The sequence below is a fragment of the Arachis hypogaea genome, chromosome 15, assembly GCF_003086295.3.
Source record: "Arachis hypogaea cultivar Tifrunner chromosome 15, arahy.Tifrunner.gnm2.J5K5, whole genome shotgun sequence".
NCBI lineage: Eukaryota > Viridiplantae > Streptophyta > Magnoliopsida > Fabales > Fabaceae > Arachis > Arachis hypogaea.
Genome location: NC_092050.1, coordinates 64,679,263 through 64,823,441, shown reverse-complemented (window position 1 = coordinate 64,823,441; position 144,179 = coordinate 64,679,263). Strand labels below are relative to the sequence as shown.

Here is a 144,179-nt window from a genome sequence, read left to right as displayed (position 1 = left end):
CATGAAGACAGCTGAAGAAGCTCAGAACCTCATTGACATGGTGGCTAACAACCAATATTTCTTTGGCCATCAGAGACAACACCAACCATCACTAAGGAAAGGAGTGTTAGAAATGGAAGGGGTTGACACCCTCCTAGCTCAAAACAAGATAATGCAGCAGCAGATTCAAGAACAATTTGAGCAGATGGCTAAAAAGATTGATAGTTTACAAGTTGCAGTAGTGAATACAAGCCAACCATCAACCACATGGGGACAAAATGAAGAAAACCAAGAAAATCAGCAACAGGAACAACCTCAATATGTGCATAACCAAGGCTCATGCCAAAATGAGGTTTATGGTGACACCTACAATCCATCCTGGAAGAACCATCCAAATCTCAGATGGGGAGATAACCACACCCACAGCCAGCAACCGTGGCAGAAAAACTCAAACCAAAACAACTCAAGAAACACAACTTACTCAAACCACGACCAGCAAAACGCTAATAATAATCAATACAAGAAATCACAAAATACATATCAACCACCCCACCACAATCCACAAACTCATCAAAATAGCATTTCCGCACCAACATCTAACCCCCAAAACTACCACACTACCCCTACAAATAACTTCCAGCAACCACATTCCACCCCCATCATACCACCAATAGACCATCATGAAAGTAGAATTTCAAGTCTTGAGGCAGCCATACAAGCAATTGCTCAGTCCACTCAAAGCTTGGTCAAAATGCAAGAGAGAAATGAAGCTACCATGAAGAGCCTTGAACGACAAGTGGGACAATTGGCCAAACAAGCTGAACGGCCAACCAATGTTATCCCAAGTGATACAATCTCCAATCCAAAGGACAAAGAAAAAGCTACAAAGTGGGAGGAGTGCAAAGCAATCATAGTGGGAAGTGAAAAGACTAGGGAGAAGGAAGCCATCAATCAAGAAGAACACAACAGAGAAGTTCCACAAGAAGAGACAGAAGAGAGAAGTGAAGAGGAGAGAAAGACCAAGAATGCAAAAAGCTCAAAGAAAGATGTGGACATCCTTGAAACACAGCTACAAGAGAAGAAGGAAGGGGTGAAGCCAGATGTCCCCAAACTTCCGTACCCTCAGAGGTTAAAAAAAGAAAACGAGGATAGGCAATACTCAAAATTCCTGGATATATTCAAGACTCTCAGCATCAATATTCCTTTCTTAGAAGCACTTGAACAGATGCCATTATATGCCAAATTTATGAAAGAAGTACTCACAAAGAAAAGATCCCTGAAGGAAGGACAGATTGTTGAGATGACAAAGGAATGTAGTGCTATCCTCCAAAGAGAGTTGCCAGAGAAGAAAGATGATCCTGGGAGTTTTTACATACCTTGCACCATAGGAAACATAACAATTGAGAAGTCATTTTGTGACCTCGGTGCAGGTATAAACTTGATGCCTTTGTCTCTAATGAGGAAACTTCAAATTTCTGAGCTGAAGTTTACACGAATAGTTCTCCAAATGGCTGACAAATCCATTAAGCAAGCACTGGGAGTTGTGGAGAATGTGTTGGTAAAAGTGGGAAAATTCTTTCTCCCAGCTGATTTTGTCATCCTCGATATGGATGAAGACCCTAACACTCCCATCATCCTGGGGAGGCCTTTCCTGGCTACGGGCAGAGCATTGATAGATGTTGAAAAAGGAGAATTGTTGTTAAGAGTGCATGATGAGCACCTAGCATTCCATGTTTTTAAAATCCTGCATGAGCCTACTCAAAAAGAAGATTGTATGAAGGATAAGGCCAAGGATCAAAGCTTGAAGGAGGCATTCAATGAGTTAACTCCAAGACTTCTACATCCATGCTTGAAAGAAGTAGAGATGGTGCAACAGACCAAAGAAATCAAGGAGGAACTAGATCCAAAACCCCCAGATGAGAACCTCAACATTCCAGATAAAGAACCACCAAGGCATGAATCATCTCTTAAGAAAGAAGAGAAGAAGAAGAGGCCAAAAGGGTGGAAAAACAAGAAAATCCCCACTGAAGGCTTTTCACCAGGGGATAAAGTAGTGTTAAACACACAACCAATGAAGATGTCTCCACAATTATTTGAATATTACACTGTGAACCGGGTCCTTTCACTTGAACACTTAGAGATCATCAAAGAGGAGACCGGAAGAAAGTTCACAGTAAGAGGAGAAAAGTTGAGGCACTATGATTTTCAACCTCCATGATCAAAGAACAAGATGTCAAGCTAGTGACATTAAAAGAGCGCTTGTTGGGAGGCAACCCAACCTGAGGTAGTTTTCTTTTCATAGCCTTTTCAATAAAAATGTTGAATAATTGGTATGCATTGCAAGGAGCTAAGTTTGGTGTTGCACACCAAAACAATTTAAGGGAGAATGAAGGATTCTAAGTTTGGTGTTCCACCAAAATCTCATTTAAAAGCATACTCTCACCTCCTGCATAATGCTAGCTCCAAGCAATCAGACAAATTATTCAACCATTTAATTGCTTTTAGTTCTGGTTCCATAACTTTTAGCAAGGCCAAAATTAGTCATAAGTAGACAACCTGTTGCATTAGAGACAGTGGCAAGGAATTAAGTTTTGTGTTCCCACACCAAATTAAATCCAAAAGCCACACTCAATTCATGCATACTAACCAGTCACCTAAGGGCTTGAGAAGCAAGCAACTTTTGAGAATTGTGCAGGGAACTAACCACCAATTGAAGGCATAATGCACCATGACTCAAAAGGGGATCAACAAAAAGAAGGACAAAAGAACTGCAAACCAATAGGTTGTATCTATACTTAACTTCAGCTGTTGAGAGATGCTATGATTTATATCTTGCTAAAGTGTTCATCTAGTACAAGTAGAATCAATTTTCTTAAAATAAGTAAGCTAGTCTAAGTGTGTGCTTGTGTGTTTACTTTCACTTAACAAAAATGCATGCTTTTTCCCCTGCAATTTCAATTCAATAAAAGAAATGTTTGAATGAAAAGTAAGATGGTCTCTGTTAGATAGAAGTAGAATAAAAGTAAGTGGTGGTATGTGTGTGATTGTATAATAGCTCACTTTTAGTGAATAAAGAGCCAGGATATCTCCTTCTAAGTATAGAGTGGCCTACTGTCTATGAATCTCAATCGAATAAAAATCCTTGGTTAGAAAGAAAAACAAAAAGAAAGAAAAAAAGAAGTGGCAGAACAAAAGAAAAACAAAAAGAAACAAAGCTGGACACCAATAGCTTGAACCTTAGAATATATGCCTGTGGTGTCTTTGTATTAGGATCTGCTTGGATTATTAAGCTCTTTGGAGTGCATCAACACTCGGTGACTTGGGTTAACTAACCCGGGATCATCAGCTGAAATTCCACTATCAAGAGCAACCTAACTACAAGGCATTTAGCAGCCCAAAGAGGTGCTGGGCATCAATGTTCTAAGAAGGAATGTGAGCCAAGTGTCTATAGTGAATAATGTGTCAAGTATAAAGAAAAGGAAATGAACTTGCAACACATGACACTCAAATAAAGCTTATAAACAAAGTAATAGCCAAGGATAAAGGAATAATGAGAGGTCATAGCAGTATGTTACTTGAAGCTTGAAGGAGACTTTCTAGGCCTAGGAGTCAATAAGAAGTGAGTATTTACATATCCACACAAAATCCCATGAACTATCAATAATACTCTGCTAGCATGAACATCCTCTTCCATTTCATTCTTTCTTCTCAATAAATCTTTTCTTGCTTGGAGACAAGCAAGCTTTAAGTTTGGTGTTGTGATGACAAGTCATCTTAGCCTAGTTTCACTAGCCCTTTTCTTTAGTTTTCAATTGAATTATGCACTTTCTTGAGCCATAAGCAAGCTAATTGGGTAGATTTTCATGTTTCCTTTGATTTAATCAACCATGTATGAATTCATGCTATTTCATGAGGTTTTATACTATAATTGTCACATATTATGAAAGAATGAATATCTCATGATTTTAAGCATAGCTTTGATGTGTTTGGTTGATTAATGATAGGTGAAGAAAGCTTGGAGAAAGGTTGAAGCAAGAAGGAATAGCTAGGAGTAAAGAGAGGACAATGGAATAAGTGAAATTGAACCAGGAAGCAAAAAGCTGGACCTAAAGTTAGCCTCAAACTTTTGCACAAACTTTTGGGTGAAAAGTTAGCCCCAACGTTAGCCCCTAACTTTTGGGCTAACGTTGGAACTTGAAAATCACTCCCTGGGCACCAAAAGTTTGCGCCAACGTTAGCCCCTAACTTTTGGGCTAACGTTGGCACATGAAAATCACCCCTGGGCACCAAAAGTTTGCGCCAACGTTAGCCCCTAACTTGGTGGCTAACGTTGGCATAAGAAAAACCTCCCTGGCCACCAAAAGTTTGCGCCAACGTTAGCCCCTAACTTTTGGGCTAACGTTGGCACATGAAAAATACAAGGGGAGGAGCAAAAGTTTGCGCCAACGTTAGCCTCTAACTGTTGGGCTAACGTTGGCGCCATAAGTACACATTAGGAGGCCAACGTTGGAGCAAAAGTTAGACCCCTAACTTTTGTCCCAACGTGGATAGCAGCAAGTTATGGTGGCTGATATGAAAAGTTGGACTCAAACTTTTACTCCAACTTTTGCAAAACTCCAACCCGGTTCATTTGGTTCACTTTGGTTCTTCTCCAAACTCCAAGAGCAATCAACCAAGGCCTCTTTCAACCCAATTCCACCAAGAGCAAAGGCCCAACTCAAGGCTTGAAGATCATTTGAAGAAAGTGTATAAATAGGATAGAATTCAAGTTCTTCGGGGAGCTTTCCCTTTGAATTTTCATAATAGTTTTCGGAGAGCTTTGGATATTGAGTGATCTTTAGTTTCTTAGTCTTGGGGAAGGAGAATTCACTTCTCTTCCTCTTATTTTTATTGCTTTCAATTTCAATTACAATTTTCTTGGATCTTGGGTTGGAGAATTGAAGAAATTTTGTTTCAATCTCATCCTTGGATCTCTCTACTTTATTTACTGCTTGATTGAATTTAATTTCTGTTAATTGCTCTTCATCTACTTTCCTTGCAATTTACAATTCCCTTGCAATTGTTCTTGTTGGATCTAGGAAGGCATTGAGATCTAGACTCGGTTTTCTAGTCTCTGGGTCCTGAGATCTGAACTTTCAATTTCTAATTCTCTATTTACTGTTTTCATGTTCATTTACTTTTCTGCTTCAAGATCCGATTTAACCCAAACCCTCTTCTACTTCTATGCTTGATGCAAATTTACTTTTCCTTGTTTAATTTCTGCAAATCCAAGTCCCAATCCCCTTTACAATTCAAGTCATTTACATTTCTTGCACTTTAAGATTCCGCAATTTACATTTCTTGCATTCTAAGTTTCTGCCATTCAATTTCTTGTTCTTTAAGATTCAGCAATTTATTTCCTGTTCTCTTTAATTCCATGCAATTTAATTTCTGCAAATCACAAAACACTCAACCAAATCTTGATTCACTTGACTAAATTAACCACTAAGCTAAAATTGCTCAATCCTTCAATCCCTGTGGGATCGACCTCACTCCCGTGAGTTTTTATTACTTGATGCGACCCGGTACACTTGCCAGTTAGATTTGTGTGTTTTGGGAGAAATTCATTTTTCCACCAAAATACTCATCAGGCATCACAACACCACACTTAAAGCTTGCTTGTCCCTAAGCAAGTACTGGAATAAGAGAATGATGAATGAAATGACAAGATGAATGAATCATTATTGTGGAAGTCATGTTCTTGGTTTTTTGGGGTTTCATGCATAGCAACTTAGGTTCATTCCTTTACTGGCTTTCAGACCTTTATCATGTCCTGGAATACTCACTTGATTGCACCCTATGAGACTTTTATTCATTGATCCTTTTGTTGTTTTCAGGGTTTGATTGTGCTCTTAGGCTAAGTGCTCTGTGAGGGGGCGACTCTTTATGATAAGCTTTCAGCCAGCACTCCCGAACCAGTTGGTTCAAGGTGCTAGGTGTTAAGACACCCCTAAGGACTTACTCCCTCAAGTCTCTTTCCCCCATACATACACACCATAGGCACATGGTTTGTTATTTTCTTTTCTTGAGACCTTGGTGTCCAGCACCTCTTTGGGTTACTAAGTGTTCTGTAGCAAAGGTTACTCTTGATAGTGGACTTTTAGCTGATAATCCCGGGTTAGTTAACCCAAGTTACCAAGTGATAAGGCACCCCTAAGAGCCTATTCATCCAAGTAAATCCCTTACACAGGAACACCACAGACACTTGCCTCAAGATTCAAACCCTTGGTGCCTAGCCTTATTTCTTACTCTTTTTTTCTTTTATTTTTTCAACTTTCATTTTCTCTTTCCCTTTTTCTTATTAGGATCTTGTTATTTAGCTAGTCTCATGGGGTGTGTTTCAAGCATATGATTCAGGACAGATAGTTGCCTTCCTACCTTATTGGTGAACCAACTTAGCTAATCTATTACCACACCACAAAATTAGGAACTTACTCCACAATATGAATTCTACTCTGGTCTTTTATAACAAGCATTCTCTTTTTATTTGGCTTAAAAAGGACAAGCATACAATAAGCAAGATGGAATTGAAAACAAGCAATTTGACTAGCAATCATAGACCTAAGCAAGGAGAATACTAAAAACAGAATTAAAAATTCTAAACTACCATGGAAGCATGTTCTATTTCATACATGATTTTCCTTATTTAAAACTTGAAAAAGATGGGACAATGAGGGAACTCCACCACCTTTTACTCATGGAGTTGCTCCTGCTCTCCTTCTTGTTTGTCCTCTTTGTGTTTTTCTTGAGTGCTTGCACTCCCACTTCCCTTGCTTTTCCCAATCAACTTCTTCCAGAAGCCAGCGTCTTCCATCTTCTTCTTCAGTGTTTCCTTCTGCTGTTTCACCTTCCTTTCCTCTTGTTCTGTTAGCTCTTTTTGGACTTCATCATACTTGGGGATTGCAGAGTTCAGATTATGCATATGACTAGACATATAGTATAACTTGGCTTGAGTGTTTATGTAGAACTCCTCCCTATGTAGTTGCCATCCTTCATTCAGTATGCTGAACTCATTGAATGCCTTCGCCTGAGCTAGCTGTCGTTGATTGAGTTCTTGAAGGCGCTTGTCTTGTCGCTCTTGTCTTTCAGTCACTTGATTTATGGCTTGAGTAAGTTGGGAATAGTGTTCCATTTGCTGTTTTTGCCATTCTCCTTATTGATTCATCCAATTAGAAAAGAGCTCTTCTTGACGATCCATCCTTTGAGCTTGAATGTGCAGTTGTTGTTCTTGTCCCTCCATATAACTCCTTGCTAGCTCCTCAATGGCTCCGTGAATGTGATTCAGGTTTATGTTGGTTGGGTCATAATATTCTCTTTGTTGGTGTTCTTTCAGATGAGACTCTTCTTGGTGAGGTCCTTCTTTTGGCTTTCGCTTCCCTATTTGAGGTCTTCTTTGTTGTTGAGCAGGTGTCGTATAAGTTAGACGCTGAAGCGTAATTCGCCTCCCAGGGTTTACCCACTCTGGATTGCTGTCCTCGAAGACTACTTTGGCTTTCATACACAGTCTGAGGATGGTGCTGGGATACCAAAGCCTGGCACCCGAATTAATCTTCTCAGCTGACTCTTGAATCCCCTCAGCTATAAGTTCATGCACATTGATATCTCCACCCTCTACTAAGCAATGTACCATGGTGGCTCGAGTAACGTTGACCTCAGAATTGTTTGCGGCTGGGAGGATAGACCTTCTCACGAGTTCAAACCATCCCTTGGCTTCCGTGCTGAGGTCTCCTCTCTTGATGAATCGGGGTCTCCGATCCGCATACCTCTCCCAGTCAGCTGCTATAACACATATGTCGGTCACGATTTCGGTGAGTTCATCATTGTCAGGGCTCTTGCTTATTCTTGCATGATAACTAGGCTCATCAAAATGTGGTGATTTCAACTGAAGAGTCCTTGTTATAGCATTGGGGCTGAAATCCACCTCTCTCCCTCTTACGTAACTTTTGAAGGTGGGGGCCTTGGTTTTGTCTTCTCTGACCATATTTGCATAGAACTCTTTGATGAGGTTTGCATTTATCTTCCCCTCTGGGTTTGTAAGCCTTTGCCAACCGCTTTATTCAATCTTCTCTCGAATCTGTGGGCACTCATCCTCGTCAATTTGGAATGTTAACTCAGGCAGTATCTTCTTGAGCTTTATCCATTCAAATTCGAGTTCATGGAATGTAGTTTTGAATCTCCTCTCGTCGAAAGGAATGCTCTCCACTGGTTCCTTCCTCTTTTGCCTCTTGGAGCTTGATGATGCCATGAGTAGGAGTTGATGTGTGAAGGAGGTGGAAGGTATGGTTAGATGAGGAATTCGGTTAGTTAGGATAGGGTGTAGTGAAAAGAAGGAGTGTGGGAATTTGAGAATGAGAAGTTTGGACAACTGGTTGTTAGAATGTGAAGTACAAAGGATGGAAATTTCGGATGTGGAAGGGGTGGGGACTAAAATCACTTATATAGGGAAGTGGTGAGTGAATGAAAAGTGTGGATTGATGGAGTGGTTGTTTGATGGACGGTTGGGGTTTTGCATGGAATGAGCACAAGGATCATCAACTTTATGATGGTGTTGGTTCAGTTTCCAAGCTTGTTCTTTTTCCAATGTTGCATGGCAACAATTCCCAATGCAATCCCCTTGAAGACAAGTGTATACTCCCCCTTCATGAAGTGGCCGAGACTTCTCCTTTCAATTGTCCCATCAATTTTTCTACAGAATAACAAAAATGTGATTATTAAATGTGTGGATAGTGACGGCAAAAAAAATAAAAAATTTTTCTTATTCATGAGTACAAACCAACTAACTAACTGAATGTCCATGTATGCAACATTGGTGACACCAAACTTAGTTTGGTGTCATGTGGTGTAAAGGATTTGTTCAAGGCCTTAAGAGTGACATAATATGGGTTACATTTATGTTCTCTTAGTATGCCTTGAACACCAAACTTGTTCTTCACTATGTGCTGCATACAAGGATACATTTAAGTGCATGTCAAAGTTTAATTTTGATTTCATGAACTCTTGCATTATTCACTATTTTAAAAGCATATAAAACATGGGTTGCCTCCCATGAAGCGCTCTTTTAGCATCACTAGCTTGACGTTTTTCCTTTGTCAGGGTGGTTGGTAGTGCTTCAAGTCCTCCCCCCCTTGCAGTAAATCTATCTCTATTGGCTTCATCAAGGATCTCCACATGTTCTAAGGAGAGAACTCTGTTGATGGTAAAAACTTTAGGTAGCTGAGATGGGATGGTGGGAAGATCGGGGGGGATAGCTGGGAAGTAAGCTGAGATCACTTTATCCCCTGGAGAAAAGTCCTCTGTAGGGATCTTCTTGTTCCTCCACCTCCTAGGCGCCTTCTTCTTTGTTCCTTTTGATGTTGCCTTGCTCTTTGTGACCTCATCTTCCAAGGAGATTTTGTTGCTGGTCTCATATAACTCTAGTGGTTTAGGTTCCTCCTGATTTTCCTTGAGCTGTGTCAGCTTCTGAACGCCTTGTTCATCAACCAAGGGGATTCTCGGATGTGCTGGTTGTGCTTCAGTGCTTGTTTCTTCCTTCAGTATCTCACTGTGATCTTTGCTTGGTTCTTTGTTCTCTTGATCTGTTTCTTGTGAGGGTTTGAAAACATTGAAGGTGAGTTGTTCGTCATGGATCCTCAAAATTAGCTCCCCTCGCTCCACATCTATAAGTGCTCTGGCTGTAGCTAGGAATGGTCTTCCCAATATAATTGGGTGGAGGTGACTCTCTTCCATGTCCAATATGACAAAGTCTGTGGACAGGAAGTATTTTCCAACCTTCACCAGCACATTTTCAACCACTCCTACTGCTTGTTTTTGAGTTTTGTCAGCCAGCCTGATAACTACATCTGTGGGTATTATCTCATTGATCTGCAGCCTCTTCATAAGGGATAAAGGCATTAAGTTGATGCATGCTCCCAAATCGCAGAGTCCTTTATCAATCATTGTTTCTCCTATGGCACAGGGGATGTAAAAACTCCCTGGGTCCTTCCTCTTTGTAGGCAGCTCTGGTTGAATGAGAGCACTGCACTCCTTATTCATCACTATTGTTTGTCCTCCCTTGAGTGAGCTTTTCTTGGTCAGCAGCTCCTTCATGTACTTAATGTATGAGGGCATTTGTTGGAGGGCCTTGATGAATGGTATGTTTACATGGAGAGATGCAAATATGTCAAGAAACCTTGAGTATATTCTCTTCTCTACACCACCATTGAGTAATTGGGGAAAAGGTGCATAGAGTCTTATCAGCTCCTTTTGTGAAATTTTGGGTGCTTGGTGCTCCTCTTCCTGTTTCTCTGCTGATGTATCTCCAGGTTGTTCTAATGGTTTGTTCGGTTCGTCCTCGGTCTCCTTATCACTTATAGTGACCATCTTGCAATCTTCCCATCTTACTTTCTTTGCTTCACCTCTCGGGTTTTTCTTTGTGTCACTTGGGAAGCTGTCTGTAGGTTTGGGAATCTGCTCAGAGAGGTATCCCACTTGAAATTCCAGCCTCTTGATGGTGTCTCCCTGATTCTTGATATTGGCTCGCACCTCCTCCTTGAACACCTTGTTATCTTGAATCTCCTTGCATATGCCTTCAAGTAGAGTCTCAATCCTTGAGAGTCTGTCATCAGATGATGGTGGGTTGGGATTGGATGGATGAGAAGGGTTATCTTGGTTTTGGTATGGATGTGGAGAGGTGTTGTTAGGGTGGTGTTGATATGATCTCTGTGTGGAATGTTGGTGAGCTGCATGGTTGTTGGGGTTGTGACGTCTCTGATCTTGGCCTTGATCTTGTTGATTTCCCCACCTAAAGTTTGGGTGATTCCTCCAACCAGGGTTGTAGGTCTTGGAGTATGGATCATGGGTCTGCCTGGGTGAGTTTCCAATGTAGTTGGCTTGTTCATGCTCACCTTCTGCCTCTGCATTCACCCCCTCTTGGATTGTTGATGAGGTGGTGATTGCTGTTACTTGGTTCCTCTCCATCTTCTTGGTGAGGTCGGCCAGCTGCTTGGTAATAAGCTTGTTTTGGGCCAGCAGTGCATCCATATTGTTTAGCTCTATCACTCCTCTAGTGTTGCCTCTTTCAGAATCATAGAAGTAGTCATTCTCTGCTATAGTCTCAATGACATCTATGGCATCCTCAATGGTCTCTTTTTTGTTCAGAGATCCCCCGGATGAGTGGTCTATTGCCTTCTTTGATTCATAGGAGAGGCCTTCATAGAAAATGTGTAGCTGCACCCATTCATTGAACATATCTGGTGGACACCTTCTTGTCAGGTCCTTAAACCTCTCCCATGCTTCGTAGAGAGTCTCACCATCTTGTTGCCTGAAAGTTTGAACCTCAGCTCTCAACCTGTTGATTCTTTAAGGAGGATAGAATCTTGCCAAGAATTTGTTCACCACATCTTACCAGGTTGTTAAGCTCTCCTTCGGAAAGTTCTCCAGCCATTTAGATGCTTTGTCCTTGAGTGAGAAGGGAAATAAGAGTAGTCTATAGGTGTCAGGATGAACACCGTTAGACTTCACAGTATCACATATCCTCAGGAAGGTGGTTAAATGTTGGTTTGGGTCTTCTTGGACACCTCCTCCTCCGAACAGTTGTTCTGAACAAGGGTGATGAGCTGTGGCTTTAGTTCAAAGTTGTTGGCATGTATGGTTGGCTTTTGAATGCTACTCCCATAGTTTCCTGGGTTTGGGTTCATATAAGAGCCTAAAACTCTTCTCTCCTGCCCAGCATGATTTGCTAGACCTTCTCTGCCATGGTTGTGAGCCTCTTCTTCATGATGGTTCTCCATATTTTCATCCATGTTTGGTTCAAAATACTCCTCTTCTTCCTCCGCACCAACTACTCGTTTTCCTCTTGCTTCCCTCCTTAATCTCAAGAAGGTCCTCTCAGGTTCAGAATCAAAGGAAGTTGAAGCCCCGCTTCTTCTCCCTGTCATACAACCAACATGGCACAAGCAAGGAAATAGATGCAGAAAGTATTTCTGTTAGAATTGTTGTTAGTGTGAGTGATGCAATATATCAAACAGTTAGTGGGTTAGTGGACTGAATTGTAAACAACTAACAAAATGGGTAGGGGAAAGGGGAGAAAATAACTAAAACTGAAAGTAAATTACTCAAACAGAATTTTAAATCAAACAAAAGAAAAATGCTCAATCTAGTTATCCTCAAATTTAATCATTGTTGATACAAAATCAATCCCCGGCAACGGCGCCATAAACTTGATGCACGGAAACTTGTCTCTCAACAATTTTCCTTCGGCAAGTATACCGAATTGTTGTCAAGTAAAAACTCACAATAGAGTGAGGTCGAATCCCACAGGGATTGATTGGTCAAGCAACTTTAATTAGAGGAATGTTCTAGTTGAACTAAGCAGAATTGGATTTGAGATTTGCAGAAAATTAAATGGCGGGAAAGTAAATAGCAGAAAACGTAAATGCTGGAAATAAAGAGCTGAATGTAAATAGCAGAAAGTAAATTGCAAAATCTTAAATGGGAATGGGGAAGATGCTCATAAAAGTAGTTTGCAGAATTTAAAGAGAATGGGTAAGATCAGAAATGGGGAATTTATTAGGCTTATGAGATGTTGCATTCTCCGGATCAAGTTCATTTTCATCTCTTCCTCAATCAATGCATTCATTGATCTCATTGGCAATCTTAAGTGATCGAATTCTAATTTCTTGGTAATTCAATCTCTCAAATCTTGATCAATAGCCAATTCCTTGGTCAATTGCTCATGAGAAGAGATGAAGTATGGTCACTGATTATACCACATGTATTTCCAAACCAAAGTGTTGGTAGGATTATATGTCACTATATCCATCCAAACCCCAATTTGGTCCAACATGAGAAAGTATTTCTAGCATGATCTCTTCATTCCTCTTCCAAAGTTCCGAAGAGATCCAAGTATGAATAGCTTCTTCTCCAAGATAACTACCCAATTAAATGAAGATTGAAAGCTTTCTAGTAAAATCAAGAGAAAAGATAGAAGAAGAATAATGAAAACTAATATTAATCCATCAAATTACAACAGAGCACCCTAACCCAATGAAAGGGGTTTAGTTGTTCATAGCTCTGGGAATGAAAAGTATAGATGGAGAGTACATTCTGAGAATTAAACTAAAAGTTGCAGAGAAAGTAAAATACAGAGAGTAGTTCTCCAATTTCCCAACCCTTTTTTGATTCAAAACTACCCCTATATATACTACTCTTCTGATCTTCTAGTTGGTTCTTCAAATCTTGAATATGGGCCTTTGGATCTTGAGTTTGAAGCAGTTATTCTCTTCAGTGGGCTTAGCTTTACTTGCAGAGAGAAAGTGTGAAGTAGGCAGGAACTTTTAGCTTAGGACGTTAGTGGCGTTAACGTTAAGTGAAAGTGTGGGTTCGAGAACGTTAGTGGCAGTCACCTTTTTCACTAACGTTCCTAACCCAAGGGTGATCCACGTTAACTTCAACGTTAGTGGCACCAACGTGACCACTAACATTGCCTCTTGATCCTTCGCACACGTTATTGGGACTTGCCTTTTCCAATAATGTTGAGAATCCTCCCTTCCCTACGTTAGAGTTCACGTTAGTGTGGCTAACGTGACCTTTAACGTAGGCTTGCCAAATCTTTGAAAATGTTAGTGACACTTACCTTTGTCACTAACGTTTCAAAACGCCCCTACTTCCCACATTAGAGTTCACGTTAACTAGGTTAACGTGGCTTCTAACGTGGTGGTGATAGCCATCTCCAACGTTAGTGACAAAGGTGAGTGTCACTAACGTTGGCTCATCATTCTTTCATCCACATTAGCTTTCACGTTTGTCCTGAAATTAAGCAATAGAGTGCATCAAAGTTGTAATCCAAATCATGAGACATGCATCATCCAGTTTGTCATACAATTCTTGCATAATTCTCATAAAATCATGTAAAGTGCACAATGTTTGCTTGAATCAAGACGTAAGTGAAATTCTACCCAAAACTTGCTTATTTCCTAAGAAAATGCATGAAACTACCCTAAAACAGTAAAGAAAAGGTCAGTAAAACTGGCCAAAATGCCTTGGCATCAGGGGTAAAAGTTTCTCTTTTAAAGACACTTTGCAATGTTTCTTGTAGTACTTTCTTTTCATTTTGAGTAGCTTTATTTCTATCTCATCTTGTTTGGTTTGTTGTGAATATTTCATTATTGCTTATGGATATTTAGTAGTTAATATTTGCATGTTGCATGATATGATGAATAAGTGGTGAAACACCAAGAAATTTCCAAGAAACCTTTTTCTAAGGGCATACCATTGATTGGATTGAAGAAAAATTGTGTTTACCAACTTGCTTGGAGTATTTTGTTTGTAGAACATAGAAAAGAGCTCGAACAATAATAAACCACTATTTTATAATTTATCTTATGCTCAATTGAGTGGTTTTTTCAAGTCTTTGCTCACTTATTCACATTATTTGCATGGTTTTACAAATCCTTCCTAATTCTGTGATATATGTGAAAACATGTTTCCTAGGCCTTAAAACTGTTAATTTTAATTATCCTTTATTACCATTCGATGTCGTGATCTGTGTGTTAAGTATTTTCAGGCTTTATAGGGCAGGAATGGCTTAGAGGACAAAAAGAAAACATGCAAAAGTGGAAGGAACGCGCAAAAATGAAGTTTAGAAGAAAATGACAGCGACGCGCGCGCACGGACGACGCGGACTGATGAGAGAACTTTTGCGTGGTCTAGAAATTTGCGGATAAATCCTCGTTGCAAGTATAGTTTCTAAACCTTCAAAAGTCCTTTCATACAAACGTTTTGGGTGTCACAAGTAACAAACCCCTTAAAAATTGTTAACCGAGTATTCAAACCTCGGGTCGTCTTCTCAAGGAACTGCGAGGAAGTATGTTATTATTATTGGTTATAAAGGTTGTAATCGGGGTTTAGAAGGTGAGAAGCAAGTAATTTAAATGACGAGTGAATTAAATGGCAATTAAAAATAAATAATAACTATAAAACAACTTTTGGCAAGATAAAGGAAATTAGAGGTCCAACTTAGTTATCTCTCTCAACTATAATGAAAGTTGAATCTAAACTCCACTTGGTCAACCTTTACTAGGGCAAAGGAAAGTCAATGGACTAATTAATCTGGCCTTTGAATCCTATTTATTTCCTAAGAAAAGGTTGGGATTACTTAAGTTCCGCTCAATTAGCAAGTCAATTATGTTGAGTTTAATAACTGTTGAGTTACTGAATCCTTAACCAGAACCAAAAGGGGAAAAAGTAAAATTGATAGAATAATAAAAACATCCTTAGATGGGAAGCAATGATAACTTAAATCAAAGAGAACAATCATAAACTGAAAATACCTCAATTATCATTAATTCAAAGAACAATCTGTGACATGGAATAATTCATAAATCAAATTATAATAATCAATTCAAATGTTGGAATAAATAAAACTAAAAATAAAAGAACATTAAACCTGGGATCCAGAGTTACTCTTAAAACAAGAAGAAATCCTAAATCCTAAAAGAGAGAGAGAGAAGATCTCCCTCTCAACTAAATCTAAATCATTGAAAAGTAAAATATGCGAGCTCTCTCTTTGAATGGATGCATTTCCACACTTTATAACCTCTGGTCTATGCTGTCTGTAGTTGGATCTGGCCAAAAAGGACTTCAGAATTCGCTGGGGGCGCATTCTGTAAATTCTGATATGTGGCCCCTGTCACGCGTCCGTGTGGGTCACGCGGTCGCGTCATTTGGAGCCTTTCCTTGCCACGCGGTCGTGTCAGTCATGCGACCGCGTCATATGCGTTCTGCTTAAGGCGCGCGGTCACGTCAGTCATGTGGCCGCGTCGCTGCTGATTCGTGCTTGGTACACGATCGCGTCATCCATGCAATCGCGTGGATACCAGTTTCCTTAAAGCTCCGTTTTGCTTCCTCCTTCCATTTTAGTATGTTTCCTTTTTCATCCTTTAAGTCATTCTGCCTTAGAAAATCTAAAACTACTAAACACACTAATCACGGCATCGAATAGAAATAAAGGTAATTAAATTAATTGATTTTAAAGCTTAGGAAACATGTTTTTCACAATATGACATAATAAGGAAGGGAAAGTAAAACCATGCAATTAATGTGAATAAGTAGGTGAAGAGTTGAATAAATCACTCTAATTAAGCACAAAAAAACTCATGAAATATGGGTTTATCACGGACGCATGCCTCGCGCAGAACACAAGCGGCGCGTATGCGTGGCAAGGAAAATCTCCAAATGATGTGCACGCGTGACCTACGCGTACACGTGACAGACGCCACGTGCAGAAAGTTGCAGAAAATGCCCTCAGCAATTTCTGGGCCCCTTTTCGGCCCAAATCCAAGTTCAGAAACACAGAATAGAGGCTGGAGAATGAGGAAATCAAATCATTCATCAATCATTCATTCATAATTCACAATTTTAGGTTTTTAGATGTAGTTTTTAGAGAGAGAGGCTCTCTCCTCTCTCTTAGGTTTTAGGAATTAGGATTTCTCTTAGTTTTAGGTTTATTTCTTCTCAATTCCAGGTTCAATGTTCCTTTAATTTAATTTCTCTTCTACTTTTATTCATTCTATGACTTTAGTTTGTTTATTTTCCCAATTTGATATATAAACTCTTCATGTTAGATTTGAATTTCTATTTAATACAATTTGGGGTATTTCAGATTTATGACTATTTCTTCAATTTATATTATTGATGCTTTTAATTTTCTCCCCCTTTGCTTTGGTTGAGTGATTGATGACACTTGAGTTATCAAACTCATTTTTGATTGATAATTGAAATTTCCTGGTTGATTTGGATCCCTCTAAAGTTAGTCTTTCCATAGAAGTTGACTAGGACTTGAGGAATCCCATTAATTGGTCCACTTGACTTTTCTTTATTTAGTAATAGTTAATGATGCGCATAAAACTAGTTATGCTACGATTAGGAAATTGCACGATCGGCAAAATTCCTTCCGGCAAGTGCACCGGTTATCGTCGTCAAGTAAAAACTCACAATAGAGTGAGGTCGAATCCCACAAGGATTGGTTGAGTGAGCAATTCGGATTAGAAGTTTGTTCTAGTTGAGCGGAATCAAGATTTGAGATGAGAATTGCGGAATGTAAAATTGGCGGGAAAAGTAAATGACAAGAAAATTAAATGGCTGAATCTTAAATTGCATGAATTAAAGAGCAGAATGTAAATTGCTGGAATAAAAAGGGAATGGGGATGATTGCAAGAATTAAATTGCAGAATGTAAAGAGAAAGTGGAAATCAGAAATGGGGAATTCATTGGGTTTAGGAGATATTGAAATCTCCGAATCAAAACATGTAAATCTCTTCCTCAACCAATGCATTCATTGAATTTTGCTTGGCAATCTTATATGATTGGATCCCAATTCCTTGGCTCACCAATGCTCTCTAAAAACAAACAAATTCCCAATCCCTTGGTTTAAATGTTCATAAGAAGAGATGATGCTTGATCACTGATTATACCACACAATTTCATGAACCACAATTTGGTAGGATTACATGTCACAATATCCATCCAAACCCCAATCCAATCCACTGTGAGAAAGCTTCTCTAGCATGAATCCTCCATTCCTTTCCCAAGGCTCCGAAGGATTCCAAGTATGAGTAGTTTCTTTCCCAAGACAACTACTCAATGGAATTAGATCGAGAAGCTTTCTAACAAAATTCAAGAGAAAAGATTGAAGAAGAAGATAAACTATTATTGATTCATTGAATTACAATAGAGCTCCCTAACCCAATGAAAGGGGGTTTAGTGAATCATAGCTCTGAATTCAATTACAAAGAAAAGGAAAACTAGCTAAAAGTGAAAGTAAAAGTCCCTTTCTAACTTAACTTCTATCCTATTTATACACTTTCTATATTGAGCTTCAGTTGTGCTTCTTGGGCTTTGAGGCCTCTCCTTGCTTTCCTTTTGCCTTGGGTTTATGATCCATAATCTTGATGAGGTTGTTGATCCAGATCCTGTAACATTTATTGAGCCAACTTAGTGATAATCAAATAATGACACATGACTCAATAAATTGAGATTTCAAACTCATCAATCCTTCAGGCCCAATCCCATAAACCATGATATTCAATTGGGTTTCATACCAAAGTAAGTTTAAGTTAATAATTGTGCTCAAAGACTAACTTAAATCACAATATTTTTGGCCCAGAAACCCTTTTCAAGAGTGGCGTTTAAGTTGTAGTTTAAGCTTAAACTGCAACTTAAACGCCAGACACTTCCAGTGAGGCTATTTGTAGAAACACGTTTAAGCTTCAGTTAAGGTTAAACTGAAGCTTAAACGTGGAAATGGAAGAATGGTAGCCCTGGAGAGTAATGTAGTCGAACACGTTTAACCTCCAGTTTAAGGTTAAACTGGAGGTTAAACGTGGAAAAGGAATGAGGCAATCCTGGAGGTCGAACACGTTTAACCTCCAGTTTGAGTCAAACTGGAGGTTAAACGTGGAAGCTTGGAATGGTGGCCCTGGAGGTCGAACACGTTTAACCTCCAGTTTGAGTCAAACTGGAGGTTAAACGTGGAAGCTTGGAATGGTGGCCCTGGAGGTGTCGAACACGTTTAACCTCCAGTTTGGGGTCAAACTGGAGGTTAAACGTGGAGATGGAGAGAGCAACCCTGGAGTGAAGAAACTATCGAACACGTTTAAGCTCCAGTTTGAGTCAAACTGGAGCTTAAACGTGGAATGGCCCCTGGTACTCTTCCTGGTTCTGGCGTTTAACCTCCAGTTTGAGGTCAAACTGGAGGTTAAACGTGGAACTCCTCCCTGGGTGGCATACTCATTCTGGCGTTTAACCTCCAGTTTGAGGTCAAACTGGAGGTTAAACGTGGAATGCTCCTTAAGTGAGGCTTTTCATTCTGGCGTTTAACCTCCAGTTTGAGGTCAAACTGGAGGTTAAACTTCAATCCCAGCATTTCTTATCCTTCATGATTTTGGCGTTTAAGCTCCAGTTTAGGCTTAAACTGGAACTTAAACTCCACATGTGATATACAAGCTTCCTTTATTGATTTTGTTGCTTCCTTGCTTAGCCTCTTCTTCCCTGAAATCATCCAAACAATTGCATCAAAGTCTTGCAAAATTTCATGAGAAATCTTTCATTCATAGCATTTAAGTAATATAACTAAAACTCATGGAATTTGCATCAAAATCATATTGTTTGGATGGTTCATTACTTTGTTCTTCATTTAACCATTTTTGGTTACTTTAAGCTCAAGAAAATGCATAAAACAACTAAAACTAACAGAAAAATACTAGTGAAACTAGCCTATGATGCCTTGGCATCACAACACCAAACTTAATACTTGCTTGTCCCTAAGCAAGTCCTGAGTTAATTGAGAAGAAAGTATGAAACAGAAAGCAATTACATTGGCTATATTAGCAAGCATTTGAAGTTCATCAGAAGGGTTTTATGCAGAAAGTTGCAGCATCACTTTTTCATACTTATCAGGTAAGATTATCACTTTTTCATTGCATCCATCAAAAATTGCTATGGCCTCTTGTTATTCTTATGTCCTTGGCACTTTTCTCTTCTTTGTTTTTCTTTTCTTTTTCTTAGAGCTTCTTTTGCTCCTTGTTTGCTTAGTGTTATGTGTTGCACAAGCCTTTGGCATTTTCTTTTTCTTATCAGTGCACTACACATATCCACCTTAGGCATTTTAGTTCACATTTCTTCTTGAGACATTGGTGCCCAGCACCTCTTTGTGTGACTAAATGTTTTGTATTTAGGTTGCTCTTTATAGTGGACTTTTGGTTGATAATCCCGGGTTAGTTAACCCAAGTTACCAAGTGTTGAAACACTCCTCAGAACCTATTCATCCAAGCATATCCTTAATACATAAACACCACAGGCATTTGTCTCAGAAGTTCAAACCATTGGTGCCTAGCTTATTTTCTCAATTTTTTTGCTTTTTGGTTGCCTTTTTCCGTGGCTTTTTCCTTTCCTTTTTCTTTCTTTTTCATGGCCAAAGACATTTATTCATCAAGATCCATAGACAATTTTTACTTCTACATAAAAAAATGATAATTCTACACTCTAATTTTAGTGATGTGACTAAACAATCAAGCATGCATACCACCACTTAATTCTACTTGATTTGTCACTAATTTAGCCAAGTTACTTTTGTTCAAACTTTTCTTTTATTTTTGGAAACAGAACAAGCATGGCAAGCATTTGTTTAAGAAGGTGAAGTTATATCCAAACATCTAGGCATTCACTTTATTCAAAGCACTAAACAAACACACATACTAAAAAAAAACGACTCATACAACGACTCCACCTAACACTTAAATGACTTATGATGAAAACATTCATAAAGACATGTCACCAATTATCATTTGATTATTAAGGAACGAGACCACCTCTTATTTATTGCTTGGTTCTTCTTAATTCTTGGGATCCTGCTTCTTCTTGCTTCCTGCCTCTTTTTGACTACTTGTGCTTCCTTTGTCTTTTCTTATGAGCTTTTTCCAGAATCCAGCCTTTTTCATCGTTTCTTCCACTCCCTTTTCAAGGGTCATTGCCTTGTTTATTTCTCCTTCTTTCCTCCCTTTGAAATACTCATCATAAGCTGGGAATGCTGGGTCCATCTTGTGTAGATGTTCCCCTATGTAGTTAAGCTTGATTTGCGAACTGATGTTGTAGTCAGCTTGGACTGAGTATCTTGCATTCTGTAAAGTAGTGGCTTCCTTGATTGCCAAGACATTGGCATCTTGGTGTTGGCATATGTGGCTGAAGGATTCCTGTAAGTGTAGATTTTGTTCCCTTTGCAGATCAAAGAATCTTGATTCAAAGTTCCTTTGCATATCCATCATTTTTAGATGAAAGTCCTCTTGTCTTTCCTGAGACCTCGTGTATTGCTGAGACATTCCTTCCATGATTTCCTGCATTCTGCTCATATCCATGGGGTCTCTGGGAATACGTTGTCTTCTTTCAGGAGTTGCTTGCTCTTCTTGCTCTTCTTCTCTGTCTTCTCCTTCTTGTCTTTCTTGTTCTGCTTCTTGCTCGGCTTCCACTTGTTGCCCTTCTTCATTTCTTCTTCTTGTATGTCTTGGAGGAGTTGGGCCAAGAGTCATTCTGTGTGCAGTTATGGCCAGCCCAGGATATAGCCAATTAGGTCTTTCATCCTCAAGTGGTACTTTGGCATCGATGCATAGTCTAATGATGGTGCTAGGGAAATGAAGCCAGGATTCAGGGTCACTTTTCTCACTAAACTCTTGTATCTGTTCAGCAATGAGTTTATGAACTTTGATCTCTCCTCCAACCATAATGCAATGTAGCAAGATGGCTCTTTTAGGGACTATTTCTGAAGAGTTTGCAGTGGGTAGGATGGATCTCCTAACTATTGCATACCACCCTTTAGCTTCAGGTGTTAGGTCTCCTCTTCTCAAGACTCTTGGAGCCCCTCTTGTTTTTCTCACCCATTCAGCTCTGATGGCACAAAGGTCTTCAGCAATAGTTGTATAGTCAGGTTCTCCTCTCATCCTTTCGTCATAACTCGCTTGGCTGAAATGTATGTTTTTCAGGCCAAGAGTTTTCATGATTGCTTTGGGACTGAAGTCAACCTCCACCCCTCTCACATAGCTTTTGTATGTGGGGTTCTTGGTTTGATCCTCCCTTACTGCATTTGCATAAAACTCCTTCACCAAGTTGATGTTGATTCTAGTGATTGGCTTAGTTAGGAGCTCCCACTTCCTCTTTTTGATCTTTTCCCAAACACCTGGGAACTCATCCTTTTCAAGTTCAAAGGGGACCTCAGCTAGTACCGTTTTAGGTCTCATCCATTCGGCTTGAATCTCATGGAACACTGATCTGTATCTCCATGCATCGAATCCCCTGTTTTCCTCCATTGGCTGCTTGTCTTTTCTTCTTTTGTGGCTAGATGAAGCTGCCATTTTGGTAAGTGACAACTAAAGTTGACAAGGTGAAGCAAGAAGTGTTGTTGGAGGTGTGGTGAGATTGTTTTCGGCAAGAGGTGGTTATGCTATGATGAAGGAAAAAGTGTATGAAGGATGATTGATGGTGTGGGACTCGTCCCCCAAGTGGTCTTTTATAGTGCCCATGAATGAAAAATGAACGGCTAGGGTGGTTTGTGAAGGGTGGCTTGATGGTAAATATATGAATTGTAGATAAGGACGATTGGCTTTTCATTTTCTTGGAAGTATTCTGGATGCATTAGGTTGTACATGTAGCTTTCTTTTCTTGCAGAACTTCCTTTTCCCATGTGTTAGTTTCAAAGATTTATGAATTTTCTTTTTGACCAAGCACGTACCTCCCTTTGTCTTTTTCCTCCATTTTTGTCTTTTCTTTTGTACCTGCACAAACAAACAAAATTGCTATCATTTTTTTCGGTCCATGTGAATTATGAATAGTATTTGCACATGTAAAGCAATGCTTGTCTTTATGAGCTTATAGCCGTGACTTCTACATGTATGCACACTTATTATTTGGACACCAAACTTAGTTTTTGGTTAAGTCTCCTGATGACATGAAATCCATATTGGTTGTCCTTAATGAGTGTGCATATTTCTAATAAATCATAGTCACCTTGGCTCTTTGATTCTAAACAAAGTGACTACCCTAAGTAATTGAAACTAAAGCATTAAAACATATGAATGGTATACTTGTCATGAATTTTGAAATCCAGAGGAACTTCTTGCTTTTCATAAACTGTGTTCAAAAAGAACACCAAACTTAATGTTTGGTTGTGCACCTTGAAATAAAGATGGAATTCAATTTGAGTAAGATTTGGGAGTGCCATTAGGCACACCAAACTTAGAGACCAATTGTAATTTACATGCCAGGTGTAGTGCACTTAATCAATAGTTGTCCTGAGGATTCAAGTTCATGCATAAGAAACCATGCTTTATTAGAAGTAAAGCAAAGCACTAAAGGTTAAGGATACTAAAAACATGGGTTGCCTCCCATGAAGCGCTTCTTTAACGTCACTAGCTTGACGGTTGTCCCTTGTTAGGGTGGATTGTAGTGCTTGACGTCTTCTCCTCTTACTATGAAAACGTCCCCTCTTGATTCATTCATGACCTCTAAATGTTCCATAGAAAGAACTTTCTTGATTGTGAACACTTGAGGGAGCTGAGAAGGAATGGTCTTGAGGCCAGGTGGGATTGGCAGATAATGACTTGAGATCACTTTATCTCCTGGAGAAAAACCTTCAGTGGGAATTTTCTTGTTTCTCCATCCTCTTGGCAATCTCCCTATCACTCTCCCCTTTCTCTTGAGGATTTCTTTATTGACCTTTATGTCGGGAGGATCCTTCTGATCTGTTTCCACTGCTTCTTGTGGCTCTAACTCTTGTAACTCTTGTTTGCCTTCCAATGACTGTTCTAGAGTCTCAGCTGCTGGATTACTTTCCTCCAAACACGGATGGCTACTATCATCTTTAGGCTTTTCAGATTCTGGTTCAGGCTCAGATGCAGGTTTGAAGACTTTGAAAATGAGCTGTTCATCATATATTCTCAGAATTAGTTCTCCTTGTTCTACATCTATGAGTGCTCTAGTAGTGGCTAGAAATGGTCTGCCCAGAATGATAGGGTGTAAATAGCTTTCCTCCATGTCCACAATGACAAAGTCTGTGGGGAAATAATAATCTCCTACTTTCACCAGCACATTTTCAACTACCCCTTCAGCTTGCTTCTGAGTTTTGTCAGCCAGTTGTATGATTACATCAGTGGACCTCACCTCGTTCAGTTGTAGCCTCTTCATAAGAGTTAGAGGCATCACATTTATGCTAGCTCCTAGATCACAGAATCCTCTGTCAATTTTTGTTTCCCCAATGATGCAAGGGATATGAAAACTTCCTGGGTCCGTTTTCTTAGAGAGGGTGTCCTTCTTGATGAGAGCACTGCATTCTTTGTTCATTGTTACAGTTTGTCCTCCCTTCAAAACTCTTTTCTTGCTTAACAATTCCTTTAAATACTTGATGTGTGTGGGCATTTGATGAAGAATCTCAAGAAAAGGAATATTGACATGCAGAGAATTAAATGTCTCTAGAAACCTTGAATAGGTTTTCCTTTTTTCACCTCCTCCTAACCTCTCAGGAAATGGTGCTTTTGGTTGGTATACTTCCATCATGCCTTTTTGCAGATCCTTGGCTTGCTCAGTTCCACTTTCCTGCTTAACTTCTTCCACATCTTCTTTCAAGATTTCTGGTTCCTGCTGTGAGGACCTGATTCCTTCTTCTGAGACTTCCTTCAATAAGGTGATGGCCTTGCATTCTTCCCATCTTACTCTCTTTTGTTCCCCTTTAGGATTCTTTTCTGTGTCACTAGGGAACACTGCAGTTGATTTGGGGGCCTGTCGAGATAGCTCTCCTACTAGAGATTCCATCCATTTGAGTTTTTCACCATGTTTTCTTAAGGTAGTTCTCACATCATCCCTGAAGCTCTTCAATTCAATTATGTCTTGGCTCATGGTTGCCATCATTCCTTCCATCCGGTTTAATTGATCTTGAAATTGTTGGTTCGGATTAGGTTGGGTATGTTGATCATTTTGGCCATGATATGATGATTGGGGGTAAGTGTTTTGTGTGGCTTGGTATGATCTTTGGTTGGAGTTTTGGTATGTGGAATTGTTTTGTTGGTTGTGGTTGTAAGGTTTGTGGTTTTGTGGTTGGGTTTGTTGGTTTCCCCACCCAAAGTTTGGGTGGTTTCTCCAGCCTGGGTTGTAAGTATTGGCATGTGGATCATATGATTGCCTTTGTTGGTTTCCCACATAATTGGCCTCTTCCCAATCACCTCCTTCAATGCCTTCTTCCTCTTGATCTTGTGTGTGTATTGCAGCCACTTGCTTTGTTTCTAATTGCCTGGTAAGCTCTGCTAGTTGCTTGGCAAACACCTTGTTTTGGGCTAGAATTGTATCAACATGGTTCAGCTCCATGACTCCCTTAGTGTTGTGCCTTTCTGATGCATAGTAGTACTCATTCTCAGCCACTGTCTCGATCACTTCAATGGCTTCCTCCACGGTCTTTTTCTTGTTCAATGAACCTCCTGATGAATGGTCTACAGCCTTCCTTGATTCATACGAGAGCCCATCATAGAAGATGTGCAATTGCACCCAATCATGGAACATGTTTGGTGGGCATTTCCTTGTCAAGTCCTTGAATCTCTCCCATGCCTCGTAGAGAGTTTCACCATCTTGTTGTCTAAAAGTCTGAACCTCAGATCGAAGCCTATTGACCTTTTGTGGAGGGTAGAAACGTGCCAGAAACTTGCCTTCCACCTCATCCCATGTGGTTAGACTCCCCCTTGGGAATGATTCCAGCCACTTAGCTGCCTTGTCCCTAAGTGAAAATGGGAACAAAAGCAGTTTATAAGCATCTTCCTGGACTCCATTAGACTTCACAGTGTCACAAATTCTCAGGAACTTTGTGAGATGTTGGTTTGGGTCTTCATTAGCACTTCCTCCAAAGGAACAATGATTCTCCACAAGTGATATTAGCTGTGGCTTGAGCTCAAAATTGTTGGCCTGAATGGGTGGTTTCTGGATGCTACTACCACAATTCCATGAGGTTGGGTTTATGTATGAACTCAGAACCCTCCTCTCAGGGATGGCATTGTTTCCATCAGCTCTCTCATGGTTATGAACTTCTCTATCCATGTTAAGATCTAAAGCTTCCTCAAAATTGTCCTCAGATTCTCCTTCAGATTCCTCTTCTCCCACTACTCTCTTCCCTCTTGCTTCCCTTCTAAGTCTATGAAGAGTCCTCTCTGGTTCAGTATATGGAGGAGTTGATGTCTCTCCTCTCCTACCTGTCATACAAGAACACAACTCAAACACAAACAAGTGAAATACTCTTGGTTAATGGAAGAGTATGGTTAGATCAATTGAGGAATTAAATCAAACAGTTAGTGAGTCAGTGAGTTAGTTGCATGAATCTAAAGGCGTAACGAAGGAAAGCATGTAACCAAGTGCAGAAATTAAAATTCAACAAGTATCTAGAACAGAATTAACAACGCAAGAGAAAATTGCTCAATCTAGTTAGCTTCCAATTTGAGAATTGTCAATCGAAAACCAATCCCCGGCAACGGCGCCATAAACTTGATGCGCATAAAACTAGTTATGCTACGATTAGGAAATTGCACGATCGGCAAAATTCCTTCCGGCAAGTGCACCGGTTATCGTCGTCAAGTAAAAACTCACAATAGAGTGAGGTCGAATCCCACAAGGATTGGTTGAGTGAGCAATTCAGATTAGAAGTTTGTTCTAGTTGAGCGGAATCAAGATTTGAGATGAGAATTGCGGAATGTAAAATTGGCGGGAAAAGTAAATGACAAGAAAATTAAATGGCTGAATCTTAAATTGCATGAATTAAAGAGCAGAATGTAAATTGCTGGAATAAAAAGGGAATGGGGATGATTGCAAGAATTAAATTGCAGAATGTAAAGAGAAAGTGGAAATCAGAAATGGGGAATTCATTGGGTTTAGGAGATATTGAAATCTCCGAATCAAAACATGTAAATCTCTTCCTCAACCAATGCATTCATTGAATTTTGCTTGGCAATCTTATATGATTGGATCCCAATTCCTTGGCTCACCAATGCTCTCTAAAAACAAACAAATTCCTAATCCCTTGGTTTAAATGTTCATAAGAAGAGATGATGCTTGATCACTGATTATACCACACAATTTCATAAACCACAATTTGGTAGGATTACATGTCACAATATCCATCCAAACCCCAATCCAATCCACTGTGAGAAAGCTTCTCTAGCATGAATCCTCCATTCCTTTCCCAAGGCTCCGAAGGATTCCAAGTATGAGTAGTTTCTTTCCCAAGACAACTACTCAATGGAATTAGATCGAGAAGCTTTCTAACAAAATTCAAGAGAAAAGATTGAAGAAGAAGATAAACTATTATTGATTCATTGAATTACAATAGAGCTCCCTAACCCAATGAAAGGGGGTTTAGTGAATCATAGCTCTGAATTCAATTACAAAGAAAAGGAAAACTAGCTAAAAGTGAAAGTAAAAGTCCCTTTCTAACTTAACTTCTATCCTATTTATACACTTTCTATATTGAGCTTCAGTTGTGCTTCTTGGGCTTTGAGGCCTCTCCTTGCTTTCCTTTTGCCTTGGGTTTATGATCCATAATCTTGATGAGGTTGTTGATCCAGATCCTGTAACATTTATTGAGCCAACTTAGTGATAATCAAATAATGACACATGACTCAATAAATTGAGATTTCAAACTCATCAATCCTTCAGGCCCAATCCCATAAACCATGATATTCAATTGGGTTTCATACCAAAGTAAGTTTAAGTTAATAATTGTGCTCAAAGACTAACTTAAATCACAATATTTTTGGCCCAGAAACCCTTTTCAAGAGTGGCGTTTAAGTTGTAGTTTAAGCTTAAACTGCAACTTAAACGCCAGACACTTCCAGTGAGGCTATTTGTAGAAACACGTTTAAGCTTCAGTTAAGGTTAAACTGAAGCTTAAACATGGAAATGGAAGAATGGTAGCCCTGGAGAGTAATGTAGTCGAACACGTTTAACCTCCAGTTTAAGGTTAAACTGGAGGTTAAACGTGGAAAAGGAATGAGGCAATCCTGGAGGTCGAACACGTTTAACCTCCAGTTTGAGTCAAACTGGAGGTTAAACGTGGAAGCTTGGAATGGTGGCCCTGGAGGTCGAACACGTTTAACCTCCAGTTTGAGTCAAACTGGAGGTTAAACGTGGAAGCTTGGAATGGTGGCCCTGGAGGTGTCGAACACGTTTAACCTCCAGTTTGGGGTCAAACTGGAGGTTAAACGTGGAGATGGAGAGAGCAACCCTGGAGTGAAGAAACTATCGAACACGTTTAAGCTCCAGTTTGAGTCAAACTGGAGCTTAAACGTGGAATGGCCCCTGGTACTCTTCCTGGTTCTGGCGTTTAACCTCCAGTTTGAGGTCAAACTGGAGGTTAAACGTGGAACTCCTCCCTGGGTGGCATACTCATTCTGGCGTTTAACCTCCAGTTTGAGGTCAAACTGGAGGTTAAACGTGGAATGCTCCTTAAGTGAGGCTTTTCATTCTGGCGTTTAACCTCCAGTTTGAGGTCAAACTGGAGGTTAAACTTCAATCCCAGCATTTCTTATCCTTCATGATTTTGGCGTTTAAGCTCCAGTTTAGGCTTAAACTGGAACTTAAACTCCACATGTGATATACAAGCTTCCTTTATTGATTTTGTTGCTTCCTTGCTTAGCCTCTTCTTCCCTGAAATCATCCAAACAATTGCATCAAAGTCTTGCAAAATTTCATGAGAAATCTTTCATTCATAGCATTTAAGTAATATAACTAAAACTCATGGAATTTGCATCAAAATCATATTGTTTGGATGGTTCATTACTTTGTTCTTCATTTAACCATTTTTGGTTACTTTAAGCTCAAGAAAATGCATAAAACAACTAAAACTAACAGAAAAATACTAGTGAAACTAGCCTATGATGCCTTGGCATCAGTTAACTAAGTGGGAGCAATAAACAATTTTTATCACAATTGATAAGGATAACTAGGATGGGATTTCCAGTTCTTATACCTTGCAATGGTTTTCATAATAATTAATTTACCTTCTTGCCAATTTATTTCCTTGTTCCCTATTTCAAAAACCCAAAAAGATACTTTTCCCATAACCAATAATAAATCATACTTCCCTGCAATTCCTTGAGAGACGACCCGAGGTTTAAATACTTTGGTTATAAATTTTATTGGGTTTTGTTACTTGTGACAACCAAAACTTTTGTATGAAAGGATTCTCTGTTGGTTTAGAAACTATACTTACAATGTGATTATTCCTATGAAATTCTTTACTGACAGGAAATCCGGTTCGTCAAACAACATGCCTTGTGAGATTTGAGCTTTAATAGATGGTTGCACTTTTCAACCATAATATTGTTCTTGTGTGTGATTTTACTCCTTCATTATTGTGATCATTGATTTGCATGATTCTGTATGTCCTGTATTTGTGTTTGGAAGCATTTAGCATGATTGAGGCCATCTTTGATGATAAACTCACTAACCTATATGGCCGACCCTTGAATTCACCTTTGTGAACCCTTTTGAGCCTATGAATCCCCTTTTGTTCTGATGATAGCACATTACTCCCCTTAAGCGGAAAACCATTGATGTCCCTGAATTACTCTTTGATTAGCTTGGGTGGATTAGTGTGTAAAGTCTAAGTGTGGGAGAATTTTGGGAATCATTGGTTATAGAGGCATCAATTCATTGTGAAAATTTTGGCAATTGGGCAATGCTCATGCATTCTATTAATTAAAAACATATGCATTCATAGTTCAATTGAAAAAAAAAACCCTTGTGCATAACAAAGTATAAAATAAAAGAGTAAATAAAGGATGCATATGCCATGTTTGAAAAAATAATGCATGAGTGAGGTGAGATAGAAAGAAATGGGTAGAAAGGTTATATTGTATTGTGAACATAGGATGTAGGATTAGGTGGACACTCAAACTAATCAAAGAACTAATTCTTTAAGTTCACTTAACCATATTTCATCCTACCTAACCCTAGCCCCATTACATCCCTCTAAGACCTCATGATATTTGTTATTCATGCATTAAATACTAGTTGATTATTAGATGACTTGCAAATCTTTGAAAGGTATGATAAAAGGAGAATTGAGTGGTTAAACCCTAAATACTGAGCGAATTGAGTGGATACACATCCGGTGAGGGGTTCGATCGCTCAATTCTATGTTCTTACGCCTCATATTGTATCTTCTGGCAAGTTGTCTAATTAGATGGTTTTGATAAACTCAATTCAATTCCTTGGACATTGATCTTAATGCATGAACTCTTTGCATTGGCCCTAAAGCTTTCGTATGATGAATTGGAATTTCATGGTTTGTTTACACCAACTCTCATTGCAGTACATATTAGTGATTAGTCTTAGGATAGTTGCATGATTTAAGTAGTATATAGCATAAAGTCATTTTCCCTTTCATCTATCTCCTTTGTGTGTGGTTAGCATGAGGACATGCTAGTGTTTAAGTGTGAGAGAATTGATGAATCCATATTTGATGATGATTTCTGGTTAGGATTGAATGGATTTTCATCACATTAACTTGCACTTATTCCCTTGAATAGCATGTTTTTGAACTTTCCTCCCAAATTGTGCTTGATTATGAAAATATGCTCTTTCGTGCCTAATTTGATCTATTTTTATTCCATCAGCCTTCCATTCGATGCCTTGATATTTTTTGTGAGTGATTCCAGGTGTATAAGGTGGGAATGGGTTGGAGAAAATGGAAGAAGAGCATGCAAAATGGAGGAAACAAGAATAATCAAAGGAGATGAGCTCAGAGATGTATGCGTACGCACAGCTGCCCAAGCAGAGAGCGTGGATTGCTTCGAGCGCGTCGCGTGTCCATTCCAGCATCGCCTAGTGTGCGTGCGCACGGCTACTTGTGCGTACGCACAGGACGAAACTTTTTGTGAGGTGTGCGGACGCACGCATCTGTGCGTCTGCACAGGTGTCCGCACATTACTTCATTAAAAAAGCATGTGCCTCGTGATTTAGGGGCTTTGGAGGCCCATTTCTGAAGTTCTCTAGCTCATATTGGAGGTGGAAAGGAAGACACAAGATAGCATATCATTAGTATAGTTTTAGAAGTAGTGGTAGAAAGTTTTAGTTCAGTTTTTCTCTAAGTTTTTCATCATCTCTATTAGGGTTTTCATTGTAAGTATTCTCTTATTATTACTCTTTATAGTTACATTGTCATTAATCTTTTCTTCTAATTCAAGTTATAGTTCAATTTTGCTTCTCTCTTGTAATTTTAATTTCTTGTTGTTGAATTTGATGTTTGATGGTTGTTTCATGCTTTCTTATGTTATTCTTGTTGATTGAGATTGATTGTTGCTTTTACTTTCAAGCTTTTTCTCATTTTTTCCATGTTTAAGCTTTTTGCCCACCAAGTGTTTGACAAAATGTCAAACATGGTTTTAGGCTAAATTTTTTGGTTCTTGGCTTGGATAAAGTGAGCAATTGGTTTTCTAGAGCTGGAATGTCCAACATTTAGTCCCAATTCTTGGGTTGTTAATTGTTCTTGTTCCCACTAACGCTAATTTGTTGCTAAAGTAATTAGGAAGCAATTTAGGATTTGTGGGTTGAGAACACTTATGCTCATTTAACTTACCTTTCAATGTGAGGGTTGATCAAGTGAGACTAATCCATCATAATTGTCATAGTTATGGTTCCAACAAGGAAAGGACCCTTAGCTCACTCCAAGCCAAGACTCTTTTTTATGCTTTTAAGCTTTCATATATTTCTATGTTAATCGCTTTCATACTTTACTTGTTTATATTACATAGTCGATTCTTTAATTTCTTAATTAGTTCAATCATTACAATTTTGCATGTTCTTTTATTGCTTTATATGTTCATTTCTTCATTCACAACCCCTTGATCACTACAACTGGAATTGCACACTCACTGTTCTAAAAGTTCTCTTAGGGAGGCAACTCGAGAGTTAAATAATCTCGGTTTTGAATTGGTTTTGCTTCTGACACATCTTGTGAATTACCAATTTTGATTGAGGTCCCATTTGTCGGGTTAGGACTATACTTACAACGCTAATCCTGATTTGGATAACCAAGCTCCTAATCCATATGCAATTTGGGCCCTCGTCACACGCCCAAGTCAAGGATGATAGCTGGCGTGCCATGCCTTCGATACCAAGTGGCACGCCCAAGTGTTTGGACCTTCACCTCCTCCTCTGGAAAATGTAACTGGTGTGCGATGCCTTGGTGTTCAAGTGGCACGCCCATGTTGGTGTGACTACTTCAAGCCTGGCATGCCATGCCTAGAGTCCCAAGTGGCATGCCCAAGTATTGGGTTAAAGTTGGCGTGCCACGCCTTTGATACCAAGTGGCACGCCCAAGTATTTGTCCCCTTTTGGATTAGTGAACTAGCATGCCATGCTCACCAGTTCAAGTGGCACACCCATTGTGTATGATGGGGTTGGCGTGCCATGCCCAGCCTGGTGTGCCACGCCCCTTTTGTATCCTTCAATCTTGCTCTCTGAAAAATGTAACTAGTGTGCCACGCCCTTGTTAAACTTCAAGATCTCCTTTCTGGAATTACCAACTGGCGTGCCACGCCCTAGTGTTGGCGTGCCACGCCCAGCTTCACACGCCCAGCTTTATTTGTTGTTTTCTTCCTTTTTTGTTGCTCTTTTCACCTGAAATTCAACACAAACCCATTTCAAAGCAATGTACCATAATATTTATCATTTGGTTCATGAAATTGCATTGATTCAATGATATTATGCTCTTTTTATGGTCCTTTTAGATAGGAAAAAGAGGTAGACGATGCAAGTCATCAGTGGACAGGAAGGTAATGAGCAAGGAGTTGAGATTGGTAATAGACTTGGAAGGGGAAATAGTGATGGGTTGGATATACATGAAGCAGGCCCAAGTGCCACACCTAATGCAAATCCAATTGTTGAGGAAGTGGATTCTGACTTTGACAAGCCTTGTGAGTATGAGAGTGAGGCATTTAATAGTCCAATCTCAAGTGATGATGAAGGAGAACATGCTACGATGCATTCAATGAAGATTGTGCTTATGGAGAAGTTGATTCAAGGTTGGACAAATGTATGACACTATAGATGCATTCAAGAAAGCCTTGAATGATTACATTGCTTATGAGAAAAAGGATGCAATTTGAATCAAGAATGAGAAAGAGAGGATATGAGTAGCTTGTGCTGGTGAAAACTGTCCTTGGTTGACATTTACATCCTGGAATAGTAAAGAGGTATGATCTAACTTCTTGTATTTTACTTGTGTAAACTGTAATAACATGTAATCCTAATTCAACATTATTTATATGATAATGCACAGGGATGTCATGTAGACATGTTGTAGTAGCAATTAGCAAGATTGGTTTAAAGGTTGAGGACTTTGTACACCAATAGCTGACTATAAATTCAATCAGAGAGACTTACTTCTATTGTATCCAACCTGTGTAAGCAATGAAAAATATTAGAAGCCCACTGAGGCTCTAAGAAAATTTCCTCCCATTATTAAAAGACATGCACATTGTCCACAACAGAAAAGAAGAATAGATTCTATAGAGAATGACATGAACACAAACAAGATAAAGAGGAGCTTCGAAGTAACTTCTCGTATGTGCGGCCAAAAGGGACACTACTACAAGACCTGTAAGAATGACGCTACAAATCCTTCTTGAAAGCCAATGACAAAGAAAGAAAGGATTGCAAAGACTAAAGAGGATCAACAGGCAAATAAAGTATGAAGCTAAGTACTCTTGTACTATTCCATTTGGGGATCGATCTGTTATTATATTTGGTTTGTCAATGACTTAAATGTCCCAAAAATTGATTACATAGGAGTTTATATGTCCTTTATCAATTTTGGTAAGGGGTTAAGTATCTGCTTGGCCTAACTGGATTACTTAATATCTGCTGGCTAATGCAGCAAAATCCAACAAATCCAACACCTCATCATCTACTCCTAGTGCTAATAATACTAAAGTGCTATATAACAATCTGGTGGGACTTAGATACATTTCATTTATGTACAATAACAAATTTTATATCTTTACCTTATTGAGTGTGCTATGTGAAACTAGGCTAAAGCTAAAAAGTATAACAAAAAGAAGTCCAAGAGAGCAATAAAACCTCCAGCAACAAGTGAAGAGATCTTGTTATCTCAATTTGCTCTCCAACGAGAGCTCCTTTATCTTATTATTGATAATCTATTGATCAATTGATTCTGTATACATGTTGGAGATGATAGTAAAGATAAGACAGCTAACACATCTCAATTGAATTCATCTGCATCAGCTAGTAAGGTGCCACAACATCCAACCAACCTAGCTCTTCAAAGAAGTACAGTTTTTAGGTCCCCAACTCCCTAAGCATTACCCCAATCTATTCTACCAACTATGGCACTATGTATTCCTCTAGCAAATGCAAAACCATTTGCTCCACATAGTGTGTCATCCGAAACAATAGCAGTTGCTAGTGCTGGAATTACATCAAGAATTTTCAACTTCATCTTTACATGTGGGTTTAAACCTCCTAAGAAGATTGGATAAATTGTGATATTTTGTTTTAGTTTATTAGTAGTATGTTGGTAGTATGTTATTAGTATTTGAGACTGAATTCAAGACCTTCTAATGATATATTTTGGTGTAGCAGCATCTTACTATCTTTAGAAAAAGTATAACATGGTATTAGATATAAGAACATATTTTGATGTAATATTTTAATATGGTATTTTAGTGTGGCAGCAACTTGCCTTCTTTAGAGAATGTATATAACTACAAGATTATGTTTATGTTAAATGTTCATTTAGTTGTTCTTCACGTTTCATTAGGTTTTCCTCCGCCTTATAATTTTGATTCTGATAGTATCTCCCGTGTTCACCACTAGATGCTTGATAAATAGAAGATACATATTCATCAAGTAATGGATAGAAATTGCAATGAGGTGATGCAGTCTTCAATAACAATAACTACACATCAATAACATTGAAATAAATATCGTTTAACAATAATCACACATCAGTAACATTAAGATAGAAATCATTTAACAAATAATGAACCACATGGTTAACAGTACCTTAAAATTTGGACATCCAAAAAATAGCTTGTCTGGATTTTTCTCTATTCTTGACATGTATAGAATAGCATAAACTCCACATTTACATGTAGGAACAACAAATCTTCTTCTGGTGTGATTACTCACAAGCATATCCTTCTTTGCCACTTTAGCTATGCTCGTCACCTCCATCTCCTTCAACTCCACTCTTGTTCATTTTTTAAGGTTTCGCAGCTTGCAGAACAACAAATAGAAGTTTTCATACGAGTATTCAATCTATTGTGACATTGTTTTCAATTGAAGAGTTAGGGTTAATTAGATCTTTGTCGAATTTCATCTGTGCGTCGTATCAGTTTCCATCCAATTCGAAATTAATAGTTCAAGAGATAATGGATATCTCATCCCATTAATAATCTATGTAAGCATTTTTTTTCGTTAGCCTTTAACATTAAACTTGATGAAAGAATGACATTATCCTAAAATTTATGAGAATAGAAACCGATTTAAGATTTTTAAATTCTCAGAAATGGTGTTGTCCTGGAGGTAAAGGTCAAGATCAGGATCAAGATCGGATGATTGTTTACTGTATTTGGATTTTAGACACAAACTTCGTCCAAAGTATGGTTGCGTCCATACTCCCCCCAAAAAATGCTTAGTGTGTTAGCAGTCGAATTCAACTTAAAACCTTAATCAAAGTTGTCATCAACTTTCATAATGTTGTCAAAGCTTGCTACCTCTTCTCTAGCTTTGTTCTCGCCGTGTTTCCAATTCAATGCCAAAAACCTCAACCTCTCTTGCACAAAACCCTTATTCTTCAAACACCTTCGAAGAAGAGCAACCATGTCTATTCCCTTCGATTTTGGTTTTCTAAGTGAAGGAACTCTTCCATCAGTTTGTTTCTCCAATCCTCGAGCCGAATCTGAAACCAAGTTACAGGACAAGGTGCCAGTTTTTCTATTTTTTTGTTGCTCTATTAAAGGGAGAAGATGAGAGAATAAGGCCATTTTAGTGCTTACTTTTGTATTATTCTCTTAATTTAGGAATCTGGATCAGACAAATGGCCAATTCTCCAGCGATGGCAGGTGCCTTGGCAATGGCAAACACTTGCGTTAACTTCTCTGTCCTGTGGATTAGGGTTTGTTTTGAATACCTACCGTGATTTCATATTAAATGTGTCAAATAATGTAAAATCATGTAGAATCATATTACTGTTACCGTTGATTTGTGTGTTTATTCAGTTATTTGCTTGGTTTTTGAAGGTTCTAGTGTTAATTCTTTTCCAACTAGTTTCGTTTTCACAGGTTTGGTTGAGGCAGCAGCAGTAATAAATCTAAGCATTCAGTATGATGAGCTATGTTTAGATGAGAAATCAAAGATAAGTTTCACGGAGCAGGGGTATGCAACATCTTTTTTAGACTATTACCCTTATGCTTTCACAAATTCTTTTGGCAAATTGTGAAGTAGCTTCTACTTTTTCGCTTTTGGTTAGTGATTGTTAAGGATATTGAAGTGATGCAGGCATTTCATGTTTTTATAGCGAGACCACAAGATAATGCTTATAGTAGTCAGTAATGTAACTTATGCAAAAATTTTATTTTTAACTTTAGGTCTTTGCCTTTTTGACTATTTTCCTAATTTGGAAAGCACTTAATCATGTAAATCTATCTAAATAACATAATTGTCTTTCCAATGTTAAAGTAAAGTCTGTTCTGATTAGGTTATATTTTTGTATTCATTTGGCAGCCTTATAACTGCTGTTGCACATGGAATTATTTATCGTATGGCTAACAGTTAACAGCCACTGTCAGAAGACTTCTTCAAATATGATAATTGATCATTCCAAAAGTTTTCAGAATTTCATAGAATACAAGCAAATAGTTTCAAATGTTTATATATATGCCAACAATTTATTCCACTACAGAATGTGTTGTAGCTTTCTTGCATAATTATTGTTGCAGTGTGTTGTCTCAAACCTCATTCTAGTCAGATTTTGATCTATAGAATCATAGTATCTTATGTTGTTGCTTATCTCATCTTCATTTAAAGGTGAAACAATATTTCAGATTGGGGAGTACCTTTCGATCTTCAAAAGGGATGGCTTTTGTGGGCAAGAATCGGACTAGCTGGTGCCCTAACTGCCATGGCGATGACTGGAGCTGTCATGTCCTTCTTTAGTGGTGAAACTCTGGAAATGGTGGTAAATAATCTTGGCTTTCAATGGGAGATGGCCAGTTTCAGCCACTGAAGTAGCATAATTGTTTAAGTACTCTGTACTGACTCCACTTCAATAATTTGTAATATGTTTCCATCTTAGCATGAAGCTTTACAGCTGACTATAGCCAAATTGGGTTTATTGAATGCCGAATATTAGATGCTCAAAATCTTAGGGGCAAGTTATTTCCTGTTCAAGATTACCTAATTTGTTCATAGGAGTTAATTAAGCTTGTGTGATTTTGATCTTTGGATTGTAAGAACCGCGATTAATCGAATAGGTTAAATAAGTGATTAATTATCCAAATTTGATTCCAAAAAGTTAGAGTGATAACTTGAGGTTTTAAACATCATTTTTGGACTCAGTGGGCCTTTCCGAGTCAGAAAATGTGTTTTCTACAAAAAACCGTGAAAAACTCTGAACTGGCAGTTGAACCGGTTGAACCGATTCAAGTCTGTCCGGTGCTGCTCGAGAGAAAGTTGAAACAATCAAAAACCTTATAAAAACACTAGAAATGGAAAAACGGACGTTAATTTTAAAGGTTTGGCCCGAAGTTGGGCCAAACAGACTAAAAACGCTAACGGGTTGGACCAAAACCAAGTTGGGCCCAAGCCCAACATATATAAGGGTTCATTAATGAACCCAATCACTCATAACATACTCAAACACACCCACACATTACTGAAGAGAAGAAGAAGAAGAGAAACCCCAAGAGCACTATTCATCCTCTTCTTCTCTATCTAATATCTTCAGCTACGCTGCTCCGATTTGTGTGCCGTCAGCGGCTACGCATTTCTTGTGACGAGCTCTACAAAATCCAGCCAAGAAACTGGTAAGAAAAACTTGAATCTCTCTCAGTTCTTCTTCTCAAAATTTCGGGTATCTAGGGCTTGGGATTAAGTGAGTTTTTGTGATTCTTAGTGTTTAGGTTCACTCTAATCCTTGCTTAGCTTTGGGTTTTGACATCCAAATCTGTTTGGAAAGCTAAGAGCCTTTGAATTCTTGTGAACTTTTGATTTATGTTAAGCCCTAGGTTGATTTTGTGGTGATTTATATTTATATAGCTTGATTATTGTGAGTTTGGAGCTTGTTGGTGCTTGATGGAGTTACATTGGTGGTTGGATTTTAGTTGAAAGCTCATTTGGTTCATATTGGGAATCGGCCAAGGTATGGTTTCAGTTTCTTCTATGTAGTATATAATATTCATGGACACTTAGGCTAGTAATCCATACGATAGGATTGGATTTGAATGCTTGATGAATTGTTGGATGTTATTGTATGATGATGTTTGATGAAATGATTATTTTTGAGTTGATATTGATGATTGATAGTGATGTGATGAGGATGTATGATTTGTGGAGTAGAGGAGTGAATTGTGTTGATAAATGTGATATTGATGTTGATTGATTGGTAATAAAGTTGGAAAAATGCTAATGAGGTTTGATTATATGTAATATATTAATGTTGCAATTGAGAATGAGGTAAAGTGAAGAAATATGTGGCAAGCTTGGTGTAATATATCATAGAGTGTTGATTTTGATGAGAATTGGAGTTTGGAATGGTTTGGTTTGGTCTTGGTTGTGTTTTATAAAGGAATTGTGGAAATTGTGATTTTGGGTAAAAGTTAGTTTTTGGAGAACTTTGTTTGATCATAACTTTTGCCTTGGTTTTCAAAATTAGGTGAATTTAGCTAAGAATTAAAGATCTTTGAAAACCCTTTAAATCGATATAAAGTTTGTGAAATTTAGAATTTTGTAGTGGAAGTTATGATCATTCAAAGTTGGTGTTAAAAATCTGAAATTCTGCAAAGTTGCAGAATTTTATGATTTTTTATATGTGCGCACGCATAGCCTTGTGCGGACGCACAACCTGCGAAAATTTTGATCTGTGCGGACGCACACACCTGTGCACATGCACAGGTAGGAAAATGCGTTCTGTTTGCAGCGCTAGCACAGCTTGTGCGCGCACATATCTAAGGAAGAATTTCAACCTGTGTGGACGCACACGTTGGGAAGGCCAGTCTGTTGGGGGAGCTGGCATAGGTTGTGCGAGTGAATAGAATTTTTTAAGTTTTGACACCTGTGCGTACGCACACCCCTGTGCGTACGCACACCTTTTAAAACTCTCAGGAGCGTGCGCGCGCACATCCCTGTGCGGTCGCACACGCCCTGTTTCTCAAATTTTGCTTTGTTTTCTACTATTCTACCTCTCCAACAAGGTTGTAAGCTTCTATAACACCTTTTTAAGACTTTTGGGCATATATTTGGATACATGAAAATAGGAAAGGATTTTAAGGGTCTTAGACGATATTATTTGGAAAAATTTAGAAAACGGAGGCCTAGGTTTCTGGCGTACTGAAGGTGGTTTAAAATTATGTGGTGAATGGTTGATGAATGAGATAAGGATTAAGGAACTTTGAGTTCGGAACTGAAATGTGAAAGAACAGTGGTCGAAATGAGTCGATGGCTCTGAATGAAGTGATGGATCCATCTTGTATTAAAAATATTTTTGAAAACCACTGCACTACTTTTCATTGAGATTATGAGACGTTATGCATCCGGTAGGGGCCGAGGTTAGATCCCGCCTGTCGAGGTAGTGGCGGCGGCATAAGGGCGGTGGTTCATCCCGCTTGTGCTTAGATGTGAGACTGGTGGCAATAGATCCCGCTCGCATCCCTTCAGATCATCAAAGCGTACAGGCACAAAACCTTGGATAGTGATCCGAGCACTATATCTCGGGGGTTCCCACACCATGATTCTGAAGGGCAACATCTCCATAGAGATGTGTCGGGTTGGCAGTTGAACCAACAATGTGATATCATAGCCAATAGGACAGGCATTCATCATGTGCATTTTCCATCTGTTTGTATGCTTTGCTGACTTGAGATTTTTTGCCAATTTGTATAACATGCCTAATTGCTACTTGAATTAATTGCTTATTATGCTCCTACTTGTGTTTTACTTGCATTGTATATAATTGTGCTTTCCACTGGGATTGAGGAGGTTCGGAAGGCGGAGGCGAGGGGATTGCATGGAGGGTAGGCTAGTGAAGGCTATGGGACAGCGGTGTGGGTTTAGATAAGAAACTTTCCTAAGATGTAGTACCCGGTTTATTTATGTTAAGGTTTTATATAATTATGCTTAATTGTTTTAGTATGCCTTAAGTTTGAATCTTGTGATGGATATGGAGCTTAGGATTGCCTTTAGCGTCCTGTGATCTTATATCCGACATCACTGGGCACTGTTACCATACTAAGAACCTCCGGTTCTCATACCATATTTCTATTGTGTTTTTCAGATGCAGGTCGCAACCCACCTCGGTGAGTTATTTTGGACGGTGACAGAAGCGGAGGATCTTGGATTCCTTTGGAGTCTTTTTGGTTTATTTTGTTTATATGTCTCTCACTTTCGTATTTTGGTTTTGCCTAGAGGCTTGTATTTGAGAGAACCAAACTGTATAAGCTATTTTTACTGTCAGGTTTCTGTATGGTCTGTATATGGCTAGCCCGCTTAAACTCCGCGAGTCGTGGCTAGATTTCTTATGATATTAAACTATTATACTATTATCTTTGTTTATATCACACCTGTTTCTTGTGTTTTAAGTTAAACGCTTCGTTAGTGCATTTTGCGCTTTTAAATTCTAACTTTGAGCAATATCTTTCATCGGGCTTCTAGATTATATTATTCCTTATATATATATATATATATATATATATATATATATATATATATATAGGAGCTTAGAATTGTCGTAAGCTCTGATTAACCTTTGCTTTACGACGCGAGGTAAAGCTTAGGCTAATTAGGGTGTTACATGGATCATCTCTGATTTAGCTTCTTTTCAAATTCACTCTCTTGTTACGTTGCTTCTATCAATTGGATCTTTGAATATCACTTTCAGGTTCTTTGCAATAGTTATTCCGTATGCTTTTATGTTCCCCATAAAGATCCCTATTTATGCTTTGGAAATTTTTATTTAGCTGGTTTAGATGAAAGAGGATGATTACGTTAAGTAGTTGACAGCAAGCCTAAAGTCTTGCTTAATCTTCACGAACAGGAAATGGTTGCTCTAATGGATGACTTTGATCCCTGTATACCTTGGTGTTGTACATGCTTGCTAAGCACTTTCAAGAATCAATTGACGATGCATAATTTTTGTAGATATAGTACCTATCCCACTGAATGTAGGTTCTATAAGGGGCATATAAATTCTAAATTGGAGGTGAAAATTACAGATTCTGTACAATATACTTTACGTAGTAGAGATGATAATTTTGCATTGGATGGATGGACATATTGAACAAGAACAATATAGGGTTAATAATGAATGTATTAAACAAAAGGCTTGGATGTTGATGACATGTCATCTTATGTTAGCTTTTCAAGCATTTTTTCACTTGTTTCATTAGGTTTTATGCACTTTCTTATATTGTAAGTAAGTAATTTAGAGTGGATTTGCATGGTTTTGTTGAATCAATCAACCATCCTTTATTTGACACAAAATCATGAGGTTTAAGCTAGAATTGGTTAGTTTTTGAATGATTTATAAACCTTGTGAATTTGGTGATGCTTTGATTGGTTGTTTTAATTACTTGTAGGAGAAGAAAAGAAAGAAAAAAGGAAAGCGTGGCCTAAGGAAACAAAAGCGTGGTGCATCAACTAAGGCAAGGCCATGGCGCTCTCTTATTGAGCGCAGCGCTCTCTATTTGAGTGCTAGTCCAAAGCCAAGGAAGCAAGGCCAAGGCGCTACGTTGGGTGATTTAACCGAGCGCTACAAGGAACCAAAGAGAACAAGGAAAAATCAATAGCGCTCAGTTAACTTTGTTAACTTTATCGGGCGCCTCATGAGAAAAAAAGCAAGGCAATGTCAAGGAAAGGTGGAGCAAAGGTTCGAACCTTGTGCTAGGAACGAAGGAGTGCTACAAGGCTTGCAAGGAAATTGGCCAAAATGGCTTCACAAAGAATCGAACTAGGCACATGATGAACCAAGAGAAGCGCTACACCAAGCAAGGGAGCAAAGGCATTGGGCACTCAGTTACTTTACTTCACTGAGCGCCATTACTTCATAAAGGAAATTGGCCAAAAGGTGCACCAAAGTGGCTTCACTGGGAATCGAAGGGGGAGCTTCCACTCAAAGCAAAGGGCGCTGCGTTGTGTTAGTTCACTGAGCGCTATACTTGCAAGGAAATTGGGCACAAAATGCATTCACCATTGTTCGAATTGGGAACCTCACATACAAAGCAAAGGCGCTGCGTTAGTTTAGTTAACTTAGCGCTATGAAGGCACGAGCCCAAGAAACAAACTATGTAGTGCTACGTTTGCTCATTCAACTGAGCGCTTCCCTGAGGGGCCTTGGTCCAAAATTAATTAAATTCAATTCTTCACCAAATTTGAAAAGCCCACTCCAAAGTCTGAAGATCAAAAATTAGAAAGTGTATAAATAGGAGTTATTTTGATTTGTGGAGGACTTTGGACTCTCACTTTTGAACCTTCTTTTATTTTTAGTTTTATTTTTTAGCTCACTTTTACATTTTAGCTTTGAATTGGGAAAATTGGGATTGAGATTTGAGTTCTCTTCCTCCTTTTCTTACTTCTGCATTTTTTGCTTTCTGTTTTGCAATTTTGGATTGAGATTGAAGAAATTCTGTTTCAAATCTTGATCTGAAATCCATTTTTGTTCTTCTTCTACATAATTAAGAGAATTGAGGATTAAATCTGAGTTTCCTTTACTGCTTTCATTTACAATTCTTCTGCAATTTGTTTTCTGTTTGATCAAGGAAGGAATTGAGATCTAGATCTACTTTCTAGTCTCATTGATTCCCTGAGATCTTGAATTTCTTTCCTAGCTTTTACAATTGAGCTGAATTTACTTTCTGTTTTGTTCTTCAAGCAATTTTGCTATTCTGTTTAGATCTTCTATAATTTATTTCATCTCCTCCTTCTCTGATTGATTGCATTTTACATTTACCTGTTGAATTCTAAATCCCAGCTCCCACATAACTTTACTATTTAAGCAATTTACATTTATTGCACTCTAAGCATCAGTCATTTACATTACTTGCTCTTTAAGATTCAGCTCTTTTACTTTCTTGCAATTTAAGTTTCATGCAATTTAATCTTCTGCACTTTATTTCTCTGTCAATTTCCCCTCTTCCTTCTATTTTCATGCAATTTAGCTTCTGTTTATCACAATTCACTCAACTCATCAACTGTTTGCTTAACTAAATCAACCATCTAACTAAAATTGCTCAATCCTTCAATCCCTGTGGGATCGACCTCACTCATGTGAGTAATTACTACTTGATGCGACCCGGTACACTTGCCGGTGAATTTTGTGTTGGATCGTTTTCCACACATCAAGTTTTTGGCGCCGTTGCCGGGGATTGATCTAGATTGACAATCATTAAGTAAGATGGTGGTCTAGATTAAGCACTTTTTCTTTGTTTTTGTTTATTTTCTTTATTTTTAACTAACACACTAACTCTACTAACTCTCACTGCACTCAAGCTACAGAGTGCTCTTGTGTTTCTTGTTGTTCTGGTTGTATGACAGAAGCTAGGAGAGAGGTCTCCACCTCTGGTGATCGTGACAAAAGGACTCTTCGAAGACTGAGAAGGGAAACCAGAGGAAAAGGAGTCATTGGTGGAGAAAATTTTGAAGAAGAATACCAGGAAATGGAGGAGAATCCAACAAATCCACCAGTGGGAGTGGCCAACAACAATGGTCAACCACAAAGGAGAGTCTTAGCTTCATATACATTTGCTAATCCAAGGCATTGTGGGAGTAGCATTCTTACCCCAAATGTCAATGCAAACAACTTTGAATTGAAGCCCCAGCTCATCACATTGGTACAAAACAACTGCTCCTATGGAGGAAGTCCAATAGAAGATCCAAACCAGCATTTATCTACCTTCTTGAGGATCTGTGATACAGTGAAATCCAATGGTGTGCATCCAGAAACATATAAATTACTATTGTTCCCATTTTCATTGAGGGACAAGGCTGCTCAATAGCTTGAAACCTTCCCCTAAGGAAGCATCACTAGCTGGGAGGATCTAGTGAATAAATTCTTAGCCAAGTTCTACCCCCCTCAAAGGATCATTAGGCTCAAGACTGAGGTGCAAACATTCACACAGATGGATGCAGAATCTCTCTATGAGGCTTGGGAGAGATACAAGGCTCTAATTAGAAAATGTTCCCCTGAAATGTTCAATGAATGGGACATCCTTCAGAACTTCTATGAAGGATTGACTCTGAAAGCTCAAGAAGTACTAGACCATTCAGCAGGAGGTTCTTTACAACTGATGAAGACAGCAGAGGAAGCCCAAAACCTCATTGATATGGTGGCAAATAATCAATACTTCTTTTCTCATCAAAGGCAACACCAACCAGCCCAAAGGAAAGGAGTCTTGGAGTTGGAAGGTGTGGACACCATCCTAGCTCAAAACAAGGTAATGCAACAGTAAATCCAGCAACAATCTGAGTAGATGGCTAAGAGAATTGATAGCCTCCAAGTTACAGCAGTGAATACAAGCCAACCATCACCCACATGGGGGCAAAATAAAGAAAACCAAGAAGATCAGCAGTAGGAACAAATTCAATATGTGCACAACCAAGGCTCAGGCCAAAATAAAGTTTATGGTGACACCTACAATTCATCCTAGAAGAACCATCCAAATCTCAGATGGGGAGATAACCACAATCAAAACCAGCAACCATGGCAAAGAAATTCAAACCAAAAAAACTCAAGAAACACAAGCAATAACAACCAGCAAAACACTAACCCCAATCCATACAGAAAACCCCAAAACAACTACCCAAATTCCAGCTACTATCCACCCAATAACCCAACCACTAACTAAAACACCTATCATTTACCTTCAACATCTCACAACCAGCCACAAACATCACAAGACACTTAAAGGATCTCCAATTTGGAGATATTGATGAAAAAGATGATGAAGCACCAAGAGATAACAAGCAAGAATCAGGAAGCTTTAATAAGAAACTTAGAGAGGCAGATTGGACAACTGTCCAAACAAGCGGTGATCAAAAGGCCAACAAGCTCACTCCCAAGTGATACCATTCCAAATCCTAAAGAGGATTACAAAGCCATCCAACTGAGGAGTGGAAGAACCTTGGTGAAAGACAAAGAAGATAACAAAAAGCCTATGGACAATGACAGAGCTAGCAGCAAGCATGATAAAGCCAACAATAAGGAAGAAGATGTACTAAGCAAGCAAGCTCAAGAGAAGCTTAATGAAAAGGATGACCAGCCAAAAAATCTAAGTAAAGGGAAGCAAGTAATGGAAGAACCATCTCAAGGACAGAAGCAAGTGGAGAAGGCTCTCACACCTCCCTTGCCATACCCTCAAAGGTTCAACAAGGAGACCAAGGATCAACACTTCCCCAAATTCCTTGAAGTCTTCAAGAAGTTGGAAATCAACATCCCCCTGGCCGAAGCATTAGAGCAGATGCCTCTATATGCTAAATTTCTGAAAGAACTTATCAATAAGAAGAGAAGCTGGCATGAGAAAGAAACCATTATGCTTACACAAGAGTGTAGTGCTGTAATTTAAAGAGGTCTCCCACCAAAACTCAAAGATCCTAGGGGCTTCTTTGGTGCACGAAATTGTGATGTCCAGGCTCGAACAATCCCTGGTAATGCCTCCAAAGCTTGGTGCTTTGATCTTAATTCATAATTGTCACAACTTCGATACAACTAACCAGCAAGTGCACTGGGTCGTCCAAGTAATACCTTACGTGAGTAAGGGTCGAATCCCACGGAGATTGTTGGTATGAAGCAAGCTATGGTCACCTTGTAAATCTCAGTTAAGTTGACTCATATGGGCTACAATATATTATGTAAATAAAACATAAAGAATAGGGATAGAGATACTTATGTAACTCATTGGTAGGAATTTCAGATAAGCGAATGGAGATGCTTTTCGTTCCTCTGAACCTCTGCTTTCCTGCTATCTTCATCCAATCAGTCTTACTCCTTTCCATGGCTGGCTTTATGTGATACATCACCACTGTCAATGGCTACTTTCGGTCATCTCTCGGGAAAATGATCCAATGCCCTGTCACGGCACGGCTAATCGTCTGGAGGCATCACCCTTGTCAATGGCTTCATCTTATCCTCTTAGTGAATAATCTGCTCACGCACCCTGTCACGGCACGGCTATTCATCTGTCGGTTCTCGATCATGCCGGAATAGGATTTACTATCCTTTTGCGTCTGTCACTAACGCCCTGCAATCGCGAGTTCGGAGCTCGTCACAGTCATTCAATCATTGAATCCTACTCGGAATACCACAGACAAGGTTTAGACCTTCCGGATTCTCTTGAATGCCGCCATCATTCTAGCTTACGCCACGAAGATTCTGGTTAGGAGATCTAAGAGATACTCATTCTAGCTTAATTCATGTAGAACAGAAGTGTTTGTCAGGCACGCGTTCATAGGGGGGAAGGATGATGAGCGTCACACATAATCATCACCTTCATCACGTTCTTGGGTGCGAATGGATATCTTAGAAGCGAAATAAGAAGAATTGAATAGAAAACAGTAGTACCTTGCATTAATCTTTGAGGAACAGCAGAGCTCCACACCTTAATCTATGGAGTGCAGAAACTCTACCGTTGAAAATACATAAGTGAAGGTCTAGGCCTGGCCGAGATGGCCAGCCCCCTAAACGAGATCACAGGATCAAAATACAATCCAGGATGCCTAATACAATAGTAAGAGGTCATATTTATAATAAACTAGTTACTAGGGTTTACATGAGTAAGTAATTGATGCATAAATCCACTTCCGGGGCCCACTTGGTGTGTGCTTGGGCTTGGGCTTGAGTGTTACACGTGCAGAGGCCATTTGTGGAGTTGAACGCCAAGTTCTGTGCCAGTTTGGGCGTTCAACTCTGGTTTTGGATCCTTTTCTGGCGCTGGACGCCAGATTTGGGCAGAAGGCTGGCGTTGAACGCCAGTTTACGTCATCAATTCTTGGCCAAAGTATGGACTATTATATATTGCTGGAAAGCCCTGGATGTCTACTTTCCAACGCAATTAGAATCGCGCCATTTCGAGTTCTACAGCTCCAGAAAATCCACTTTGAGTGAAGGGAGGTCAGAATCCAACAGCATCAGCAGTCCTTTTTCAACCTCTGAATCTGATTTCTGCTCAAGTCCCTCAATTTCAGCCAGAAAATACCTGAAATCACAGAAAAACACACAAACTCATAGTAAAGTCCAGAAATGTGAATTTAACATAAAAACTAATGAAAACATCCCTAAAAGTAACTAGATCCTACTAAAAACATACTAAAAACAATGCCAAAAAGCGTATAAATTATCCGCTCATCACAACACCAAACTTAAATTGTTGCTTGTCCCCAAGCAACTGAAAATCAAATAGGATAAAAAGAAGATAATATACTATAAATTCCAAACTATCAATGAAACAGAGCTTCAATCATATGAGCGGGACTTATAGCTTTTTGCCTCTTGAATAGTTTTGGCATCTCACTTTATCCATTGAGGTTCAGAATGATTGGCATCTATAGGAACTCAGAGTTTAGATAGTGTTATTGATTCTCCTAGTTCAGTATGATGATTCTTGAACACAGCTTCTTTATGAGTCTTGGCCGTGGCCCTAAGCACTTTGTTTTCCAGTATTACCACCGGATACATAAATGCCACAGACACATAATTGGGTGAACCTTTTCAGATTGTGACTCAGCTTTGCTAAAGTCCCCAATTAGAGGTGTCCATGGTTCTTAAGCACACTCTTCTTTTGCTTTGGACCTTGACTTTAACCGCTCAGTCTCAAGTTCTCACTTGACACCTACACGCCACAAGCACATGGTTAGGGACAGCTTGGTTTAGCCGCTTAGACCAGGATTTTATTCCTTTAGGCCCTCCTATCCACTGATGCTCAAAGCCTTGGGATCCTTTTTATTTGCCCTTGCCTTTTGGTTTTAAGGGTTATTGGCTTTTTCTGCTTGCTTTTTCTTTTTCTTTCTATTTTTTTTTTCGCCTATTTTTTTCTTTTTTTTTTTTTTTTTCTGCAAGCTTTGTTCTTTGCTGCTTTTTCTTGCTTCAAGAATCATTTTTATGATTTTTCAGATTATCGAATAACATGTCTCCTAGTCATCATTCTTTCAAGAGCCAACATATTTAACATTCTTAAACAACAACTTCAAAAACATATGCACTGTTCAAGCATACATTCAGAAAACAAGAAGCATTATCACCACATCAATATAATTAAACTAAGTTCAAGGATAAATTCAAAACTTATGTACTTCTTGTTCTTTTGAATTAAAACAGTTTTTATTTTAAGAGAGGTGATGGATTCATAGGACATTCATAACTTTAAGACAGAGTTACTAACTACTAATGATCATGTAATGAAGACACAAACATAGATAAGCACATAACATAGAAAATGAAAAACAGAGAAAGTAAGAACAAGGAATGAGTCCACCTTAGTGATGTCCTTGAGCTCTTCTATGTCTCTTCCTTGCCTTGGCTGCTCCTCCTTCATTGCTTTTAGATCTTCTCTGATTTCATGAAGGATGATGGAGTACTCTTGATGTTCCACCCTTAGTTGCTTCCAATAATTGTGTGGAAGAAAATGTATCCCCTGAGGTATCTCAGGGATCTCTTGATTTGCAATCAAATGTTCTACCACTGAGCTATAGACCCTTGATGGAAGCTTTTGTCTTCCCTTTCCTCTTTCTAGAGGTTTCTCTGGCCTTAGGTGCCATCAATGGTTATGAAAAAAACAAAAAAGCTATGCTTTTACCACACCAAACTTAGAATGTTGCTCGCCCTCGAGCAAAGGAAGAAGGAATAGATGAAGAAGAAGATGTGGAAATAAAAACTAGGATTATGAGGAGGTAAAGTGGGGATCCTGTGGGGTCCACAGATCCTGAGATGATCCTGTGGTGTCCACAGATCCTGAGGTGTCAAGGCATTTACATCCCTGCACCAATTTAGGCATGCAAAATGCCCTTGCACACAACTCTGGGCGTTCAGCGCCAGGTTGGTGCCCCTTTTGGGCGTTCAACGCCCCTTTGCTGCCATTTCTGGCGTTGAATGCCAGAACCATGCTTGTTCTGGGCGTTCAGCGCCAGGATACTCCCATTCTGGGCGTTCAGCGCCAGAACTATGCTCTGTTCTGGCGTTTGAACGCCAGACAGATGCTCCTCCAGGGTGTGATTTTTCTTCTGCTGTTTTTGATTCTGTTTTCAATTTTTATATTTATTTTGTGACTCCACATGATCATGAACCTAAGAAAACATGAAAAACAATAAAAATAAGAATTAGATAAACATTGGGTTGCCTCCCAACAAGCACTTCTTTAATGTCAATAGCTTGACAGTGGGCTCTCATGGAGCCTCACAGATGTGCAGAGCTTTGTTGAGACTTTCCAACACCAAACTTAGAGTTTGACTGTGGGGGCTCTGGTTGACTCTGCTTGGAGAGAAGCTTTTCCTGCTTCCTCTCTATGGGTGCAGAGGGAGATCCTTGAGTTTTCAATACAAGGGAGTTCTCATTCCATTGAAGGACTATTTCACCTCTGTCAACATCAATCACAGCTCTAGCTGTGGCCAGGAAAGGTCTTCCTAGGATGATGGATTCATCCTCTTCCTTTCCAGTATCCAGGACTATGAAATCAGTAGGTATGTAAAGGCCCTCAACCCTTACTAATACATCTTCTACTTGTTCATAAGCCTGTCTTCTTGAGCTGTCTGCCATCTCCAGTGAGATTTTAGCAGCTTGCACCCCATAGATTCCCAGTTTCTCTATTACAGAGAGGGGCATGAGGTTTATCCCTGAACCAAGGTCACACAGAGCCTTAAAGATCATAGTGCCTATGGTACAAGGGATTATGAACTTTCCAGGATCCTGTCTCTTCTGAGGCAATGTCAGTTGATCCAGATCACTTAGTTCATTGATGAACAAGGGAGGTTCAACTTCCCAAGCATCAATGCCAAATAATTTGGCATTCAGCTTCATGATTGCACCAAGAAACTTGGCAGTTTGCTCTTCAGTGACATCCTCATTCTCTTCAGAAGAGGAATACTCATCAGAGCTCATGAAGGGCATAAGGAGGTTCAATGGGATCTCTATAGTCTCTAGATGAGCCTCAGAGTCCTTTGATTCCCCAGAGGGAAGCTCCTTATTGATCACTGGATGTCCCAGGAGGTCTTCCTCCTTGGGATTCACGTCTTCTCCTTTCCTCACAGGTTCGGCCATGGCACTTATGTCAATGGCCTTGCACTCTCCTTTTGGGTTCTCTTCTGTATTGCTTGGGAGAGTACTAGGAGGGATTTCAGTGATCCTTTTACTCAGCTGGCCCACTTGTGCTTCCAAATTTCTAATGGAAGACCTTGTTTCATTCATGAAACTTACAGTGGCCTTAGATAGATCAGAGACTAGATTTGCTAAATTAGAAGCGTTTTGTCCAGAGTTCTCTGTCTGTTGCTGAGTTGATGATGGAAAAGGTTTGCTATTGCTAAACCTGTTTCTTCCACCATTGTTAAAGCCTTGTTGAGGCTTCTGATCCTTCCATGAGAAATTTGGATGATTTCTCCATGTTGAGTTATAGGTGTTTTCATAAGGTTTACCTAAGTAATTTACCTCTGCTATTGCAGGGTTCTCAGGATCATAGGCTTCTTCTTTAGAAGATGCCTCTTGAGTACTGTTGGATGCAGCTTTCATTCCATGCAGACTCTGAGAGATCATATTGACTTGCTGAGTCAATATTTTATTCTGAGCCAATATGGCATTCAGAGTATCAACCTCAAGAACTCCCTTCTTCATAGGCGTCCCATTACTCACAGGATTCCTTTCAGAAGTGTACATGAACTGGTTATTAGCAACCATGTCAATGAGTTCTTGAGCTTCTGCAGGCGTTTTCTTTGGGTGAATGGATCCACCTGCAGAAGTGTCCAGTGACATCTTTGATAGCTCAGATAAACCATCATAGAATATATCCAGGATGGTCCATTCTGAAAGCATGTCAGAAGGAAACTTTTTGGTCAACTGTTTGTATCTTTCCCAAGCTTCATAGAGAGATTCACCTTCTTTCTGTCTGAAAGTTTGAACATCAGCTCTAAGCTTGCTCAGCTTTTGAGGAGGAAAGTACTTGGCTAAGAAAGCCGTGACCAGCTTATCCCAAGAGTTCAGGCTGTCTTTAGGTTGAGAATCCAACCATAATCTAGCTCTGTCTCTTACAGCAAAAGGGAAAAGCATGAGCCTGTAGACTTCAAGATTTACGCCATTAGTCTTAACAGTATCACATATCTGCAAGAATTCAGTTAAGAACTGAAAAGGATCTTCAGATGGAAGTCCATGAAACTTGCAGTTCTGCTGCATCAGAGAAACTAACTGAGGTTTCAGCTCAAAGTTGTTTGCTCCAATGGCAGGAATGGAGATGCTTCTTCCATGTAAATTGGAATTAGGTGCAGTAAAGTCACCAAGCATCCTCCTTTCATTATTATTATTTTCGCCTACCATCTCCTCTGCCTGTTCGAAAATTTCTGAAAGGTTATCTCTGGATTGTTGTATTTTAGCTTCTCTTAATTTTCTCTTCAGAGTCCTTTCAGGTTCTGGATCTGCTTCCACAAGAATGTTCTTATCCTTGCTCCTGCTCATATGACAAGGAAGAATGGCCAGAAAAATGATAATAATAATAATAGAGATCCTCTATACCACAGTATAGGGATCCCTTTGTGAGTGGAAGAAAAGAGGGGGAGATAAAGAATGTGATGTAAAGGAAGAAACACAACTTGTGAGAATTGGAAGAGATGTGAGATGAGATGTTAGGATATGAATGAATAAATAGAATAGGATGAGAGAGAAGGAGGGAATAATTTTCGAAAATTATTTTGAAAAAGAGTTAGTGATTTTTGAAAATTGGTTTTTGAAAATGTGTTAGTAATTTTCGAAAATTAAGATTTAAAAATTAAAATAATTAATAAATTAAAAAGAAATTTTGAAAAAGGGGAGAGATATTTTTGAAAAATGAGAGAGAGAGAGTTAGTTAGGTGGTTTTGAAAAAGTTAAGAAACAAACAAAAAGTTAGTTAGTTAGTTGAAACAAATTTTGAAAAGATAAGAAGTTAGGAAGTTAGAAAAGATATTTTTGAAAAAGATAAGATAAGAAGATATTTTTGAAAAGATATGATAGAAATTAGTTTTGAAAAAGATTTGATTTTTAAAATCACAATTAATGACTTGATTCATAAGAAATCACAAGATATGATTCTAGAACTTAAAGTTTGAATCTTTCTTAACAAGCAAGTAACAAACTTCAAATTTTTGAATCAAAACATTAATTGATTATGTTATTTTCGAAAATTTGGTATAAAAATAAGAAAAAGATTTTTGAAAAATATTTTTGAAATTTTCGAAAATAACTAATAATTTTGAAAAAGATTTTATTTTTGAAAAAGATAAGATTTTCAAATTGAAAATTTGATTTGACTCATTGGCAACAACTTGATTTTTAAAAATTTTTGAAAAAGTCAATTCAAATTTTCGAATTTGATGAGAGAAACATGGAAAGATATTTTTTTGATTTTTGAATTTTTATGATGAGAGAGAAAAACACAAAAAAAAATGCAATGCATGAAATTTTTAGATCAAAACATGTGATGCATGCAAGAATGCTATGAATGTCAGGATGAACACCAAGAACACTTTGAATGTCATGATGAACATCAAGAACATATTTTTGAAAAATTTTTAATGCAAAGAAAACATGCAAGACACCAAACTTAGAATTCTTTAATGCTTAGATACTAAGAATTCAAGAATGCATATGATAAACATGAAAAGAAACAAAACAAAAAATCATCAAGATCAAACAAGAAGACTTACCAAGAACAACTTGAAGATCATGAAGAACACTATGAATGCATGATATTTTCGAAAAAATGCAAGATGCATATGCAAGTGACACCAAACTTATGATATGACTCAAGACTAAAATAAGAAACACAAAATATTTTTTATTTTTATGATTTTCTAATTTTTTTGGATTTTTATTTATATTTTTCGAAAATTTAAAAGAAAAATAAGGATTCCAAAATTTTTAATATGAATTCCAGGAATCTTGCCATGTTAGTCTAAAGCTTCAGTCCAGGAATTAGACATGGCTCACTAGCCAGCCAAGCTTTCAATGAAAGCTCCAGTCCAAAACACTAGACATGGCCAATGGCCAGCCAAGCTTCAGCAGGTGATCAGAAACAGTAGCAGGTGGATTAACTCCAACTAACTTGCTTTTGATAACAAATTGCTGCCTCAGTCCAAATGAATTTAGACATGGCTTTACAGCCAGCCAGGCTGCAACATATAATTACATGGGCTGGAGTGATTAGTTGAATACCAATCCCAAAGTAGTTTGGGTATGGCTTTACAGCCAGATATGATTCAACATATTTCATGAAACACTAGAATTCATTCTTAAAAATTTTGAAACCACAGAATAATTTATTTTTGAAAACATTTTTATTTTTTTCGAAAACAGATGAGAAAATTTTAGAAATATTTTTGAAAAATTTTTGAAAATAAAACGAAAAGAAAATTACCTAATCTGAGCAATAAGATGAGCCGTCAGTTGTCCAAACTCAAACAATCCCCGGCAACGGCGCCAAAAACTTGGTGCTGTTGCCGGATCAAAAGGGAATCTGGCACTGATGTGACCGGACCAAAAGCTTACCGAAGACTCAAACAATCCCCGGCAACAGCGCCAAAAACATGGTGCACGAAATTGTGATGTCCAGGCTCGAACAATCCCTGGTAATGCCTCCAAAGCTTGGTGCTTTGATTTTAATTCATAATTGTCACAACTTCGATACAACTAACCAGCAAGTGCACTGGGTCGTCCAAGTAATACCTTACGTGAGTAAGGGTCGAATCCCACGGAGATTGTTGGTATGAAGCAAGCTATGGTCACCTTGTAAATCTCAGTTAAGTTGACTCATATGGGCTACAATATATTATGTAAATAAAACATAAAGAATAGGGATAGAGATACTTATGTAACTCATTGGTAGGAATTTCAGATAAGCGAATGGAGATGCTTTTCGTTCCTCTGAACCTCTGCTTTCCTGCTATCTTCATCCAATCAGTCTTACTCCTTTCCATGGCTGGCTTTATGTGATACATCACCACTGTCAATGGCTACTTTCGGTCATCTCTCGGGAAAATGATCCAATGCCCTGTCACGGCACGGCTAATCGTCTGGAGGCATCACCCTTGTCAATGGCTTCATCTTATCCTCTCAGTGAATAATCTGCTCACGCACCCTGTCACGGCACGGCTATTCATCTGTCGGTTCTCGATCATGCCGGAATAGGATTTACTATCCTTTTGCGTCTGTCACTAACGCCCTGCAATCACGAGTTCGGAGCTCGTCACAGTCATTCAATCATTGAATCCTACTCGGAATACCACAGACAAGGTTTAGACCTTCCGGATTCTCTTGAATGCCGCCATCATTCTAGCTTACGCCACGAAGATTCTGGTTAGGAGATCTAAGAGATACTCATTCTAGCTTAATTCATGTAGAACAGAAGTGTTTGTCAGGCACGCGTTCATAGGGGGGAAGGATGATGAGCGTCACACATAATCATCACCTTCATCACGTTCTTGGGTGCGAATGGATATCTTAGAAGCGAAATAAGAAGAACTGAATAGAAAACAGTAGTACTTTGCATTAATCTTTGAGGAACAGCAGAGCTCCACACCTTAATCTATGGAGTGCAGAAACTCTACCGTTGAAAATACATAAGTGAAGGTCCAGGCCTGGCCGAGATGGCCAGCCCCCTAAACGAGATCACAGGATCAAAATACAATCCAGGATGCCTAATACAATAGTAAGAGGTCCTATTTATAATAAACTAGTTACTAGGGTTTACATGAGTAAGTAATTGATGCATAAATCCACTTCCGGGGCCCACTTGGTGTGTGCTTGGGCTTGGGCTTGAGTGTTACACGTGCAGAGGCCATTTGTGGAGTTGAACGCCAAGTTCTGTGCCAGTTTGGGCGTTCAACTCTGGTTTTGGATCCTTTTCTGGCGCTGGACGCCAGATTTGGGCAGAAGGCTGGCGTTGAACGCCAGTTTACGTCATCAATTCTTGGCCAAAGTATGGACTATTATATATTTCTGGAAAGCCCTGGATGTCTACTTTCCAACGCAATTGGAAGCGCGCCATTTCGAGTTCTATAGCTCCAGAAAATCCACTTTGAGTGCAGGGAGGTCAGAATCCAACAGCATCAGCAGTCCTTTTTCAACCTCTGAATCTGATTTCTGCTCAAGTCCCTCAATTTCAGCCAGAAAATACCTGAAATCACAGAAAAACACACAAACTCATAGTAAAGTCCAGAAATGTGAATTTAACATAAAAACTAATGAAAACATCCCTAAAAGTAACTAGATCCTACTAAAAACATACTAAAAACAATGCCAAAAAGCGTATAAATTATCCGCTCATCATTCTTCTTACCTTGTACTATTGGCAATATAACCATAAAAAGGGCACTGTGTGACTTAGGGGCCAGTATTAATCTAATCCCTTATTCTATGATGAGAAAGCTATGCATAGAGGAAGTAAAGCCCACACAAATGTCACTAGAGCTCGTGGACAAATCATTGGTGTTTCCCAAAGGAGTAATTGAAAACCTTTTGGTCAAGGTGGATAAGTTCATATTCCCTGCAGACTTTGTGATCCTGGATCTAGGAGAAGAAGGGAGTGAATCTATTATCTTGGGAAGACCATTCCTAGCCACAGCAAGAGCCATTATAGATGTTGAACAAGGAGAGCTAACTCTAAGGGTGCATGATGAAAGCATTACCCTGAATGTCTTTCCAAAAGCACATCATAATAAGGAAAAAGAAAAATGCATGGAGGTTGACAAAGTAGACTTGCAGTGGAAGGAAGAAACCAAAAAGACACTCATTGATTCCCTTCCAGAACAACAGACAAGCAGCAAAGCAGGACAAAAGGAGAATGAGACTCTAAAGAATGATGAGAGAAAGCAAGAAGGAGGTGAAGTGTTAGCTACTAAGAAGACAGATTTCAAAACACAGCTCATTGTCAAAGGAAAAGAATCACCAAAAAAAGGGAAGAAAAACAAGAAAAAGGGTCCAAAAGGGTGGAAAAAGAAAAAGATCCCAACTGAAGGATTTTCAAAGGGAGGTAAAGTGTAGTTAATTTACCAGCAGTTAGGGACAAATAAAAAATCTGATGATTACTACACTATCAACAGGATACTCTCACTGGAGCATGCAGAGATTGAACATCAAGACACTGGGAGGAAGCACATTGTGAGAGGAGACAAACTGAGACATCACAATCATCAACCACCCTAATGAGGGTCCAATGTCAAGCTAGTGACAATAAAAAAGCGCTCCATGGGAGGCAACCCATGATTTAATATTCTTGCTTTGGTTTTTAACTTCAATAATCAATGGTCCTTCTAGCATGAATTTGAATTCTCATGAGTATATATGATAATTGCATGCATTGTCTTGAAGCATATGCTCGATTTCTAAGTTTATTGTGCCTGACGGCACTCCAAAATAGCTTCTCAAGCTGCCTTAGGATGTATACTTAGTCATTTTGATGGAGTGTATAGCCAAACATTAAGTTTGGTGTTTACATATGCAGAGAATTTTAGAAAAATCACTTTTATTCATAGACTTAAATTTATGAACAGATGGATCATATATTGCTTCAATTTTTTTTAGCTTATGGTATCATAGTAAGAAATAAAATGTTCTTTATAATGAATGAGCCAATTGTGGTAGATACTCACTGAGTTTTACATGGATCCCTTAACAAAGAACAAGTTTGGTGTCTACCAAATCTTTGTTCAAAATCTAAGGAGCATGATTGGTCATTTAAATAAGGAACATGTAGAATTATCTTTCTTTATTACTCATTACCCCACTACCGTACCATGATTTAAATAAGGCTTTGTCTTAATTTTGTAGGACAAAGAAGATTTAGAAGAAGACAAAACAAGGAAGCAAGCACGGTCATGACAAGGTAACAATGAGAGTCACATGTGCTTAGAGAAGCGTGCTCTCTTGGGAAACAAAATCTGCATGCTTTGAAACCTTGAAGGCCGAAGTACATGCATCCAATGGGGGAGCAATCCTTGTCAACCTTCAACTATGCATGCAAGCCGTCCATACTATAAGCTCCCTACAATGCTTCACTCAATCTACACCCTTTATTCTTGTTTAGTTGAACTCTCCCCACTTGTGGTTACATCTTTATGATTCATGTTTTGATTATAAATAGGTGGTGATACCTCCTAGCTCACATATCCTTTTCCTACTCATACAAGATCTCTCCACTTATAAGTCTTTGTTTCATTCTTCTCCCCTTCCAAACACGTTCCAACAACCCTTCCTCACCCGTACCTCACCTCAACCAAAGTGCACCCTTGTTTTTTTTCCTTTCTTTTCAATATCATGGCTTCTTCAAGCTTTAGAAGAAGGAAAGGCAAGGAGCAAGTGGTGGCTGAACCCTCAACCTATGACCAAAAGAAATTTAAATCTCAGTTTCATAAAGCAAGGTATCATAGGCTCATGGAGTCAAAGCATGTTATTCCAGAGATGAGTTTTTGGCTAAGGGAGGGAGAGTATCCCATCATGAGACAAATTACCAAGGAAAGGAGGTGGGAACTTTTGTGTGAACCTTTAACAGACATCAGTGCAGTCATGATAAGAGAATTCTACGCAAATACTGTGAAGGCAAGCCAGGACAAACCCCCTTATAAGAGCTATGTCAGAGGTGTTGAGGTAGATTTCAGTCCACCATCAGTCATGAGGGCCCTACAGTTGAGAGTAATAACCTATGGAGAGCGTAGCTTTGAGGAAAGGTTGCAGGGTGAGAATGACCCTGACGAGATATTACATGGGTTATGCTTTGAAGGCAGAGACTGGGAAAGGGATTCAGAGGGAGCTCCAAGCCACTTGAACAGAACAGATCTCATACCTGAGGCCAAATGGTGGTATGAGATAGCAAGGAGGTCTATACTCCCTACTGGAAATGTAACAACCCTGATTTTCGAGTACATGAGATCTTTTCTGAAAGTACGGATTTCTCCGGAAGATCAGTAAAGGGAACACCTCTAATATATCATCAAGCATCCCAATCCTCATTGTCATTATGTCATCCTTAAGCTAGAACCTTTTCTGAGACAAGCTCGATAATGCAGTCACGAAGAACCTAGTTTTTGAACCGTATCGGTTAGGAGTTTTGATTCTAGTTTTCGTAAATAGTCTCAGTTTGATGAACTGGACTCGATTCATGATAGAAGAGAGATAGTAGTATAATATTAGTATTATATTAGTATTAGAAGATGATTGAATGATATTATAAGGTTACCTGGTCTGTTTTAGTTAGAAAAGGAAATCGGTTTAACCAGGTTTATGGTTTACTGGTGCAGCTTAGCACCAGCACTCTCTGATGACTTTAGCAATGCTAAGGCCTCATCATACATGTTATATTCTCATAATAAATATGTTACTATGTCATTTATGCTAGTAGCTCAGAAAATAATTTTTAGAGATGTTTTTACGAGTGTTCCGATATATCTAGTTTTAGTAGTTATACACCTGAGATATTTTAATATTATTTTAACCCACCTCCAAGACAACCAATCACAACTCACCTTACACCCCCAAGACCTCCAAGACTGTCTCATTTCATCATTTTGGCCGAAAATAACAAGAGACAAAAGAGAGAAACTTTCATGAACACTTAATCTTCAAAGCTTGATTTCTTCTGAAATAAAACTCAAATCAAAACTCCGATTTCACCAAAATGATCCTCTCTTCTTCCTCTACATAACCATGTAACATATCGAGGATGGAAATAAGGTGAGATGGCTGTCTCCCTCCCTCTTCAATTCGGGTTTCAAGGAAACATGCTTAAACAAGTATTTTCTTGATGTTCTTCCTTAGATCTCTTGCTTAGCTTGATTTGTGGGCCAAAGATCTTTGATTTCTTGCACATTTAAGGTGAGGATAACCTTCCTAAGACGCTGCTGAAGTTTTTTTAGATGATGGTTTAGAGTTTTAAAGTTGTTCTTGATGTGTTTTAGGAGGAAAAAGTGCCTTAAGAACACTTCAAAGAGTAACCGGATTTGGAGCAGCAAATCAAGGTAGGGTTTGACGAATTTAATCTTGATTGATTGTGTTTGAGTTGTGTGATTATAATATGGTTTGGCTGTGCTTGAAATTGATTGTTTGTATGAGTAATTCTTGTTGAAATTTTGGTGAAAATTTGATGAAATTTGATGAAATTCAAGCTATGAATGTGTGTTCTTGTGGCTGCTGGAAAACGAAACCCTAGAGCTTAAATTGAGGTTCAATTTGTGTTGAAATCATGAGGAAAAGATTGGGTTTTAGTGGCTGGAAATTTATTATGAATTTTGGTAAAAATCGATTGCTGAAAAGATTGAAAAACGGGTAAAAACAGAAAAAGAATCTGAAGAATATATGAAGAACACGGAGAACACTTTGAGTGTGGTGAAGAACATTGAAGAACACCTTTTAGATCTTAAAAAGGGCAAGGAAGTAAATATTTTGGCGTTTGAGGGGTTATTTTGTAATTTCTGAAAGTTAGGGTGGTTAAAGTAGAAATATTAAAAGTTACGGGTGGTAAAAAGTGAATTTATAAAGTAAAAGGTTAAAGGAAGGTAATTTTCGAAAATATATTAATAAAATAATAAATAATAATAAAATATTAAATAATAATATTTAATTAAAAATAATATTTTAATAAAAATAATAAAATAATACGAAAAAGGCAGTTTTCTGTAAAAGCTTTAGAAAGACAACTTTAAATGCAGAATCTCATAATTACCTTCATAAAACACTTAAGGAGTGGTAATAACATGTTAGTGAGGCAAAGATAAAGAAAAGATAAAAATTTAAAGAAAAGATAAAAACCAAAGAAAAAGTCTGTAAAATTTTAATGACAAAAAATAGACAGAGACTAGTGAACGAACTAGGGCAACTTAGTTAGTACTTGAGTTGCGACTAGGATTAGGTATAATATGAAAAGTTAAACTGTTTCAGTATAGACTTAATGAACCTATACTTGGGACAGGATAACTATTCATACTGAAATTTACATAAGCTTTAAATACATACGTTAAGCAGAGAAATCAGAGTAGAGTAAAGAGACAAAAGAGATGAGTAATACAACAAAGAGATATTTGTTTTGTGTACATTTGTTGCATTAAGGCAACTCCATAGTTATTTGTTTGTTCATCTACTGCATTGAGGCAGTCAGATAAATAGTGGTACGACCACAGAACGTTTTCCAGTGCTACACAGCTATTGAGAATGCCGCACCTGTAACGCAAGGATTGCTTACAGAGTATATGACTTCATACACGGCTGGAATGCCGCCACCTGTAAGGCAGAGTCTGCTTACAGAGGATATGACGCATACGTCGGTTAGTAAGAACTGTACCTATGCTGACTGGAAAACCATACCCATTTCAGTTGCTTCGGGTTACGTCGGGAGCAGGTAGAAACTGACAAATGAGCTCATTACCTGCATTAAGGCTAGACATGCATCATACTTGGTTGTGCATTTCGTCCATTATGTTTGTTGTATGAATGTATGTTTTCCTTGTGTGTATTCTATTCTTTGTGTTTGTGTTATTTTCTTGTATTCTTCTGTTTATTTTCTGCTATCTGTTTTCTCTATCTTCTCTATTTATCTGTGTTTTCTATTTACTGCTTCTCTGTATTCTGCTATTAGTATGCTAAACAACATAGAATTAATGAACGTAACTAATAACCCCGGCCCTACTAAGAACTCCCCAGTTCTTACCCCTTCTCTCTCCTTTCCCCCTTCAGATGGAAGTGAGAGTACCTTACCGTAGTTCGTTGATGATGGTTCTGCAAAGAGGATTTCGCTCTAGATAGTCTTCTGAGTCTAGGGTGAATATCGTTCTCTGTTTATATGTATATACTGTGAGACCAGCCAATGTCTTCACCCCGTTTGTACGTGAACTTTAACCTAAATCCTGTGTACGAGACTCCTGCTGTGTGGCTACTTGATGAGGTACCAGAGAGACGTCCTATGGCAATGTCTGATCGTGCAGAGGAGTAGCAGATTATGTTCTACCTTTTGATGACGTTCCACCTGACTTGAGTTTTGAAGACCTAGAACGTACTTTCCCTCGCTTTAGTAGTTTAGAGGGACTAGGTGAGTATAGAGTCTAGGCTAGCCTAGGTGCCAGCTTAGGGACCTCTTGAACAGGTCAGGACTTGGGATGTTGTATGTATATATATGTATATAGTTATTATCTAGCTATATCTAGGGGTTTTCTAACTAAAGGTCTATACTCTAATAAAGGCTGGATCACTAAATATTGTTAGCTGCTTGTGATGTATTTATATGTGGTTGCTTATAACTGTTTTATCTGTTATCAGTTGTGAGTTGATTATGAATGATTTTGTCTATTAATCCAAACATTTTAAAAAAATATATATACCTCGTAAATTAACTACGCTTTTAACAACAAATAAGGCTCATATGATAAATAATAGATAATATTTAGGAAGACAAATTGGTAGCGCTCAGTTTCCGGTATGATCCAGATATATTGAAAATTGGGTCGTTACAATTTGGTATCAGAGCAGTTCGTTCCTAGTACGTAAGATCTTTTTTGAAAGTACGGATGTGTCCAGAAGATCAGTAAAGGGAACACCTCTGATATATCATCATGCATCTCAATCATCATTGTCATTATGTCATCCTTAAGCTGGAACCTTTTTTGAGGCAAGCTCGATAATGCAGTCACGAAGAACCTAGTTTTTGAACCGTATCGGTTAGGAGTTTTGATTCTAGTTTTCGTAAATAGTCTCAGTTTGACGAACCGGACTCGATTCATGATAGAAGAGAGATAATAGTATAATATTAGTATTATATTAGTATTAAAAGATGATTGAATGATATTATAAGGTCACATGGTCTGTTTTAGTTAAAAATAGAAAATCAGTTTAACCAGGTTTACGGTTTACTGGTGCAGCTTAGCACCAGCACTCTCTGATGACTTTAGCAATGCTAAGGCCTCATCATACATGTTCTAATCTCATAATAAATATGTTACTAGTGTCATTTATGCTAGTAGCTCATAAAATAATTTTTAGAGATGTTTTTACGAGTGTTCCGATACATCTAGTTTTAGTAGTTATACACCTGAGATATTTTAATATTATTTTAACCCACCTCCAAGCCAACCAATCAAAACTCACCTTACACCTCCATGACCTCCAAGGATGTCTCATTTCATCATTTTGGCCGAAAATAACAAGAGACAAAAGAGAGAAACTTTCATGAACACTTAATCTTCAAAGCTTGATTTCTTCTGAACTAAAACTCAAATCAAAACTCCGATTTCACCATAATGATCCTCTCTTCTTCCTCTACATAACCATGTAACTTATCAAGGATGAAAATAAGGTGATATGGCTGTCTCCCTCCGTCTTCAATTTGGTTTTCAAGGAAACATGCTTAAACAAGTGTTTTCCTGATGTTCTTCCTTAGATCTCTTGCTTAGCTTGACTTGTGGGCCAAAGATATTTGATTTCCTGCACGTTTAAGGTGAGGATAACCTTCCTAAAATGCTTCTGAATTTCGTTTAGTTGAGGGTTTATAGTTTTAAAGTTGTTCTTGATGTGTTTTAGGAGGAAAAAGTGCTTTAAGAACACTTCAAAGAGTAACCGGATTCGGAGCAGCAAATCAAGGTAGGGTTTGATGAATTTAATCTTGATTGATTGTGTTTGAGTTGTGTGATTATAATATGGTTTGGCTGTGCTTGAAATTGATTGTTTGTATAAGTAATTCTTGTTGAAATTTTGGTGAAAATTTGATGAAATTTGATGAAATTCAAGCTATGAATGTGTGTTCTTGTGGCTGCTGGAAACTGAAACCCTAGAGCTTAAATTGAGGTTCAATTTGTGTTGAAATCATGAGGAAAAGATTGGGTTTTAGTGGCTGGAAATTTATTATGAATTTTGGTAAAAATCGATTGCTGAAAAGATTGAAAAACGGGTAAAAACAGAAAAAGAATCTGAAGAATATATGAAGAACACGGAGAACACTTTGAGTGTGGTGAAGAACATTGAAAAACACCTTTTAGATCTTAGAAAGGGCAAGGAGGTAAATATTTTGGTGTTTGAGGGGTTATTTTGTGATTTCTGAAAGTTAGGGTGGTTAAAGTAGAAATATTAAAAGTTACGGGTGGTAAAAAGTGAATTTATAAAGTAAAAGGTTAAAGGAAGGTAATTTTCGAAAATATATTAATAAAATAATAAATAATAATAAAATATTAAATAATAATATTTAATTAAAAATAATATTTTAATAAAAATAATAAAATAATGCGAAAAAGGTAGTTTTCTGTAAAAGCTTTAGAAAGACAACTTTAAGTGCAGAATCTCATAATTACCTTCATAAAACACTTAGGGAGTGGTAATAACATGTTAGTGAGGCAAAGATAAAGAAAAGATAGAAAATTAAAGAAAAGATAAAAACCAAAGAAAAAGTCTGTAAAATTTTAATCACATAAAAACAGACAGAGACTAGTGAACGAACTAGGGCAACTTAGTCATTACTTGAGTTGCGACTAGGATTAGGTATAATATGAAAAGTTAAACTGTTTCAGTATAGACTTAATGAACATATACTTGGGACAGGATAACTATTCATACCGAAATTTACATAAGCTTTAAATACATACGTTAAGCAGAGAAATCAGAGTAGAGTAAAGAGATAAAAGAGACGAGTAATACAACAAAGAAATATTTGTTTTGTGTACATTTGTTGCATTAAGGCACCTCCAGAGTTATTTCTTTGTTCATCTGCTGCATTGAGGCAGTCAGATAAATAGTGGTACGACCACAGAACGTTTTCCAGTGCTACACAGCTATTGAGAGCTATACCTACAACTGATAACCTGGGATCACTTACAGAGGATATTAATTTATACATGACTAGAATGCCGCACCTGTAATGTAAGGATTGCTTACAGAGTATATGACTTCATACACGGCTGAAATGCCGCCACCTGTAAGGCAGAGTCTGCTTAAAGAGGATATGACGCATACGTCGGTTAGTGAGAACTGTACCTATGCTGACTGGAAAACCATACCCATTTCAGTTGCTTCGGGTTGCGTCAGGAGCGGGTAGAAACCGACAAATGAGCTCATTACCTATATTAAGGCTAGACATGCATCATACTTGGTTGTGCATTTCTTCAATTATGTTTGTTGTATGAATGTATATTTTTGATAGCACGGAAAACTTATCTCTCAACAAATTTTCTTCGGCAAGTGTACCGAATTTGTCGTCAAGTAAAAACTCACAATAGAGTGAGGTCGAATCCCACAGAGATTGATTGATCAAGCAACTTTAATTAGAGGAATGTTCTAGTTGAGCGAACCAGAATTTGATTTGAGATTTGCAGAAAATTAAATGGCGGGAAAGTAAATAGCAGAAACAGTAAATGCTAGAAGTAAGAGCTGAATGTAAATGGTGGAATGTAAATTGCAGAATCTTAAACGGGAATGGGGTAATTGCTCATAAAAGTAAATGGTAGAAATTAAAGAGAATGGGTAAGATCAGAAATGGGGAGTTCATTGGGCTCAGGAGATGTTGCATTCTCCGGATCAAGTTCATTTTCATCTCTTCCTCAATCAATGCATTCATTGATCTCCTTGGCAATCTTAAGTGATCGAATTCCAATTTCTTGGTAATTCAATCTCTCAAATCTTGATCAATAGCCAATTCCTTGGTCAATTGCTCATGAGAAGAGATGAAGTATGGTCACTGATTATACGACATGCATTTCCCAAATCAAGTGTTGGTAGGATTATAGTCACATATCCATCCAAACCCAATTTGGTCCAGCATGAGAAAGCATTTCTAGCATGATCTCTTCATTCCTCTTTCAAGGTTCAGAAGAGATCCAAGTATGAATAGCTTCTTTTCCAAGATAACTACCCAATTGGATGAAGATCGAAAGCTGACGTTGAGATTTTTGCTAGTAAAGAATGTCATAAAAACAGTCGCGTTGTAGATATAGTCTCTAAACCAACAAAAATCCCTTTGTACAAATGTTTTGGTTGTCACAAGTAACAAACCCCTTTGAAATTGATAACCGAGTATTCAAACCTCGGGTCGTCTTCTCAAGGAATTGCAGGGAGGTATGTTCTTATTATTGGTTATGAAGATTGTAAATTGGGGGTTTTGGAAGTAAGGAAGCAGTATGTTGCATAAAAAGAATAAAATAAAATAGTAATAATAAAATAAACTCTTCGCAAGGTATAAAGACTGGAGGTCCTATCCCAGTTATCCTTATCAATTGTAATGAGAATTGGATTTTTCTCCCACTTTATTAACCTCTAACTATGAAGGTAAGTTAAGTGGATGAATTAATTCTAGAATAATTCCAATTCTCAATCAACAATGAGTTTGATAACTCAAGAGTCACCAATTATTTAACCAAAGCCAAAAGGGGGGAAATTCTACTTGATTGAAAATAATTTAGATAAATCGGGAATTTTAATAAATTAAAGAAAGCAATCATAAGTGTGAAATACCTCAATTAACTCTAATAAAGACATCAAATGTAACATGGAAGAGTTCATAAATTAAATTGAAAAAATAAATAAAAATAAAGAACCTGGGATTGAGAGTCACTCCTAAAACTAAGAGAAATCCTAAATCCTAATCCTAAGAGAGAGAGAGGAGAGAACCTCTCCCTCTAAAAACTATATGAAAAGTAAATTATGGAAGCATAATTATGAATGGATGTATTCCCCCACTTTATAGCCTCTAATCTGTGTTTTCTGGGCCGCAAACTGGGTCAAAAACAGTCCAGAATTCGCTGGTTTCGAATTTTGCCACGCTGGATTTCCGTCACTGCGATGCGGCCACATGGATCACGCGATCGCATCGCTTAGCGTCAGGGGAACTATAGCATATTATATATCAAATTGAAGCTCCAGACGTTAGCTTTCCAACGCAACTGGAACCGCGTCGTTTTGACCTCTGTAGCTAAAGTTATAGCCGTTTGAGTGCGAAGAGGTCAGGCTGGACAGCTTAGCAATTTCTTCAACTTCTTGTATTCCTTCCACTTTTGCATGCTTCCTTTCTATCCTCCAAGCCATTCCTGCCTTATAATATCTGAAAACACTTAACACACATATCAAGGCATCTAATGGTGATAAGAGAGGATTAATATTAGTAATTATAAGTCCAAAGAAGCATATTTTCAATCAAAGCACATAATTAGGAAGGAAATATAAAACCATGCAAATAGTATGAATAAGTGGGTAAAGAGTTGATGAAATCCACTCAATTGAGTACAAGATAAACCATAAAATAGTGGTTTATCAACCTCCCCACAATTAAACACTAGCATGTCCTCATGCTAAGCTCAAGAGAAACTATAAAGAAATGAAGAGGAATGGTAGAATGTATGAAATGCAACCTATGAATGCAACTACATGCAAAATGTTTCTACCTACTTATTTAAAAGTAAACAAATCCTTCAAGAAGAAATATAAACTGGATTTCACTAATTCAAATCATGAAAATGAAGTTCAAATAGACTTGTAGAAGAAAATAGCTCATGAAAGCAGGGAACAAGGAATTGAGCATCGAACCCTCACTGGTAGTGTATACACTCTAATCACTCAAGTGTTTAAGGTTAGATTCTCTCAATTCTCCACTATCCTTGCTTTCTAAGGCTTGCTCTTCATCTAACAATCAACAAAAATTTAATGCACAAATACACATATCAAGAGGTCTTTTAAGGGTTGTAATGGGGTTAGGGTCAAGGTAGGATTGCATTTGGCCAAGTGGACTAAAATCTGAATCCTTAATTAACTTAAACTTTCCACCTAACTTTAGACAATCCATGTAATCACAATACAAATTCTAACTATCCATCAACCATGTTTTTCCACATTATTCATGCATTCTTATTCTAAGTACCGTACATATGCATTGCTTTCACTTACTTTGGGGCATTTTGTCCCCTTTTTGCTTAATTGCTCTTTTTCTTATATATATATATATATATATATATATATATATATATATATATATATATATATATATATATATATATATATATATATATATATATATATATATATATATATATATATATTTTATTTTTCTCAATGCATATGATTAAACTATTGAATGCATGAACATGTCCTAAACATTTCTTTCACATTTTCATAAAGATATATAACACCCAATTCTTAAACCAAATATTTCCAAACTCACTTTTCCTCACACTTAATTCATAAGCATCTCACTAGTCTAAGCTTACCAAGGATTCAAATTAAGAACATTATTGTTTTTCGCTTAGAGTTAATGATGAGCTAAAATAAAGAATAAAAAGGGTAAAATAGGCTCAAATTGGTTTGAAAAGGATAATGAAAGGTAAGGCCATATGGGTATGTAAGCTTAGTGAAACAAAGGCCTCAATCATATAAGTGCATGTATACATCAAATTATGGAAATATAGAATTAAGCAAGACAAAGATCACAATTTTAGAGAGGAAAATACACACTAAAACAAAATTTTTGGTTGATAAAATGCAACCAATTCAAATAGGCTCAAAAATCTCACAGGTTTTGTGTGTTCGAGCTCTAACCATGTTCCAGTATAATATCTCTTCAAACAAGTGTAACATTAAATTTTATTCAAATTAGTGAAATTTTCTAAAAGGTTTCTTGAAAAAGAAAATATTACTTTAACCAGGTGGTAAAATATGCAAAAAGTTCAAACAAATATGCAATCAAACATGCAAATGCAACAATGAACAAACAAATAAAATAAAAATTTTGGTGTTGAGTCAGGAAATAACTAACCCATGGAGATCGGTATCGACCTCCCCACACTTAAAGATTGCACCGTCCTCGGTGCATGCTGAGATGTGCAGGTGGACGGGTTGCTCCAACTGACGCTTGTAAATGGAGGCGCCTTAATTGGAGATCTCTTGGTTCCTTTCCTTGCTGGTGTCTTGTCAGTGGCCTTCTCTTTTCCTTTCTTGGTACCCATGCCTAAGGAAGAAGAAAAAGGAAGAGTGTGAAATATAGAAAACTAAGACCGGAAGGGAGGAAATTCCAAGTGATAAGGAATGCCAAAGGAAAGATGATAGTCCATCTACATGGTAGCTACAACATGTAGGGAAGACAACAATAAAGATTAAAAAGGGCAATTCAAAATAATTAGATGCAAGAGGGTAAAAACATGCAAATAATAGGCATGAGAAGCATAGCTCAAGTATCAAGTAATAAATGTGCCAAATTAAAGAGCATGTATAATGATGACAATTGTGAATGATAATCCCAAATACATTGGGTGTGCAAGTTAAAATAGGGATGAAAATAATGTAATCCAAATGTATATGAGAGCCATAAGTAAATGTCAATTGTCAAATCTCTTCTCCGAGTAGCCACGTGCTCAATTAAAATAAGGCACTTATCCAAATAAAACTCCAACACCAATGAGAATAATGCAATGAATGAAATATGCAAATAAATGAAGTAAAATAAAATGAGAGGGAAAAAGGATGAGAAGAAGAAAAAAGAAAGTGAGAAAGGAGAGAGAAGGAAGAAATTAGGATTAGAAAAGAGAAGATAAGAAAATTGGCACTAATCTGGATAGGTTGTGCGACGCTGGCGACGCGGTCGCGTGGTGCGCGATAAGAATATTCTTGTGGAAGCAGATCCAGAACCTGAAAGGACTCTGAAGAGAAAATTAAAGAGAAGCTAAAATACAACAATCCAGAGAAAACCTTTCAGAAATTTTCAAACAGGAAAAGGAGATGGCAGCCGAAAATAATAATAATATAAGGAAGATGCTTGGTGACTTCACTGCACCTAATTCCAATTTACATGGAAGAAGCATCTCCATTCCTGCCATTGGAGCAAACAACTTTGAGCTGAAACCTCAATTAGTTTCTCTGATGCAGCAGAACTGCAAGTTTCATGGACTTCCATCTGAAGATCCTTTTCAGTTCTTAACTGAATTCTTGCAGATATATGATACTGTTAAGACTAATGGAATAGATCCTGAAGTCTACAGGCTCATGCTTTTCCCTTTTGCTGTAAGAGACAGAGCTAGATTATGGTTGGATTCTCAACCTAAAGACAGCCTGAACTCTTGGGATAAGCTGGTCACGGCTTTCTTAGCCAAGTACTTTCCTCCTCAAAAGCTGAGCAAGCTTAGAGCTGATGTTCAAACCTTCAGACAGAAAGAAGGTGAATCCCTCTATGAAGCTTGGGAAAGATACAAACAGTTGACCAAAAAGTGTCCTTCTGACATGCTTTCAGAATGGACCATCCTGGATATATTCTATGATGGTTTATCTGAGCTATCAAAGATGTCACTGGACACTTCTGCAGGTGGATCTATTCACCTAAAGAAAACGCCTGCAGAAGCTCAAGAACTCATTGACATGGTTGCTAATAACCAGTTCATGTACACTTCTGAAAGGAATCCTGTGAGTAATGGGACGCCTATGAAGAAGGGAGTTCTTGAGGTTGATACTCTGAATGCCATATTGGCTCAGAATAAAATATTGACTCAGCAAGTCAATATGATCTCTCAGAGTCTGCATGGAATGCAAGCTGCATCCAATAGTACTCAAGAGGCATCTTCTGAAGAAGAAGCCTATGATCCTGAGAACCCTGCAATAGCAGAGGTAAATTACTTAGGTGAACCTTATGGAAACACCTATAACTCAACATGGAGAAATCATCCAAATTTCTCATGGAAGGATCAAAAGCCCCAACAAGGCTTTAATAATGGTGGAAGAAACAGGTTTAGCAATAGCAAACCCTTTCCATCATCAACTCAGCAACAGACAGAGAACTCTGAAAAAAATGCTTCTAATTTAGCAAATCTAGTCTCTGATCTATCTAAGGCCACTGTAAGTTTCATAAATGAAACAAGGTCTTCCATTAGAAATCTGGAAGCACAAGTGGGCCAGCTGAGTAAAAGGATCACTGAAATCCCTCCTAGTACTCTCCTAAGCAATACAGAAGAGAACCCAAAAGGAGAGTGCAAGGCCATCGACATAAGCGCCATGGCCGAACCTATGAGGAGAGGAGAGGACGTGAATCCCAAGGAGGAAGACCTCCTGGGACGTCCAGTGATCAATAAGGAGCTTCCCTCTGGGGAATCAAAGGACTCTGAGGCTCATCTAGAGACTATAGAGATCCCATTGAACCTCCTTATGCCCTTCATGAGCTCTGATGAGTATTCCTCTTCTGAAGAGAATAAGGATGTCACTGAAGAGCAAACTGCTAAGTCTCTTGGTGCAATCATGAAGCTGAATGCCAAATTATTTGGCATTGATGCTTGGGAAGTTGAACCTCCCTTGTTCATCAATGAACTAAGTGATCTGGATCAACTGACATTGCCTCAGAAGAGACAGGATCTTGGAAAGTTCATAATACCCTGTACCATAGGCACCATGATCTTTAAGGCTCTGTGTGACCTTGGTTCAGGAATAAACCTCATGCCCCTCTCTGTAATAGAGAAACTGGGAATCTATGGGGTGCAAGCTGCTAAAATCTCACTAGAGATGGCAGACAGCTCAAGAAGACAGGCTTATGGACAAGTAGAGGACGTGTTAGTAAAGGTTGAGGGCCTTTACATCCCTGCTGATTTCATAGTCCTGGATACTGGAAAGGAAGAGGATGAATCCATCATCCTAGGAAGACCTTTCCTGGCCACAGCAAGAGCTGTGATTGATGTTGACAGAGGTGAAATAGTCCTTCAATGGAATGAGAACTCCCTTGTATTCAAAACTCAAGGATCTCCCTCTGCAACCATGGAGAGGAAGCTTGAAAAGCTTCTCTCAAAGCAGAGTCAACCAGAGACCCCACAGTCAAACTCTAAGTTTGGTGTTGGGAGGCCACAACCAAACTCTAAGTTTGGTATTGAACTCCCATATCCAAACTCTAAGTTTGGTGTTGGAGAGTTTCAACAATGCTCTGCAGATCTGTGAGGCTCCATGAGAGCCCACTGTCAAGCTATTGACATTAAAGAAGCGCTTGTTGGGAGGCAACCCAATGTTTATATAATTCTTATTTTTATTGTTTTTCATGTTTTCTTAGGTTCATGATCATGTGGAGTCACAAAATAAACAAAAAAAATTCAAAAACAGAATAAAAAAACAGCAGAAGGAAAATCACACCCTGGAGGAGCATCTGTCTGGCGTTCAAACGCTAGAACAGAGCATAGTTCTGGCGCTGAACGCCCAGAATGGGAGCATCCTGGCGCTGAACGCCCAGAACAAGCATGGTTCTGGCGTTCAACGCCAGAAATGGCAGCAAATGGGCGTTGAACGCCCAAAATGGGCACCAACCTGGCGCTGAACGCCCAGAGTTGTGTGCAAGGGCATTTTGCATGCCTAAATTGGTGTAGGGATGTAAATGCCTTGACACCTCAAGATCTGTGGACCTCACAGGATCACCTCAGGATCTGTGGACCCCACAAGATCCCCACCTACCTCCACTCACTCTCTTCTCTCTTCTCAATCACCCTCTATTCCCAATAAACACTCTTCCCTAATTAACCCTTTACTACTCACATCCAAACACCCACTTTCCTTCAAAATTCACCATCTCTTTCCCACCCAATCCCACCCATATGGCCGAATACACATCTCCCTCCATCTCCTCCATATCTTCTTCTTATTCTTCTATTCTTTCTTCTTTTGCTCGAGGGCGAGCAACATTCTAAGTTTGGTGTGGTAAAAGCATAGCTTTTTTGTTTTTTCCATAACCATTGATGGCACCTAAGGCCAGAGAAACCTCTAGAAAGAGGAAAGGGAAGACAAAAGCTTCCATCAAGGGTCTATAGCTCAGTGGTAGAACATTTGACTGCAAATCAAGAGATCCCTGAGATACCTCAGGGGATACATTTTCTTCCACACAATTATTGGAAGCAACTAAGGGTGGAACATCAAGAGCACTCCATCATCCTTCATGAAATCAGAGAAGATCTAAAAGCAATGAAGGAGGAGCAGCAAAGACAAGGAAGAGACATAGAAGAGCTCAAGGACATCACTAAGGTGGACTCATTCCTTGTTCTTACTTTCTCTGTTTTTCATTTTCTATGTTATGTGCTTATCTATGTTTGTGTCTTCATTACATGATCATTAGTAGTAGTAACTATGTCTTAAAGTTATAAATGTACTATGAATCCATCACCTCTCTTAAAAAAAATGTTTTAAATCAAAAGAACAAGAAGTACATGAGTTTTGAATTTATCCTTGAACTTAGTTTAATTATATTGATGTGGTGACAATGCTTCTTGTTTTCTGAATGTATGCTTGAACAGTGCATATGTCTTTTGAAGTTGTTGTTTAAGAATGTTAAATATGTTGGCTCTTGAAAGAATGATGACTAGGAGACATGTTATTTGATAATCTGAAAAATCATAAAAATGATTCTTGAAGTAAGAAAAAGCAGCAAAGAACAAAGCTTGCAGAAAAAAAAATAGAAAAAAAAAATAGGCGAGAAAAAAAATAGAAAGAAAAGAAAAAGCAAGCAGAAAAAGCCAATAACCCTTAAAACTAAAAGGCAAGGGCAAATAAAAAGGATCCCAAGGCTTTGAGCATCAGTGGATAGGAGGGCCTAAAGGAATAAAATCCTGGTCTAAGCGGCTAACCCAAGTTGTCCCTAACCATGTGCTTGTGGCGTGTAGGTGTCAAGTGAAAACTTGAGACTGAGCGGTTAAAGTCAAGGTCCAAAGCAAAGAAAGAGTGTGCTTAAGAACCCTGGACACCTCTAATTGGGGACTTTAGCAAAAGCTGAGTCACAATCTGAAAAGGTTCACCCAATTATGTGTCTGTGGCATTTATGTATCCGGTGGTAATACTGGAAAACAAAGTGCTTAGGGCCACGGCCAAGACTCATAAAATAGCTGTGTTCAAGAATCATCATACTGAACTACGAGAATCAATAACACTATCTGAACTCCGAGTTCCTATAGATGCCAATCATTCTGAACCTCAATGGATAAAGTGAGATGCCAAAACTATTCAAGAGGCAAAAAGCTATAAGTCCCGCTCATATGATTGAAGCTCTGTTTCATTGATAGTTTGGAATTTATAGTATATTCTATTCTTTTTATCCTATTTTGATTTTCAGTTGCTTGGGGACAAGCAACAATTTAAGTTTGGTGTTGTGATGAGCGGATAATTTATACGCTTTTTGACATTGTTTTTAGTATGTTTTTAGTAGGATCTAGTTACTTTCAAGGATGTTTTTAATAGATTTTGTGTTAAATTCACATTTCTGGACTTTACTATGAGTTTGTGTGTTTTTCTGTGATTTCAGGTATTTTCTGGCTGAAATTGAGGGACTTGAGCAGAAATCAGATTCAGAGGTTGAAAAAGGACTGCTGATGCTGTTGGATTCTGACCTCCCTGCACTCAAAGTGGATTTTCTGGAGCTACAGAACTCAAAATGGTGCGCTTCCAATTGCGTTGGAAAGTAGACATCCAGGGCTTTCCAGCAATATATTAATAGTCCATACTTTGGCCACGAATTGACGACGTAAACTGGCGTTCAACGCCAGCCTTCTGCCCAAATCTGGCATCCAGCGCCAGAAAAGGATCCAAAACCAGAGTTGAACGCCCAAACTGGCACAGAAACTGGCGTTCAACTCCACAAATGGCCTCTGCACGTGTAACACTCAAGCCCAAGCCCAAGCACACACCAAGTGGGCCCCGGAAGTGGATTTATGCATCAATTACTTACTCATGTAAACCCTAGTAGCTAGTTTATTATAAATAGGACCTTTTACTATTGTATTTGGATCTTGGACCGCATTGTTCTTAGACCATAGGGGCTGGCCACACGGCCATGCCTGGACCTTCACTTATGTATTTTCATACGGTAGAGTTTCTACACTCCATAGATTAAGGTGTGGAGCTCTGCTGTTCCTCAAAGATTAATGCAAAGTACTACTGTTTTCTATTCAATTCTTCTTATTTCTCTTCTAAGATATCTATTCGCACCCAAGAACATGATGAAGGTGATGATTATGTGTGACGCTCATCATCCTTCTCCCCTATGAACGCGTGCCTGACAAACACTTCTGTTCTACATGAATTAAGCTAGAATGAATATCTCTTAGATCTCCTAACCAGAATCTTCGTGGCGTAAGCTAGAATGATGGCGGAATTCAAGAGAATCCGGAAAGTCTAAACCTTGTCCGTGGTATTCCGAGTAGGATTCAATGATTGGATGACTGTGACGAGCTCCTAACTCGCGATTGCAGGGCGTTAGTGACAGACGCAAAAGGATAGTAAATCCTATTCCGGCATGATCGAGAACCGACAGATGAATAGTCGTGCCGTGACAGGGTGCGTGAGCATATTATTCACTGAGAGGATAAGATGAAGCCATTGACAAGGATGATGCCTCCAGACGATTAGCTGTGCCGTGACAGGGCATTGGATCATTTTCCCGTGAGATGACCGAAAGTAGCCATTGACAGTGGCGATGTATCACATAAAGCCAGCCATGGAAAGGAGTAAGGCAGATTGGATGAAGATAGCAGGAAAGCAGAGGTTCAGAGGAACGAAAAGCATCTCCATTCGCTTATCTGAAATTCCTGCCAATGAATCTACATAAGTATCTCTATCCCTTTTATTGTTTATTTGAATCTAATAAAATATCATGTTTAAATCCGCCTGACTGAGATTTACAAGGTGACCATAGCTTGCTTCATACCAACAATCACCGTGGGATTCGACCCTTACTCACGTAAGGTATTACTTGGACGACCCAGTGCACTTGCTGGTTAGTTGTATCGAAGTTGTGACAATTATGAATTAAGATCAGAGCACCAAGCTTTGGAGCCATTACCAGGATTTGTTCGAGCCTGGAGATCACAATTTCGTGCACCAGTACGCATAATCGTGATTACACTTTAATTATGTAAAATTCATGGCACTTTCTTTCCCTGGCAATGGCGCCAAGAACATGGTGCCAATACCATGGTTCACAACTTCGATACAACTAACCAGCAAGTGTACTGGGTCATCCAAGTAATACCTTACGTGAGTAAGGGTCGAATCCCACGGAGATTGTTGGTATGAAGCAAGCTATGGTCACCTTGTAAATCTCAGTCAGGCAGATATAAAGTGATAATGGTGTTTTCGAATATTATATAATAAAATAGGGATAGAGATACTTATGTAATTCATTGGTAGGAATTTCAGATAAGCGAATGGAGATGTTTTTCATTCCTCTGAACCTCTGCTTTCCTGCTATCTTCATCCAATCAGTCTTACTCCTTTCCATGGCTGGCTTTATGTGATACATCACCACTGTCAATGGCTACTTTCGGTCATCTCTCGGGAAAATGATCCAATGCCCTGTCACGGCACGGCTAATCGTCTGGAGGCATCACCCTTGCCAATGGCTTCATCTTATCCTCTCAGTGAATAATATGCTCACGCACCCTGTCACGGCACGGCTATTCATCTGTCGGTTCTCGATCATGTTGGAATAGGATTTACTATCCTTTTGCGTCTGTCACTAACGCCCTGCAATCGCGAGTTAGGAGCTCGTCACAGTCATTCAATTATTGAATCCTACTCGGAATACCACAGACAAGGTTTAGACCTTCCGGATTCTCTTGAATGCCGCCATCATTCTAGCTTACGCCACGAAGATTCCGGTTAGGAGATCTAAGAGATATTCATTCTAGCTTATTTCATGTAGAACAGAAGTGTTTGTCAGGCACGCGTTCATAAGGGAGAAGGATGATGAGCGTCACACATAATCATCACCTTCATCACGTTCTTGGGTGTGAATGGATATCTTAGAAGCGAAATAAGATGAATTGAATAGAAAACAGTAGTACTTTGCATTAATCTTTGAGGAACAGTAGAGCTCCACACCTTAATCTATGGAGTGTAGAAACTCTACCGTTGAAAATACATAAGTGAAAGGTCCAGGCATGGCCGAGAGACCAGCCCCCATGGTCTAAGAACTATGCGTTCCCAGATGTTCCTAAGATCCTAAGGTGATCAAAAGATACCTAATACAATAGTAAAAGGTCCTATTTATAATAAACTAGCTACTAGGGTTTACATGAGTAAGTAATTGATGCATAAATCCACTTCCTGGGCCCACTTGGTGTGTGTTTGGGCTGAGCTTGAGTGTTGCACGTGTAGAGATCCTTCTTGGAGTTGAACGCCAGCTTTTGTGCCAGTTTGGGCGTTCAACTCTGGTTTTGGCTCCTTTTCTGGCGCTGGACGCCAGATTTGGGCAGAGAGCTGGTGTTGAACGCCATTTTACGTCGTCTATTCTTGGCCAAAGTATGGACTATTATATATTTCTGGAAAGCCCTGGATGTCTACATTCCAACGCAATTGGAAGCGCGCCATTTTGAGTTCTGTAGCTCCAGAAAATCCACTTTGAGTGTAGGGAGGTCAGAATCCAACAGCATCAGCAGTCCTTCTTCAACCTCTGAATCTGATTTCTGCTCAAGTCCCTCAATTTCAGCCAGAAAATACCTGAAATTACAGAAAAATACACAAACTCATAGTAAAGTTCAGAAATGTGAAAAAGCGTATAAATTATCCGCTCATCACAACACCAAACTTAAATTGTTGCTTGTCCCCAAGCAACTGAAAATCAAATAGGATAAAAAGAAGAGAATATACTATAAATTCCAAACTATCAATGAAACAGAGCTTCAATCATATGAGCGGGACTTATAGCTTTTTGCCTCTTGAATAGTTTTGGCATCTCACTTTATCCATTGAGGTTCAGAATGATTGGCATCTATAGGAACTTCAGATTTCGAATAGTGTTATTGATTCTCCTAGTTCAGTATGATGATTCTTGAACACAGCTTTTTCCTGAGTCTTGGCCGTGGCCCTAAGCACTTTGTTTTCCAGTATTACCACCGGATACATAAATGCCACAGACACATAATTGGGTGAACCTTTTCAGATTGTGACTCAGCTTTGCTAAAGTCCCCAATTAGAGGTGTCTAGGGTTCTTAAGCACACTCTTTTTTTTTTTTTTTGCTTTGGACCTTGACTTTAACCGCTCAGTCTCAAGTTTTCACTTGACACCTACACGCCACAAGCACATGGTTAGGGACAGCTTGGTTTAGCCGCTTAGACCAGGATTTTATTCCTTTAGGCCCTCCTATCCACTGATGCTCAAAGCCTTGGGATCCTTTTTATTTGCCCTTGCCTTTTGGTTTTAAGGGTTATTGGCTTTTTGCTCTTGCCTCTTGGTTTTAAGAGCTTTTGGCTTTTTCTGCTTGCTTTTTCTTTTTCGTTCTAATTTTTTTCGCCTACTTTTTTTTTTCTGCAAGCTTTGTTCTTTGCTGCTTTTTCTTGCTTCAAGAATCATTTTTTATGATTTTTCAGATTATCAAATAACATGTCTCCTAGTCATCATTCTTTCAAGAGCCAACATATTTAACATTCTTAAACAACAACTTCAAAAGACATATGCACTGTTCAAGCATACATTCAGAAAACAAGAAGCATTGTCACCACATCAATATAATTAAGCTAAGTTCAAGGATAAATTCGAAACTCATGTACTTCTTGTTCTTTTGAATTAAAACATTTTTCATTTAAGAGAGGTGATGGATTCATAGGACATTTATAACTTTAAGACAAAGTTACTAACTACTAATGATCATGTAATGAAGACACAAACATGGATAAGCACATAACATATAAAACGAAAAAAACAGAGAAAGTAAGAACAAGGAATGAGTCCACCTTAGTGATGTCCTTGAGCTCTTCTATGTCTCTTCCTTGTCTTTGCTGCTCCTCCTTCATTGCTTTTAGATCTTCTCTAATTTCATGAAGGATGATGGAGTGCTCTTGATGTTCCACCCTTAGTTGCTTCCAATAATTGTGTGGAAGAAAATGTATCCCCTGAGGTATCTCAGGGATCTCTTGATTTGCAGTCAAATGTTCTACCACTAAGCTATAGACCCTTGATGGAAGCTTTTGTCTTCCCTTTCCTCTTTCTAGAGGCTTCTCTGGCCTTAGATGCCATCAATGGTTATGGAAAAAACAAAAAAGCTATGCTTTTTACCACACCAAACTTAGAATGTTGCTCGCCCTCGAGCAAAAGAAGAAGGAATAGAAGAAGAAGAAGATATGGAGGAAATGGAGGGATGTGTGTATGGATGTGAGTGGTGGATGGAAAACAGAAGGGATGGTCATGAATGAAGAGATAGAGGGTGAGGTGGGTGGGGATCCTGTGAGATTCACAGATCCTGAGATGATCCTGTGGGTCCACAGATCCTGAGATGATCCTGTGGGGTCCACAGATCTTGAGGTGTCAAGGCATTTACATCCCTGCACCAATTTAGGCATGCAAAATGCCCTTGCACACAACTCTGGGCGTTCAGCGCCAGGTTGGTGCCCATTTTGGGCGTTCAACGCCCATTTGTTGCCATTTCTGGCGTTGAACGCCAGAACCATGCTTGTTCTGGGCGTTCAGCGCCAGGATGTTGCCCATTTTGGGTGTTCAGCGCCAGAACCATGCTCTATTCTGGCGTTTGAACGCCAGGCAGATGCTCCTCCAGGGTGTGATTTTTCTTCTGCTGTTTTTGATTCCGTTTTCAATTTTTATATTTATTTTGTGACTCCACTTGATCATGAACCTACAAAGACATATAACTAAGAAAATATAGTTAGATAAATAAAAATTGGGTTGCCTCCCAACAAGCGCTTCTTTAATGTCAATAGCTTGACAGTGGGCTCTCATGGAGCCTCACAGATGTGCAGAGCTTTGTTGATACTCTCCAACACCAAACTTAGAGTTTGGATATGGGAGTTCAACACCAAACTTAGAGTTTGGTTGTGGCCTCCCAACACCAAACTTAGAATTTGACTGTGGGGGCTTGGGTTGACTTTGCTTTGAGAGAAGCTTTTCATGCTTCCTCTCCATGGTTGCAGAGGGAGATCCTTGAGTTTTAAACACAAGGGAGTCCTCATTCCATTGAAGGACTAGTTCACCTCTGTCAACATCAATCACAGCTCTTGCTGTGGCCAGGAAAGGTCTTCCTAAGATGATGGATTCATCCTCTTCCTTTCCAGTATCCAAGACTATGAAATCAGCAGGGATGTAAAGGCCCTCAACCTTTACTAAAATGTCGTCTACTTGTCCATAAGCCTGTTTTCTTGAACTGTCTGCCATCTCTAATGAGATTTTAGCAGCTTGCACCCCATAGATTCCCAGTTTCTCTATTACAGAGAGGGGCATGAGGTTTATTCCTGAACCAAGGTCACATAGAGCCTTAAAGATCATGGTGCCTATGGTACAGGGTATTATGAACTTTCCAGGATCCTGTCTCTTCTGAGGCAATGTCAGTTGATCCAGATCAGTTAGTTCATTGATGAACAAGGGAGGTTCAACTTCCCAAGTATCAATGCCAAATAATTTGGCATTCAGCTTCATGATTGCACCAAGAAACTTGGCAGTTTGCTCTTCAGTAACATCCTCATTCTCTTCAGAAGAGGAATACTCATCAGAGCTCATGAAGGGCATAAGGAGGTTCAATGGAATCTCTATGGTCTCTAGATGAGCCTCAGATTCCTTTGGTTCCTCAGAGGGAAGCTCCTTATTGATCACTGGACGTCCCAGGAGGTCTTCCTCCTTGGGATTCACGTCCTCTCCTCTCCTCATAGGTTCGGCCATGATACTTATGTCAATGGCCTTGCACTCTCCCTTTGGATTCTCTTCTGTATTGCTTGGGAGAGTACTAGGAGGGATTTCAGTGATCCTTTTACTCAGCTGGCCCACTTGTGCTTCCAAATTTCTAATGGAAGACCTTGTTTCATTCATGAAACTCACAGTGGCCTTAGATAGATCAGAGACTAAATTTTCTAAATTAGCAGCATTTTGTTCAGAGTTCTCTGTCTGTTGCTGAGTGGATGATGGGAAAGGTTTATTTTTGTTAAACCTGTTTCTTCCACCATTGTTAAAGCCTTGTTGGGGCTTTTGATCCTTCCATGAGAAATTTGGATGATTTCTCCATGATGAGTTATAGGTGTTTCCATAAGGTTCACCTAAGCAATTCATCTCTGCTATTGCAGGGTTCTCAGGATCATAAGCTTCTTCTTCATAAGAAGCCTCTTGAGTACTGTTGGATGCAGCTTGCATTCCATTCAGACTCTGAGAGATCATATTGACTTGCTGAGTCAATATTTTATTCTGAACCAATATGGCATTCAGAGTATCAACTTCAAGAACTCCCTTCTTCATAGGCATCCCATTACTCACAGGATTCCTTTCAGAAGTGTACATGAACTGGTTATTAGCAACCATGTCAATGAGTTCTTGAGCTTCTGCAGGCGTTTTCTTTAGGTGAATGGATCCACCTGCAGAAGTGTCCAGTGACATCTTTGATAGCTCGGATAAACCATCATAGAATATATCCAGGATGGTCCATTCCGAAAGCATGTCAGAAGGACACTTTTTGGTCAACTGTTTGTATCTTTCCCAAGCTTCACAGAGGGATTCACCTTCTTTCTGTCTGAAGGTTTGAACATCAGCTATAAGCTTGCTCAGCTTTTGAGGAGGAAAGTACTTGGCTAAGAAAGCCGTGACCAGCTTATCCCAAGAGTTCAGGCTATATTTAGGTTGAGAGTCCAACCATATTCTAGCTCTGTCTCTTACAGCAAAAGGGAAAAGCATGAGCCTGTAGACTTTAGGATCTACTCCATTAGTCTTAACAGTATCACATATCTGCAAGAATTCAGTTAAGAACTGAAAAGGATCTTCAGATGGAAGTCCATGAAACTTGTAGTTCTGCTGCATCAGAGAAACTAATTGAGGTTTCAGCTCAAAGTTGTTTGCTCCAATGGCAGGAATGGAGATGCTTCTTCCATGTAAATTGGAGGTAGGTGCAGTAAAGTCATATGATATAGAAATAAGAAAAAGATTTTTGAAAAATATGATATAGAAATAAGAAAAAGATTTTTGAAAAATATTTTTAGAATTTTCGAAAATAACTAAGAAGTTTGGAAAAGATTTGATTTTTGAAAAAGATTTTGAAAAAAAAGATAAGATTTTCAAATTGAAAATTTGATTTGACTCATAAGAAACAACTTGATTTTAAAAATTTTTGAAAAAGTCAACTCAAATTTTTGAATTTGATGAGAGAAAAATGGAAAGATATTTTTTTTTATTTTTGAAATTTTTATGATGAGAGAGAAAAACACTAAAATGATGCAATGCATGAAATTTTTAGATCAAAACATGTGATGCATGCAAGAATGCTATGAATGTCAAGATGAACACCAAGAACGCTATGAATGTCAAGATGAACATCATAGACACAATTTTGAAAAACTTTTAATGCAAAGAAAACATGCAAGACACCAAACTTAGAATTCTTTAATGCTTAGGCACTAAGAATTCAAGAATGCATATGAAAAACATCATACAACACAAAACAAAAAAAATCATCAAGATCAAACAAGAAGACTTACCAAGAACAACTTGAAGATCATGAAGAACACTATGAATGCATGAATTTTCGAAAAAATGCAAGATGCATATGCAACTGACGCCAAACTTATAACATGACACATGACTCAAACAAGAAATAGAAAAATATTTTTGATTTTTATGATTTTCTAAAATTTTTTTGGATTTTTTTTTTATATTTTTCGAAAAACTATTTGGAAAAGAAAAATAAGGATTCCAAAATTTTTAATATGAATTCCAGGAATCTTATGCTCTAAAGCTCCAATCAAAGGGTCAGGCATAGCTTAATAGCCAGCCAAGCTTTAGCATATAATTACATGGACTGGAGTGATTAGTTGAATACCAATCACAAAGCAGTTTGGGTATGGCTTTACAGCCAGATAGGATTCAACATGTTTCATGAAACACTAGAATTCATTCTTAAAAATCTTGAAGCCATAGAATAATTTATTTTTGAAAACATTATTTTATTTTATTTTATTTTATTTTATTTTATTTTTTTTTTTTTCGAAAACAAAAGAAAAATTTTTGAAAGATTTTTTAAAAATTTTTGAAAACAAAACAAAAGAAAATTACCTAATCTGAGCAACATGATGAACCGTCAGTTGTCCAAACTCAAACAATCCCCGGCAACGGCGCCAAAAACTTGGTGCACGAAATTGTGATATCCAGGCTCGAACAATCCCTGGCAACGTGAGCAACTTGGTACGCGTAATCGTGATTACACTTTAATTATGTAAAATTCATGGCTCTTTCTTTCCCTGGCAATGGCGCCAAGAACATGGTGCCAATACCATGGTTCACAACTTCGATACAACTAACTAGCAAGTGCACTGGGTCGTCCAAGTAATACCTTACGTGAGTAAGGGTCGAATCCCATGAAGATTGTTGGTATGAAGCAAGCTATGGTCACCTTGTAAATCTCAGTCAGGCAGATATAAAGTGATAATGGTGTTTTCGAATATTATATAATAAAATATGGATAGAGATACTTATGTAATTCATTGGTAGGAATTTCAGATAAGCGAATGGAGATGTTTTTCGTTCCTCTGAACCTTTGCTTTCCTGCTATCTTCATCCAATCAGTCTTACTCCTTTCCATGGCTGGCTTTATGTGATACATCACCACTGTCAATGGCTACTTTCGGTCATCTCTCGGGAAAATAATCCAATGCCCTGTCACGGCACGGCTAATCGTCTGGAGGCATCACCCTTGCCAATGGCTTCATCTTATCTTCTCAGTGAATAATATGCTCACGCACCCTGTCACGGCATGGCTATTCATCTGTCGGTTCTCGATCATGCTGGAATAGGATTTACTATCCTTTTGCGTCTGTCACTAACGCCCTGCAATCGCGAGTTAGGAGCTCGTCATAGTCATTCAATCATTGAATCCTACTCGGAATACCACAGACAAGGTTTAGACCTTCCGGATTCTCTTGAATGCCGCCATCATTCTAGCTTACGCCACAAAGATTCCGGTTAGGAGATCTAAGAGATATTCATTCTAGCTTATTTCATGTAGAACAGAAGTGTTTGTCAGGCACGCGTTCATAAGGGAGAAGGATGATGAGCGTCATACATAATCATCACCTTCATCACGTTCTTGGGTGCGAATGGATATCTTAGAAGCGAAATAAGATGAATTGAATGAAAAACAGTAGTACTTTGCATTAATCTTTGAGGAACAGTAGAGCTCCACACCTTAATCTATGGAGTGTAGATACTCTACCGTTGAAAATACATAAGTGAAAGGTCCAGGCATGGCCGAGAGGCCAGCCCCCATGGTCTAAGAACTATGCGTTCCCAGATGTTCCTAAGATCCTAAGGTGATCAAAAGATACCTAATACAATAGTAAAAGGTCCTATTTATAATAAACTAGCTACTAGGGTTTACATGAGTAAGTAATTGATGCATAAATCCACTTCCTGGGCCCACTTGGTGTGTGTTTGGGCTGAGCTTCAGTGTTGCACGTGTAGAGATCCTTCTTGGAGTTGAACGCCAGCTTTTGTGCCAGTTTGGGCGTTCAACTCTGGTGTTGGCTCCTTTTCTGGCGCTGGACGCCAGATTTGGGCAGAGATCTGGCGTTGAATACCATTTTACGTCGTCTATTCTTGGCCAAAGTATGGACTATTATATATTTCTGGAAAGCCCTGGATGTCTACTTTCCAACGCAATTGGAAGCGCGCCATTTCAAGTTCTGTAGCTCCAGAAAATCCTCTTTGAGTGCAGGGAGGTCAGAATCCAACAGCATCAGCAGTCCTTCTTCATCCTCTGAATCTGATTTCTGCTCAAGTCCCTCAATTTCAGCCAGAAAATACCTGAAATCACAGAAAAACACACAAACTCATAGTAAAGTCCAAAAATGTGAATTTAACATAAAAACTAATGAAAACATCCCTAAAAGTAACTAGATCCTACTAAAAACATACTAAAAACATTGTCAAAAAGCGTATAAATTATCCGCTCATCACCCACTCCAAAGTCTGAAGATAAAAAATTAGAAAGTGTATAAATAGGAGTTAGTTTGATTTGTGGAGGAATTTGGACTCTCACTTTTGAACCTTCTTTTATTTTTAGTTTTATTTTTTAGCTCACTTTTACATTTTAGCTTTGAATTGGGGAAATTGGGATTGAGATCTGAGTTCTCTTCCTCCTTGTTCTTGCTTCTGCATTTCTTGCTTTCTATTTTGGAATTTTGGATTGAGATTGAAGGAATTCTGTTTCAAATCTTGATCTGAAATCCATTTTTGTTCTTCTTCTGCATAATTCAGAGAATTGAGGATTAAATCTGAGTTTCCTTTACTGCTTTCATTTACAATTCTTCTGCAATTTGTTTTCTGTTTTATCAAGGAAGGAATTGAGATCTAGATCTACTTTCTAGTCTCATTGATCCCCTGAGATCTTGAATTTCTTTCCTAGCTTTTACAATTGAGCTGAATTTACTTTCTGTTTTGTTCTTCAAGCAATTTTGCTATTTTATTTAGATCTTTTGCAATTTATTTCAACTCCTCTGTCTCTGATTGATTGGATTTTACATTTACCTATTGAATTCTAAATCCCAGCTCCCACATCCCTTTACTATTCAAGCAATTTACATTTCTTGCACTCTAAGCTTCAGTCATTTACATTATTTTCTCTTTAAGATTCAGCTCTTTTACTTTCTTGCAATTTAAGTTTCATGCAATTTAATCTTTTGCACTTTACCCCTCTGTCAATTTCCCCTCTCCATTCTATTTTCATGCAATTTAGCTTCTGTTTATCACAATTCACTCAACTCATCAACTGTTTGCTTAACTAAATCAACCATCTAACTAAAATTGCTCAATCCTTCAATCCCTGTGGGATCGACCTCACTCATGTGAGTAATTACTACTTGATGCGACCCAGTATACTTGCCGGTGAGTTTTGTGTTGGATCGTTTTCCACACATCAGATATCACATAAAAAATGTTAGAATCCCTCCTTAAGTGGTTTAGTTACATGAAGAGAAGAAATTGAATGGGCTGCATGACATAGGTAGACGTACATAGACTAAGTACTATAGCTAAAATCATTTAAAAAATACTTTTATTTTGTTAGCTTGTCTACAGACACTTTTTCTTTTAAATTTCCTTTTTTGAGATACATTTGTTATTTTGTGATGCATTTATAGACATGCTTTTTTATAGACCACATGGGTGTTTGGACTTTAATTTTATGATGTCTATAAGTTTTATGGTATGCTCTATATCCTAGTTCCTAGTTTCATGATTAAGTAATTGATTATGGTGGTCTTCATTGTAGTACTGCTTGTGTGGTAGGAACAACAGGTGTTCTTGCTCCCCTTCTTGAGGAGACTGTATTTTGAGGCTTTATTATGGCTTCCTTGACTAAGTGGTATTACGCCTCGTTCATGTGCTTTGGTTCCCCATTATATATCAAAATTATTGGAGAAATTTTGAGTTAATACTCAGAATGGCCCCTGAAGTTTGACCCTGAATTCAATTTAGCCCTTTAATTTCCAATTGACCCAAATTGTAACTTGAAACTTTAAGGCGTGACTCAAGTTGGCCCCTCCGTCCATTTCTGTCACCGAAAAGATGACGTGGCACGATTAAATGATGTTGTTTTCTGCTTTTGCCTAAACGACATCGTTTTACTCCTCCCCTTCTTCTTCTTCTTCTTCCTCCTTCTCCATGTCTGAACCTCCCACCACCCTATTGCCCCCACCCTCAATCATACCTTCCCAACCCCACCACCCTCACCACCACCACCACCACCCCCTGCTCCTCACCTCTCCCCCCCTTTTTCCTTCTCCTTAATTTGATCAGTAAATGCCCCCTTTCCATCTTCCATCCTTCCCTTCTTCTCACAGAATCAATGCAATGAAAAATGGGACAACATGATTCTGTGACCTCAAGCAGCTATGGCTCTAGCAATAGTTTTCAACCCAATTCCACCTTAACTCACCACTGTTTCTATTTGTTGGGGTGGTGGAGCATGCAAGTGAGGATGACGATGATGATGACGATGATGATCGGGTTGAGTCTTCACTCGTCGTCAAGTTGCTTGGTTGTGATGAGGATGAGGGTTTCTTGGATGGTCCAGTTTCCTTTGCAGTATTCTTTGGCTAAAGAGGTGGAGGAAAAGGGAGATGGAGAAGGAGATGGTGGGGTGATGATAGAGTGGTGGATGAGGAAGAGGTGAGGAGGAGCAGGAGGAGGGTTGTGGTAGTGGTGAGGATGGTGGGGTTGGAAAGATATGATTGACGGTGGTAGCAATGGGGTGGTAGGAGGTTCAGACATTGATGAGGAGGAAGAAGAGGGGGGAGTAAAACAACGTTGTTTAATTGTGCCACGTTATCTCTCCGATGACAGAAACGGACGGAGGGGCCAACTTGAGTCACGCCTTCAAGTTTTAGGGTACAATTTTGGTCAACTAGAAATTAGAGGGCTAAATTGAGTCGGAGGTCAAATTTCAGGGGCCATTTTCAGTATTAACTCAAAAAATTTCGTTTTACCTTATAATAAGAAAATCCTTATTTGTTTTTCTTTCATAGGAGTATGATTTCATATCCTTGAAAACGTTTCATTCATTTGTTGTACGTTAAACCAACATTTAAGATCATTTATAATTTCACCTGTATGCTGAAAAACTGATTACTGCTTCTATTTCATGAGTTTCCTTAGATAATTCTAAAGGGTTTTTTTATATAGTTCTCTTTCAGTCCTAGCCAACAAAAAATTAAATTGTATCCAATATGGCAATATAGTGTGATAAAACCTTAGAATTGAACTTTAGTAAATCCGTGGCACGTTTATATCCTGTATTTGGCATCTCCAATTGTAGACATAGTTTAACAATAAGCTGATAGTTTTATGTGTAATCTTGTACTCAATTGAGTGGTTTTTATTAACTCTTTACCCACTTATTCATACTATTTGCATGGTTTTATATTTCCTTCCTAATTATGTGTTTTGATTGAAAACATGCTTCTTTGATCTTATATTTGCTTATTATTAATCCTCTCTTATTACCATTAGATGCCTTGATATGTGTGTTAAGTGTTTTCAGATATTATAAGGCAAGAATGGCTTGGAGGATGGGAAGAAAGCATGCAAAAGTGGAAGGAATGCAAGAAGTTGGAGAAATTGCTAAGCTGTCCAGCCTGACCTCTCTGCACTCAAACGGCTATAACTTTAGCTACAGAAGTCCAAACGACGCGGTTCTAGTTGCGTTAGAAAGCTAATGTCCGGGGCTTCGATTTGATATATAATATGTTATAGTTCCCCTGACGCTAGGCAACGTGACCGCGTGATCCATGCGGCCGCGTCGCAGTGACAGAAATCAGCGTGTTTGAATTCTTCTCCAGCGATTTCCGGGCTGTTTTCGACCCAGTTCGCAGCCCAGAAAACACAGATTAGAGGCTATAAAGTGGGGGATTGCATCCATTCATAGGAGGCTCTCATAATTCACTTCTCATGATTTAGATTAGTTTTGAGAGAGGTTCTCTCCTCTCTCTCTTAGGATTTAGGACTTCTCCTAGTTTTAGGAGTAACTCTCAATCCCAGGTTCTTTATTTTTATTTTCCCAATTGGCTTATGAACTTTTCCATATTAGATTTTACTACTTTGAATGTATTTTATTTGAGGTATTTCAGATATTTGTGATTTATATTTTAGCTTTTTACATTTTTGGTTTTGGTTAAGAAATCAGTAACTCAGAAGTTATCTAACTCAACAGCATAATTGATAACTGTTATCTTTGCTAATTGAACTGAGCTTCAATAATCCCAACCTTTTCTTAGGAAATAAATAGGATTCAAAGAACAAACTAATTAGTCCCTTGACTTACCTTTACCTTAGTAAAGGTTGACTAAGTGGAATTGAGATTCAACTTTCATTATCATTGATAAGGATAACTTGGTCTGGACTTCCAATTTCTAATACCTTGCCAAGAGTTTATGTTTATTGTTATTATTTTATTCCCTCTGCCATTTCTTTTCTAACTTTTTACCTTGATCCAAAAACCCCAATTTACAAACTCATAACCAATAATAAGAACACCTCCCTGCAATTCCTTGAGAAGACGACCCGAGGTTTGAATACTCGGTTATCAATTTCAAAGGGTTTGTTACTTGTGACAACCAAAACGTTTGTACGAAGGAATTTTTGTCGGTTTAGAGACTATATCTACAACGCGACTGTTTTTATGAACTTCTTTACTGGCAAAAATCCTAACGTCAAAGAGGGGGGAGTAAAACAACGTTGTTTAATTGTGCCACGTTATCTCTCCGGTGACAGAAACGGACGGAGGGGCCAACTTGAGTCACGCCTTAAAGTTTTAGGGTACAATTTTGGTCAACTAGAAATTAGAGGGCTAAATTGAGTCGGAGGTCAAATTTCAGGGGCCATTTTCAGTATTAACTGAAAAAATTTCGTTTTACCTTATAATAAGAAAATCCTTATTTGTTTTTCTTTCATAGGAGTATGATTTCATATCCTTGAAAACGTTTCATTCATTTGTTGTACGTTAAACCAACATTTAAGATCATTTATAATTTCACCTGTATGCTGAAAAACTAACTACTGCTTCTACTTTATGAGTTTCCTTAGATAGTTCTAAAGGGTTTTTTTATATAGTTCTCTTTCAGTCCTAGCCAACAAAAAATTAAATTGTATCCAATATGGCAATATAGTGTGATAAAAACTTAGAATTGAACTTTAGTAAATCCGTGGCACGTTTATATCCTGTATTTGGCATCTCCAATTGTAGACATAGTTTAACGATAAGCTGATAGTTTTATGTGTAAACTATTACAACATTGGTTAGAGTTTGTTTTTAGTTCAAACTTCAGGTTCATTGCATTTACAAGTTATTCATCAATCAATTTTGGGGTTTTTGTAGTATAACTAATAAGGCATTGTTTGCAGCCTAAGTTTAAAGTTTAATTTCGGGACTTATCTCCTCTAATCTGTTCAATATAAAAAACTATCAAATAGTAAATTCATGCTTTGTCAAATTTAAACAATTAAACATGTAGTTGGTCCAAATTGCTTGCTTGGGTTCTTTAGAATGTTTTATCTACTATTGTGTTATTCGTGCACAGTTTCCTCATAATTGCTGGTTGCTTAATCTCTTACCGTAGGGTTCCGACGCCGGTAGCAATCATCATTAGTGCTGCTGTATTTACTCTTGCCCATTTCACTCCTGAAGCTTTTCCAAAACTGTTTGTTTTAGGTAGGGTGATAACATGATCTTTAGAATTGGCATTGAAGGATTTTTTCTTAAGAAAACAAAATTGATGATGATGATGGTTTAGCTTTTATAATGATCTTTTTTAAAAGATCTTTTACAAAAGTAAAAATGATTTTATGTTTGGATATCTCATGTAAAAAGATCTTTTTATGTATCAATTATGTTTGGGTAAAATTAGATAAATATACTTTTTTGTTTATTTATTATGTGAAAAATATTTTTTTAAGGAAAAAAAGATCTTTTAAAAAAAGATGTAAATTGTAACTTCTCAAAAAAGATGTTTTCTTTTATTTTTCTATTTCTTTTACTTTTACTATTATAGAAATTTGCCAAACACACTGAAGAATAAAAAAGATCTTTTTTCATTGAAAAAAATATTTTTTTTATCAATTAAATAGAGGCCAAACAAGAACTAACAAATGTTCCTAAAGTTCGACTTAATTTTCATTAAGTTCTTACAATTTAAAAGTTTGTAATCAAGTTTTCATATTGTTTAAAAATCTTCGAATTATAGGAACATGATTGAAAGTTTTTGTACAACATAGAGATCTCATCACAAACTCTTAAATTATAAGCACCTAGTTAAAATTTGAATAAAAACTCTACCAGTTTACAGTGTAGTGGAAAAAGAAAACTGCGACTTATTTGGTTTTGAAAGTACCGATATTTGCCAATTTCATGAAGAAATAACAAATATTTGAGATATATTTATAGGGACATTTATGGGGATTTCATATGCTCAAACTCGCAACCTTCTCGCTCCCATCACTATCCATGCTTTCTGGAACACTGGTGTTGCATTGCTCCTTTCATCACTTGAGGCATATTTATATCGAATTCGACTCAATGTAGTATCTGAAGTTCTAAACTATCAATAAGAAAATCTACCATTTTAGATTTAATAAGATAAAAATTACATTAATGACTCTGTATAATCTGCAACTAATTTTTTAATTGACTTCTCATCAACAACTCAGATATTGCGAGTTATCATTTTGGTTCTTTCTTGCAGTTTGAATATGTTTATGTAAACCTGTTTTTTAACACTCAGCTTTTTCTATTTTCTTGTAAACAGCTTCAAGGACAATAATATATCGAAGAATTGTTTAAGATTTCTTGATGGGAACATTGTTTGTTCTGCACAAATGTGGCGCATGTACAAATCTATATCTTTGTATAAACTTCTCCCTTTTTCTTGCAAATTAGAAATATAAGCTGGGTATTTTGATTATGGCAAATAAAATATGCAATGAGCTTTGAAATTTGAGATATACAATGATGCACGATAAGTTTTCTATTAGAATGATTTTGTATATGAATTTCTGTGTAATCTTTATGTTATCACAAGTCAGAACAACCTCAACTACTTAACCTAGCTGCTTCATGGCTTGTTCCTCAAATTGAATGTCTGACAAGAAACTTACCAAATCACTGTTGCAGCACTAGTCACGTAAGATTTGCTTGAGTTTCAGTAAACAAAATTTAGTGGAGGAACATTTTCTTCTCATATGCAAACTTTTGTTGATTCAAATATTTTGGAGACGTGTAGAAGTTTAAACTTGGAAGTTGGAAGTCTACAATTACTACTGAGCAGATTTCTAACAAAAATAAAGAGCAAAACTGTCCCCCCCCCAAGATTTTAAAATAACATTCAATACTCCATACCTTTTTTTTCGGCAAAGAAAAAATTAAGATTGGTCAATTATTCATATAAAATGCATACTTCACATCCATAGCTCTATATGTATATATAAAGAGAAAGAGAGTTTGGGTAATCTGATTATTTTGTTGGCCTTCAGGGTAATTTAATTTGAACGTTGGTTTCTTTTACAATTTTTTTGGTCCCTTTTACGTTTGTCTCTTACACAACTTTCTAAAATTAATTTTAAAATAGTTATTATAAAAGTCAAACCGATTCCTTCAGGTTATATTACTTATAAACTCTATAATCCCTAAGTTATAATCTTTTTGTGTTTATTGTGTTATAGAAAAAATAAAGGAGGACTCAACAACAACAATAAAAAGAGAAAGTCTATGAACTAATTCTATATGCAGCCAACTTTTTAAAAAAATCATGATTTTAAAATTTTAAAAATTAGTCTTACACTAAAAAAATATGCGTCCTCTCACCCTTTTCATATCTCTTCTCTCCTTCCGCACTTTTTTCTCCATGTCTTTTCCTTCCATATCACCTTTGGAAGTTCTTCTACAATAATTTTAGATGTTTCTTTTTATTATGTTTCGGATGTTTTCCTTTTGTATGATTCTAATATTCTTTTTACAATGATTTGGATATTTCTTTTCATTTAGTTTTAGATTTTTATTTTATTATGAGTATTTCTTTTCTTTTGGTTTTGGATATTTCTTTTTTTAAAATAAAAAAACATCAAAAAAATTAAAACATAATAATCTTCATCCAAAAACTTTGAAAAAACAACATCCAAAACCATAAACAAAATAACATCTAAAACTGCCAAAAAATAAGGTTCTGTCACCGATGGTTATGTATGAAGGAAGACGAACACGATGGAGAGGCTGACCACATCAGAGAGAGGTGCATGGAAGAGGCGCAACAATGTAGCGGAGGGATGCAAGAACACAGCGGAGGGAAACGAACGCACAACGGAGAGAAGAAAGGCACGTGGTGGAGGAAAGCACAGATACAACAGAAGGAAGCGCATGTAACAACCTAGTTTTCAGCAGAATAAAACTTTTTTCGGAAGTTTAGTAAAGCAAACACTTTTACTGCACAAGCAAGCACCTCTACTGCACAGGCAAGCACCTCAAATGAGCTAGTAGAAGACCACTTCAAAGACTCATTGGACGTTTTACACACCACAATAAGGGGGTATCACATGCCAAGAAAGGAAGAGCTCCAGGGACCACTGAAGATGGCGTTGCACATGCCACATATTGGCATTGCACATGCCATGAAGAGGGACCACTCCCAGGGAAGAATTGAATGCCGTTTTACATGCCATTGTGTGTCATTTCAAACGCCAGAGGAGCGTGCTCAAGGAAAGCGTGGCATTCTACAAGGAAATTGAGTCGTTTTATTTGATTTTAGCCCAACCTCCACAAGCCTTGTTTGCAACTCTCCAAGCCCATTTAGAATGGAAAACTTGGGACCACTAAAGCCTTGAAGAAAAGATACAAAGTTGAAGTTTCATGTGAAAGATATGATTTGATTTGATTTGATTTTATTTTGTTTTGAATTAAGTTTGAATTTAATGATTAGGTTTAGGTTTAGGTTTTAGTATATAAAATCTTAGAAACACTTTGAAAAGGGGGATCAAACTTTTTGCCATTTTTTCATACTTTGTTTTTTATTTTGAAGCACGAGCCACTAATTTCCTTACAGACACAGCATGTCCTTGACAATCAATTTGTGGAATTTGCAGCCTATCAACTAATGGGGGAGGCTCAACACTAGTGCCAGAGAGAGTGCCAACTGCTGCGACTTTCGAACACAAACATTCCTTGGGACGTATTTCAAACGGCCTTCTAAAAGAAGTATTCTTCAGAATCGATGAGGGAAGCTAGAGAGTTAGAGCTTATGCAGCTGAAGAAAGGCTCATTGTCTATATCATAGTATACAAGCAAGTTTGAAGAACTTTGCAGGTTCTCTAGCGTCTGTCAGGGTGCCCTGGAGTCCTATAAGAGTTAAAAGTGCATAAAGTACCAAGGAGGATTGAGGGAAAAGATTATGACTGTTGTGGCTCCTTTGGAGACTCGGGTATTTTCTAACTTAGTGAATAAATCCCGAGTAATTAAAGATTATGCGAAGAAGGTGGCACTAGTAAGGGATACTTGAGGAGAAAACAACAACAGAGGCCGAGGGAAGTAATTTTAGCCTAGAGGTCAGAAATTCAAGAGGGGTGGACATGCACCTCAACACCCTCAAGGCCAAGGAAACTTTAGGAGAAACCACTATGATCAATACCACCAGGCGAAGGGAAGAGGTAAACAAAGCAAAACTTCTCCGGATTTAATTTGTGACAGTTGTGGGCATTTTCATCAACATGACTTGTGCGAGCTAGGTATAAGTGGATGCTTTTCATTTGGATTGCCTGGATACATGTCAAGGGATTGCCCTCGTGGGAGAAATTTGAATGTGGATCAGAACCAACAACAAGGACGAGTATTTACTGTGAATGCCAACGATGTTGCTAAGTCAGATCTGTTGATGAAAGGTAAATGTTTAATTGGTGATAAGGAGTTGATTGCATTGTATGACACGGGAGCTTCAAATTAATTCATTGCATCTGATAAGGCTGAAAAACTAGGGTTGAGAATTTCAGAATTAGCTTTCGATTTGCACGTGCATACCCCATACCAAACTATGGTGACTAGATTGGGTTGTAGACCTTTCAAGATTGAGGATAGAACCTTTATTCATGACTTAATTTTTTTGTCGATGGTTTGGTTGGAGATGATTTTGGAATTTGATTGGTTGTCAAAGAACCAAGTACTGTTCGAATACTTTGAGCAATCGATTCACTTTATGTTAGAAGAAGAAGGAGGAGCAGTAGTAACTGAGGGTTATTACTTGAACTCTGTAATGGTAAACTGTAGTGGGAAAGAGTGTCAAGGTTATATACTTTTAGTTGCAAATGCATTAGGTGATGAACATAAGTTAGATCAAATTCTGGTAGTTAGGGAGTTTTCCAAAGTATTTCCTAAAGATATTCCCAAATTCTTACCTCAAAGGAAAATTGAGTTTGTGATAGACTTGGTACCAAGAGCTGGACCAGTGTCAATTGCACTGTACATAATGGCTCCAATAGAGTTGGTTGAACTTAAGATTCAGTTGGAAGAGATTCTGAACAAAAGGTTCATTCGACCGAGTGTATCTCCGTGGGGAGCGCCAGTTTTATTAGTGAGAAAAAAGATGGAGGAATGCGACTTTGCATAGATTACCCGCAGTTGAACAAAGTGATTGTGAAGAACAAGTACCCGTTGCCTAGGATTGATGACTTAATGGATCAGTTGCAAGGAGATGGAGTGTTTTCGAAGATTGATTTGAGATCCGGTTACCATCAGATAAGGGTAAAGGAGGATGGCATTCAGAAGATAGCATTTAGAACACGTTATGGTCACTATGAATACGCGGTAATGTCCTTTGGGTTTTCGAATGTACCTGCTGTGTTCATGGATTACATTAACAGAGCATTTCATCCCTTTTTGGATAAGTTTGTGGTAGCATTCATAGAGGACATCCTAATTTATTCAAAGTCAGCGGAGGAGCATGAAGAGCACCTGAAGATTGTATTGCAAATCTTGAAGGAGCAAAAATTGTATGCAAAATTGTCCAAGTGTAAATTCTGGAAGGAGGAAGTGAAATTCTTAGGTCATGTGGTAAGTAAAGGAGTGATTGTAGTGGATCCATCAAAGGTTGAGGCGATAATGGAATGGGAAAGACCGACATCAGTGACTGAAGTTAGGAGCTTCTTGGGGTTAGCCGGGTATTACCGAAGATTCATCCATGGATTTTTGCAAATCGCTTTGCCAATGACTAAGTTAACTTGGAAGGATGCACCTTTTGTGTGGACATCAGAATGTGGGCACAGTTTTCAAACCTCGTAGGAGAAGTTGACTTTAGCGCCAGTCCTAATTCTACCTGAACCACATGAACCATTTGAGGTTTACTGTGACTCCTCGTTACAGAGTTTTGGTTGTGTATTAATGCAGCATCAGAATATGGGTAGCTTATGCTTCGCGTCAGATAAGACCACGTGAGGTGAATTACCCAACTCATGACTTAGAATTGGTGGCGGTTGTGTCTGCGTGAAAGATTTGGAGGCACTACTTGTACGAAGTGATGTTTAAAGTCTTTTTTTATCGCAAGAGTCTCAAGTACATCTTTGACCAGAAAGAGCTCAATATGCGTTAAAGGAGGTAGATGGAGATACTGAAGGATTACAACTTTGAACTAAGTTATCACCCCAGAAAGGCTAATGTTGTAGCGGATGCCTTGAGTAAGAAGTTTTTGACTATTGTGTGGATGTAGATTAAAGAGGGGGGTTGGTGAATATGTTTGAGGAACTTAAGTTGGATATTGGTGAAGTTAATGGAAAAGCCTATTTGAATCAGTTGTGCATTTTAAGTACTTTCAATACAGAAATTCAGAGGGCCTAGTAAGATGAGCAAGAACTTCAGAAGATGTTCCAACCGATTGGTAAAGAAAGACACGGAGAATTCACTAAGGATAGTGAATGAATATGGAGGTATAAGGGGGGAGTTGTGTGCCAGATGTAAGAAGTTTAAGACAAGAATTGTTGTCAGAAGCTCATAACGGCAGATTCTCTATTCATCTAGGATGTATGAAAATGTATCACGATTTGAAGAAGATGTTCTGGTGGCCTAAGATGAAGTGTGATGTTGCTACACTTGAAGATAGAGCACCAAAGACCGTCAAGAATGTTACAGCCACTTGAGATTCCTCAGTGGAAGTGGGAAGGAGTTGCAATAGACTTTGTAACTGGTTTGTCGAGGATTAGGTCAGGATTTGATACGGTTAGGGTCACTGTGAATCATTAACCAAGTCTGCTCACTTTCTGCCTATCCAAGCAAACTATTCTTTGGAGGAATTGGCGAGGTTGTACATCAAGGAGATTGTGAGGTTGCACGGTGTGCCAATGACGATAATTTCAGACCGAGACCCCCAATTCACGTCAAGGTTTTGGGGAGTTTTCCAAAGAGCTTTTGGTATGAAACTATGTCTCATCACAGTGTATCATCCACAAACAAACAGACAGTAAAAAGGACTATTCAGACATTGGACTTATGGGGAGCTCTCATCAAGGTGGCCTGTGCTTGAATTCATCCTTGAACTTCTACCAATGCTTAAATCTCTAATAAGCTCCATCATTCAAAATTAATAGCTCCAAACTTTGATGGAGTTCTTCACAAACCATGAGCTCCCAAAATTGATTCTCTTTGTGTTATCCGGATTCCCACACTTTCTTTTCACACCCGTCTTCAAGTTGATCATGGTAATTTCTTCTGGGTGGCATGTGATCTGAATTCTCAATTAGGCACTAAACTATCCTCCTAGACCTATCCATTTGAGCACTAGTCCAACCATCACTCCTCAATTTTTAGTTTCCAACCATAATGAGCCTAGATTTACAATGCCAACCACTAAACATCCTTCTCTTACGCTTTATTCCACAAAGCGCCTTAAGTTGGTCATCCGTTTCTAGCAAACCAAATTCAAGTGGGATAATAAAACTAAGAGTGACAAGTTTTACCTACTCAAATGAAATATTAAATGGCGGCCTAGGTAGAGGAGTTTTCAATGATCTTGATGGAGCACATTCCACTCTCGTCCATCATCTTCTAAGGGCTTCTACCACTTAACAAGTGTCTTCAAGCTCTATCTCTTGCCAAGCTTCCTTAAGTTCACATTCTTCTTCACCAATTTTTTCTAGCTCTTCCCCATCACTCAAGTTATAAATAAGAGGTTGAGTGAAATCTACCTCAACATCAATTCCAAGTCCAATAGGGAAGGATTCATCAATCTCAAAAGGATCATATGTTGATGCAGAATCATCATAGATAGGAGGACTTGTTGCTTGCCCCCACTTCTTCCAATTCTTCACTCACAACATGCCTTGGAGGATGTGCACTATCCTCCTCAATATTAATTTCACACTCTATGGAAGAAGGCTCTTCAACTTGAGATTCCTCTTTGCATTCAACATCTCCTAAATCTTCAACCACTCCTTTTTGTTCAATTATCTCTATTTCATCCTCTTGTTGCACTTCTTCCCTCAACTCCTCTTCTTCACCTTGAAGCTCCAAATTCTCCTTCTCATTGTGCTCCTCAACTAATCCTCCATATTTAACAATAAGGGTGTCTTGGATAGTTGAGAACAATGATGTCAACTGGCTCCTCACTTCGGTTAAGCTAGCCACGACTTCCCCTTGCTTTTGGCAACGAGTTGGAAGTTCTTGTTGTTCTTGCATTAGGGGTTGGAGAGATTCGTCCAATGAAGGTTGTGGTGTAAGAGAGGGTTCATTAGTTGGAGGGAGAGTGTCATAGTTGGAAGGTGGTTCATATTGATAGAAGTCTTGAGGTGGTGTATAAGAAAATGGTGGTTTTTGGGAGTATTGGTGTTGGAATGGTGGTGGCTCTAGGTATGGTTCATATGGTGGTTGGCATGGTGGATATGGATTAGGACCATATGGAGGTGAATGGTGGTATGGGGCTTGTAAGTAGGTTTGTTCAGGGCTATGTTGAGGATAATAAGGGTCACTACATACATTAGGTTGGTAAGCATTGGGAGTTGGATTATACCAATAAGAAACTGGAGGAGGTTGTTGCCAAGAAGAGTATCCATATGCTTGAGGCTCCTCCCACCTTTGACTTCCAAATCCTTGATGCAAACCTCCATTGAAGCTTTCATTTCCTACAACATAGTTTGAACTAAACTCAAAGCCAAAAGCGTGAGAATTCATGGTAAAAAGAGAAAATGAAAATAAAAACTAGCAAGAAACAAAGAAAACCAAATCATAAGACTAACAAAAACTAGCAAATAAACCAAAAATCAAGCTATTCACAATATTAACATATATACAATAACCAATAACAAGCACACATTGCAATTCCCCAGCAACGACACCAAAAACTTGATGTAAGGTTTTTGTGTTGATCTAGAATTCCTCAATAAAATTGAATCACTTCGTTGCATGTATTGCCTAGACCAACAACCAATCCTCCATCAAAGTTTTGTTTTGGTTGTCACAAGTCCAACCCAATAAAAATAACTGAGAGTGTTAGTCCCAGATCGTTCTCCCTAGGAATCACAATCGAGTGCTTAATTATTGGTTATGGGATTCACGGGTTGGGTTGATAAAGACACAAGAAAATAAATGACAAGAAAATAAAGGTAACAACTAAAGATAACAAATACTAAAGAGAGGCACTCATGGTAAGGATTGAGAATATAGGCTTTCTATCCTAGTCATTAATCATGATACAATAATTAACAAGAGGCCAAGAGCTAATCCTATTTAGTCATCTCCAATATCGGAAGAAGGTACAATGTTATCTTCAACATAGGAAGAAAGTCAAATAGGACTAGTTAATCTCAATCCAAAAGTCTTAATCAACTTACTAATTGAATTAGCAAGAGATTAGAGTCAATGGAAACAATATTAACTAACATCTCTAGATCACCAACATAGGTTGGGTGTTAATAACTCAAAAGCACCTAATTTCTCTTTCCAAGCTAAGAATGCTCAAAAACTACTCTGACATCCAACCAAGCATTTTGTCAAACACTTGGAAGGCATAAAAGGAAAGCATGGTAAATTGCAAGAAATAGTAAATCTACAACTACCCAAAGCAAGAAATTAACAGTAACAACTAAGGAAAGCACATTAAATAGGAAATACCTCAAAATTTCATTAAAGAGAATGAAAATTAACAAGAGTACATGAACATAAAAGTAACCAAAATGAGAAATTAACAAGAAGAAATAGGGAAATCAAGACAATAGAACAAGAAATTGTAAAGAAAACAAGATGAAAACATGAATTAAACCCTAAATCTAAGATGAAATAAACATGAATTAAGCAAAAACCCTAATTCTAGAGAGAAGAGGGAGCTTCTCTCTCTAGAAAACTATCCTACATGGTCCTAAGCTAATCTAATTGCTCCCCCCTTTGACCCATCTTGAATTCTACATGAAATAGCCTCAGAAATGAGTTGGATTTTGGCCTGGAAAGCTCAGAAATCACCCCCAACGTATTCACTTTAACGAGGCCATGTGATCAGCATCACGCGTGCGCGTGATCAACGCATGCACGTCGCTGGCAAATTCCCTCCTCACGCATACGCGTGGATGACGTGTGCACGTGGCGTTGAGTCCTCCAAATGCTCATTTCTTCATGAATTCTCCACTTTGCATGCTCTTCTCTTCACTTCTTCCATACAATCCTTGCCTTATAAGCCTAAAATCACTCAACAAATATATCAAGGCATCGAATGGAATTAAAGTGGATCAAATTTAGCTAATTAAAGTCCAAAAAAGCATGTTTTTAACTCTTAATCATAAATTAGGGAGAATTACCAAACTATGCTATTTTAGTGAATAAATGTGAGATAAGTTGATAAAATCCCGTAAATTTAACACAAGATAAACCACAAAATTGAGGTTTTTCAGTGGCTTACAAGTAGCTTTGTGCCGCATTTGTCTAACCTACATGACGTGTTCCATGTGTCATAACTTTGAAAGTACACATCGGATGCAGCTCATGTGTTAGAGCCCGAGTCGGTTGAGTTGAAGGAGAATCTGACTTTTCAAGTCACACTAGTGCGGATTGATGACACTAGTGTAAAGAAGCTGCATCTAAAGGAAGTTCAGTTGGTCAAAGTAGCTTGGAGAAGAGCCAAAACAGAAGAGCACACTTGGGAGTTGGAGTCCGAAATGCGGAAGGATATTCCATAGTTATTCTCAGGTAATCACTAAATTTTAAGGGTAAAATTTCTAAATTGGTGGGGAGAATGTCAGAACCGGTAGCTAAATTATCGCTTAAAATAAAATAAAATAATAAATTAACTGCAATAGGTTCAAGATTTAGAATTCTTAATTTGTAAAATTAAGGGTGAGATTTAAATTCAGCAGATTTTTCCGAGCGAGAAAATGTGATTTTCTGCAGAAAACTTCGTAAAAGCACGTACTGGTAAATTAATCGGCAGTGCCGGCTTATGTCTCTTCAGTTCTGCATGAGAATAATAAAAACTATAGAAAAACTTAAGAAAATATTTAGAATTAAAAACCAGACACAAATTCTAAAAGTTTGGCCCAAAGTTGGGCCAAACGAGCCAAAAATGCTAACGGTTAGACTGGGCCCAAGTTGGGCCCAAGCCCAACATATAAAAGCACATTAATGAATCCATTTCAGATTATAACACACAAAAGGGGAAATGTGCAGCTGAGAATTGAGAGAGTGGAGACGAAGAAGTTACTATTCATCATCTTCTTTTTTCTCTTGTAACTCGAGTTACAGTGCTCCGATTCACGTCCCGTTTGTGGCATGCGAAGCTCTCACTGAGCCCGTCAGTTCTAACTAAGCTTTGCTGATAAGATTTCGAGTTTCATACTCTTTTTCTCTGCTCTATGTAAATTTTGAAATTTAGGTTTGTTTTTTAGTGGATTTTTTTATATGGTTGTTTACGTGCCAACCATCGGTGAAGAATCATTGGGTTTCATCCCTAATTTCTGTGGTTAAGGTAAGGTTTCTTAAAAACCCTTGTGGCTTGGTATATTGTGAACCCTAGATATTAAATTGCTATATTATGTGTGTGTAGCTTGATATTTGGTGATTATTGGAAGTGGTGTTAGTGGTTGAGACTTTGTGAAAGCTTGTTGGATTCGAATCTTGGTGTTAGGTGCATATTGGAAACCAGCCAAAGTATCGTTTCAGTTTTCTCTATGTAATGTATAATATTTCGTGAAGCTTGGGCTAGTGGACTGATGAGCGGATAATTTATACCCTTTTGGCATTGTTTTTACATAGTTTTTAGTATGTTTTAGTTAGTTTTTACTATATTTTTATTAGTTTTTATTCAAAAATCACATTTCTGTACTTTACTATGAGTTTGTGTATTTTTTTGTGATTTCAGGTATTTTTTGGCTGAAATTGAGGGACCTGAGCAAAAATCTGATTCAGAGGCTGAAAAAGGACTGCAGATGCTGTTGGATTCTGACCCTCCTGCACTAAAAGTGGATTTTCTCGAGTTACAGAAGCCTAATTGGGGCGCTCTCAATTGTATTGGAAAGTAGACATCCTGGGCTTTCTAGAAATATATAAGAGTCCATACTTTGCCCGAGATTTGATGGCCCAAACTGGTGTTCAAAGTCAGCCTAAAACCTTCTGGCGTAAAATGCCCAAACTGGCACTAGAATTGGAGTTAAACGCCCAAACTGGCACCAAAGCTGGCATTTAACTCCAAGAACAGCCTAAGCACGAAAAAGCTTCAATGCTCAGCCCAAGCACACACCAAGTGGGACCCGGAAGTGCATTTTTGCACTATCTGCACTTTGTTACTCATTTTTTCTAAACCCTAGTAACTAGTATAGTATAAAAACTACTTTTAGAGATTTATTTTATATCTTTGGATCATATCATGTAACCTTGGAACTTTGAGACCTCGATGGGAGGCTGGACATTCGGCCATACCTAACCTTCTTTCACTTATGTATTTTCAACGGTGAAGTTTCTACACCCCATATATTAAGGTGTGGAGCTCTGCTGTTCTTCATGAATTAATGAAAGTACTATTGTTTTTCCTTCAATTCACGCCTACTTCTTCTCCAAGATATACTCTTGTACTTAATTCAGTTAAGTCAGAATGAAGGGGTGACCCGTGACAATCACCCGCTATCTTCGTTACTCACTTAGCCAAGATCCGCGTGCCTAACAACCACAAGCGGTCTACATGATGTTCAACGCAGTCATTGGACGACAGCCGGAGTATATTCTCTTGGGTATCTAATACACGGACCAAGTCCGTCAGATTAGTATCTTCGTGGTATAGGCTAGAACCATTGGCAGCATTCCTGGGATCCAGAAAGTCTAAACCTTGTCTGTGGTATTCCGAGTAGGATCCGGGAAGGGATGACTGTGACGAGCTTCAAACCTACGAATATTGGGCACAGTGACAGTGTGCAAAAGGATCAATGGATCCTATTCCGATGCTAGCGAGAACCGACAGATGATTAGCCATGCGTTAGCTGTGTCTGGTATTTTTCATCCGAGACGAGAAATTTGACAGTTGATTAGCCGTGCAGAAACCGTAGAGGACCATTTTCACTATGAGGATCCTACATCTTGCCATGCAAGGGAGCACGCATGGTTGGAAGAAGGCAATAGGAAAGCAGAGGTTCAGAAGCAACAAAGCATCTCCAGACGCTTATCTGAAATTCCCACCAATGAATTACATAAGTAACTTTATTTTATTTTATGTTTTATTTATCTTTTAATTATTAAAACCTAATAACCATTTGAATCCGCCTGACTGAGATTTACAAGGATGACCAAAGCTTGCTTCAAGCCGACAATCTCCGTGGGATCGACCCTTACTCACGTAAGGTTTATTACTTGGACGACCCAGTGCACTTGCTGGTTAGTTGCATCGGAGTTGTTAAGCCATGTCTAATCTTTTGGACCGAGGTTCTTACTTTCCATTGCAAAAAGGACATGTCTATATTTGTATGCTGAAGCTTCGCTGGCTATTGGCGATGTCTAATCTTTTGGACCGAAGCTTTAGACTAACATTACCGAAAGCCTGGAAATCTTATTAAAAATTTTGAATTTCTTTATTTTCCTTTTCAAAATAATTTTCGAAAAATACAAAAAAATTAATAAAACCATAAAAACCAAAAATTTTATGTTTCTTATTTGAGTCTAGTGTCAAATTTTAAGTTTGGTGTCAACTGCATCTTTTTAATTTTTCTTTAAATTTTTGAAAGTTCATGCATGCGTTTTTCATGATCTTCAAGTTGTTCTTGATGATTTTCTTTATTTGATCTTTACATTTTCTTGTTTTGTGTCTTTTCTTGTTTTTCATATGCATTTTTTAATTCTTAGTGCCTAAAGTTTAAAAATTTTTAAGTTTGGTGTCTTGCATTTTTTTTCCTTAAAAATTTTCAAAAATGTATTCTTGGTGTTCATCTTGACATTCAAAGTGTTCTTGGTGTTCATCTTGACATTCAAGGTATTCTTGCATATTTCTCTTGTTTTGATTCATAATTTTTATGTCTTGAGTCATTTAGTTGTTTTTCTCTCTCCTCATTAAAGATTCAAAAATCCAAAAAATATCTTTCCTTTTTTTGTCTCATAAATTTTGAAATTTTGGATTGACTTAGTCAAAAATTTTAAAAATTTAATTGTTTCTTATTAGTCAAGTCAAAATTTCAATTTAAAAATTCTATCTTTTCAAATCTTTTTCAAAAATCAAATCTTTTTCATTTTTTTCTTAACATTTTCAAAAATTTCAAAATTGATTTTCAAAATCTTTTTCTTATTTTTGTTTCATATTTTCGAAATTAATTGCTAACATTTAATGTTTTGAGTCAAAAATTTCAAGTTGTTACTTGCCTATTAAGAAAGGTTCAATCTTTAAATTCTAGAATAATATCGTTTAGTTTCTTTTTAGTCAAGTCATCAACTTTAATTTCAAAAAAAAAAATCAATTCTTTTTAATTTCCTTTTCAAATCTTTTTCAAAATAAATTTCAATCATATCTTTTTCAAAATTCAATTTCAAAATCTTTTCTAACTCCTTATCTTTTCAAAATTGATTTTCAAATCTTTTTCAATTAACCACTTGATTTTTTTTCGTTTGATTTTAAAAGTTTACTATTTCTCTCTCTAATTTTCGAAAACCAACTAACAACTTTTTCAAAAATCTTTTTAATTACTTAATTTTTTAGTTTGAATATTACTTTTATTTCTTTTCTTAATTTTTGAATTCTAGCTTAATTAATTAAATAAAAATAAAAATATTTTTCTTCTCTCTCTTTCAAAATTCGAAATTCTTCCCCCTCTCATCTCTTTCTATTTATTTTATTTATTTACTAACACTTCTCTTCTTATAATTCGAACCCTCACCCTCTCTCTGTGTTCGAATTCTTCTTACTTTCTCTCTACCTCATTCTTTTATTCTTCTACTCACATAAAGGAATCTCTATACTAGAGGATTCCTCTTATTTTCTGTTCTCTTCTTTTTCATATGAGCAGGAACAAGGATAAAGATATTCTTGTTGAAGCTGATCCTGAACCTGAAAGGACTCTGAAGAGGAAGCTAAGAGAAGCTAAATCACAACTCTCTGGAGAGAACCTTACAGAAATTTTCAAAAAAGAAGACGTTATGGCAGCCGAAAATAACAACAATGGTGGAGATGCAAGAAAGATGCTTGGTGACTTTACTGCACCCTCTTCTGACTTCTATGGGAAAAGTGTCTCAATCCCTGCAATTGGAGCAAACAACTTTGAGTTTAAGCCTCAATTAGTTTCTCTAATGCAACTGAATTGCAAGTTTCATGGACTTCCATTGGAAGATCCTCGTCAGTTCTTAGCTGAGTTCTTGCAAATATGTGACACTGTTAAGACCAATGGAGTTAATCCCGAGGTCTACAGACTTATGCTTTTCCCTTTTGCTGTTAGAGACAAAGCTAGGACATGGTTGGACTCACAACCTAAAGAAAGCCTGAACTCTTGAGAAAAACTGGTCAATGCTTTCTTGGCCAAGTTTTTTCCACCTCAAAAGTTGAGTAAGCTTAGAGTGGAAGTCCAAACCTTCAGACAGAAGGAAGGTGAATCCCTCTATGAAGCTTGGAAAAGATACAAGCAATTAATCAGAAGGTGTCCTTCTGACATGCTTTCAGAATGGAGCATCTTATGTATATTCAATGATGGTCTGTCTGAATTGTCTAAGATGTCATTGGACCATTCTACTGGTGGATCTCTTCATCTGAAGAAGACGCTTGAAGAAGCCCAGGAACTCATTGAAATGGTTGCAAATAACCAGTTCATGTACACTTTTGAAAGAAATCCTGTGAATAACGGGATGACTCAGAAGAAAGGAGTTCTGGAGATTGATACTCTGAATGCCATATTCGCTCAGAATAAAATATTGACTCAGCAGGTCAATATGATTTCTCAGGGTCTGACTGGAATACAAGCTGCATCCGGCAATACTAAAGAAGCTTCCTCTGAAGAAGAAACCTATGACCCTGAGAATCCTGGAATGGAAGAAGTAAATTACATGGGAGAATCCTATGGAAACACTTACAATCCTTCATGGAGGAATCATCCAAATCTCTTATAGAAGGATCAACAGAAGTCTCAACAAGGCTTTAATAATAATAATGGTGGGAGAAATACGTTTCGCAATAGCAAGCCTTTTCCATCATCTTCTGAGCAACAGACAGAGAATTCTAAGCAGAGTCTCTCTGACTTAGCAACCATAATGTCTGATCTAAGTAAGACCACTCACAATTTCATGACTGAAACAAGGTTCTCCATTAGAAATTTGGAGGCACAAGTGTCAGCTGAGTAAAAGAGTTACTGAACTCCCTCCAAGTACTCTCCCAAGCAATACATAAGAGAATCCAAAGAGAGAGTGCAAGGCCATCAACACGTCCAACATGGCCGAACCTGTAGAGGTGGGAAAGGCAGTGATTTCCAGTGAGAAAGATTTCAATGGACGTCCACTGGCCCCTAAGGAGTTCCCTAATAAGGAACCAAAGGAATCTGAGGCTCATATAGAGACCATAGAGATTCCACTGAACTTACTGTTGCCAATCATGAGCTCTAATGAGTATTCTTCCTCTGAAGAGGATGAAGATATTGCTGAAGAGCAAGTTGCTCAGTATCTAGGAGCAATCATGAAGATGAATGCCAAGCTATTTGGTAATGAGACTTGGGAGGATGAACCTCCATTGCTTATCAATGAACTAAATGATCTGGTTCAACTGAAATTACCTCAAAAGAAACAGGATCCTGGAATGTTCTTAATACCCTGTACCATAGGCACCATGACCTTTGAGAAGGCTCTGTATGACCTGGGGTCAGGAATAAACCTCATGCCACTCTCTGTAATGGAGAAACTAGGGATCTTTGAGAAATAAGCTACAAGAATCTCACTAGAATTGGTAGACAAATCAAGAAAACAGGCTTATGGACTTGTAGAGGATGTCTTAGTGAAGGTTGAAGGCCTTTACATCCCTGCTAACTTCATAATCCTAGACACTAGGAAGGATGAAGATGAATCTATTATCCTTGGAAGACCCTTCCTAGCCACAGCAAGAGCTATGATTGATGTGGACAGAGGAGAGTTAGTCCTTCAATTGAATAAGGACTACCTTGTGTTTAAGGCTCAAGGATCTTCTTCTGTAACCATGGAGAGGAAGCATGAAAAGCTTCTCTTAATACAGAGTCAAACAGAGCCCCCACACTCAACATCTATGTTTGGTGTTGGGAGGCCACCATTAAGCTCTGAATCTCTGTGAGGCTCTCTAAGAGCTCACTGTCAAGCTATTGACATTAAAGAAGCGCTTATTGGGAGGCAACCCAATGTTATTTAATTATATTTATATAATTGTTTTCCATTGTTATTTTATGTTTTCTTTAAGTTGATGATCATGTGAAGTCACAAAAATAACTATAGAATTAAAGTAAAATCAAAAACAGCATTCAAAATAGCACACCCTGGAGGACAGGTTTACTGGCGTTTAAACGCCAGTAAGAAAAGCAAAATGGGCGTTTAACGCCAGAAAAGGGTGTCTGGCATCTGGCTAGCGTTAAACGCCAAAAATGACAGACAGACTGGCGTTTAACGCCAGAAAAGGGTGTCTGGCTGGCGTTAAACGCCAGAAAGGGGGTAGCAGACCGGCGTTTAACGCCAAGAAAGGTAGCAGAGCTGGCATTAAATGCCAGAATTGGCACACAATAGGCATTCAAACGCTAGAATGGTGCAGGGACCCAAATTCCTTGATATCTCAGGATCTGTGGACCCCACAGGATCCCCACCTACCCCACATCTTCTTCTCTCCTCTTCACAACTTTCCATAACACTCTTCCCCAAATACCCTTGACCAATCCAATCAATACCTCTTCCCCAAATACCCTTCACTTATCAAATCTTACCCTCTTATCCACACTCTCTTCACCACTCACATCCATCCATCATAAAACCCCACCTACCTCACCATTCAAATTCAAACTATTTCCTTTCCAAACTCATCCCTTCATAACCGAATTCCCTCTCCCTCTTACCCTATAAATACCCCTCCTCCCCACCTTCCATTTCACACATCATACACACTTACCCCCCTTGGCCGAACCCACTCCTCACCTCCATCTCCTCCATTTCTTCTTCTTCTCCTCCTTTCTTTCTTCTTTTGCTCGAGGACAAGCAAACATTTTATGTTTGGTGTGGAAAAAGCTCTGCTTTTTTATTTTTTTCCATAGCCATTAATGGCACCTAAGGCCGGAGAAAACTCTAGAAAGAGGAAAGGGAAGGCAATTACTTCTACCTCTGAGTCATGAGAGATTGAGAGATTCATCTCAAAAGCCCATCACTAGAAAGAGGATGGAGCAAACAAGAGAGCCCACTCATGGACCTCAACAAGAGCATGAGGAAATTCCTCATCAAGAAATCCCTGAGATGCCTCAAGGGATGCACTTTCCTCCACATAACTATTGGGAGCAACTCAACACCTCTTTAGGAGACTTGAGTTCCAACATGGAACAACTAAGAATGGAGCACCAAGAGTACTCCATCATTCTCCATGAAATCAGAGAGGACCAAAAGGCCAAAAGAAAGGAGCAACAAAGGCAAGGAAGAGATATTGAGGAGCTCAAGTACTCCATAAGATCTTCAATAGGAAGAACTAGCCGCTATCACTAAGGTGGACCCGTTCTTTAGTTTCTTTGTTCTTAATTTTCTGTTTTTCGATTCTATGCTTTATGTTTTATCTATGTGTCTTTATTACATGATCATTAGTGTTTAGTGTCTATGTCTTAAAGCTATGAATGTCCTATGAATCCTTCACCTTTCTTAAATGAAAAGTGTTTTCTGAAAAAGAAAAAGAAGTACATGAATTTCGAATTATATCTTGAAAATAATCTAATTATTTTGATGTGGTGGCAATACTTTTTATTTTTTGAATGAATACTTGAACAATGCATATTTTTTATATTGTTGTTTATGAATGTTAAAATTGTTGGCTCTTGACAGAATAATGAAAAAAGAGAAATGTTATTGATGATCTGAAAAATCATAAAATTGATTCTTGAAGCAAGAAAAAGTAGTGAAAAACAAAGCTTGTGAAAAAAAAGGAAAATGGCGGAAAAAGAATTATAAACAAAAAAGAAAGAAAAAAAAGAAAAGAAAAAGCAAGCAGAAAACGCCAATAGCCCTTTAAACCAAAAGGCAAGGATAAAAAGGATCCAAGGCTTTGAGCATTAATGGATAGGAGGGCCTAAAGGAATAAAATCCTGGCCTAAGCGGCTAAACCAAGCTGTCCCTAACCATGTGCTTGTGGTGTGAAGGTGTCAAGTGAAAAGCTTGAGACTGAGTGGTTAAAGTCGTGGTCCAATGCAAAAAGAGTGTGCTTAAGAGCTCTGGGCACCTATAACTGGGGACTCTAACAAAGCTGAGTCACAATCTGAAAAGGTTCACCCAGTTATGTGTCTGTGGCATTTATGTATCCGGTGGTAATACTGGAAAACAAAATGCTTAGGGTCACGACCAAGACTCATAAAGTAGCTGTGTTCAAGAATCAACATACTGAACTAGGAGAATCAATAACACTATCTGAATTCTCAGTTCCTATAGATGCCATTCATTCTGAACTGCAAAGGATAAAGTGAGATGCCAAAACTGTTCAGAAGCAAAAAGTTACTTGTCCCGCTCATCTAATTGGAACTGAGCTTCATTGATATTTGGAATTTATTGTATATTCTCTTCTATTTTTCCTCTTTTGATTTTAGTTTCTTGGGGACAAGCAATAATTTAAGTTTGGTGCTGTGATGAGCGGATAATTTATACCCTTTTGGGCATTATTTTTACATAGTTTTTAGTATGTTTTAGTTAGTTTTTATTATATTTTTATTAGTTTTGATTCAAAATCACATTTCTGGACTTTACTAAGAGTTTGTGTGTTTTTCTGTGATTTCAGGTATTTTCTGTCTGAAATTGAGGGACCTGAGCAAAAATTTGATTCAGAGGCTGAAAAAGGACTGCAGATGCTATTGGATTCTGACCCTCCTGCATTCGAATTAGATTTTCTAGAGCTATAGAAACCGAATTGGTGCGCTCTTAATTGCGTTGGAAAGTAGACATCTTGGGCTTTCCAGCAATATATAATATTCCATACTTTGCTCGAGATTTGATGGCCCAAACTGGCGTTCAAAGTCAGCTTAAAACCTTCTGGCGTAAAACGCCCAAACTGGCACCAAAGCAGGCGTTTAACTCCAAGAACAGCCTAAGCACGAAAAAGCATCAATGCTCAGTCCAAGCACACATCAAGTGGGACCCGGAAGTGCATTTCTGCACTATCTGCACTTTGTAACTCATTTTCTGTAAACCCTAGTAACTAGTATAGTATAAAAACTAGTTTTAGAGATTTATTTTATATCTTTGGATCATATCATGTAACCTTGGCACTTTGAGACCTCCATGGGAGGCTTGCCATTTGGCCATGCCTAACCCTCTTTCACTTATGTATTTTCAACGGTGGAGTTTCTACACCCCATAAATTAAGGTGTGGAGCTCTGCTGTTCTTCATGAATTAATGCAATTACTATTGTTTTTCCTTCAATTCATGCCTATTTCTTCTCCAAGATATACTCTTGTACTTAATTCAGTTAAGTCAGAATGAAGGGGTGACCCGGGACAATCACCCGCTATCTTCGTTACTCGCTTAGCCAAGATCCGCGTGCCTGACAACCACAAGCAGTCTACATGATGTTCAACGTAGTTATTGGATGACAGCCGAAGTATATTCTCTTGGGTATCTAATACATGGACCGAGTCCGTGAGATTAGTATCTTCGTGGTATAGTCTAGAACCATTGGTAGCATTCCTGGGATTCGAAAAGTCTAAGCCTTGCCTGTGGTATTCTGAGTAGAATCCGGGAAGGGATGACTGTGACGAGCTTCAAACCTGCGAATGTTGGGCACAGTGACTGTGTGCAAAAGGAACAATAGATCCTATTCCGACGCTAGCGGGAACCGACAGATGATTAGCCATGCGGTAGCTATGCCTGGTATTTTTCATCCGAGACGAAAAATTCGACAGTTGATTAGCCGTGCAGAAACCGTAGAGGACCATTTTCACTTAGAGGATCCTACAGCTTGCCGTGGAAGGAAGCACACATGGTTGGAAGAAGGCAGTAGGAAAGCAGTGGTTCAGAAGTAACAAAGCATCTCCAGACGCTTATCTAAAATTCCCATCAATGAATTACATAAGTAACTTTATTTTATTTTATGTTTTATTTATCTTTTAATTATTAAAACCTCATAACCATTTGAATCCGCCTGACTGAGATTTACAAGGATGACCATAGCTTTCTTCAAGCCGACAATCTCCGTGGGATCGACCCTTACTCACGTAAGGTTTATTACTTGGACGACCCAATGCACTTGCTGGTGAGTTGCACCGGAGTTGTGAAAAGTGTGAATCACAATTTCGTGCACCATGGACCTTAGGATAGGATTGAATTGGTTGTTGATAATTGTTGAACTAATGATGTATGATGATTTTGATGATTGTAATGATTTTGATGAATTATGATGGTGATAGTTAATGTTTGATGATAAATGTTGATGATGATATTAGGTATTGAACCTTGTGATTGATGTTTTTATTAAATGGTGGTGAATGGTGAATTTTGATGATTGATTGAATTGATAGATAAGAATAATTATTGATTTAGATTTAGTGATGATGATTTATGATGATGAAGTTCATAGGAATTTAAGTAGATTGGTAAGAATTAAGTGGTTTTGATAGTGAATGAATGAGAAATGGATTGAGAGTGTCTACTATGGATACTTGAGCTGTTTTGAATGGTTTTGGTTTGGTTTGGTTTGAAGTTTTGGAAAAACTAGAGAACTTGTCACATTTTGTAAAACTTGATTTTGATGAACTACGGTGAGGCATAAATTGGCCTTCGGACCTTTATTTTTTATGAAATTTTATTTAAATTAAAGCTGGATCTGAGAGCTTTAAGACATTTGAAAAAGGAACGGAAAATGTTTAAAACAAAAAATTTATGTGTGTTTGAATTTAGGTATATGATGGGTGGAAATTAGATTTCCACACCTAAACTCACCGGCAAGTGTACCGGATCGCATCAAGTAGTAATAACTCACAAGAGTGAGGTCGATCCCACAGGGATTGATGGATCAAGCAACTTTACTGGGTGATTAGTTTAGTCAAGCTAACATTAGTGAATTGGGTGAATTTGAGTAACAGAATGTAAAATGCAGGGAATTTAAAGTTGCAGAAGGTAAATTTGCAAGTAACTAAAAGAACAAGAATGTAAAATAGCTGAAACTTAAATTACAAGAAAAGTAAATGACTGAAACTTAAAGTGCAAGAAACTTAAATTGCTGAATCTAAATTGTTGGGAATCTTAAAATGCTTGATAAATAAAGGATTTGGGGACTGAGATTCAAAATAAAACTGGAATTGTAAAGTGCAGAGAAGTAGAAGATGAAGTAGATTTGCAGAAGAACTAAACAGAAACAAGAAATTACTTGAAGACATAAACAGAAAGAAAACTCAGCTCAATTATGAAATCTAAAAGAGAAATTGAAGATCTAAGAGGAGCAATAAGATTAGAACACAGATCTAGATCTCAATTACACCCTTGATCAAACAGAAAATAAATTGCAGAAGAAATGTAAATAACACAGCAAATTAAACTAGATCCAATTCCTTAATTATCAGAATTATGCAGAAGAAGAACAAAGATGAATTTCAGATCAAGAATTGAAACAGAATTTCTTCAATCTCAATCCAAAACTCAAAACAGAAAGTAGAAGTTGCTGAAGCAAGAAAATGAAAACAGAAAACTAAATTCAAATCTAATTCTTAGAACAATTGAGAAGAGAGGTAAAAGATGATTCTCAAACTTAGAATCAAAGAAGTTCTTCAATCTCAATTCAAATTCCAAGAATAGATAGCAGAAGTTGCAAAAGAAAATGAAAATGCAGAATGAAAAACTCAGATCCAATCTCAATTCTCAAATTCAAAAAGGAAAATTAAAAGAGAGAGCTCTCTATTCTACTTCTACTGCTCTCTAGTAGAGCCAGCTGATGAGCGGATATTTTCTACGCTTTTTGGGAGTATTTTCATATAGTTTTTAGTAGGATCTAGCTACTTTTTAGTATATTTTTATTATTTTTTATGCAAAAAACACAATTCTGGACTTTACTATGAGTTTATGTATTTTTCTGTGATTTCAGGTATTTTCTGGCTGAAATTGAGGGACCTGAGCAAAAATCTGATTCAGAGGCTGAAAAAGGACTGCAGATGTTGTTGGATTCTGACCTCCCTTCACTCGAAATGGATTTTTTGGAGATATAGAAACCCAATTGGCGTGCTCTCAATTGCGTTGGAAAGTAGATATCATGGGCTTTCCAGCAATATTTAATAGTCCATACTTTTTTTGAGTTGAGATCACGCAAACTGGCGTTTAACGCCAAGTCTCTACCCTATTCTGGCGTTAAACGCCAGAACTGGCATAAAAGTTGGAGTTAAATGCCCAAACTGGCACAAAAGCAGGAGTTAACTGCTAGGAGCAGCCTATACACGTGAAAGCTTCAATGCTCAGCCCAAACACACACCAGGTGGGACCCGGAAGTGGATTTCTGCACTATCTATCTTAGTTTACTCATTTTCTGTAAACCTAGATCACTAGTTTAGTATAAAAACTACTGTTAGAGACTTACTATGTACCTCATGACATTTTTTATATCAGAACTTGTATTTTCTATGGCATGAGTCTCTAAACTCCATGGTTGGGGGTGAGGAGCTCTGCTGTGTCTTGATGGATGATGAGCGGATAATTTATACGCTTTTTGGCATTATTTTTAGTATGTTTTTAGTAGGATCTAGTTACTTTTAGGGATGTTTTCATTAGTTTTTATGTTAAATTCACATTTCTGGACTTTACTATGAGTTTGTGTGTTTTTCTATGATTTCAGGTATTTTCTGGCTGAAATTGAGGGACTTGAGCAAAAATCAGATTCAGAGGTTGAAGAAGGACTGCCGATGCTGTTGGATTCTGACCTCCCTGCACTCAAAGTGGATTTTCTGGAGCTACAAAACTCAAAATGGTGCGCTTCCAATTGCGTTGGAAAGTAGACATCCAGGGCTTTCCAGCATTATATAATAGTCCATACTTTGGCCGAGTTTAGATGATGCAAAAGGGCGTTGAACGCCAGTTCTACGCTGCAGTCTGGAGTTAAACGCCAGAAACACGTCACGAACCAGAGTTGAACGCCAGAAACACGTTACAACCTGGCGTTCAACTCCAGAAAGAGCCTCTACACGTGTAACATTCAAGCTCAGCCCAAGCACACACCAAGTGGGCCCCGGAAGTGGATTTATGCATCAATTACTTACTTCTGTAAACCCTAGTAACTAGTTTAGTATAAATAGGAATTTTTACTATTGTATTAGACATCTTATGATCTGGGGGGATCATCTTTTGATAATTTTTAGATCTCTAGACCTCCACGGGAGGCTGGACACTCGGCCATGCTTACCCTGAATTCACTTATGTATTTTTCAACGATAGAGTTTCTGCACTCCATAGATTAAGGTGTGGAGCTCTGCTGTTCCTCATGATTTAATGCAAAGTACTACTGTTTTATATTCAATTCAACTTATTTTGCTTCTAAGATATTCATTCGCACTTTAACATGAATGTGATGAATGTGACAATCATCATCATTCCCTATGAACGCGTGCCTGACAACCACTTCCGTTCTACCTTCGATTGAATGAGTATCTCTTGGATCTCTTAGTCAGAATCTTCGTGGTATAAGCTAGATTGATGGCGGCATTCATGAGAATCCAGAAAGTCTAAACCTTGTCTTTGGTATTCTGAGTAGGATTCTGGGATTGAATGACTGTGACGAACTTCAAACTCGCGAGTAGTGGGCGTAGTGACAGACGCAAAAGGAGGGTGAATCTTATTCCAGTATGATCGAGAACCTCAGATGATTAGCCGTGCTGTGACAGAGCATTTGGACCATTTTCACAAGAGGATAGGATGCAGCCATTGACCACGGTGATGCCTCCAGATGATTAGCCATGCAGTGACAGCGCATCGGACCATTATCACAGAGAGGATGAAAAGTAGCCATTGACAATGGTGATGTCCTTACATAAAGCCAGCCATGGAAAGGAGTAGGACTGATTGGATGAGGACAGCAGGAAAGCAGATGTTCAGAGGGACGAAAGCATCTCTATATGTTTATCTGAAATTCTCACCCATGATATACATAAGTATTTCTATCTTTATTCTCTGTTTATTTCTTATCTATTTTCGAAAACTCCATAACCATTTGATATCCGCCTGACTGAGATCTACAAGATGACCATAGCTTGCTTCATACCAACAATCTCCGTGGGATCGACCCTTACTCACGTAAGGTTTATTACTTGGACGACCCAGTGCACTTGCTGGTTAGTTGTATCGAAGTTGTGAATGAAAAAAAAATGATTTATTAAGACGTGCGTACAGAGTTTTTGGCGCCGTTGCCTTAGATCACAATTTCGTGCACCAAGTTTTTGGCACCGTTGCCGGGGATTGTTCGAGTTTGGACAACTGACGGTTCATCATGTTGCTCAGATTAGGTAATTTTCTTCTTATTTTGTTTTCAAAAAAAATTTTCAAAAAAAAAAAATTTCAAAAATTTTTCAAAAATTTTTCCTTTATTTTCGAAAAAAAAAATTATAAATCTTTTCAAAAATATATTGTTCTTCAGAATTTTTAAGAATGAATTCTAGAGTTTCATCAAGCATGTTGAAGCCTGGCTGGCTGTAGAGCCATGTCTAAATTCTTTTGGACTGAGGCCTCCACATGTTAGGGAATTGCTTGTACTGCTGAAGCTTGGCTGGCTATTAAGCCATGTCCAACCCTTTGATTGGAGCTTTGGGCTAACATTGAAAGATTCTTGGGATTCATATTAAAAATTTTGAAATGCTTATTTCCTTTTTCAAATAATTTTCGAAAAAAATCCAAAAAAAAAATCATAAAATCATAAAAATAAAAAAATATTTTGTGTTTCTTGTTTGAGTCTTGAGTCAATTTTTAAGTTTGGTGTCAATTGCATACTCATCTTGCATTTTTCGAAAATTGCATTCATGCATTGCATTCATCATGATCTTCAAGTTGTTTTTGATAAACCTTCTTGATTGATCTTCATATTATATTGTTTTGTGTTATATGGTGTTTTTCATATGCATTCTTGCATTCATATTGTCTAAGCATTAAAAATTTCTAAGTTTGGTGTCTTGCATGTTTTTCTTTTCTTAAAAATTTTTCAAAAATAAGTTCTTGGTGTTCATCTTGACATTCAAAGTGTTCTTGGTGTTCATCTTGACATTCATAGTGTTCTTGCATGCATCACATGTTTTGATCCAAAATTTTCATGCATTGAGTCTTTTTCATGTTTTTCTCTTTCATCATTAAAAATTCAAAAAATCAAAAAAATATCTTTCCCTTTTTCTCTCTTAAAATTTCGAAAATTTGGATTGACTTTTTCAAAACTTTTTAAAAGTTAGTTGTTTCTTATGAGTCAAATCAAATTTTCAATTTAAAAATCTTATCTTTTTCAAAATCTTTTTCAAAAATCATATCTTTTTCATTTTTCTTATTTATTTTCGAAAATATCATCAACAATTAATGTTTTGATTCAAAAATTTCAAGTTTGTTACTTACTTGTTAAGAAAGATTCAAACTTTAAGTTCTAGAATCATATCTTGTGATTTCTTGTGAATCAAGTTATTAATTGTGATTTTAAAAATCAAATCTTTTTCAAAACTAATTTCAATCATATCTTTTCAAAAATATCTTTTTATCTTATCTTTTTCAAAATCATATCTTTTTAATCATACCTTTTCATATCATATCTTTTTCAAATAGCTTTTCTAACTTCTTATCTTCTTATCTTTTAAAAATTGATTTTCAAAATTTGTTTCAACTAACTAATTGACTTTTTGTTTGCTTATTATCTTTTTCAAAACTACCTAACTAACTATCCCTCTCTAATTTTCGAAAATACCTCCCTCTTTTTCAAAAAAAATTCTTTTTAATTAATTAATTGTTTCAATTTTAATTTTAATTTTAATTTTATCTTAATTTTCGAAAACCATTAACTCCTTTTCAAAATTTATTTTTCGAAATTTCTTCCTCTCTCATCTTATTCTATTTATTTATTTATTTACTAACACTTCTCTTCATCTCATATCTCTGCTCTCCTCACCCTTGTGTTTGGATTCTCCTCCCTTCTCTTTTCTTACATTACATTCTTTTCTTCTACTCACACAAAGGAATCTCTATACTGTAACATAGAGGATTCCATATTTTTTTTGTTATTCCCTTCTTTGTCATATGAACAGGAGCAAGGACAAGAACATTCTTGTTGAAGCAAATCCTGAACCTGAAAGGACTCTAAAAAGGAAACTAAGAGAAGTTAAAATACAACAATCCAGAGACAACCTTACAGGAATTTTCAAACAGGAAGAGGAGATGGCAGCCGAAAATAATAATAATGCAAGGAGGATTGATAAACCCATATTTCAGAGTTCTTTTGTGCTTAATTAGAGTGATTTATTCAACTCTTCACCTACTTATTCACATTAATTGCATGGTTTTACTTTCCCTTCCTTATTATGTCATGTTGTGAAAAACGTGTTTCCTAAGCATTAAAAATTAATTATTTTAATTACCTTTATTTCCATTCGATGCCGTGATTAGTGTGTTGAGTAGTTTCAGATTTTCTAAAGCAGAATGACTTAAAGGATGAAAAAGGAAACATACTAAAATGGAAGGAGAAAGCAAAACGGAGCTTTAAAGAAACCGGTATCCACGCGATCGCATGGATGACGCGATCGCGTGCCAAGCACAAATCAGCAGCGACGCGGCCGCATGACTGACGCGACCGCGCGGCAAGGAAAAGCTCCGAATGACGCGACTGTGTGACCCACGCGGACGCGTGATAGAGGCCACGCACCAGAAATTACAGAATACGCCCCCAGCAAATTTTGAAGCCCTTTTTGGCCCAGATCCAAGTACAGACAGCATAGACCAGAGGTTATAATGTGTGGGAATGCTTCCATTCAAAGAGAGCTCGCATATTTTCACCTTTCAATGATTTAGATTTAGTTGAGAGGGAGATTTTCTCTCTCTCTCTTTTAGGATTTAGGATTTCTTCTTGTTTTGGGAGTAACTCTGGATCCAGGTTTAATGTTCTTTTAGTTTTACTTTTATTTATTTATTCCAACATTTGAATTGATTATTATAATTTATGAATTATTCCATGTTACAGATTTCTAATTGAATTAATGATAATTTGAGGTATTTTTAGTTTATGATTATTCTCTTTGATTTAAGTTGCCATTGCTTCCCATCTAAGGACACTTTTATTATCTCAGCGATTTACTTTTTCCCCTTTTGGTTTTGGTTAAGAATTCAGTAACTCAACATTTATTAAACTCAACATAATTGATAATCGTTACCTTGCTAATCGAGTTGAACTTAAATAATCCCAACCTTTTCTTAGGAAATAATTAGGATTCAAAGGTCAATTTAATTAGTCCCTTGACTTTCCTTTGCTCTGGTAAAGGTTGACCAAGTGGAATTAAGATACAACTTTCATTATTGTTGAGAAGGATAACTAAGTTGGACTTCTAATTTCCCTTATCTTGCCAAAAGTTGTTTTACAGTTATTATTTATTTTTACTTGCCATTTAATTCACTCGTCATTTAAATTACTTGCTTCTCACCTTCTAAACCCCGATTACAACCCTTATAACCAATAATAAGAACACACTTCCTCGCAGTTCCTTGAGAAGACGACCCGAGGTTTGAATACTCGGTTATCAATTTCAAAGGGGTTTGTTACTTGTGACACCCAAACATTTGTACGAAGGGATTTCTGTCGGTTTAGAGACTATATCTACAACGCGACTGTTTTTATGACATTCTTTACTGGCAAAAATCCCGACGTCAAGGATGCTTGGTGACATTACTGCACCTAATTCTAATTTACATGTAAGAAGCATCTCCATCACTACCATTGGAGCAAACATTTTTGATCTTAAACCTCAATTAGTTTCTCTAATGCAACAAAATTGCAAGTTTCATGGACTTCCATCTGAAGATCCTTTTCAGTTCTTAACTGAATTCTTGCAGATCTGTGATACTGTTAAGACTAATGGCGTAGATCTTGAAGTCTACAGGCTCATGCTTTTCCCTTTTGCTGTAAGAGACAGAGCTAGAGTGTGGTTGGACTCTTAACCCAAAGATAGCCTAAAATCTTGGGATAAGCTGGTCACAGCTTTCTTAGCCAAGTTCTTTCCTCCTCAAAAGCTGAGCAAGCTTAGAGTGGATGTTCAAACCTTCAGACAGAAAGAAGGTGAATCCCTCTATGAAGATTGGGAGAGATACAAGCAACTGACCAAAAAGTGTCCTTCTGACATGCTTTCAGAATGGACCATCCTGGATATATTCTATGATGGTCTGTCTGAATTAGCTAAGATGTTATTGGATACTTCTGCAGTGGATCCATTCACCTAAAGAAAATGCCTGCAGAAGCTCAAGAACTCATTGACATGGTTGCTAATAACCAGTTCATGTACACTTCTGAGAGGAATCCTGTGAGTAATGGGACGCCTCAGAAGAAGAGAGTTCTTGAAATTGATACTCTGAATGTCATATTGGATCAGAATAAAATATTGACTCAGCAAGTCAATATGATTTCTCAGAGTCTGAATGGAATGCAAGCTGCATCCAACAGTACTCAAGAGGCGTCTTCTGGAGAAGAAGCTTATGATCCTTAAAACCCTGCAATAGTAGAGGTGAATTATATGGGTGAACCTTATGGAAACACCTATAACCCCTCATGGAGAAATCATCCAAATCTCTCATGGAAGGATCAACAAAAGCCTCAACAAGGCTTTAATAATGGTGGAAGAAATAGTTTAACAATAGTAAACCTTTTCCATCATCCACTCAGCAACAGACAGAGAACTCTAAACAAAATACCTCTAATTTAGCAAACTTACTCTCTGATCTATCTAAGGCCACTGTGAGTTTCATGAATGAAATAAGGTCCTCCATTAGAAATTTGGAGGCACAAGTGGGCCAGCTGAGTAAAAGGATCATTGAAATCCCTCCTAGTACTCTCCCAAGCAATACAGAAGAAAATCCAAAAGGAGAGTGCAAGGCCATTGATATAACCATCATGGCCGAATCCAAAGAGGAAGGGGAGGACGTGAATCCCAAGGAGGAAGATCTCCTGGGATGTCCAGTGATCAATAAGGAGTTTCCCTTTGAGGAACCAAAGGAATCTGAGGCTCATCTAGAGACCATAGAGATTCCATTGAACCTCCTTATGCCATTCATGAGCTCTGAAGAGTACTCCTCTTCTGAAGAGAATGAAGATGTTACTGAAGAGCAAGTTGCCAAGTTCCTTGGTGCAATCATGAAGCTGAATGCCAATTTATTTGGTAATGAGACTTGGAGAGATGAACCTCCCCTGTTCACCAATGAACTGAATGCATTGGATCAACTGAGATTGCCTCAGAAGAAACAGGATCCTGGAAAGTTCCTGATACCTTGTACCATAGGCACCATGACCTTTTAGAAGGCTCTATGTGACCTGGGGTCAGGAATAAACCTCATGCCACTCTCTGTAATGGAGAAACTGGGAATCTTTGAGGTACAAGCTGCTAAAATCTCATTAGAGATGGCAGACAATTCCAGAAAATAGGCTTATGGACAAGTAGAGGACATATTAGTAAAGGTTGAAGGCCTTTACATCCCTATTGATTTCATAATCCTAGATACTGGGAAGGATGAGGATAAATCCATCATCCTTGGAAGACCCTTCCTAGCCACAACAAGAGCTGTGATTGATGTTAACAGAGGTGAACTAATCCTTCAATTGAATGAGGACTCCCTTGAGTTTAAAACTCAAGGACATCCTTCTGTAAACATGGAAAAGAGGCACAGTAAGCTTCTCTCAAAACAGAGTCAACTAGAGCTCCCACAGTCAAACTCTAAGTTTGATGTTGGGAGGCCACAACCAAATTCTAAGTTTGGTGTTGAACTCCCATATCCAAACTCTAAGTTTGGTGTTGGGGAGTCTCAACAATGCTCTGAACATCTGTGAGGCTCCATGAGAGCCCACTGTCAAGCTATTGACATCAAAGAAGCGCTTGTTGGGAGGCAACCCAATTTTTATTTAATTATATTTTTATTAGTTATATGTCCTTATAGGTTCATGATCATGTGGAGTCACAAAATAAATCAAAAAATTAAAAACAGAAGCAAAAACAGCAGAAGAAAAATCACACCCAGGAAGAGGATCTTACTGGCGTTTAAACGCCAGTAAGGAGCATCTGGCGTTGAATGCCAAAAACAAGCAGCATCCTGGCGTCCAGACGCCAGAAATGCACAGTAAAGAAGAGCTGGCGCTGAACGCCAGAAATATGCTGCATCTGGGCGTTGAACGCCCAGAACAAGCATCAGTTCGGCGTTTAAACGCCAGAATTGCATGCAAAGGCATTTTACATGCCTAATGGGTGCAGGGATGCAAATCCTTGACACCTCAGGATCTGTGGACCCCATAGGATCAACTCAGCATCTGTGGACCCCACAGGATCCCCACCTACCTCCACTCACTCTCTTCCCTCTTCTCAATGTTCATCCTCTCTTCCCAATAAACACTCTTCCCCAAAACTCTTCACCAATCACCTCAATCTCTCTTCCCTATCACTACTTCACCACTCACATCCATCCACTCTTCCCCATAAACCTACCTCATAAACTCCACCTACCTTCAAAATTCAAAATCAATTTCCCACCAAAACCCACCCTATATGGCCGAAATTAACCCCCCTCCCCTCCCTATATAAAGCCCTCCATTCTTCCTCATTTTCACACAACACAACCCTCTCTTCTCTTCTTGGCCGAATACACCTCTCCCTCCTCTCCTCCATATTTTCTTCTTCTTCTTCATCTATTCTTTCTTCTCTTGCTCGAGGGCGAGCAATATTCTAAGTTTGGTGTGGTAAAAGCATAAGCTTTTTGTTTTTCCATTACCATTGATGGCACCCAAGACCGGAGAATCCTCTAGAAAAAGGAAAGGGAAGACAAAAGCTTCCACCTCCGAGTCATGGGAGATGGAAAGATTCATCTCCAAAGCTCATCAAGACCACTTCTATGATGTTGTGGCCAAGAAGAAGGTGATCCCCGAAGTCCCTTTCAAACTCAAGAGAAATGAGTATCCGGAGATCCGACATGAGATCCATAGAAGAGGTTGGGAAGTTCTAACAAACCCCATCCAACAAGTCGGAATTCTAATGGTTCAAGAGTTCTATGCTAATGCATGGATCACAAGGAACCATGATCAAAGTAAGAACCCGAACCCAAAGAATTATCTCACCATGGTTCGGGGGAATTACTTAGATTTTAGTCTGGAAAATGTAAGGTTGGCGTTCAACTTGCCAATGATGGAAGAGAACGCACGCCCCTACACAAGGAGAGTCAACTTTGATCAAAGGTTGGACCTAGTCCTCATGGACATATGTGTAGAAGGAGCTCAATGGAAGATTGACTCAAAAGGCAAACCGGTTCAACTGAGAAGACTGGACCTTAAGCCTGTAGCTAGAGGATGGTTGGAGTTCATTCAACGCTCAATCATTCCCACTAGCAACCGATCTGAAGTTACTTTAGACCGGGCCATCATGATCTATAGCATCATGATTGGAGAAGAGGTGGAGGTTCATGAGATTATACCTCAAGAACTCTACAAGGTGGCTGACAAGTCCTCCACTATGGCAAGGTTAGCTTTTCCTCACCTCATTTGCCATCTATGCAATTCGGCTGGGATTGACATAGAAGGAGACATTCCCATTGAGGAAGAGAAGCCCATCACTAAGAAAAGGATGGAGCAAACAAGAGAGCCCATTCATGGAGCTCAAGAGACGCATGAAGATCATCACCATGAGATCCCAGAGATGCCTCAAATGCATTTTCCTCCACAAAACTATTGGGAGCAAATCAACACCTCCCTAGGAGAATTAAGTTCCAACATGGGACAATTAAGGGTGGAACATCAAGAGCACTCCATCATCCTTCATGAAATTAGAGAAGATCAAAAAGCAATGAGAGAGGAGCAACAAAGACAAGGAAGAGACATAGAAGAGCTCAAGGACATCATTGGTTCCTCAAGAAGGAAACGCCACCATCACTAAGGTGGATTCATTCCTTGTTCTTACATTCTCTGTTTTTCATTTTCTTTATGTTAAGTGCTTATCCATGTTTGTGTCTTATTACATGATCATTAGTATTTAGTAACTATGTCTTAAAGTTATGAATGTCCTATGAATCCATCACCTCTCTTAAATGAAAAAATGTTTTAATTCAAAAGAACAAGAAGTACATGAGTTTCGAATTTATCCTTGAACTTAGTTTAATTATATTGATGTGGTGACAATACTTTTTGTTTTCTGAATGAATGCTTGAACAGTGCATATGTCTTTTGAAGTTGTTGTTTAAGAATGTTAAATATGTTGGCTCTTGAAAGAATGACGACAAGGAGACATGTTATTTGATAATCTGAAAAATCATAAAAATGATTCTTGAAGCAAGAAAAAGTAGCAAAGAACAAAGCTTGCAGAAAAAAAAAAAAGAAAAAAAATAGCGAAAAAAATAATAGAAAGAAAAAGAAAAAGCAAGCAAAAAAAGCCAAAGCTCTTAAAACCAAAAGGAAAGAGAAAAAAGCCAATAGCTCTTAAAATCAAAAGGCAAGGGTAAATAAAAAGGATCCCAAGGCTTTGAGCATCAGTGGATAGGAGGGCTTAAAGGAATAAAATCCTGGCCTAAGCGGCTAAAACAAGCTGTCCCTAACCATGTGCTTGTGGCGTGAAGGTGTCAAGTGAAAACTTGAGACTGAGCGGTTAAAGTCAAGGTCCAAAGAAAAAGAAGAGTATTCTTAAGAACCATGGACACCTCTAATTGGGGACTTTAGCAAAGCTGAGTCACAATCTGAAAAGGTTCACCCAATTATGTGTCTGTGGCATTTATGTATCCGGTGGTAATACTGGAAAACAAAGTGCTTAGGGCCACGGCCAGGACTCATAAAGTAGCTGTGTTCAAGAATCATCATACTGAACTAGGAGAATCAATAACACTATCTGAACTTTGAGTTCATATAGATGCCAATCATTCTGAACCTCAATGGATAAAGTGAGATGCCAAAACTATTCAAGAGGCAAAAAGCTACAAGTCCCGCTCATCTGATTGGAGCTATGTTTCATTGATAGTTTAGAATTTATAGTATATTCTCTTCTTTTTATCCTATTTGATTTTCAGTTGCTTGGGGACAAGCAACAATTTAAGTTTGGTGTTGTGATGAGCGGATAATTTATACGCTTTTTGGCATTATTTTTAGTATGTTTTTAGTATGATCTAGTTACTTTTAGGGATGTTTTCATTAGTTTTTATGTTAAATTTACATTTCTGGACTTTACTATGAGTTTGTGTGTTTTTCTGTGATTTCAGATATTTTCTGGCTGAAATTGAGGGACTTGAGCAAAAATCAGATTCAGAGGTTGAAGAAGCACTGCTGATGCTGTTGGATTCTGACCTCCCTGCACTCAAAGTAGATTTTCTGGAGCTACAAAACTCAAAATGGCGCGCTTCCAATTGCGTTGGAAAGTAGACATCCAGGGCTTTCCATCAATATATAATAGTCCATACTTTGGCCGAGTTTAGACGACGCAAAAGGGCGTTGAACGTCAGTTCTACGCTGCAGTCTGGAGTTAAACGCCAGAAACACGTCACGAACGAGAGTTAGACGCCAGAAACACGTTACAACCTGGCGTTCAACTCCAGAAAGAGCCTCTGCACGTGTAACATTCAAGCTCAGCCCAATCACACACCAAGTGGGCCGCGGAAGTGGATTTATGCATCAATTACTTACTTCTGTAAACCCTAGTAACTAGTTTAGTATAAATAGGACTTTTTACTATTGTATTAGACATCTTATGATCTGGGGGGATCATCTTTTGATCATTTTTAGATCTCTAGACCTCCATGGGAGGCTGGCCACTCGGCCATGCTTACCCTGAATTCACTTATGTATTTTTCAACGGTAGAGTTTCTGTACTCCATAGATTAAGGTGTGGAGCTGTACTGTTCCTCATGATTTAATGCAAAGTACTACTATTTTATATTCAATTCAACTTATTTCGCTTCTAAGATATTCATTCGCACTTCAACATGAATGTGATGAATGTGACAATCATCATCATTCCCTATGAACGCGTGCCTGACAACCACTTCCGTTCTACCTTCGATTGAATGAGTATCTCTGATCTCTTAGTCAGAATCTTCGTAGTATAAGCTAGATTGATGGCAACATTCATGAGAGTACGGAAAGTCTAAACCTTGTCTGTGGTATTCCGAGTAGGATTCTGGGATTGAATGACTGTGACGAACTTCAAATTCACGAGTGCTGGGCGTAGTGACAGACGCAAAAGGAGGGTGAATCCTATTCCAGTATGATCGAGAACCTCAGATGATTAGCCATGCTGTGACAGAGCATTTGGACCATTTTCACAAGAGGATAGGATGCAGCCATTGACCACGGTGATGCCTCTAGATGATTAGCCATGCAGTGACAGCGCATCGGACCATTTTCACAGAGAAGATGAAAGGTAGCCATTGACAATGGTGATGTCCTTACATAAAGCCAGCCATGGAAAGGAGTAGGACTGATTGGATGAAGACAGCAGGAAAGCAGAAGTTCAGAGGGACGAAAGCATCTCTATACGTTTATCTAAAATTCTCACCAATGATATACATAAGTATTTCTATCTTTATTCTCTGTTTATTTCTTATCTATTTTTGAAAACTCCATAACCATTTGATATCCGCCTGACTGAGATCTACAAGATGACCATAGCTTGCTTCATACCAACAATCTTCGTGGGATCGACCCTTACTCACGTAAGGTTTATTACTTGGACGACCCAGTGCACTTGCTGGTTAGTTGTATCGAAGTTGTGAATGAAAAAAATGATTTATTAAGACGTGCGTACAGAGTTTTTGGTGCCGTTGCCTTAGATCACAATTTCGTGCACCAATGGATTAATGCAATTACTACTGTTCTCCATTCAATCATGCTTGTTTCTATTCAAAGATATTTACTCACATTTCAACGTGATGAATGTGATGATCTCTGACACTCATCACCATTCTCAACCCATGAACGCATGCCTGACAACCACTTCCGTTCTACATTAGATTGAGTGTGTATCTCTTGGGTTCCTGGTTCACGAGTTCAATTGCATCTCCTGACAACAGAGCATGCGAATCCGTGAGACCAGAGTCTTCGTGGTATAAGCAAGAACCAATTGGCAGCATTCTTGAGATCCGAAAAGTCTAAACCTTGTCTATGGTATTCCGAGTAGGATCCGGGAAGGGATGACTGTGACGAGGTTCAAACTCACAAATATTGGGCATAGTGACAGACGCAAAAGGATCAATGGATCCTATTCCAACATGAGTGGGAACCGACAGATGATTAGCCGTGCGGTGACAGCGCATTTGGACCATTTTCACTGAGAGGAGGGATGGTAGCCATTAACAACGGTGATCCACCAACATACAGCTTGCCATGGAAGGAGCCTTGCGTGCGTGAAGAAGAAGATAGTAGGAAAGCAGAGACTCAGAAGACAGAGCATCTCCAAAACCTCAACCTGCTCTCCATTACTGCATAACAAGTATTATTTAATCCATGTTCTTTTACTCATTCCAATTAAAATTGAGAATTATTTTTGATATCCTTACTAAGAGTTACAAGATAACCATAGCTTGCTTCAAGCTGACAATCTCCGTGGGATCGACCCTTACTCACGTAAGGTATTACTTGGACGACCCAGTGCACTTGCTGGTTAGTGGTACGAGTTGTGAAAAGTGTGATTTGCAATTTTGTACACCAAGTTTTTGGCGCCGTTGCCGGGGATTGTTCGAGTTTGGATAACTGACGGTTTATTTTGTTGCTTAGATTAGGAAAAATTTTTCTTTTTGGTTTAGAGTCTTCCGTTTGAGTTTAGTTTTATATTTTAAGTTTGGTGTCCTTTGCATAAGTTTATTTTTCTTTCATTTTTTTTCGAATTATCAGTGCTCAGAATATAAAAATTTTTAAGTTTGGTGTCTTTTATGTTTCTATTTTATTAAAAATTTTTCAAGAGTTGCTCTTAGTGTTCATTTTGATATTCAAAGCTTCCTTGTTTGTTTTCTTTGTTTTGATCTAAAAATTTTAAGTTTGGTGTCATTTTTCCTGTTTTTCTCTTTCTTTATTAAATTCAAAAATATATTTTTCATTTATTTTAATTAATTTTCGAATTCTGCCTTTAAAAATTCAGATTTTTAATTTAAAACTTCTTATTCTGTCTTATCTTAGTTTTGAAATTTCAAAATTCAAAATCTTTTTCAAAAATCTTCTTAATTAAGTAATTATTCTAGTTTTCGAATTTATTTTTTTTCCTTTTTTCTGTTAGTTTTCAAAATTTATATTTTAATTTCCAATTATTTTATTTCATCTTATTTTTTTTATTTATTTATGCGGTTTGTTTTTAATTAAATAAAATAAAAATAAAAATATATTTTATTTGCAATTCACATCAATTCCCTTTTCTCCATCATGGACCAAAGTGGAAATGAACAGTCTAGAAGGACTCTGGGGTCATATGCTAACCCCATTACTGCTGCATATGGGAGTAGCATCTGTATACCTCCCATCAAAGCGAGCAGTTTTGAGCTAAATCCTCAGCTCATTGTCATGGTGTAGCAAAATTGCCAGTATTCCAGTCTTCCACAGGAAGAACCTACTAAGTTTCTGGCACAGTTCTTGTAAATTACTGACACAGTACATGACAAGGAAGTAGATCAGGATGTCTACAGGTTATTACTGTTTCCATTTGCTGTAAAAGAGCAAGCTAAGAGGTGGTTAAATAACCAACCCACAGCAAGCATAAGAACATGGAAACAGTTATCAGACAAATTCCTAAATCAATATTCCCTCCAAAAAGGATGACACAGCTAAGGCTGGACATCCAAGGCTTTAAACAAGAGGATGATGAATCCCTTTATAACGCCTGGGAGAGGTATAGATGGATGCTAAGGAAATGCCCCTCTGAAATGTTTTCAGAGTGGGTGCAGTTAGACATCTTCTACTACGGGCTTACAGAAAAAGCTCAGATATCTCTAGACCACTCAGCTGGTGGATCTATACACATGAGAAAGAATATTGAAGAGGCTCAAGAACTTATTGATACAGTTGCTAGAAATCAGCATCTGTACATAAGTAGTGAGTCCTCCATGAAAGAATAAGCTAAGGCAGTATCAACTGACTTTAGTCCTCAGGAACAAGTTGCTGAACTCAATCAGCAACTATCTTCTATAACAAGGCAGTTAGCAGAATTTAAGGAGATGCTACAAGAAACCAAAAATGCTAACAAGGATATGGAGTCACAATTGAATCAGACAAAACGATAGTTATCAAAACAGATAAAAGAAGAGTGCAAAGAAGTTCAATTAAGAAGTGGAAAAATATTAAATACCTCAACTCAAAGTAGCAGAAAGCCAACAAAAGAACAGTTGATAGAGGACGAGCAAACTGCTACCCAAAATCCCTCTGAGGACAGTAAGAGCCCAGAGAGGAATAACTCTTGCGTTCAAACGCCAGAAAAAGGGTGAAAACCTGGCGTTAAACGCCCAGTCCATGTCCAGTTCTGGCGTTCAAAAGCCAGAAAGGGGAAGGAATCTCGCGTTAAATGCCCATCCAGCCCCCAAGCCTGGCGTTCAAACGCCAATGAGAGATCAGACACCTGCAAGTGCTGATGGTGACCTCTCTAAGAAGGCTTCTCCAACCACCTCTGTAGGGAATAAACCTGCAGCAACTAAGGTTGAAGAATACAAAGCCAAGATGCCTTATCCTCAGAAACTCCGCCAAGCAGAACAGGATAAACAATTTGCCCATTTTGCAGACTATCTCAGGACTCTTGAAATCAAGCTTCCGTTTGCAGAGGCACTTGAGCAAATACCCTCTTATGCTAAGTTCATGAAAGAGATCTTAAGTCATAAGAAGGATTGGAGGGAAACTGGAAAAGTCTTCATCACTGAAGAGTGTAGTGCAGTCATTTTAAAGAGCTTACCAGAAAAGCTTAAGGATCCTGGGAGCTTCATGATACCATGCACATTAGAGGGTACTTGTACCAAGACAGCTCTATGTGATCTTGGGGCAAGTATCAATCTAATCCCTGCATCCACTATCAGAAAACTTGGCTTGACTGAAGAGGTCAAACCAACCCAGATCTGTCTTCAACTCGCTGATGGCTCCATTAAATACCCATCAGACATAATCGAGGATATGATTGTCACAGTTGGGCCCTTTGCCTTTTCCACTGACTTTGTAGTACTGGAAATGGAGGAGCACAAGAGTGAAACTCTCATTCTAGGAAGACCTTTCTTAGCAACTGGATGAACCCTCATTGATGTCCAAAAAGGGGAGGTGACCTTGAGAGTCCATAAGGATGAGTTTAGGCTGAATGCTGTTAAGGCAATGAAGCATCCAGACACATCAAAAGACTGCATGAGTGTTGATATTATTGACTCTCTGATAGAGGAGATCAACATGGCTGAGAGTCTCGAATCAGAGCTAGAAGACATCTTTAAAGATATTCAGCCTGATTTGGAGGAATCAGAGGAAATAAAAGAACCTCTGAAAATTCCTCAAGAAGAGGAGAAACCTCCTAAACCCGAGCTCAAACCACTACCACCATCCCTGAAATATGCATTTCTGGGAGAAGGTGATACTTTTCCTATGATCATAAGCTCTGCTTTAAATCCACAGGAAGAGAAAGCACTACTTCAAGTGCTAAGGACACACAAGACAGCTCTTGGGTGGTCCATAAGTAATCTTAAGGGCATCAGCCTAGCAAGATGCATGCACAAGATCCTATTGGAGGACGATGCTAAGCCAGTGGTTCAACCACAGAGGCGGCTAAATCCAGCCATGAAGGAGGTGGTGCAGAAAGAGGTCACCAAGTTACTGGAGGCTGGGATTATTTATCCTATTTCTGATAGCCTTTGGGTAAGCCCTGTCCAAGTTGTCCCCAAGAAGAGAGGCATGACAGTGGTTCATAATGAAAAGAATGAACTGGTTCCTACAAGAACAGTTATAGGGTGGCGTATGTGTATTGACTACAGATGGCTCAATACAGCCACCAGGAAGGATCACTTTCCTTTACCATTCATAGACCAGATGCTAGAAAGACTAGCAGGTCATAAATATTACTGCTTTTTGGATGGCTATTCAGGTTACAACCAAGTTGCAGTAGATCCTCAGGACCAAGAGAAAATAGCATTCATATGTCCTTCTGGAGTATTTGCCTACAGAAGGATGCCTTTTGGTCTGTGCAATGCACCTGCAACCTTTCAGAGGTGCATGCTCTCTATCTTCTCTGATATGGTAGAGAAATTTCTAAAAGTCTTCATGGATGACATCTCAGTATTTGGAGACTCATTCAGCTCCTGCCTTGACCATTTAGCACTTATTCTAAAAAGGTGCCAAGAGACCAACCTAGTTTTAAACTGGGAAAAATGTCACTTTATGGTGACTGAAGGAATAGTCCTTGGGCATAAAATTTCAAATAAGGGAATAGAGGTGGATCAAGCTAAAGTAAAGGTAATTGAAAAATTACCACCACCTGCCAATATTAAGGCAATCAGAAGCTTTCTGGGGCATGCAGGATTCTATAGAAGGTTTATAAAGGATTTTTCAAAAATTGCAAAACCTCTGAGCAATCTGCTAGCTGCTGACACACCATTTGTGTTTGACACAAAGTGTCTGCAGGCGTTTGAAAATCTGAAAGCTATGATGGTCACAGCACCAGTTATTTCTGCACCAGACTGGACATTACCCTTCGAACTGATGTGTGATACTAGTGACCATGCCATTGGTGCAGTATTGGGACAGAGGCATAACAAGCTTCTGCATGTCATTTACTATGCCAGCCGTGTTCTAAATGACGCACAGAAAAAAATTATACAACCACAGAAAAAAAGCTGCTTGCAGTGGTTTATGCCATTGACAAGTTTAGATCATACTTAATAGGATCAAAAGTGATTGTGTACACTGACCATGCTGCTCTTAAATATCTACTCACAAAGCAGGATTCAAAACCCAAGCTCATAAGATGGGTGTTACTTCTGCAAGAGTTTGATATATAAATAAGAGACAGAAAAGGGACAGAGAACCAAGTGGATGATCATCTGTCCCGAATAGAACCAGTAGAAGGGGCGTCCCTCCCCTCTACTGAGATCTCTGAAACCTTTCAGGATGAGTAACTCTTTGCCATTCAGGAAGTACCGTGGTTTGCAGACATTGCAAACTATAAAGCGGTAAGATTCATACCCAAAGAGTACAGCAGACAGCAAGCAAAAAAATTAATTACAGATGCAAAGTACTACTTGTGGGATGAACTATATCTCTTTAAGAGATATGTATACGGAATAATCTGTAGGTGTGTACCAAGAGAAGAAGCACAGAAGATCTTATGGCATTGTCATGGATCACAATATGGAGGACATTTCGGAGGTGAGCGAACAGCCACAAAAGTCCTCCAATGTGGCTTCTACTGGCCTATTCTCTATAAAGACTCTCAAGAGTTTGTACGTAACTGTGACAGTTGCCAGAGAGCTGGTAATCTACCTCATGGTTACGCCATACCTCTGCAAGGGATCTTAGAGATTGAGTTGTTTGACGTATGGGGTATTGACTTCATGGGCCTTTCCCACCATCATACTCAAACACTTATATTCTGCTGGCAGTCGACTATGTATCCAAATGGGTAGAGGCCATTGCAACACCCACTAATGATACTAAGTGCTGAAGTTCCTCCAGAAACATATCTTCAGCAGGTTTGGTGTCCCTAGAGTACTAATCAGTAATGGGGGCACTAACTTCTGCAATAAACAGCTTTACTCTGCTATGGTATGATATGGAATTAGCCACAAGGTAGCAACTCCATATCACCCATAGACAAATGGGCAGGCTGAAGTCTCTAATAGAGAACTAAAAAGAATCCTGGAACGGACTGTAAGTACCCGTAGAAGGGATTGGGCAAGAAGCTTGGATGATGCTCTGTGGGCATACAGAACAGCATTCAAGACTCCTATAGGGACCTCTTCATACCAGCTTGTGTATGGTAAAGCCTGTCATCTGCCCGTGGAACTGAAGCATAAGGCTACTGGGCAACCAGATTCTTAAACTTTGATGCCAAATTAGCTGAAGAGAAAAGATTGCTCCAGCTGAATGAGCTAGAGGAATTCAGACTCAATGCTTTCGAAAATGCTAAGATTTACAAAGAGAAAGCAAAAAGGTGGCATGACAGAAAGTTGTCATCTAGAGTCTTTGAACCAGGACAGAAGGTCCTGCTATTTAACTCTAGACTCAGATTATTCCCTGGGAAATAAAAATCCCGGTGGAGAGTACCATATGTGATTACAAGTGTGTCACCATATGGCTATGTGGAGCTTCAAGATACTAATTCTAATAAGAGGTTCATTGTTAATGGACAGAGAGTCAAGCATTATCTTGAAGGCAATATTGAGCAAGAATGCTCAAAGCTGAGACTAGATTAAAATCTCAGTAAGGTCCAGCTAAAGACAATAAAGAAGCGCTTGCTGGGAGGCAACCCAGCCATTGGCAAAGTTTATTTGTTATTCAAATAATAATTATAGGAGTTTGATATAAATTTTCTTCAAGGTTAATTATCAATTGCAGGAATTCACAGAGTTACAGAAGAATTCAGAGCATAAAGCAAAGAAAAGGAGCTCACTGGCACAAAAACGCCAGTAAGGGGTATTGTGGACGTTAAACGCCAGAATGGGCACCATTCTGGGCGTTTAACGCCAGTAAAGATACCTTTCTGGCCGTTAAACACCAGAATGGGTACCATTCTGGGTGTTTAACGCCAGAATTGCAGCATCCTGGGCGTTTAGAAAAACGCCCAGTGATAAAGGCTTTCTGGCGTTTAACGCCAGCCAGGGTACCTGGCTGGGCGTTAAACGCCCAAAAAAAGCAACAAATGGGCGTTAAACGCCATAATGGGTGCCATTCTGGGCGTTTAACGCCAGGAATGTGGAGGGGAGGAAGTTTTGTTTCCAACTCAAATTTTTTCAAATTTTCATGGTTCCACCCAAAATTTCTTGCATCATGTTACAAATTATCATCTTTCAATTTCAATTTCAAAAAAATAAAACAAATTAAAAAAATAAATCCTTCTTTATTCCTAAATATCTTTCTCAAATCTTTTTCAATTTCTTTTCAAATCTTTTTCAAAACTCATCTATCTTTTTAATTTCTTCTCAAATCTTTTCAACTCATCATACTATCTTTTCAAATTCAGATTTATCTTTTTCAAATCTCTCATATCTTTTGAATTTTAAAATTTCATCTTTTTCATATCATATTTATCTTTTACAAATCATATCCTCTATCATATCTTTTTCAAAAATTTTCGATCCCACCCCTCCCTTATAAACTCACATTCGGCCTCCTCCTCTCCTCCATAACTCGAATTTGACTCTCCTTTTATTCCTCTTATTTCCTTTTTTTTCTTGAGGACAAGCAAAACTCTAAGTTTGGTGTGTTTTTCGTGATCACTGAGCTAAGATTCATTGAGATCATGGCTCCTAAGGGAAAACAAACCACTTCAAGAGGCAAGAAAGATAACACTCCAAAACCACTTTGGAATCAGGAGAGGTTCTTAACCAAAGAACATGCAAACCATTATCACAAAATAATTGGTCTAAGGTCAGTGATCCCTTAAGTTAAATTTGATCTGAAAGAAGATGAATATCTGAAGATCCAAGAGTGGATTCGAAACAGGGGCTGGGAAATTCTAGCTAATGCTAAAACAAAGGTAAGTAGAAATATGGTTCAGGAATTCTACTCAAATCTGTGGTAAACAGATAAGCAAAGAATAACTGGAACCGCCTTCTATCCCTTTCAAACCATGGTCAGAGGGAAGATTATTTACTTCCACCTGGACAAAATAAGAGAGGTCTTTAAGCTGCCTCAACTACAAGATGATCCGTAATCCTTTAATAGGAGAATGGTGAGATTTGATAAGCGCTTGGACCAAGTTCTAGAGGACATATGCATCCCTAGAACCAAGTGGATAACCAACACAAAGGGTGTCCCAAATCAACTCAAGAGAGGAGATCTCAAACCAATTACTAGGGGCTGGCTGGACTTCATTGGGCATTCTATACTGCCCACCAGCATCCGCTCTAAAATCACTGTCAAAAGAGCAGTGATGATCCACTACATTATGCTGGGAAATGAAGTGGAGATTCATCATCTGATTTCTTGTGAGCTTTTCACAATTGCAAACAAGAACTCCACTGACGCCAAATTGGCTTACCCAAGCCTAATCTCTCTGCTATGCAAAGATGCTGGGGTAAAGATAGGAGTGGATGAGTATATCTCAGTCGAGCACCCAATCACCAAAAAGTCAATGGAAGGACAACAAGTGCAAGATAACTCCATCAAAAAGAGGGCACAGGAGTTCCTCCCAGAAATCCCTCATATTGACTACTGGACCCGCCTAGAAGCATCTGTCACCAAGCTGCAAGAAGCTATGGATCAACTGAAAGAAGAACAGCAAACTCAAAATAGCATGCTCTGCAAACTGCTGAAGGAACAAGAGAAGCAAGGGCGTGAGCTACAGGAGCTGAAGCGCCAGAAGCTGTCTCTTGAAGGGCCAGACACCCCACAGATTGAAGGAGCATCCATCTCCCAAAATAAAGGTTGTTGAGTCCTAATCTTAACTCTGTGATAACTTTTGCTATTAGAGATCTACCTTAGGAGTCACATGAATAATAGTAATTAGTATATTTATTTTTATTTTTATTATCTCAAAATAAGTTATAATTTATTTCTCTCATCATCATTAAACATGAATAAAATAGTAGATTTTTTTAGAATAAGGAGGCAGTTTTATTTTCGAGTTCTTAATAAGAAAAATTCAAATTATTTATATATGGTGGCAACACTTTTTGTCTTCTGAATGAATGCTTGAATAGTGCATAAATTTTGATAGTGAAGTTTATGAATGTTAAATTTGTTGGCTCTTGAAAGAATAATGAAAAAGGAGAAATGTTATTGATAATCTGAAAAATCATAAAATTGATTCTTGAAGCAAGAGAAAGCAGTGAATACAAAGCTTGCGAAAAAAAATGGCGAAAAATAAAAGAAAAAGAAAAGGCAAGCAAAAAAATCCAATAGCCCTTTAAACCAAAAGGCAAATGTAAAAAGGATCCAAGACTTTGAGCATTAATGGATAGGAGGGCCTAAAGGAATAAAATCCTGGCTTAAGCGGCTAAACCAAACTGTCCCTAACCATGTGCTTGTGGCGTGAAGGTGTCAAGTGAAAAACTTGAGACTGAGCGGTTAAAGTCGTGGTCCAAAGCAAAAAGAGTGTGCTTAAAAACTTTGGACACCTCTAACTAGGGACTTTAGCAAATCTAAGTCACAATCTGAAAAGGTTCACCCAGTTATGTGTCTGTGGCATTTATGTATCCGGTGGTAATACTGGAAAATAAAGTGCTTAGGGTCACGGCCAAGACTCATAAAGTAGCTGTGTTCAAGAATCAACATACTAAACTAGGAGAATCAATAACACTATCTGAATTCTGAGTTCCTATAGATGCCAATCATTCTGAACTTCAAAGAATAAATTGAGGTGTCAAAACTGTTCAGAAGCAAAAAGCTACTAGTCCCGCTCATCTAATGAGAATTTGAGCTTCATATAAAACTCTGAGATGTTATTGCCTCTTGATTTTCTTTCTATCCTATTTTATTTATCTAGTTGCTTGAGGATAAGCAATAGTTTAAGTTTGGTGTTGTGATGAGCAGATATTTTATACGCTTTTTGGGGGTATTTTCATATAGTTTTTAGTAGGATCTAGCTACCTTTTAGTATATTTTTATTAGTTTTTATGCAAAAATCACAATTCTGGACTTTACTACGAGTTTGTGTGTTTTTCTGTGATTTTAGGTATTTTCTGGCTGAAATTGAGGGACCTGAGTAAAAATCTGATTCAGAGACTGAAAAAGGACTGCAGATGCTGTTGGATTCTGACCTCCCTGCACTCGAAATGGATTTTCTGGAGCTACAGAAGCCCAATTGGTGCGCTTTCAATTGCGTGGAAAGTAGACATCCTGAGCTTTCCAGCAATATATAATAGTCCATACTTTGCCCGAGTTGAGATAACGTAAATTGGCGTTTAACGCCGAGTCTCTACCCTATTCTGGCGTTAAACGCCATAACTGGCATAAAAGTTGGAGTTAAATGCCCAAACTGGCACAAAAGCTGGAGTTAAATGCCAGGAGCAGCCTATGCACGTGAAAGCTTCAATGATCAGCCCAAACACACACAAAGTGGGCCCCGGAAGTGGATTTCTGCACTATCTATCTTAGTTTACTCATTTTCTGTAAACCTAGATCACTAGTTTAGTATAAAAACTACTGTTAGAGACTTACTATGTATCTCATGACATTTTTTACATCAGAACTTGTATTTTCTACGGCATGAGTCTCTAAACTCCATGGTTGGGGGTGAGGAGCTCTGCTGTGTCTTGATGGATTAATGCAATTACTACTGTTCTCTATTCAATCACGCTTGTTTCTATTCTAAGATATTTACTCGCATTTCAACGTGATGAATGTGATGATCTGTGACACTCATCACCTTTCTCAACCCATGAACGCGTGCCTGAAAACCACTTTCATTCTACATTAGATTGAGTGTGTATCTCTTGGGTTCCTGGTTCACGAGTTCAATTGCATCTCCTGACAACAGAGCATGCGAATCCGTGAGACCAGAGTCTTCGTGGTATAAGCTAGAACCAATTGGCAGCATTCTTGAGATCCAGAAAGTCTAAACCTTGTCTGTGGTATTCTGAGTATGATCCGGGAAGGGATGACTGTGACGGGCTTCAAACTCACAAATATTGGGGGTAGTGACAGACTCAAAAAGATCAATGTATCCTATTCCAACATGAGTGAGAACTGACAGATGATTAGCCGTGTGGTGACAGCGCATTTGGACCATTTTCACTGAGAGGACAGATGGTAGCCATTGACAACGGTGATCCACCAATATACAGCTCGCCATGAAAGGAGCCTTGCATGCGTGAAGAAGAAGACAGTAGGAAAACAGAGACTCAGAAGACAGAGCATCTCCAAAACCTCAACCTGCTCTCCATTACTGCATAACAAGTATTATTTAATCCATGTTCTTTTACTCATTCCAATTAAAACTGAGAATTATTATTGATATCCTGACTAAGAGTTACAAGATAACCATAGCTTGCTTCAAGCCAACAATCTCCGTGGGATCGACCCTTACTCACGTAAGGTATTACTTGGACGACCCAGTGCACTTGCTGGTTAGTGGTACGAGTTGTGAAAAGTATGATTTACAATTTTGTACACCACTAGCCTTCTTAATGAAATGGAATTGATGCCTTTATATAGGCTTTAAAAAATGAAAATGAAATTGAAATTGAAAACAAATTACAATTAAATGAAATTACTAATCTAGCTTGTTCTTGTGCCTTTGAGTGATGATGTGGGCTTTGCTTGCTTTGGATTTGAAGAGAGATGGGTCCGGTTGGCCTTGGTTCAATTGGTTCAGAGGCGTGGGTCAAGGTTGCTTGATTCTAGTTGGTTTAGTGTGTGGGAACCTTCCAAGGGAGCGCTCGGTCATGTAAGGCAACGTAGCGCTCCTTGCCTTGTGTGTGTAGCATGCTCCTTGGTGTCTTGTTGCACACTAGTGAGCGCTGCGCTCAATATTTGAGAGCTACTCCTTGGTTTGATGAGCACTCCTTAGTGTATGGCTACTCCCCAAGCTTGAAAGTCACGATAAAGGTGACTTAGTTGACGTAGCGCTACACTTAGCTTCCCTTGGTTCCCTCTTCAAACCTTGCTGGCTTCACTTTGGCCAATTTCCTCAGTTAAGCATAGCGCTCAGTGAACTAAGTTCACGTAGCGCCCTTTGTTGCATGTGCATGCCTCCACCTTCGATCCCTAGTGAAGCCATTTTGAGTGCTGTGCCTTGCTTTTCTTAGTGACCCCCTCTTCGAGCCTTAGTGAGAGTATATTTGGTTGGTTTTTAGGCCTTAAAGATGCCTATCACTTGCACTTCAATTTCATGCCAAATATAGATTTTTATATATCATTGGAAAGCTTTGAATGTCATCTTTCCAACGCAACTGAAAGCACATCAATTGGACATTTGTAGCTCAAGTTATGGTCCTTTGAAGGAGGCATGGTCATGTTGTCACAAGGCTAAGAAAAAGCCCAAAAAAGTGAAAAATTCCAACGTAGCGCTCCTCTTTAAGTTTCAAAGTAGCGCTCCGTTACTTTAATGAACGCTGGCCTTTGTTTCTTGCATTCATGGTCATGGGCCACGCTTTTAAAAGTGTGGCCTAAGGCATCAAAGTGTGCTCCAACTTCAAAGTGTGCCCCAAAACTCTTTTTTTTTTTTTTAGCTTATTTTGTGCTTTTTGCTTCTTTTTCTTCTTATTTTCTACAAAGTTTATCAAATCAAAAGATCAAAGAAATATACCATTTAAACACAAAAGAATGCAACATTTAAGCACTAATTATCAATTTCTTGTATGAAAAAGCATAGAAAAACATGACATGATGACATGTCATCACAACACCAAACTTAAACCTTGCTTGTCCCCAAGCAAGAAAAGAATCATGCAATAAAGATTGACAATCCAAGGTAAGAAGAATAGCAACTCAATGTTCATGGTAGGCTAGTTTGCTATGCATGCTACAATCACAAAAGAAATGTAAATGATTGATGCTTCTATCTCGCTCATTTTATGAAATCTTTTCCTTATGTTTCTTCCTTGAAAAAAGATTTCATTGTCTTATTAGCTTCTCCTTTTGGGTGCTTTGCCCCATGAGTTGATAACAAAGCTACGACTTCTAAATGCTTTGTTTTCAAGTATTACCACTTGATACATAAGCACCACAAGCATTTAATTAGAGGACTTCTTTAAGCTCATTTGTTTCTTTTCTTAACTCTCTAATCATTGATGCTCAGAGCCTTGAGCTTTGAGGGAGTGCATTTGCACTTGAGCCTAGCCTTGACTTCTAAGTGTTTTGTTTTCAAGCTTTTTGCTTGATACATAAACACCACAAATACTTAACAATGGAATTGTCATTGGTACTCAGAGCCTTTAGCTTTCTCATTCTTTCCCTTTTGCTTTTCTTGCTGTAACTGTATTTACTTTTTCAAGGTTTTCATGATTTCAAAAGATTTCACAAAATATCCCAGATGAAAACTTCAATTAAATCAAATCTAATGCAATTGAGCAACAATTAACCATACTAGCTTTCCAATACTTGTATGCACATGCTAAGTTCTTTAATTCCTTGTTTGTTTATGATCATGATGCTTTATTGCTTTTGAACTCACAAAAGTCAAGTTGGTAGTCATAATATCACAGCAACATGTTACGATAAAAAATTCAGGCTATGCTTATTCATACCACACATGTATACAGAGAAGACAAAGACAATCATGCAATTTAAAGTGCTAGAAACAAATGAGAGCAAAAGGAACTTTACAACCTTGTAATTCATCTTCTCTACTGTTGTCCTTTTCCTTCTATTATTTCTTCTTCCCATACCAATACTCAGAATGCTTGCTCATCCTCAAGAAACAATTAGAACAATGGCTATGGGGCTAAGATGGATCATGAATGTCTTACACAATGAAATGTTAGTAGTACATGTGTTCAAAGCAAGAAAAATTAAAGATAACAGTCAAGGCACAAGAGACAGAGACATTGTGATTGCAAACATAAGAGGGTGTGCATGATACATGGCATATAAGATAAGTGACACACCAAACTTAGTGTGACACTTTCACTTGGAATTGATGCAAGTATCTAGTAAGGATTGGAACCATATTTTATTGCATAGCAACAGCAAACTTAGAATGCAATCATATGTCAATTTATTTGAATGAAAACTAAGCAAATGAAACTGTTATTTGTTAAATACAATCACCAAGCCAAGAATCTGTCATGAATAAGGATTTCTTGATGATGTATTAACAAAAAAAGTTAATAATAGAAAGCATTAAAAACAAGGAAATGACTAAAACAAAGAGAAAACTAACATTGTCTAAAGAAAGATAATACTGCAAAGCATTATGATTATGCAGACAAGTGGTGCTGCTGAATAAATTGCATAGGAAGTAAGTGGCACACCAAACTTAGAATCTTAGTGTGACACTTTCATTTTTGATTTGATGCAACTTGTTTCTGGCGTTTAACACCAGAATAAAGCAGAAATCTGGCGTTAAACGCCATTTTGCATCATCTAAACTCGGGCAAAGTATAGACTATTATATATTTCTGGAAAGCTCTGGATGTCTACTTTCCAATGCAATTAAGAGCGAGCCATTTGGGTTTCTGTAGCTCCAGAAAATCCATTTCGAGTGCAGGGAGGTCAGAATCCAACAGCATCTGTAGTCCTTCTTCAGCCTCTGAATCAGATTTTTGCTCAAGTCCTTCAATTTCAGTCAGAAAATACCTGAAATCATAGAAAAACATACAAACTCCTAGTAAAGTCCAGAAATGTGATTTTTGTTTAAAAACTAATAAAATATAATAAAAACTAATCAAATCATACTAAAAACTACTTAAAAATAATGCCAAAAAGCGTATAAATTATCCGCTCATCACAAAACCAAACTTAAATTGTTGCTTGTCCCCAAGAAACTAAAAATCAAATAGGATAAAAAGAAGAGAATATACTATAAATTCCAAAATATCAATGAAACTTAGCTCCAATCAGATGAGCGGGACTAGTAGCTTTTTGCCTCTTAACAGTTTTGGTATCTCACTTTATCCTTTGAAGTTAAGAATGATTGGCATCTATAGGAACTCAGAATTCAGATAGTGTTATTGATTCTCCTAGTTCAGTATGTTGATTCTTGAACGCAGCTACTTTCTGTGTCTTGGCCGTGGCCCTAAGCGCTTTGCTTTTAAAGAGCTAAGGAGAGTTCTTACCATAGCACCGATTGTGCTATAGGTGCCGCGTTTGCACAGCGCGATGGTAAACTCCCTTATGTCATTGCCTACTCTTCTAAAACGCTGGATGCAGCACAATCCAATTATACCACTACTGAAAAGGAACTCCTAGCTATTGTTCATGCTTTAGATAAATTCAGATCTTATTTGCTAGGATCAAAGATAGTGGTATACATGGATCATGCAGCTTTAAAGTACTTATTGACAAAGAATGAGTCAAAGCCTAGACTCATACGTTGGATCTTGCTTTTGCAAGAATTCGACATTGAGATTAGGGACCGGAGTGGATCTCAAAACTTGGTTGCGGATTATTTAAGCCGCATTGAGAATTTAAAATTTGACCCATTTCCGATCAATGACTCATTCCCATTGGATAGTTTGCATGCTGTGTCGGATAGCTTTCCTTGGTTTGCCCCAATGGCGAACTACTTGGTTGTGAAACTCTTCTTGCCCAACTTTTCTAAACACCAAAGGGATAAGTTGAGGAGTGATTCCAAATACTATATTTGAGATGACCTTCACTTGTGGAAGAGGGGAGTGGACCAAGTAATTCGAAGATGTGTCCCGGAGTCTGAAATCCAACCTATTCTTGAAGCTTGCCATTCGTCCGAATATGGTGGCCACTTTGGCCCACAAAGGACCGCTAAAAAGGTGTTGGATTGTAGATTCTGGTGGCCAACCTTATTCAAGGATGCTAACCAGTTATGTGTGTCTTGCCATCAGTGTCAGAAGTCGGGAAACACATCCCAAAGGGATGAGATGCCTCAGCAACCTATGTTGTTCTGTGAGATATTTGATGTATGGGGCATTGACTTTATGGGACCGTTTTCCAACTCCAGTGGGTATCTGTATATTCTGTTAGCGGTTGACTACATGTCAAAGTGGGTAGAAGCAATACCTACCCGCTTTCTTTTATTAGGAATAACATTGTATGCCGTTATGGGTCGCCACGAGCAATCGTGAGCGACCAAGGATCCCACTTTTGTAACAGGAAAGTAGAGGCATTGCTCAAGTGCTATGGAGTGTTGCATAAGGTTGCTACTGCTTATCATCCGCAAACCAATGGACAAGCGGAAGTGTCCAACCGGGAGATTAAGAGAATCTTGGAGAAAGTGGTCAATCCACAAAGAAAGGATTGGAGCCTCCGGTTAGGAGATGCACTATGGGCGTATAGAACGGCCTACAAGACTCCGTTAGGGATGAGTCCCTTCCGGATCATCTATGGTAAGGCATGCCACCTTCCGGTGGAGATTGAGCACAAAGCCTATTGGGCAGTAAAGCGGTGCAATATGGATTTGACCCAAGCAGGAGTGGCCAGAAAATTACAGCTAGAGGAGCTCGATTGTTTGAAGAACGAGGCGTATGAGAATGGCCAGATTTACAAGGAGAAGACTAAAGCATTCCATGACCATCACATCCGGAAGAAGGACTTTCAAGAAGGTGATGAGATTTTCCTCTACAACTCGAGGCTTCGATTCATGCCTGGCAAGCTCCGCTCTAGATGGGAAGGACCATTCAAGGTGAAGGAAATAAAGCCCTATGGAGTGGTAGAGTTGTTTGATCCTAAAAGTGAAGCAACTTTTAAGGTGAATGGACATAGAGTGAAGAAGTACCATGGCCACAAGCTCCCAAAAGAGCTAGAGGTCTTCCTATTAGAGGATGCACCTAGAGAAGGAGAAACTTGAACGACTGACCGTCCAACTTAAGGACGTTAAAAAAAACTGCTTGGTAGGAGGCACCCCACCGTGGTAAGATCTTCCTTGTGTATACCATCTTGCTTTTAGTTCTAGATTTTTGCATATTTTGTGACTTCTTAATGTTGTTGATTGCTTAGGATTGCTAGTTTTGTTGATCTTGTTAGGTAACTAGGATGTTTAGATAGATTTCATCATTTTGGTATGGATGAATTGTTGAAGTAGAGAGAATCCTATGTTTTGAATAATGCATGAATTTGTGAAGTGTTCTCTTGCCTACTAGCCTAAGTACCTACCAAAATGTGTTAGAATATCTCTTTATATGTTGTGGAAAAAGAGAAAAAGCAAAAATGGGTACCGACGTGCTAGTGCACCGTGCGCGCGCATGCCGGTGGTGCATTTCTAACTCCTGCGCCACTTTGTGCCCATCTCGTGCCAGGCACCGACGCATTCGCGTGCTTGCCGCCTGTGCGCCCTTTGCACTTTAGCCATCGACGCGCAAGTGCACTGTGCGCGCGTGCACCGATGGTACAATCTGAACTCTCTGGTACAAAAACCAGAGAGTTGTGCCACACTTGTGCCCAACCTGTGCCCATACCGACGCGTCCGCCTACTGCGCGCGTCCGCGCCAGTCGCCAATTAACTCAAGCACGCGTTAGCGCACTGTGCGCATCCGCGCGCCTGCGCTACCTGCCCACTCTGGTACAAATTCCCGAGAGTTAGGCCTACTTTGTGCCAACTCCATGCCAGGGGCACAACTGACCTCACGCGAGCACACCAATGACGCGCATGCGTCCCTTGCCGACCTCTCACCGATGCGCCAGTGCACCGTGCGCGCGCGCGCCGGTTGCACGAACTAGTTTTAAAGCTGCACGCCCTATCTTTCTCACCCCTTTCTTTTCTTCTTTCTTTCTTCTTCTTTCTCCATAACCTCCCTTCTCTTCTTCTTCTTCCACAATCCACCACCACCATCTTCGGCCACTCACCAGTGACAACCACCTCTTCCGGTGGCGCTACATCTCTTCTATTTCTTTCTTATCTTCACAAAAGAAAATTCAACCTTGTTCTTTTACACTTCTCAAGGTTCTACTTCCTCCATATCTCATCTATTATTTCCTTTGTATTATTTCTTCTTCTAGTTAGATTCTTCTTGTTGATTTACTTATTTTCTCTTTTAGTTGCTTGATTATACTACACATGTTTTTGTTTGCTTACTTTTCCTTTTCCTTATTTTTCCATGGATGTTGAATTTGAGTTTAATTTGCTTTAATAGATATTTTGTCATTTTTGCTTATCTTTGCCAAAATGTGATGTTTATGTGATGATTGATGTTTCATTTTGGGCTTTAAATTGGTTGAGTATCTCATAATTGCTCATTGCTTGATCATTGCACGCCAAGTGTTCGAGGAAATACATGAATGCCATTTTGGTTTATTTTAATCATGTACTTTCAATTTGGTGCTTCTCCCCATTCACTTGCTTTCTTCTAAATGCATTGAGTACACTTCGCTTGCTAATTAGATACTCATTGAACATGACTTGCTTTTTGTTATGGATGCTTGAGATCATTCTTCTCATGCCATTTTGCATGCTTTACTTCCTCTTGCATCCCATGCCAAGTGTTGTGACCCACGTCTCTATGATTACTTTGTTGTACTACTTATTTTAGGCACTATCCTTTACTTGCATAATTTTGTTAAAACAATTCTTTGGGTTTAATGTTTTTCTATTTCCCTTCTTTTCTCAGGATGGCCACCAAGAAAGGCAAGGAGAAAGCTCCAAGGAAACCAGCCACAAAAAGGGCACCCCAAAGGCCAAACTCTAAGGCGTACTCTTCATTAGGAGCCAAACCCCTATCTAAGAAGGCGAAGATACCCGCTCCTATTGATGAGAATGAAAAGAGCAAACCGGCAAAAGATTCTTCAAAGTTTTCCAACCGCTTTTGTGAACTTATGTTCCCCTCCATAGCTGTGAGGAACTATCATCCTGAGCATCTACTCACTCCGCCAGACAAGGTTGCTCCTTATATTCTACCCCGCATTGAACAGCGAGGATGGGAGTTTCTTTTAAGAAAACCAAGGGAGATCAACCTCTCTTGGGTGAAAGAATTCTATACTAACTACCATCTTCCCTCTCTTCAATCGGTATACATGCGCCGGAAGCAAGTCTCAGTTTCAGAAGAGGCTATTCAGCAAGTGCTTAATGTCCTACTGGTACCAAGTGACATGGATGCCTACCAAGAAGTCCTACGTTAGCGAGAAAAGTTTGGATTTGATTGGGACTCGATCCTCCGAGTCATTGCTGAACCAGAGGCATTTTGGATCCATGGTCGACTCCGGATGCGGCCCAAGAGCATTGACGCTCGCTTTCTCATTGTGGAAGCTAGAGCTTGGGCCCAG

The 144,179-nt window shown here is 38.3% G+C and overlaps 4 non-coding genes and 1 pseudogene across 4 annotated transcripts; 3 read left to right on the top strand and 2 right to left on the bottom strand.

The window, feature by feature from the left end:
* The first annotated feature begins 25,087 nt into the window (after positions 1-25,087).
* On the top strand, positions 25,088-25,191 carry LOC112753240 (small nucleolar RNA R71). The gene has a single exon (XR_003177633.1). It is a non-coding gene; the product is annotated as a small nucleolar RNA R71 (small nucleolar RNA).
* A 10,227-nt stretch (positions 25,192-35,418) lies between these two features.
* LOC112747048 (uncharacterized) lies at positions 35,419-89,993 on the top strand (annotated as a pseudogene).
* LOC112752488 (small nucleolar RNA R71) lies at positions 69,089-69,196 on the bottom strand. The gene has a single exon (XR_003176923.1). It is a non-coding gene; the product is annotated as a small nucleolar RNA R71 (small nucleolar RNA).
* LOC112753166 (small nucleolar RNA R71) lies at positions 80,340-80,447 on the top strand. Its single transcript, XR_003177562.1, has one exon. It is a non-coding gene; the product is annotated as a small nucleolar RNA R71 (small nucleolar RNA).
* A 28,262-nt stretch (positions 89,994-118,255) lies between the features above and the next one.
* LOC112753519 (small nucleolar RNA R71) lies at positions 118,256-118,363 on the bottom strand. The gene has a single exon (XR_003177904.1). It is a non-coding gene; the product is annotated as a small nucleolar RNA R71 (small nucleolar RNA).
* Positions 118,364-144,179: the final 25,816 nt, after the last annotated feature.